The 112,991-nt window shown below is 44.7% G+C and overlaps 1 protein-coding gene across 1 annotated transcript; it reads left to right on the top strand.

Annotated features, from left to right (window-relative positions):
* Positions 1 to 12,101: 12,101 nt before the first annotated feature.
* On the top strand, positions 12,102 to 89,826 carry LOC115098054 (stabilizer of axonemal microtubules 1-like). The gene is made up of 4 exons (XM_029614354.1): positions 12,102 to 12,226; positions 32,675 to 32,854; positions 39,740 to 39,942; positions 88,416 to 89,826. The coding sequence occupies exons 1-4, from the start codon at positions 12,102 to 12,104 to the stop codon at positions 89,417 to 89,419; spliced, it is 1,512 nt and encodes a 503-aa protein (XP_029470214.1). The 3' UTR covers positions 89,420 to 89,826.
* The last annotated feature ends 23,165 nt before the right edge of the window (positions 89,827 to 112,991 follow it).

The raw sequence follows: 112,991 nt of genomic DNA, 5'->3' as shown, positions 1-112,991 counted from the left end.
CAAACCTCAGCTTTCCCAAGGGAACTTTTTCCTGTTTTAGCGCATTCAAAGTTTTATTTCAAGTACATTGCTGCATCTAGAGCAAAACATGGGGGCAACTCGGTGTTAATGCATTTTCATTTTCCTTAAGAGGGTAAGTTTCAATAGTGAGCATAACTCGGTACATAGGTACAGCTAAAGTTAAGCCTCTGTCTTATAAACTGTGTAGCAGCATCTGCAAAGTTCATACAGTACCGCATGTCTCTGCCCTGAAAGTACACGTGTACATTTCAGTATGCACATATTTTTTATGCAGGGATCCACATAGTTTGTATATCTATTTCATAAATATGTGCACATGTAGGGGTAGATTTTAAAGGTGTGTGCGTCCATGTGCGAGCACTACCCGGCATGCACACATGGAAGCGCCAATTTTATAACATCAGCATGCATGTTATAAAACCGGGGTGCCACTCACACATGTGCACTGGATTTTATAATCCGCTCGGGCGGCATGCGCAAGGTGGGGGGGAGGACTTACGCAATTCCTGCGTGGTGACGCATCCCGGCCTTCCCCAGTTCCCTCCCAGTCCGCTCTCTCCTCTTCACCCCCTAAATCCAAGATATTTTTTTTTTACCTTTCTTCAGCAACTTACTTCAGCTCCCAAGCTGAAGTAAGTTGCGTGCTCCAGGACAGCGAACACTGGCATTGTCCCTGCCCCTTCTTCCCACCCAGAGCACGCCACCCGGCCCACCCCGTCCAAGTGGCCCGGCACTTGAGCACGTATTGGCCTTTATGTGTGTGGCCGGGCCTCTTGGAAAATTTGCCCAGCGCGTGTAAGGCAATGCACATAAAGGTCTGAACTTACGCACGCTGGGCATTTAAAATCTGCCCGTTATTTTACGTGCAACATAACTGTAACATGTCTACATAACTCAGGTATTTTATAGAGTTGGCTGATATATGCGCATATCTCGCTTATGAAAATACTTGTGTGCATAATTAGTTAATTGCTAGCACCAGTTTGCCAAGACCTCTACCATTTGGCCAAGGCCCTTTACCAGTTCCACCATACATTTCAACTCTTGCCCTAGACACCCCCCCAACTCAACAATTGCAGTCAAAAGAGAAGTCCGAATTAATGTCTACAACTTCATTAGCAGGTATAAAAGCATGTATGCATGTTTGATGATATATGTGCATACACCACTTATAAAATACACATGCGTGTACTTTCCCAGCCCACCCTGGAATGGCTTCAAAAATGCCCTCTTCCTTTGTGCATACTTTTCTGCATGGCAGCAGAAGTAAATGTGTATATGCGGCCTTCTGAAAATTTGCTTGGCCTGCACAATGGCTACTTACAATGTCTATGCCAATATTATATTTATTTATTTATTTTTGATTTTTTTTTTTTCTATACCGACATTCCTGTAAAATATACAAATCACATCGGTTTACAATGTAACTTCAACATTCGCTCAGGGGCGATACAAAGAACAGTGGTGACAATTAACAGTAAAACAGGTCAAAACTCATCTTAATATATCATAAAAATCCTATCAGATCATCTTGGAAACAGAAGAGATGATAACTGGTAAAAACAACGGAACTGAGGAGTTGGACTATAGTGTCCGACTGGAATGTGTCCTACTGGAATGTTCGCTTGGGAGGGTAAGGTTGCAAGCGAAGGGAGATTAAGTGTCTGGGAAGGCTTGGCTGAATAGCCATGTTTTAAGGTTTTTTTTGAATGCCGATGGGCAAGATTCTTAAGGTCCGGAGGTAACGCATTCCATTGATGAGGTCCAGCTGTTGATATGGCGCGTTTTCTTAGGGATGTTTTGGCTTGGATTGGTCTAGAAAAAGTATGTAGTTTTAGTTGAGTGGATGTGTGGAGGGATGTGAGGTTGTGTATAGCTTTATCAATGATCGTGAGGACTTTGAAGAGGATCCTGTATTTGGGTAGCCAATGGAGGTTCTGAAGAGTGGGGGTGATGTGTTCCCTTTTTTTTGGTATTGGTGAGAAGCCTGGCTGCGGAGTTCTGAACCATCTGAAGGGGTTTTATAGAGTTGGCTGGGAGACCGAGTAGAAGGGAATTGCAATAGTCCATTTTCGACATGATGATGGATTGCAGTACCAATCTGAAGTCCTGGAAGTAAAGGAGTGGTTTTAGGTTTCTGAGGACTTGGAGTTTGAAGAAGCACTCCTTAGTGGTGGTGTTCACAAACTTCTTTAGGTTAAGCTGGTTATCCAGAATGACGCCTAAGTGAGTACTTTGTAAATAATGCGGTAGGAGATTGGGAGCCAGTGGAGATCTTTGAAGATGGGGGTGATGTGATCTGGTTTTTTGGAGTTAGTAAGAATTCTAGCAGCAGAGTTTTGAAGCATTTGTAGGGGTTTAATATTGGTTTTGGGTAACCCAAGGAGAAGGGAATTACAGTAATCTATTTTGGATAGTATGGTGGGTTGTTGAACGGTGCGGATATCATTAAAGTGGAGGAGTTTTTTCAGGGTGTTAAGTTTAAAGTAGCATTCTTTCATCATTGAACCAATAAATATTTTAAAGTTGAGGTGATTATCTTTGATGACACCAAGATCTCGTGCCTGCTATGAGAAAGTGATAGATTGAGGGAGAGATTTCTTGGCTTATGAGTTGGGGTGAAAATGATCAGTTCCGTTTTGGATGTGTTGAGGGCAAGATTTAGGCTGTTGAGGAGTGAGTTAATCGAGGATAGGGCAGTTTCCCAGGTTTTGAGGGAGGTGGCCAAAGAATCTGTGATGGGGATGAGTATTTGAACGTCATCGGCATAAATAAAATGGTCTAGTTCAAGGTCAGAGATGAGTTGACGCAGCGGCAAAAGGTAGATGTTGAAGAGTGTAGAAGAGAAGAGATGAGCCTTGGGGAATGACCCTGGAGAGGTATACAGGGTTAGATTCAAAGTTGTCTATTTTAACCTTGTAAAGTCTATTGGTGAAATAGGATTTAAACCAGTGGAAGGGGGTACCAGCTATTCTGATTTCATTCAGACGGATTAGGAGCATGTGATGGTTTACCGTATCAAAGGCAGCAGATATGTCAAGTAGGGCGAGTAAGTAAGAGTGGCCTTTGTCAAAGCCTTTTTAGAATAGTGTCAGTGAGGGAGATTAGGAGCGTCTCGGTATTGAAAATCTATGGAAGCCGAATTGTGAAGGGAATAGGATGTTATGTTTTTCTAGGTGGTCTGAAAGCTGGGTGTTGACTATTTTTTCAAGTACTTTGGCTAGGAAAAGTAGGTTTGAAATGGGTCGGAAGTTAGAGAGGTCTTTGGGGTCAAGTTTGGGTTTTTTGAGAAGGGGTTTGACAGTGGCTTGCTTTAGGATATCTGGTACAAATCCCTGGGCGAGGGAGCAGTTGATGATCTCGGTGATAGGTTTTGCTATAATGCTGGGAATGGACAGTAGTGTTTTAGTGGGAATGGTGTCAGAGGGGTGTCATGTGGGTTTCATTTTCTTTAGTGCTGCTTTAGTTTCAGCGTATGAGGTTGGTTCAAAGGTGGTGAAAGGTGAATGGAGGGATGTTGTGAAAGGTGTGGTGGGTTGGGATATGGATGGGAAGCGTTGTGTGAGTCTGGAGATTTTGTCACAGAAGTGTAGTGCGAGGTTATCACATTTGGATTGGGTGTCATCATCAGGTGGGGGTGGGGGGTTGGAGCTTTGGTGATCTCGGTGACAAATGTGAAGAGGGCCATGGCATTGTATTGTAGATCATGTATTCTCATAGTGTAGAAGTCTTTTTTAGTTTTAAGAATGGTGGTGCAGTATGTGTGTAAGGCAGACTTGTAGATTGCTAAAAATGGTGGGGAGGGATTTTGGTGCCATTTCTTTTCCTGGGCTCTCAGGGCATGTTTAAGTTTTTTGAGTTCACTTGTATACCAGGGTTTTTTGTTTTTTTTTAGAGTTTCTAGAAATATCTAGTGTTTTGGTGGTTTGGGGGCATAAGGAGTTGGCAATGTTGGTGGTGATTTCATTCCAGGACGAGATTGCTGATTCAGTATCAGTGGTGTCAAGGTTTTTCAGGGCATTGGAGAGTGTGGTGATAAGTTTGTCTCTATTACATGTTTTTCTAAAATGAATAGTTTTTTTTGGCAGAGTGGGTGGGGGGGGTGTTTGTTGATTATAGAAAGGGAGATAGCTAGCAGTGCCTGGTCGGACTATGGAACAGGAGTGCAGCATGGGGCTTTGGTGGAGAGAATGTGTGAGTTTATGAATATTAAGTCAAGGGTGTGGCCAGATTTAGGGGTGGGGTTGGAAATAATTTGTTTGAAGCCCATAGCTTTAAGAGAAGTGAGGAAGGCTTGCATGAGGATGTGAGAGAGATGAAGTCTACGTGGAGGTTAAAATCCCCAAGAATAATGGTGGGGCTATCCAGGTCTAAATTTTCAGAAAGGAATTCAATGATAGGGGATGGGTTATTTTCAAGAAGTCCAGGGGGTGCATAGATTAAGCAGATTTGAAGGTGTGTAGATTTGAAAAGGCCAATTTCGAGTCTGGGTATAGTGTTAGCAGTGAGCATAGAGAATCTGAGCTCTTTCTTGGCCGCGAGGAGGAGACTAGGGATGTGAATCGTTTTAGGACGATTAAAATTATCGTCCGATAATTTTAATATCGTCTTAAACCGTTATGGAACACAATACAATAGAGATTCTAACGATTTATCGTTATAAATCGTTAGAATCGTGAGCCGGCACACTAAAACCCCCTAAAACCCACCCCCGACCCTTTAAATTAAATCCCCCACCCTCCCGAACCCCCCCCAAATGAGTTAAATAACCTGCGGGTCCAGCAGCGGTCCGGAACGGCAGCGGTCCGGAACGGGCTCCTGCTCCTGAATCTTGTTGTCTTCAGCCGGCGCCATTTTCCAAAATGGCGCCGAAAAATGGCGGCGGCCATAGACGAACACGATTGGACGGCAGGAGGTCCTTCCGGACCCCCGCTGGACTTTTGGCAAGTCTCGTGGGGGTCAGGAGGCCCCCCACAAGCTGGCCAAAAGTTCCTGGAGGTCCAGCGGGGGTCAGGGAGCGATTTCCCGCCGCGAATCGTTTTCGTACGGAAAATGGCGCCGGCAGGAGATCGACTGCAGGAGGTTGTTCAGCGAGGCGCCGGAACCCTCGCTGAACGACCTCCTGCAGTCGATCTCCTGCCGGCGCCATTTTCCGTACGAAAACGATTCGCGGCGGGAAATCGCTCCCTGACCCCCGCTGGACCTCCAGGAACTTTTGGCCAGCTTGTGGGGGGCCTCCTGACCCCCACGAGACTTGCCAAAAGTCCAGCGGGGGTCCGGAAGGACCTCCTGCCGTCCAATCGTGTTCGTCTATGGCCGCCGCCATTTTTCGGCGCCATTTTGGAAAATGGCGCCGGCTGAAGACAACAAGATTCAGGAGCAGGAGCCCGTTCCGGACCGCTGCCGTTCCGGACCGCCGCTGGACCCGCAGGTTATTTAACTCATTTGGGGGGGGTTCGGGAGGGTGGGGGATTTAATTTAAAGGGTCGGGGGTGGGTTTTAGGGGGTTTTAATGTGCCGGTTTTGCGATTTTTCACGATTTTTCACGATTTTTCACGATATTTTACCCCCCCAAACGGCAACAATACGATTCCCTCCCCCTCCCAGCCGAAATCGATCGTTAAGACGATCGAGGACACGATTCACATCCCTAGAGGAGACTTCCACCTCTTCTTTTTGGCTGAGGTAGGGAAAATATGTCTTAACTGGGTATGGGTAATTGATTCAGAAGGACAGTGTCCGTGTCTTTTAGCCAAGTTTCTTTTACAGCACATATGTCAGGGTCAGAGTCTAGCAAGATGTCGTTGAGTATGGGCATTTTTTTGACGATGGATTGTGTGTTGATGAGTAGTAGTCTAAAGGCAGTGAGACCAAGAAGCTGTGGAAATGGTGAGAGCATGATGGGTAGTAGTGTTTTGGGGCAGGGTGTGGGAGTGTTTGTATTGGGCTTCCTGAGGCTATACGAATGGTATTTGAGGATGGGAATAGGGTGTGTCAGCATGTTGGATGCTGTGAGGAGGTGTATGAGGTGTATTGGGGGAGGAGAGGGGGTTCTTGAGTAAAATGGGCGGTGGGATTGGCAGAGGGACAGAGTCTGGTGAGAAATGGCATTGTGGGTAGGTAAAGTGGGAAAATCGCAAGAGCGGCAAGGAGAGGAGTGGAGTGGAGGAGTAGCCTAGTGGTTAGAGCAGTGTGCTACAAACCAGGAGACCAGGGTTTGAGTCCTGTTGTTGCTCCTTGTGACCTTGGGCAAGTCACTTTACCCTCCATTGCCTCAGGTACAAACTTAGGCTTGGATTTATCAAAATACGATAAGTATCGCATGCTATAGCAAAAGAGCATGTTTTATGCTAATATACAGTTTATCACAATTTGCGCTAATTACCTATGTGAAGAGCTAAGTTAGCGCAAATTGTGATAATATTTTCAGACTTTGCATTAAGTGTCAGACCTGTTGAGAGAGAGAGAGAGAGACTAGCCATAATGACTTCTCCCTAGATAGGTATTTGTATCCCTATGGGAGGCCCACCTAGAAACTCAAGGTGAGGTTTAGGTATTAGTGTAGGGGGTTAGGGGCCACTTTGACATTCTACGTGACACGTACAAACAGAACAGCGGTCTCTTGTGAAGATTTGATGGCCTTCGGAGTGAGGAAACTAACCCAAAGATGAGATTTGGGAAATGTTCTCTCAACCTAGCTTGATGTTACTCAGGTAGAGATCCTCACTGTACCTAAACCTCACCTCGAGTTACTAGGTGGGCCTCCCATAGGGATACAAATACCTATCTAGGGAGAAGACATTATGGCTAGTCTCTCTCTCTCTCTCTCTCTCTCTCTCTCTCTCTCTCTCTCTCTCCCTCTCCCTCTCCCTCTCTCCCTCCCAGAGCTTCAAATCTATTAAAACAGGTCTTTTGGGAGGAATTGTAAAATGCGATAAAACCTTACTGCCCCGTAATGCAAGCTATCGCATGGCTTAACACTAATAAAAAAGGTGTAGTTAAAATCAACATTACATCTGTGTGATAGCACTTCGCAATCCCAGCCCAATGCATGCAGAGAACAGGCGTTCAGTGTTGAGTGCCCATTTTCCTAATTCACATCCAGCCACCTCTCCTCGGCACGCGATCCAACATTTAAATGAGGGGTCACGTTAAAAAGGAGGCGCTAGGTACGAATGTGAGTCCCTAGCGCCTCCTTGGCATCTGGGGCACAGGAGAGGTGGCTGTCAAACAGGTTGGGAAAACGGATGCTCAATCTGCAAGCATCTGTTTTCTCCCACTGCCGGCATATACACGCACAAGATACATGACCTGGACCGTGTATCTTATATGTTTATTGGATGTTCAGAATTTTTTTTAAATACTTAAAAAAAAATAAAAAATCCTGCTTTATTTGATTCCTCCTACTTAGTTTTGCTTTAATACTATTAAGAGGAATCACAGAAAGCAGGATTTTTCTTTTTTTTTCAGTAAGCCCTTGAGTGTGGCATCTCCTTTTTATAGAGATGTTTTTATATGCTTTCTGTTAATTACCTAATAAAATACAATATATATTGTTGTCACTTTTGATTTTAAAATGTATCTCTGTTATGGACCTGACAACCCAAGCAGTGCCAGGCACATTTTGCCAGTTATTCATAAAGGAACAGAGGACAAAACTGGAGATAGAATAATGTCTGAATTGATCCATGGTGTGGCCAAGCCTTGATCATTGAATGCAGTTCTTTAGGCTAGTGATATACCCCAGAGATGGGTAGGCCTCAATGTTGTGAGCTATTCAAAAATATGCAAAGGGGAAAGTTTTGAATTCCTTCTATGAATGTTATATACTCTATATGACTTTAATGAAAAATCAGATCCAACCAATTAGATACTGTAAAAAATATTTTTTTCAAATCCCTTCTATGCAATATTACAACAAAACTCAGTTCATTGATGGAGAATTTTCATTATTTTATTTTTTTTAACTAAAAGAAAGTAGAAGAAGCATTGGTGGCCAGAAGAAAGTTCCAAAGGACCTCCCACTTGGATACATATGAGAGAAAATATGTAACATGGGAAAGCGTAGCCAGCACTAGATAATTCCATCTTAGACTAATCAGAATTTGGATACTAGCAGCTGAGTCTGACAAAAAAAAAAAAAAAAAAAGTACAATCATGAGGTAATCCCACACCATCTGTTCAGCTGTATTGGCTACTCAGGTTTGACAATGACATGCTAACTTAGTATTTTGATAACTGTGACTTCAATATCTAAGAATCACTTAATTGTTTTATAAATATTTATAGTGCCTGAATGGATAGTAAAGTGAGGTAAGGCTATAATACTTGATTAGTCCCACTCATTTGGTTTCTAAAGACTTTACATTGTGACTTACATGACAGATCTATTCAGAGGTCTCTTAGGAGGGAGTAGAAGAGCTCTTATTTTATTATGTGTTAGACTTTCACTGATTATTACTAGGCCATTTTGGCTTTTCAGCCTGTGAGACTTGAGATGTTAGTGTGTTATGTCAACATTAGTAAGAGTTAAAAAGGTGAAAAGCAGAACATCAAGATGGCTGTCATCTTTCATGCGAAATATCTTCAGGAATGAATTCATCCTCTTTATGATAATAATTGGATCATTTGAGTGTGTTAAACTGAGATTGATTCTACCTCAATATGTATCCCTTGTCAAATGTCTTCCTATGCCTTCATGAATACTTAAATGTTCTTCTCTGTATGCCTTTTCCCTGCAATCACTACAAACCCATTTATATCTCTGTCATACTATTTCTTTAAGCACTTTGTAAATTCTAGGGACATGTAGCCCCAAACTTCTTGGTTTGGTTCATTTTTTCATTTTGGGGTTGGTTTGTTTGTTTGGTTTTTTTTGGATTCAATTCATTTGCCAAACTGAAAAAAAAAATTAAATTAGATAAAATACCTCTGAAACAAACAAACAAAAAAAAGAACCACTAAAAAAAAAAAAAAAAAAAAAGGGCCTCTGGCATCCTGACTGAACTGTCCCAGGAAAAAAATGTCCCAGGCTGGATGCTGAGGCCTTGGCCCAGGTCATGCCTGACATTGAGGTTTGGTCCTAGGGATGAAGACTAGGCCTGGGCTGGGCCTGGCACCGGGACCTAGTCCTGAGGCCTGCTCATGCATTTCAGGCCTAGGCCCAACACTGAAGCCTGGTCATGGTGCCAAGTCCTGGTGCCGGGGCCAAGTCCCATTGCTGAGGCTTAGGTCTGGACTTCCAAACATTATCTTCATGTCCTGGTGCTTCAAAAATAATGTCATATGCTTGAAGGCAGCGCCTGAGTCACATCACTTTGGTAACTTTCACCTGTGCGACCAGTGCCATTTTGATGTATGGCAGTACATTTATACAGTTATATATCAAAATGGTGCTGTCCACTCTGGAGGAAAGTGTCACAGTGAAGTCACTCTGATGCCATCCTCCAGATATGTGGCATCATTTTTCAAGCGCCGGGACACAAAGAAGACTTTTGGAGGCCCAGCCCCAGGTCTAGGTCTCAATGTTAAAACCGGTCTTAGTACTGGGCCTAGACCTTAGGGTTAGGCTTATCGCTGGACCAGGCATCAGTGCCAGGACTAGGACTCAAGTTTAGGTGCTAGGCACAGGCCTAGGCCTCAGCACTAGCACCAGGCTTTCAGGACAGACCCAAGCTCCAGACTTAGGCACTGAGGGCATGACTGGGCCTAAACCTCAGTGCCAGACTTGGGCCTTGGGGCCAGGACCCTTCTTCAGATCTATCACAGTACCGGGCCTAGGTTTTGGTGTCAGGCTCAGGCTGGGCCTAAGCCTCGGCACAAGGCTCGGGCCAGGCCTGGTATTGAAGCCTGGTCCTGGTGGAGGCCTGTTTTTTTTTTGTTTGGTTTTTTTTAAAGCAACACATACAAAAATACTTAAAAATATTTGGCTATTTTCATTCTATTTGGCACAAATGCATTACATTTTTTGAATTTGTCAAAAATAAATGCACATCCCTAGTAAACTCTTTGGAATAAGAGTACTTATAACCTTTTCATCCAATTTGTTGATTTCTAGTCATTCTATACCCCCGCATTTGGTATTCTAAGTTTTCTGTTGTATGGGTGATCTTTTTCATTTACTACTAGAAACTAGAAACTAAAAACTTAGCTAATGATGTCAGAAATGCTGAATTTGTAAGATGGAATATGATGATTTCTTTTGATGCACAGCTAAGTTTGTTTGAAATGGGTGGAGAAGAACATGTTTTTGTCTTGTTTGTTTTTATTGCATTCTATTTGTTGTAAAATTCTGCCCATCACTTTGGGTGATTATTTGGAATCTGGAAGGGTATTCATACATTTTATCGAATACATAAATAAATCCGTGTGTTTCCTGCTCATTTGGGCTTCATAGTCCCTGTCACACTCTGCCATGCACAGCTGTTTTGTTAGATCCATGAGTCTCAATATCCTGGAATACTGCTTCATGTCTTTCAGTGTTCCTCTGTGTCAGGTATGGTCAGGAACGTGAGAAACCGCCAAACAAAAATAAGCTTAAGAACGTTATATAAATAAATAAAAGATCGATAGCCTGCTCTCATACACGTCATGTTTGAGGGGTATTACAAATTTGTTACATACATGAAAATGTTATACACATAAAATAACACAATCAAAATAAACGTTAGTTAAACAAATTGCAAAACCTGCAGCAGATGGTACAGTTTAATTTCAATGTGAGGCACTGTCTCTGAAGACTTGAGAACAGAGAGGATTTTAGTGCCTTCTTAAAAGACTTGAAGCATGTAAGTGTATGGAGATGATCTGGCAACGTGTTCCGAAGAATAGGTCTGACTACTGAGAAGGCTTTTTCTCTGGTTATATCAAGGTTTACAAATCTTGATGAGGGGATTTCCAACAAATTCTTTGTGCCTGATCTTAACATTCAAGCAGGTTGATAAACCCACCAAATTGCATTGAACTAAGGTAGAGACTTGTGCTGATGCTGAAGTAATCCAGGAATCAGCACTAGTACTTTTGTATTGAATCCGCCACTTGACTGGTAACCAGTGCAAGGAACATAGGACATGTGTAATGAGGTCACGCATCCTTGCACCGGTTAGCAGTAGCGGTGGCATTCTGTACAATTTGTATTGCTCTGATAGTATTGTTGGGAAACCTAATATACAGAGCATTGTAATAATAGAGGCCTGTCAAAAGAAGTGTCTGCAAAACAGTCTGGAGATCTTGAGAATTTAAAAGCAGTTGAAGCCACCTTAGCATGAGCAGCTTAAAGAAGCAAATTCTAACAATGTTCTGAATGTGCAACTTCATCAATAAATTGGTATCAATGATAACTCCTATGTTCCTGGCACACTGCCGGATGGGGATACTATGTTTGCCATAATCAAACACCTCAGGGGCATCAGATGGAGAATCTTTTAAGGTAGTAAGTATGATCATTTTGGTTTTATCAATATTTAGCATTAGTTTGTTATAAGAAAGCCATCTCTTCTCAGCATCTAAACAAAGGGTTATGAGTCCACATGTGTTAGGACCATGATGAGCGAAATGGGACAGAGAACTGATGGATGTCATTCACATAAATCCTAAAATGTACACTGAGACATGCCATCACTTTACATAAAGGAGTGAGGTAAATATTGAATAGTGTTGCTGATAAAGCAGACCCTTGCGGGTCCCCATCATGTCAGTAGTCCAGACAATGCGCTCCCACTACAGACTTGTTGAAAATATCCCATTAGACAAAAAGAGAACGAATCAAGCACAATACCAGCTATTTCTGGGGACAGTAGCCATGAGAAACGAGTGTACTGAACTTCACTGATATGTCCAAAAGAACTGTAATATAGCTGACTCCCTTATCAAATCCTCTTAGAATAGTGTCAGTACTAGAAATAGTTTTGTTGTTAAAACCATTTCTGAATCCAAATAGGAATTGATCGATGAGGACATTATCCTCCAGAAAGTAATGTAGTTGGTCTAATATTGCAGATTCAATTAGCTTCGATAAAAATAATAAGGAAGATATCAGACAATAGTTGGTGAATAAGGAAGCATCAGTGTTGGCCTTTTTAATGACGGATCTTATGGATGATAGCTTAATTGATGGAGATAACACACCAGATGACAATGAGAGATTAATACGATCAGTTAAAGGTTTAGAAATATCATCCCTTATCACCTTCAGTGAGGCTGTCGGGTAAAGGGTTTAAAGAGCACTAGGTAATATTCATTTTTGCAATTATCTAGAGGTTGTATTTTCTGTAACAGAAAGAGCTCCATATTGGCAAATCAACCAGCTGATCATTTACAGTGGGCATAAGAGCAGATGTGAAGCTAACCCAAATTTTGGCAACTTTAATTGAAAAATAAGTTGCAAACTGATTGCATTGTGACTCTGTAGCATCTCTGGAGACATCATTGGTAGCCTCTGAGATTAAGGTTTTCACAGTATAACAAAAGGTCAGTTGGGTTGTTTGTAGAGGAGTGAATTTTGCCTGAAAAATAATCCTTTTTTTTGTCTTATAAACCTGAGTTGTATAAGATGTCAATCTGGCCAAATCTGTTTATTAATCCTAGCTGGATGCTTACAACATTTATGTTTGCATCGATGTAATTCTTGCTTACTCAATCTTAGAGAAGGAGTGTATCAAATGAAGTCTGTTCAAGGCTGGGAGTGGGCAGACTCCATGCTAGAGTCTAGGTAAAGTCCAGGTAAGTCCCTAGGCAAGTACAATCTGGGCATGATTTTTTATTGAGCCAGCAAAGAATCTGGGAAACCCTTGGGTTTATATTCCATGATCAATCAGGGCACTGCCTTCCACGAGGCAATAAGTAGGCTGCTACTTTTCATTCTTAGAGATGAGGTTCTTAAATAGTTCTTCTTCTCACTTTTCAGGTACTCCTATTGCTCTACTTGGAAGTCACCTTGTTTCTTGTCCGCAGGGCTACTGGTTTATACATTCTGAGCCTCTCCCTTCCATCTGCATTTCCAGTACTTTCTTGCTACTTAACTGATTTTTAATAAATAAATAAAGTTATTTATCCCCTAATAGATTACATCTTCCTAAGCGATTTACAACATAAATTCAAACAATTAAAATATACAATTTCTTGATGGATGGAAGAGAAACCACAACAGATCCATCAAACTTATTAAATAACCCCTTTCATCAAGCAAGTTTTTAAAGCTTTTCAAAATTTGAATACATCCACCTCTTCTCTCAAACTAGATTGTAAACTATTTCAGATTTGAGGGATCATTCTTGAAAAAGATCTTCCCTTCAGACAGGAATATTGGTACATTTTAACTTCCTGAACTCTCAGAAGATGCCCTTTCATTGATCTCAAACTTCTGCTTAGATGATTTTTTATTTACTGCGAACCTACTCCTTTTAGTGATTTAAAAGCCAGGGACAAATTTTTAAATTTGCATCTGGCATTCGCTGGGAGCCAATGCAGATCTAATAATGGCTCAGATGGAGTTCTCCTAGTACTTCAGGTCACAATGGGCTAGATTTTAAATCTTATGCTTGGGCGTAGATTTGTTCGCGCAACCCGGCGTGAACAAATCTACGCCCGATTTTATAACATGCACGCACACTGCCGCGCCCACATTATAAAATCCAGGGTCGGCGTGCAAGGAGGTGCACACATGTGCACCTTGCGCGCGCTGAGCCTGAGGGGAGCCCCAATGGCTTTCCCCGTTCCCTCCAAGGCCGCTCCGAAATTGGAGCGGCCTTGGAGGGAACTTTTTTTCCAGCCCCCCCACCTTCCCCTCCCTTCTATCTAACCCACACCCCATCCCTAACTAAATCCCCCCCTACCTTTGCAGCAAAAGTTACACCTAACCGAGGTAGGCGTAACTTGCGCACACTGGCCGGTTGCCGGTGTGCCATGCCCCGGCACAGGTCCCTGTGCTGGAGCACTTGATCCCACCCCCGGACTGCCCCCAGACTGCCGCCATGCCCCCAGCCACACCCCCGGCCCGGCCCTTTTTGCAAGTCCCGGGACATATGCGCGTCCTGGGGCTTGCGCGCACCACCGAACCTATGCAAAATAGGCTCAGCGCATGCAGGGGCAAATTTTCTCAGGTTACGCGCATAGCTTTTGAAAATCTGCCCCAATATGAGCTGCCATGTTCTGTTTTCTCTGTAATTTCCGAGTCGTTTTAACAGTCATTCTCAGAAACAGAGCATTACAATTGTCAATATATGTCAAAACCAGAGCATAGACCCCGGATCTTAATACAGTAGGATCCAAAAAGTCTAATTTGTCTAAGCAATTTAATCCTTCTCACCAAAAGTGAAACATGCGTTTCTAAACTCAAAGTGAAATCCAGTTGGATCCCTAGGGATCTAACCTCCTCCTTGGGAAAGATCTCTTCCCCCATCAGCTTCAAAGGAAGTTTTAATTGACTGTATCCCAAATTCAAAATCTCCATTTTCTTGCCATTCAAAATCAACTTACTTCTATTCAGCCAACGCTTCAGTTAATCCAAACAAATTCCCAGCTGCCTATAATGTTACTCCTTCTTTAGTTCCAAAGGAGCTAAAATCTGGACATCATCTGTATATATGTATGATTAAAAAAAAACCCTGCCTCCTGAATAATCTCACTGTAAAAATACTGAACAAAATCAGTGAGATGGATGATCCCTGTGGCACCCTACAACCTACCTCAACAGCAAGAGAGTAGTTACCTTGAAAATTCACCATCTGCTTTCTCCCAGACAGAAAACTCTGTAACCATTTCAAAACTGCACCACTTATACCCAAAGCTTTACAGTGTCTCAATAATAATGGGTGATTAACCAAGTCAAAAGCACAGGAAAGGTCCAAGATAACCAACAAAGCTCCTTCCCCTTTATCCACTAACGGCAGAGCATCATCCATTAATGAAACTAGTAAAGTTTCCATACTACAACCACATCTGAAACCAGCCTGAGCTGGGCCCAGAAGTTCAACCGATTCCAAATATTTTGAAATGTGCTTGGTGACAACTTTTTCTAACACTTTAGCTACAACCGGGAGATTCGAAGTAGGTCTATAGCTATTATATAAATTGGGATCAGGATTTTCATTTTCAACAGCGGTAATACTACTGTGGATTTACATAATATAGGCACAGAACCCAAATTCAAAGATTTATTAACCAATTTCTGCAAACATACTAATACTTTGTCTGAGCAGCCATTAAGTAGTCAAGATGGTCAAGCATCAAAGCAAAGATTAGTTGAATTAGACTGAGCTACCTGTTGTTTCACCTCTAAGAGGGAAAGTGACTCAAATCTATCCAAGTTAATATCTATCTTCTCTCTATAAACCATCTCCTTACCATCTTCTACATAGTCTATATTAACTCCTTCCAGTCCTCCCACTAATAGATCTACTTTTTCCCTAAAAACGTATGGGTAGATTTTGTAAGGTGCGCACGTCATCCATGTGTGCACGCTTCCTGGTGCACACATATGGACGCGCCGATTTTATAACATATGGGTGCTGGCGCATGCATGTTATAAAATTGGCCGGCCATGGACACTGGATTTTATAATCTGCACACGCACAAGGGGGGTAAAATTGTACAAATTCGCGCGGCGACGCATCGCGGGCTTCTCCAGTTTCCTCCCAGTCCGCTCCAATTAAGGAGCGAACTGTGAGGGAATTTCCCTACCCCCTATCCTAACCTCCCTCCCCCTTCCCCTCTCCTCCCCAACCCCTAAATCTAAATTATTTTTGTTTTTACCTTTTTTGCTCAACTTCAGCTCCCAAACTGAAGTAAGTTGCGCGCGCCAGCAGAACGAACAATGGTGCTGTCCCGGCCCTCCGGCCCAGCACTTGAGTGTGTCCTGGCCTTTATGCGCTTGGCCAGGCCTCTTGGAAGATTCGCATGGCACGCGTAAGGCCTGGCCACGAATGTAAAGGCCGGAATTTACACGTGCCAGGCATATAAAATCTGCCCTTTAGCAAAAATATCACAATCTGAAATTTCTTCAAAAAATCACTTTGCTTTTCCTTTGCTTTCCAGCTAACTATTTAACTATACTATAAAGAACATAAGGATTGTAATCTAATTTCACCTTATTCATGTAGTTTTTTTTTTTTTTTTTTTTTGCTAAAAGTTTCTTTAAATATTTAGAGTTTGCTTTCTGCCAGATCTTTTATCTTCTAGACTAATTTTACTCTGCCACCTCCTCTCTAAATGGTGACAATTTCTTTTAAGCTCCGCTAACTCAGCAGAAAACCATGGGGAACTCACAGCTCTACGATTCGATTTTCCTCTCTTAATTGCCACTCCAAACTTTTTCATAACCTGTTGTAGCATATTAAACCACCCATTACTTAAATTCTCAATATCCTCTTCATCAACTTTTCCCCAACAAACCACACACACTTATCTATGTTGGAATCTGTGGGAGGGAGCGCTCCCTATTCCGGGGGGATGTGTGCCCATGGACCTCGATGCGACTGCAGAGAGGAGCTCCGTGGAAGCACCACGTCAGGCAAGATGTGTCCCAGCATGGGAGGAGCAGGCTGACCACCGCCCTAACCTCTGCCTAACCTGCATGCACTGGTAGAGACCCAACAACGCAATGCTGGTCTTTGGGGTAGCCTTCCGGCCACTCAATAGCTCTTTCGGTTCTGCCACGGGGTAGCGGCAGATGCATCAGGACAGACAGAGGTTGAGGACAGTCTATGGTACTGGAGCTTGGAAAAAGATGAAACCTCAGCCTTAGACTAGGCTGACAGCTTGAAAAAAGCGAGGAAGCTCAGAGGCTCAGATGAAATGAAGACACGTGGAGCTTGGAACTCAGAAGAGATGAGGACCTTGAAGACTCAGATGAGACGAAGACGTGAGGTGACTTGGAACTCAGACACAAGACACTCAGACATAGGTGGAGATCAGAAGTGGATTCTAGAGAGTCCGGCGAGGATTCCAGATATTCCGATGAGGATTTGGAACTTGGAAAGACTCAGGAGAGGATAAGGACTCTGGATACTCAGACGAAGACAAAGGCTTAGGAACCAGGAGGAATCCGGGCAGTGCTCAAAGACAGATCCTGCCGGAAGAGGGCTCCAGCCACCAAACTCAGACACCGGATAGAAATGGATTTACTCTCAGGAAGGTCAGCTGAAGATGAGGTCTGTGGCGAGCGAGCTGAACCCGTAACTTAAGGACTGACAATACTTCAGGATCGGAACCTGACAAAGGACATCAGAAGCGAGACTTTGAATATCAGGATTGGAATGTAGGACAGCGGAAATGAATGGAAACCAGTACCTTGGGAGATCAAGACATCTTTGGCATCTGGACATCAGGGGACTTCTAGAAAGGAGGACCACAGGGATGACTGGAACATGACGGATGAAGACGTCAGGAGGCTGGGACGTCTGGACATCCTAAGACAAGAGGATGTCAGGACATCCAGAGATAGGGAGATGTCAGGACACCTGAAGATGAGAGTACATCTGGAGACACGGTGACATCGGGACATCTGGAGACAAGAGGACGGGATCAGATGAGAGACCAGAACATGGAATGAAGATGACAATGAAAGTTCAAGAACCATGGACAAAGACGAAGAGGACCAATGAAGAACAGAGTGCCTTGAAGTGAAGAAGGATCATGGAGGACTCCTGGGATGAAGAACGAGTACTGAAGATCCAGGAGAGGTCTGACTCCATGACAAACTCCTTGCAAATGCAAAGAGGAACTGAAGCTGAGCCCTTTTGTAGGGCTGAAGAGGAACGCCCAGGATGACATCACAAGGAGGAGCCAGGAGGATTGACCCTTTAAATCCTGTGGAGAGGCACGGCCCTGCACCTAAGGAGGCTGGACCAGGGACAGCAGCCATACTGAGAAGAAGCTGAAGCAGAAGTAGGCCTGAGGGATCGGAGGCGGCTCCTGCCACGAAGAGAGAAGACTGAAGACGGCTCCAGGCTGCATGGAGGGAGAACCAAAGACTGAGGGATCCCCACGCAGGGGAGGAGATGGCGTCTGCAGCCTCCGGGCCATGAAAAGGAGATCCAGGGTGGCCTCCTGGCCACGGAAGAGGAAGCTGGTCGGCAGCTCCTGCCGCAGGAGGGTCCTGATAAGAGCGGCTCCATGTCACAGCGTCAGCGGCCTCCAGGCCGCGAGGAGAAGCACGGCGGTGGCGGTTCCAGGCTGCAAGGGAGGCCTGGTCGGCAGTGGCTTGTGCCGCGTGAAGATGGAGGTGTCAGCGGCAGCCTCCGGGCCGTAAGAAAAGTTAGCGGCGGATCCTTGGCTGCATAAGAGGCCTGGTCGGCAGCAGTAGCAGAGGACATGGCGGCCTCCAGGCCGTGAGGAATGGCATCGGAAGGCTGGCAGTAAAGGTGAGGGACTGCTCACAGCCTGGCCGCGGGCAAGATCATAACAGCCTACACATTCAGAAAATTTCGCAGGATCAGTCTTCCCCCACTTGCGAGAAACTTGTGCCTCACCCTTTGTTTTTTTTATAAATTCCTTGAAAATTTAAGACTAAAATTTAGGAAAAAAATTATCCATCCACTGTAACTCCCTATTACCATTAAACATCAATTCTCCTTTAGACAAAGCGTCATCAGAGCCAAAAATCAAATCTAACACATGTCCTTTAACATGGGTAGCACCTGTTAGAATTTGAGGCAAACCCCCTGCTCTCAGAACATCTAAACATTCTGTAATCTTAAAAGTATAACTTTTCATTTGATAAATACATTAAAATTTTTGCTGTCCATTCATTGAACGGTTAGCAATTCTGTCATATTCCACTTATTGCTGAATGCTTTACATTCTGTCTCTGTGAGAGGAAGAGAGGGACATACAAGAGAAACGAGGATGAGGAAGCAGTGGGGGTGCAGGGGAATGGTGAATTTCACAAGGAAGAAATACATCTTTAGTGAAGACTGGTAGGTAGAAAGAGAAATCGGCACAGGGGGAGGTTCCAGACGTAGAGGATATCAAGAAAAAAGGCTGGGAGGCGAGAGTCAGCTGAGGACATACTGGGAGAGAGAGAAGAGCCTGTGCCAAGTGATGGAACTGAGCACTAAAATGTCGATATGGACAGAGTCGTGTAGCGTCTTGATAGAGATGAACTTAATGTGAAAAGGAATGTAGAACATGCCAGAAGAAAGGTAGGAAAAGCAGGCAGAGGGATGATGTGTGAGAGTGGTGAACAGCTGTTGGAACTGGAGGAGGTTGTTTTATTCTTACTAGTGCTTCTGTAAGACAACATTGTCCCATGTAGCTGGAGGATATAAATAATCATCATGCAAGTAGCCTTGTCAGTACTTTTATGTGTATAAGTCTTTCTTTGTGCTGACCTGTATCATGACAGATTTCAGAAAGAAAAAGGTGTGTATGTATGTGGGGGGGATAGGCGTTTGTATGCAGACCTGGGTTCAGAGCGGAGGACATTACTGGGGGGGGGGTCACCTTCAGAGACTGATGAACGTTAGCTTACTCATTTCAGCGTCTGGAAAAACCAGGCATGATTTTGTGCTTTGGGAATCAGGATTACCTGCAAAAGCCCAAAGACTTTTCAGAAAAAAAAGTAAAGTCCACACAAAACTTGGTGTTTCAAAGAAGAAAAAATGAATTTATTAAATAATACAATTTTTAAGGTTAGCAAAAAGCAGAAAAATCAGCACAACCATTCACGAAAAATAAAACACAGCTTCTCCAATCGGCAAGCAATTCAGAACATACTCACTAGCTTTTTCATGTCACTTGAGCACAGTTGCACAGAAATATTTCCTCTCAGATCCTCACTAAGGCCTTTTTCTTTCTTCTGGGCCCCACCGAAGTATAGAAAACTATTTCTCCTCTAGCACATACTACTGACTGCAGACTACCCTACAATGGACTTTGTATTCCTGGATCAGGAGTTCCACTTCTCCCAGTTGGTCATTAGCCCTTGCCAAAAGAGTCACTTCCACAGTCCCCAGTGGATTGGATATCTCCAGCACCCGGGCCCTGGACTTCCCGGGACAAGCTTCAGTTCCATCACTTCAGAAATCCTCTCAATAACTCCTCCCCATGACTCCTCCAAAACCCATTCCTTTCCTTAATGCGCACCTCTCTGGACCTCCCATTGCTAGAAAGCTACCAGTATTCAATTATAGCACTATAGAGTGAAACCCTTAAGGTTTTGCACACAATTCCTCCTACTACTACTCTTTTTTGTTTTGTTTGGTTTTTTTGTGCCTTACAGATATATTTTTGGTCATTCTTTCTATATTCTTTTCAGTTGAATAGCTCCTCTAAGTATTTTTGTTTTTATAACAGTTCACCTTCCTCTAACATATTTTCCCTTCATAGTAACATAAAGGTCAATATTTCAGGAAGCCGCTGAGTGGTGCTATAGCTGGTTAAATCAGAATGAGCAAAAAAACAGGCTGCTGACTTGAAATGTGCTTGAACTTGACTAAGTCTAAATATCTGTACAAGTGCAGATAGAAGTTAATCTGGTTAAAGTATCTTAGCCATGTAACTGAATATCTATCTGACCGGATAACTTTCAATATGCTAGTTATTTATTTAAGAAATTTTACATTCCGCTTTTCCAATAGATCATAACAGTTTACAATGTTACATACATAATTAAAAACAAGTAATGTGATACTCAAAAATACAACACAGGAATACATACAACTACCTATAATTACACAATTCAGCTTTTCAATTCATATTATCCGCTAACTAGTAGCCAATCTAGATCGCACTTGCATCCTAATAAATGCCAGAATCGTGAAGCATATAAATTTGACATTATAAAGAAGTTTTCTGGTTATTCACGTGCTATTATAGTATTTAAGGTCCTACTTCAATATCATATATGGGGTACTTGCTTGAATAAAAATGTCTTTACGTTGTGCTTAAATGTTTTTAACTCTGTGCAAGTTCTCAGGGAATCAGGTAGAGCTTTCCAAAGTATGGGACCTGCAACAGAGAGAGCTCTTTTCTTCAACATACCTGAGAACGCTCAGGATTTCACCCTGAGCGTCAAGGAGTTTGCATCAATTGCAGAGTCTCAGGGGAAACACTAGAAATCTCAGGGCCTCTCTGTGTACAGCTCAGCCACTCCCCTTCCTCAGTAAGCCTGCAGAGAATAGGAGAAGTGGGGTGAGTCTGGAGCAGACACTGCAAGCAGCATGTGGGGAGAAACTGGAGAGGGGCTGCAATATACACAAAAAAGTCAGTTTGCAGCTGTGACTCCAGGACTTGGGAATCACTCAGTTAAGGATAGAGTGAGGATGCATAAGTCATGGAGCCGAGCCTTATAGGGGGAGGAAGCAAAGAGAGTGCTGGGGTCGGGGAGAGAGGAAAGGGAAGTAAGCTAGGTCATCTCGAGAGGGGGGGGGATAGGTGATGGTGATGGGTGGGAGAAAAAGAAAGTGTGCGTTAGTTAGGTGGGTGCTGCAGGGGAAGAGAGAGACACAATATTTCATTCCTTCCCTCTCTCCCCCACCCTCTGCTAATCTACAGCCATCTCAGGGTGACCACAACTCAAAGGTTCCCAGCTATGAATATCAAACCTTGCTATTTTCATTGCTGGTACATCGAGTAGATTTTTATGTATTGAATGTAAATGTCTCAGGATACCCGGCTACTTTTTGAAACTTTGCAGTCAAGTGGATAACAATGTAAACTTGATTATAACCAGCGACGTTTGAATATATCAATGTGTATTTATCCACCCAACTAGGATTTAATGGGTTATATTGTTAATCATGCGTCACCACCGCCCTGCAGATTAGAGCGCACTCTATCTATGGGCACCACATTCAGAAAAATGGTGCCTCGGAGCTTCAGGACACGCTCCTTTGCTGAAGAGAAGGCCTTCCTCGTCAGGATGTGCCTGTCCCAGAAGGACCTCCTGACTCACCCCCTCCTGGAAAGAGCAGGGGGAGGGATAGCAAGATGAAGTACCTGGGGGCCCACATTTTCCAGGCCTTTAACCGGTAAGCTCCACTCACTGTGATGTACCTACTGTCTTCTTTGGGAGGAGGTGGGTTGACAGTTGTATGCAGGCAGAAGTCCAGGGCTTCACCAAACTCTGGGTCCTTACCTCCATAGGGGGCAAGGAAGAGAAAACCTTCAATGTGGTTTTACTCTGGTAACTAAACAGCTACCCATGTTGAATAGGGGGGCCTGAAAATAACCTTCCATCTCTGCAGGTAAAACTGCTCGTGCAGAGGTACTTTCATCTGTCCCCCCAACAAGGGAGCAGGCTGACAAAGTACAGGCATTTCATCCTGAAATTCCAGCATGGTTTACAGCTATGGACTGACTGTGTTGTCAAACAGGTGCAAAATACACAGCCTGAGCCTAGCCTCTTTATTTCAAAGGCGAACTCCATAGGGATTTCCTCTTTGAAGGTGTGTTTGCAAACCTGCAAGGACATTATCTCTAGGGGTTTGCAAGCCTGGGTGAGGTATTCAAAAGTATCCCCTTGAACCTTCAGTTGGCGTTTGCATTAGCGCAGAGAACAATGGCAGGCCTGCGGCTTACCCAGGTGGGCGGAGGGGGGCAGAGTTCTACCACCACCTGTGACTGATAAAGCGAATTGTGGAGTTGTGGCTACTGGGACTCTGTACTATGTTGAATTATGCTTCAGTCTTTAATGGCACAATCAACATTTAGCTTTGTCTTTTTTTTTGTTTTTTTACAGGAAATTGGGACACACCAGGTCCTGGAGGACCTAAAAGCCAGATATTGTTTCTTGTGCTAAATGGAGCCAGACTTGATCCTGCAGGCCCGCAGGGAAGTCCTGGCTCTGGAGAATAAGTGCTAATGTGTTATACTTGTCCTTTTAAAATTTAGGATGCTATTGCAAAATCCCAGAGGTGCTTGCAGGGTAGTAGGAATTTTGTCCCCCTTGGGGCAGAAAACACATTTTCAAAGGCAAATTGCCTGTGAAGTTTCCCTTTCAAAATGCAGGGGCTGGCCACACTGCGGATATGTTAGAACCTGCAAACTCTGTAGCAGGGACAAAGAGTGAGGTGTGATCCTTCTGTGAGGATGTGTTCAAAATGAACTTGGCACATTTGGTGGGTCAGCTCAGCCCTTCCCCATGCCTCTGCCTCTTTTCGCTGTGGGTACAAGTACCTGTGCTATCAGACAGCATTTGTATTTCTTGATGCAGTGGACTAAGGCACTAAGGGGCCGATTTGGACAAGTCCGGCGTACGCAAATCCCGGGAGATACGCGTGTGGCTGGGCCGCACGCAAGCCGAGCACATTTCCAGAGTGCCCCAGCCACGTGCAGAAGTGCCGGGTTGTTTAAAAGGGGCGGGCAGGGCAGGGTCGGACGAGACAGTGCCATTTTGTGCTGTCCCGGCGCATCACGCGCCGGCAGCCGGCCAGCACGTGCAATTTACTTCCCCTCCAAAGAGGAAGTAGGTTTAAAAAAAAAAAAATTAGAATAGGTGGGGATTGGGGGTCAGGGTGGAGAGGGATAAAGGGAGGAAGAGTAGTTAGGGGATTAGGGAAGTACCCTCCCAGTCCAATCCTTTATTGGAGTGGACTGGGAGGGAACTGGGCAAAGGCCCGAAAGCGTCATCACGCATTTTTATTAAAATGACACCCCCCCCCCATGCACGTGAGTCAGAACCCATGAGCACATGCGTGCGCCAATATAAAAGGCGCACTTGCGCACAGGTATCGGATTTTATAACATGTGGGTGTCACCTCGCCCATGTTATAAAACTGGCGTGTCTTTGAAAATTTACCCGTAAATTTTTAGTGCTCCTTTTCCTGCATATAAGCGGCTGCTTCCCCATGGAAAAAGCTTTGAAAATGACCCTGTTATCTCACAATAGTAACAGTATCCTGTGGGGGTTAATGGCAAGTGCCTGGGTAAATTGCTTTCTGTGCTTAAGTCTTCTAGACCCTTATAGATTAAGAGCTGCTCGTGTTAAAAGGCCCATGTACATGAGCATATGGGCCGAGTGTGAGCAGCTCTTATTTTAAAACCAGCAAATTATGTGTATGTGTGCGAGCAAAAGAACGTCGAAGAAAAGGAGCGGATTTTGGGGGTGGGAAAGGGGCATTCCAGGGTGGGGGCCCAACATTTACGCATGTAAATCCCAATTTTAAATCCGGTGAATGCAGCGCAGGTTGGGCTTTTATCTGCACGTATTTACTTCTGCTTTTTTTTTTTCAGATGGAAGTCAGAATAAAACTAGCTGTAGCCAAAAATTGATTGGTGAGGGGTCTGGGTAGTGCAGGCTGAAGAATTAGAGGGGTCTTGATGACCTAGAGCCAGACAGACTGGGCAAACTGGTAAACTAAGTAGTTAAAGTGGTTATTTCCTTCACACACACGTTTTAAAATGTGCTCACTTGCACGTGCAAAAGCCAACAAATCCTAAGGAAAGATACACTGATAACGTTTCCTTATGTAACTGCTTGAAATTAGGGGCATGCATACGTGTGCTGGGCTTATTTTAAATAGTACGTGCACGCTTGTGCGGATGATTTAAAATTGCAGTGTATGTGGCTCTCGCTTATGTGGGTGCACACGTGCTCGTTTTAAAGTTACCATCCCTGAGTCTATTTTGAAAGGAAAACAAGGCATGTTGTCAATGACGGATTTAAGATTTAGGAATCTCTAGGCACTGTTGGTCCCGTCACCCCTCTTCTCTTCTCCCAGCCCCTGAAACTGGTCAACAGGGAGCAGAAGGTCTAAGGCACAGCCCCTACTTTTCTGTGGCATCTGAGAGGCCGATCCTGTGGCAAAAACTAAAAAATTCTGAAGCAAATTGGCAAGCATTTCCATCTTTTACATTAGATTATAACAGGCTTACACTATAATTATTAGTATAATTTATTTTATTTTTATTGGCTGAAGAAAAGTGATCTCAGTTATCAGAACTGTGAGGAGACCCCAAGGTTGTGGAGAGGAAGGGAGGAGGGTCAGGAATGGAGTGAGGAGATAGGGGGAGGAGAGGATGGGAGATGGGAAAGATTAGAAAACTGGGAATGTGGAAGAGGAGAAGGAAGTAGGAGGGACTGGGGAGTGTATTCCATGATCTGAGGAGAAGAGAGGTAGCAAGGAAGGACCAGAAGTTCCAGGATCTGATGGAGAGAATCCTCCTCTCCCCACCCAAAGCAATTCAAATCCTCCCTCCCTTGATCTTAGATTCATAAGAACAGAGGAAGTTGCCATAATGGGTCAGACCGAGGGTCCATCAAGCCCAGACAATAAGACCCAGCTGGACAAGTTGCTGGAGGAGAAGTCCATAAAATACTATTAGTCAAGTTGACTTAGGGAATAGCCACTGCTATTAATGGCATCAGTAGCTTGGGATCTATTTAATGTTTGGGTAATTGCCAGGTTCTTATATCCTGGATTGGCCACTGTTGGAAACAGGATGCTGGGCTTGATGGACCCTCAGTCTGACCCAGTATGGCAACTTCCTCTGTTCTTATGAATCCAAGATCAAAGGAGGGAGGATTTGAATGTCATTGGGTGGGGAGAGGAGGAAGGTGTCCCTACCATGCTTTGGACCTGCTCCTCCTTGCATCCCCTCTCTAACATCCTACCTAATACGAGATACACATACATACATGGCACCAATCCATTCTGTCTCACAAAACGAAAAATGCCCCCTACCCTTATTCCCAGCGCTCTCACACAGACGTATGCCTCCCCTAGCCGATCCTCCTCTCATCCTCCAGTCTTTTTTCCCACTCTCAAATGATCTCTACTCAGCCCCTCCTAATCTCCCCAAAATTATCCCCCTTTTTCTCCACTGCATGCTACCTAGAGCGGAGAGGCTGGATCAGGAAACAGAGGGCTGTTCTCTGCGGAGTGAGATTATGCACAGCAGAAAGGTAGCAAAATCTTCAGCCAGCCCTGCTGCCCCAGGCACAGGCCTAATGTGCCTACTGACAAATCCAGGCCTGCATGTTATTTCCCTTTGTCAGTTAGTACACATATACAGTATATGATTGCTAAATGTGAATCTGTATTTTAGCAGCAGTTATTTGTATGTGTGTGGTGGTGGGGAAAAAGTTACCTATCTGTACATACTTTCCACGCAATCACACTAGCTACTGTATATATAGTGCAGGTGCTAGGACCTATTCTAAAGCAGTATTTTTGGGGTCACTCATCACAATGATGTAATTATTATTGGACATAACTTTGCTAACACACATACAGTTGTCATGGCAATAAACTAACCAGATTCTAAGATAACTGTACAATTTCTCCTAAAAGACCGATGTAAATAAGGTGCACTCAACCTTGTGCATTTTATTTTTTTAAAATATGATTTATAGTCTGCCTTTCAGGCACTTCAAAGCAGATTACATTCAGGTACTGCAGGTATTTCCCTGTCCCCAGAGGGCTCACCATCTAAGGGCCTCGTTTACTAAGCATTTTTCCCCATAAACACAGAATGACAGAAAAGCCTTAGTAAATCAGGCCCTGTACATGAAGGAATGAAGGGTGAAATGACTTGCCCAAGATCGCAAGGAACGGCAGCAGGATTTAAACCCTCCACTTGTGGCTGTGTGCAAGGGATGTGAATCGTTTTTTGACGATTTAAAATATCGTCCGATATATTTTAAATCGTCAAAAATTGTTAGAGGCGCGATACAATAGGAATTCCCCCGATTTATCATCAAAAATCGTAAATCGGGGGGAGGGGAAGGGGGAGGGCGGGAAAACTGGCACACTAAAACAACCCTAAAACCCACCCCGACCCCTTTAAAATAAATCCCCCACCCTCCCGAACCCCCCAAAATGCCTTAAATTACCTGGGGTCCAGAGGGAGGGTCCCGGTGTGATCTTTTACTCTCGGACCTCCGGTGCGTTGTAGAAATGGCGCCGGCGCTACCTTTGCCCTGTCATATGACAGCAGGGCAAAAGTAGCGCCGGCGCCATTTTGTTTTTTTGTCCCCTGACGTCAGGAGCATAGGAGATCGCTCCCGGACCCCCGCTGGACCCCCAGGGACTTTTGGCCAGCTTGGGGGGGCCTCCTGACCCCCACAAGACTTGCCAAAAGTCCAGCGGGGGTCCAGGAGCGACCTCCTGCACTCGAATCGTATTGCCGTATTGCAAAATGGCGCCGGCCATATGGCCATACGGCCGGCGCCATTTTGCAATACGGCCATACGGCCGGCGCCATTTTGCAATATGGCAATACGGCTCGAGTGCAGGAGGTCGCTCCCGGACCCCCGCTGGACTTTTGGCAAGCCTTGTGGGGGTCAGGAGGCCCCCCCAAGCTGGCCAAAAGTCCCTGGGGGTCCAGCGGGGGTCCGGGAGCGATCTCCTGCGCTCGTGACGTCGGGGGACAGGAACCAAAATGGTGCCGGCGCCATTTCTATTAACGCACCCGTGGCCCGAGAGTGGAAGATCACACCGGGACCCCCCCACTGGACCCCAGGTAATTTAAGACATTTGGGGGGGGGGGGTTCGGGAGGGTGGGGGATTTATTTTAAAGGGTCGGGGTGGGTTTTAGGGTTGTTTTAGTGTGCCAGTTTACGATTTACACGATTTTAAAAAAAACAAAACCGCGACGATCCGATTCCCTCCCCCCCCCAGCCAAAATCGATCGTTAAGACGATCAATCACACGAGTCACATCTCTGTGCACATTTGCTCTGTGATTAAAACTGTGCACACCAATTAGTGCTCTGTGCAGATCCCATGTTAATCAAGGCATCAGCCAATGCACAGATGTACCAGGTTTAACTTGTGTTTTCTTAACGCTGGAAATGTAGTTCCTGGTCAGAGGTGGAATAAAATGTCTGGGGATAGTGTTAGTCTATGGATCTAACCCAGAGTGGCACGGGGGTCCTGTCTATGCAAAAAAAAAAAAAAGATTTGTGCATCAATTAGGAGCATAAAAGTTGTGATCCTAACTCATGTTGGTGCCCTAATCTTTTTAGTTTTCCAACTTTAATTCTCCTAACTCATGTTTTGTATGAACAAATCATACTTTCCTGACAGTGCACATAAAATATATTGTGTGAATATTGATCATGTTTTATGTGCACAAAATATACAATTTGGGGGAAATTTTAAAAGAGTGGAGGAGTAGCTTAGTGGTTAGAGAGGTGGGCTACAAACCAGGGAAACCAGCATTCAAATCCCACTGTCATTCCTTGTGTCCTTGGGCAAGTCACGTCACCCTCCATTGCCTCAGGTACAAACCTAGGGCCTCATAGACACAGAATGGGAGGAAAGACTTTAGTGAATCAGGCCCTTAGATTGTGAGCTCACAGTTGTACTTTTCTTTCTTCTCTTCAGCCGCATCTTCCCAAGTCGTGGCACTTTCCTTTCAAGAGAATGTATCTCCACCTGTCAGGCCATCAGCCACCCCATCTGCCTCAGCAGTTACGTTGCCACAGCAAACCCTCATGGCTAAGGAGCAGATCCGGGAGCAAAATGGCATCTTGCTCCAGGAAATCCTGGGCCGAAAACCTGAGCTTTGGGCCATTACTGGCCTCCTGCAGCAATTGGTGGCACCTGGTTTACGACCTTCTGCCTCGGCAGTATAGTTATTTTGTTCTTATCAGTTTGTTTAATTGTAAATATTTCAGTTACCAGTGGACATGTTCTTTTCTTCACTGTAAATGTTTTTCATTTTTCTTCTGTTTACAAAACTAAAATTTTTAATTTGGAGTTATATTATGTGTCCTGTGTTTATTTTTCATAGTAAACAGACAGGATTTATATGCACATTATCACATTTATACTAACTCATTTCCCAATGAAGATGGTAATCAAAAGCCAGGGGGTATTGTCATCATGAAGGAATCAAAGAAACCTGATGAAGAAGATGCTGCTGACGATCTGCACAGTTTTGTGGGGTTTTGAAGATCCAGAGCAGTTATTTATCCTAGGAATAGAAACAATGGAAGTTTAAAGGACATGTATGTAAGAACAAGATGGTAATGCACTAAAAACTGTGTTTTGCCTTCCAGAAACGTATTATTTTTTTGTATGTACAACTTGGGTGTTGACCAGATGAAAAACAAATAAAAACTCCCTTGGAAAATCAATATTCGCTCTTTGAACATCTACCCTGGAAGAGTCACACTTTAATGGGAATGATTTAAAAAATATGCACAATAATTGCACGATAATCACATCATATTTGTCTTGTACACCCAAATGCGTATAATTGTGGGAAAAGGACATTAATGGTCATGTGATGGAAAATTATTAATGAGAAAGTAGCTAAGTCTTTGATATTGGTATTAATGTTAGAAAATCTGTATAAAGTTCTTCATAGGTGGTATTTGATCTCTTACTGGTTGAATAAAATACTTCTGGGAACTGAGTGAGAATGACTGTTGGAGGTTCTGTGGAGACTGTGGGACAAGCTATCATCTTGGAGTGACGTATTGCAAACACATTCAGAAAGAAATGCACAACATTGCAAAAATATTATTAAAATGGGACTCTAAAGCATTCCTATTAAGATGAATAGATGGACCCCAAAATCCAACAACAAGTAAATGAATATGCCATGTATTAGTGGCTGTATACTGTGTGGTAACAGCTTATTGGGAAAGGGAAATTATACCAAGTATAGATGAATAGATTAGAAAGCTGGAACATGTTTACTTAATGTGCACTGCAATGGAGGTCCCAAGATTAGATGGATCTGAAAATCATACTTGCTGTATATAATGGTGGTGAATACAAGTGGTAACACTTAAGAGGTCCATATTCAAAAGCCATTTAGACAGATAATGTAATAGTTATCCATCTAAATGGCTTACCTGGCTATAGCCCTTATCCAGCTAAATTCTAAAAAAAGGAGCATGTCATGAGCGTTTCAGGGAGGAGTGGAGTTTTATGGCTAACTAACCAAATATTGGGTATATTCATTCTTGTGTGGCTGCATAAGATGCTACTTAACCAGATATTTTTAAAAGATATCCAGCTAAGCATTGTGTTATATAGCCACACAAAGCCAATAAAATAACTTAACCAGCTATATTCAAACATAGCCGGTTATGTTTTTGTTATCCAGCTATATATAACCATACAACTTTAGGATGGTTATATTCAGTGGGATGTTTATCCCACTGAATATATGGGCCAAGTTATCTGGCTAACTAACTGGATAACTTGTCCACTAACTGGCTTACTGAATATAGACCCCTAAGTAATTAGTTGTTAGGGATGTGCATTCATTTGAAACAAAAGAGTAAAACTTGATGAATGAGTCCATATTTGTTTAATTTATTGTCCCTTGAAACAAAAGGAGCAATTCCATGAATGAAAAGACAAATATTTGTCTCATTCATTTGTTTCTATTCAAGTCTATGGCTCATTGAAGACTATAGCTCTTCTCTAAGTAAATAAACAGGTGCAGGTAATTTACCAATCAACCTTTTAAATGGGTAATTTAACAGCCTTGTCAGAGCTGAGGCAGGACAAGCTGGCAAGAAAACCACAGAGAGAACAAATCACAATACAGCATCTTTTTAAATAGCCTATAGCTGTTATCTGGATCAAGTGGTTCTGACCCACGCTTACTGTAAAGTATGAGCATGTGCCAGAAAGAGACTGTATTTCCTCTTTAGCTCTTGGCAGAGAAGGACATGTTAGTAGAAGCTCTTACAGAGTTTTGAAAAGTTTAGAAACTTTTGGTTTTAGCACTGGTAAAGGGTTGCTTTTGATCTTCTCTGTGCTGCAGTGGTCTCTCTTATCATATAAGGAAATGGGAGAAGATGGTATGTTGGCAGGACTTGTGGAGGTAGATGAATTGGTGCCAAAGCAGCCCAGCATAATATTAATAATTAAAAAAAAAAAGAAAATCCTGCCCCCAAATTAAAGAGAGACATTTTTAGTCACAGAGTGGCAGGAGTGAAAGGTAGTTCAAGGCAGAAGAAATTGAAATTTGGAGAACATGTGCTATTGCTGCCTGTTCTTCTCCCTCCTATTTTAGAGAAGAGGGAAAAGGTGGGAGAGTCATTCAAGGCAGACAGTAGCAGGGCAGGGACATAGATTGGGGCAGCAAAAGTACATCAGCTGCACATTTCTCTACATTAGTTATTGCTTCTGAGGCAATAGAGACAGTATTTTCAACAACTGATTCTGAGGAAGAATCTTGTCTGGGATGCCCTGAATCAGATCTTGAAGAGTTAGCTGAAAAAAAATTGGGAGGATTAATCAGTAGCATCTTAGCCATCAATTCATTGATAGGGGCGATAGCTGATACTGACAGTGATGAGAGCAACTCCCAGCAAGAGCAGGCAGAAAGGGAGAGAATGCGAGCGATGCCCCTAGCATTTTTCCCCAGGGTCCACAACTCCAAGTAAAATCTAGAAGAAAGGGGTTAGAAAGGGGAAGACATTTCCTCAAGCTGATCCCATGGTCTCTTCTACCAGTCATGTGGCAGGCCAGCAGTCTCCAGCCATGATTTGAAATGGCAACTTACCATAAAGGAAATGGGGTGGTGTACTATAACACTGTCTTGGGGCAAGAGGCAGGCCTCATCTAAAGTAGTAAGAAGTATCAGGGAAATTATTGTTCTTGATGACCAGCCCCTACAGGTAGTAGAGAACATAGGATTTAAGCATCTGCTGCATTTCTTAACCCTCCAATTACAAAGTCCCCTCCAAGTCGCCTCACGTCTTGTAGCAGTGTTGGCACGAACCTTGGGGGTGTCCCCCTCGAGTGACGTCGCTGCTTCCTTCTTCAAAAGGTTGCCCATTTGCTGACTCTTGCCGAGTTAGCAACAGATTGGATTCGCTCCGGTCTGAAGCTGCTCTGCCGCTTCTACACTGCTGGAAGCTACCTTCACCCTCCGGGGTTCTACTAACCTGGGTACCTGATACTCGGGGACCCTTTGCTTATTTCCAGGTGCCTATCCTAATTACAGGTACTCGCTCCTCGAGGGCCTGTGTGCCTATCCTGGTGCCTGCTACCTATTCTTCAACCTGCTGGAACACTACCTATCAGCTACAGAGAGTGAGTACTATTTCTCCCATTCTGTCCATCTACAGCTCCTCGCTGCCCATCTGCATCGGGCCCTACACCACCATTGTGGAATGGGTCTCCTCTGCCGAGGATCACAGACTGTTAATATCTCTATCCTCTCTCTACTGCTCACTGGGAACTCTATCTACTCAGCTACCAGGGAGTGTGTTATAACATCTGCCAGTCTGTCTCTCCTACGGTGCCTTTCTGGACATCTGCATCGGGACCTTACACCACCATTGTGGGACGGGTCTCCCACACCGAGGATCACAGACTGTTGCTATCTAATCCACTCTCTACTGCCACCTCTTGTGAACCAGACAAGCTATATAATAAAAGATATATTCTCTGTGTTTGTACATCTGAGTCTAGCCCGGTGCTACAGTTCCCTACGAGGCTCCTCCCCATAGGAAATACCATCACTATTGCTCCTGAGAATCCACCAAACACCTCGATATCATAACATCAATATTTAGCTTAAGGAACAGTATATCCTAGTGCTTACAGAAAAAAAGACATCACTATATATACTATTATATAAAATTATTTTTTAAAACTAAAACAGACACATTTTGAGCTGTAAGAATGTGCTTCCTTTTTATTTTTTCCTACAGTAAACTTGGCTTGTAGTACCAGCTCTTGATCACCTGCTCTTCTGAAATTTACTTTTGCATGTTTTTTCCTTTTAATCCACAGACGCCATCACTGCCCACTTTTACCCACCAGAATTTTTGAGAAGGTTGACAAGCCACGCAACTTTTCTGAATACTCAGAAAATTATGCTCAGTACCAAAATATTCAACCAGCGGTGTCATGCAGGCCCACAGACGATTATCACAAACACACAGGAAGAATGGAGGGCAAATCAATATTCGGGTAAGAGAGTCTTAAAATATACAAACTTTGTGTGTGAATATGTGAAATGAGACAGAATTAATTGGTTCTCTAGTCCAGTGGTTTCTACCCAGTCTCCAGTGTGCACCCAGCCAGTCTGATTTTCATGAGATAGATCTACATGCAATAATTCTATTGTATGCAAACCTATCTTATGCATATTCATCGTGGATGGCCTAAAAACCTGCTGACTGGGTGTGTCCTGAGGACTGGGTTGAGAACCAGTGCTCTAGTACAGAGGTTCCTAAACCTGTCCTGGGGAACCCCAACTAGTCAGGTTATCAGGATATCCACAATGAATATGCATGAGATAGATTTTCATACAATGCCTCCATTGCATGCAAATTTATCTCATGCATATTCATTGTGACTATCTTGAAAACCTGCCTGGCTGGGGGTCCCTCAGGAAAGTTTTGGAAACCACTGCTCTTAGTAGACTGGTTACCAAACTGTTTCCATGAATATAAGTTAAGGGTGGGGAAGGAGTGGGTGTAGGCATTGAATTATCCCTGATAGTTTTCAGAAAATGAAAAATAATATTTGCTTAGAGAAGTGAAAGAGACTTTATACTGAAAACTGGATTGCAACCACCTGAGGCATAGCAAAAAAAAAAAAAAAATCCTGTTTAAATAAGAAGTTCCTTGCAGAACTAATGAAGCCTACTTTCTGGGAGGTATGCATGGACATGTCCACATATATACATGGACCCCCAAAATAATGCCCCTGTGGGATCCTCTTGTTCCTCCAGACATATCTTGAAAATCTCCTGCAGACAAGACACCAAACCAAAAAATGGTATAGTTTTGGGTGGAGTGGGGAGGGTAGAAAGACATTCAGACAGACACATGAAATTGATGATCTCATAAGCACTCTTCTCTTTGAAAAGCAGGATAAAAAAGGGCATATTGAGCTGTAGACATAATTTCTAGAAAGTTTGATAGTCATTGTAAAGCCCATCTAGTGATTTCTGACAACATATAACAACATGAAGTATGTTGTATGTAAGACAAAAATCACTGGGTAAAAATATAAAACTTGTATTTGACTATTCTGTAATTTCTATCTCATCTCCGTTTATTTTACTAGTTACTCCGTCCCTGTACATTAAGAAAAAAAAAAGGTTCAAGATATGTACTTTATTTGACCAATATTAATTGATATTTTGTTGATCTTGGTCAATTGATGCCAGATAATTTTCCAATGGCATCAGTTGTGTAAGGAAGACCTTGTGAATTTTGTATTTATTTATTTATTTAAAATGTATATACTGCAAATCATAATTTCTAAGCAGTTAACAATAAAACAATCATAAAATCCATTATATGAAATTAACACTAAAACATACAAAAACAAATCAATAAAACCAAGACAAAACATCTATACATCTAGTGAGACACCTTCCTTCTCAGAGAAGTTAGCCCATCAACCCCAATACTCTCATTTATCAATCTATTTTCATTTTCCTTCTATATTCTGCTTCTATTTAGATTAAATTTCTTCACTACTCAAAGCTTGCCCTTAAGCTTACAACATATCAAGCCTTATTTAATTTCCAATAAATTTCGTATCGAACATAGCTTCTTCTGGCTCAAGCACATATCATTCAGGAAAGGCTAGTGAAAACCAAAAACTACCATTTTCCTGAATTTTATAAGCAAAATCTCCTCTTTTAACCAACTGGGCAGGGCATTTGATAGCTCAGGACCTTGAACATATAAAAATTTTTTGCAGGATTCATCCAATCTAACCAATTTTAAAGATGGCAGATCTAATAAATTCAGACTTGCAGACTTCAAAGGCCTAACTGGACGTTAAACTTCAACCAGCATTAAAACTTGTAGGAACAAAGTCATTCAAGCCCTTAAATACCAGCATTATAATTTTAAATGGGACCCTCCATTTAATTGGAAGCCAATGAAATTCCATCAGAATAGGCATGATATGTTCATGAATAGGGATCCCAGCTATTATATTTTCAGTTTGTATTACTTGAGTCTCAGGAGAAAAATGCTAAATTTTAAATAGAAACTTTGTATTTGTGCCCATTTTATTTCAAATAACATCAATCTTTAAGGAATTTTGCTACAATCACAGTTAAATTTTCAAAAGGTTACTCGCACAAAAATGCCCACATATGTGCTTTTGTGGGCTGGGTGTGAATAACCCAAATTTTAAAAAGCCACAAAGTATGCACGAATAAACCCTTGTGCGCATAAAAAGTAAGAGGGTGGAAAGGGGACGGGGCCTGGGCGTTCCACGGCAGGGTCTACACTTTTGCACGTAACTCCGTATTTTAAGATGGCTGACCATGGCGCACATCGGCTTGTTATTCTTGTGAGTTTACTGCTGCTCCTGATGAGGAGCATGTCTATAGATCTTGATTTTTAGGGCTTTTAGGACAGGGTGAGGGGTCCAGATCATCTAGGAGGCTTGCAGGATGAAGAACCAGAAAAGTCTGGAAAACCTTGATTGTGACTGGGCAAACTGGTGGACGATTTTGAAAAACTGGGAATGTCCCTCACACAAGCATGTTTTAAAATCTGCTTACATACACACGTGAAAGTAACAAAGTCCTATGGAAGAATCGCGAAGTAGGTTTGCTTGAGTAAACGCTTAAAATTAGGAGCATACTTATGTGTGTTAGATGTATTTTAAATAGTATGTGCACAAGGGTGAGCATGATATCAAATTCCAGCGTATATTGCTCGTGTACACATATATGCTTATTCATATGCAAGCACACTTCTTTTAAAGTTAACCTCATAGGGTGAGGGAAATGGACTTAAAACAGTTTTCAGGCATGAGCTAACTAGGTCTTGGGGACTGGGGGCAACTGCCATTCTGACACGTGGACCCTGCCACTCAGCTTGATACATCAACCAATCTGTTCCACCTTTTACAGCATCCAAAGTCTATTTCCAAAGAAATAATGGAATACTTAACTCCTGATCCCTGCAAAACTTTAAAAACCAAACATAGCAAATTCAAAGATAAATTTCACATGAACATGGCACCCAGCTACATGACATAACTTTGGCTGAGTTCTGGTGATAAATGTCTGCTCTGGGGAGGGAGTCCAAATTTATCAAAAAAATGAATGGCATATTCTTATTCTTGTTTCAAAAAAGCCAAGACCCCAACTTATTCTGAAGAGATCATGCAGGCTTCTGCAAAGCATTCAAGAAAAAATTCTCAGGAACTGGAATGTTCTTATGCTTCCACAGCACTAACCAAATTGACTCATTGTGAATTTTGAGCTCACTGTTCAGCCAATCAGATTGCCGATTTATCAAACAGAGATTATGCATTTGGTTGAAGCAAATGCATAAAACTTCAACAAATGAGATCATTTTCATTTCATTTCACTTATGGACCCCTGAAATGAATGGAGGGTGCCCATGAATTAAACAAAAATTTAGTGTGATACCATGTTTGGGTGGCTGCTAATCATTGATGGTTAGTCTCTGGGGCTGATTCGCTCAGGCAACCTCTTTTACACAGTCTTTTTCCTTCCTGGGGTTTCTATTATTTGTTGGTGAGGGAAAGACTTATCTTTCAGAGCCCAGAGAGACAAGGGTGACTCTTTATGCGTTCTTTTCCCTGGGAGAGGTGTACTGGCCCTCACTTGTGTGCTGTACGTGCCAAAGCAAAATACTGGAGCCACTGATTTAGTGTCCAAAAATAAGTCTTTACTGATGGGTAAGCTGGTGAAATATGGCACAAAAGCTCAGTCCTCAGCACCACAGAATTTCTGTTCACTTACAGTCCTTTCCTTCTATCTGTGCATGGGTCTCAGTTACCAGGGCCAGGGAAACATCCACCCTCTAGGGCTGGGTAAACTGGAGTTCCCAGATGGGCAGGGTAACCTTGGTTGGGAAGGATAACCCCTTCCAAAAACTGGTAAAAGGTAGAAATATGGTCTCTGCACAGAGAGTCAAAATCCTCCCCCCCCCCCCCTCCAGTGGTGAAGACTCCAGATGGGGGTCCTCACTGGCCTCACAGTGGTTCTTACTCACAGCTAGTTGTTCTTCCTTACTCTCTTTCTCTATCAGATGAATCCCTGATGGGAAGGATCCCCTCTGTAACAAGAGGCTCCAGATTCCTTAGTAGGGTAAGAAGAGGGGCAGCCAAAACTTCCTCCCTGACAAAATTCTTCTTCCCAAAAAACAGAGGTAAAACACCAGAAGATCCTGACTTTGGGTCACCCTCACTGAGGGTGCAGAAGGGCAGATATTCCCTAGCCTGGGACTCCCAGGGAGAGAGAGAGGATCCCCGTGCCCTCTCTCTGCAGGCAGTGTCCAGAGGTCCCACCAGGCTTCTTTCCAATCAATGCCTCTGAAAAATCCCCAGACAACCTGGGATACAGTCTGTACCCATCAGGGAGTAGATGGATAGAGCAGGTCCCTGACTTGTCTAACAAACTACAGGCAGGACTTGCCTGAGTCCTTAGAGAAGGCCCCAAAATCCAACTCAGGAAAAGCTCCACACACCTCCTGTAACTCCAAAAATCAACTAACATTGCACCCAGAGCTCTGGGGAGAGAGCTGCTTATAAACCCTCTCAACGGGGACGGTCATTCCAGCTCCTTCAAAGACAGAGGCTGTGCAGAATGTTGCTTACCTCTACTTCCCATCCTACAGTGCACTGGCTGAACCAGGAGTTACCCAAGGCTTATTGGTAATTTGCCCAGAGGGCCCATTATACCAGTGTTGCGACCGTCACTTCCCGATGGCTTCACTCCGCCTACCTTTCCTTGTTTGTGGCTCCTCCTGCTCTTCACAGACGCCTGGCTGCCGCAGCGTCTACCTGCCATCCTCTCCGGCGTCCCCGGACCAGCTTGGGCGCTGCCTCCCGCCATGTTCTACAAGTACCTTAGGGCGTGCGTGCCACGTGGCCCTCATTCTTATTTCCTCATTGGCACGTTCCTCAGGGACGTCCCCCTGTGATGACGTCATGCTGCCCGGTTATTTAAGCCTATAGTTTATTGCTAGCCGTTGAGTTAGCAAGGGGATTCTTACGAATAGGATTTGCTCTCCGTACCCAGCTACTTTGCCTCTTCAACTTCCAGTGGACTCTTTCTGCTAACGGGGTACCTGCTCCTCGGGGGCCTCTTTTGCTTCTTTCAGGTCACTATCAGGTAACTGGTACTCGCTCCTCGAGGGCCCATGTTCCCTGAACTGCTGCCTGCATCTATCTCCTCTTCTACTTGGAAGAATTCGTTACAGACACCATTAGTGAGTACTACTATCATCTACTCCTCAGAGCTGTCTCCCTGGAACCAGGTACTCACTACTCGAGGGCCTGCCTCCGTTCCAGCACCAGTGCCATCTCCTACGTGGAACCGCTGTGTGAGTATTTTGCCAACGAGTCTTTCTGCTCCCAGGGATCTGGTACTCGCTCTTCGAGGGCCAGCTCTCCCTATCTCGGGGCTTCTCCATACTGGGGACTCTGTGAATGTCTTATTGTACTCATTCTCTCAGTTCTCTCCACTACAGCACTGCTACTGGAGGAACCGCTGTTCCAGTGCCCTGGGGAATACTAGCCCAGCCGGGCTACATCTTCTACTCACTACTGCCATCTCTGGTGGCTTCTCAAACTGTCTAAATAAAGAAATATCTCTGTTTGTGTGTCCAGAGCTGAGCCTGACCTGTGGCCCCTCACAGAACTTCCCCCCGTGGACATGGTCAGCTGCCACAGTGTCCAAGGGTCCACCCAAACCTCACTAATTATAACAACCAGTTTCATTTATTTGTTTCCTATTCAAGCCTATGGCTCATTGAAAAGTGCTGCAGTGAGAATTAGAAACTAGAAAGTATAAAAACCAAGAAATTCCTGAGTGAGGTAGTAGCCATGACAGAGCTGAGGTGAGGAAAGAGGGCAGGTAGACATGACAAAGGACCAATCAAGGTAAAACTGCCCTGCTTCTGAGGATACAGCTTGGAGGTCGTGCTGAAACTCATCCTTGCTGCCATACCTCAGATTCTACACATTAGGGATCTTGATGCCACTCTACCTTGCTGCTATATCACTTATGCTACACTTTGGGGGTCTTTCTGATACTCAGACTTACTGCCATACCCCATACTCTATACCGGTGGTTCACAACATTTTTTCTGCCGGGACACACCTGACAGATGGTTCTCACATGCGTAACACACTGAACATGTGACCATCATGAGGCAAAATGTAAATATACATTCTGCATCCTCAGGAACCCTCTCGACCCCCAACAATGAGTGCAGAGCAGAACTAGGGCATTCCCCGTACAACTCACCATACAAAAAAAAGATATTCTGGTTCTGATGACATCTCACTAATGTTGCGTCCGTCAATCCAAGACGGCTTCGCCCCATTTGCCTCACATTGTTGACGGCTCCTCCCACTTACCTTGGGAAAATGGCTACCACCACGTCTGCAAGCCGCCCTCTCCAGCGTCCCCGGAACGGCTATGGTGCTGCCTCCCGCCATGCTCCTCCCAAGGGCCTAATAGCAGGTGACCAGGAATCAGAGTGATAGCTCTGTGCTTTCCTTACTAGGCTCTTCTAGATGCTCCTTTCAAGTATTAGGGAAGGATGACCATCATATCAAATAGCATGGTAAGAGCTGCTGAAGATGAGGAGGAGTAGGCGAGCTGTGCATGAAAGTCCAGACAGAAACAATTTCATAAACTCACACACAGGTGGTTTCTTTCCTCACTCCCATGCTGCTTGAAGCACAAATAGTTTTAGATAAACACAATATCAGGTAGTTGGATGAACATCCAACACAAGCTTGACGTTGAAGTGGCAGACCTGTGACACAAAATGACGCTGTTGTTTAAAATGATGCCCTTGCCTATTGTGTCTTTTGTGGTGTTGTTATTTCCAGGACGGATTACGTACCTCATAATGTGAAAGCACGAACGCCAAAAAAACGTGTGAAGTATGAACCAAAGACAGACAAGATGGATTTGCATTCCACCTATAACCATGACTACCATCCTTATGAAATCCATCCAGCTTCGTCATTCAAACCTTCTGCAACTAAATATGGCTGTACTGCCAAGATGGATGCATTAAGTATATACAGAGGTACCTTTGTTTTTCAGATGCCTTTACATACTATAGAATTAAAATGCAGAAAGGGTATGTGCATCTGTATCATATGAATTTATAGATGTTCCGGGGAAGGAAATGCCGGCGCGCAATAAAACAAAAAATGTAAAGGTAGGAGAAAGGGTTTAGGGGGTGGGGAGGAGAGGAGAGGGGAAGGGAAAGGGAGGTTAGGGTAGGGACTGGGAGGGAACTGGGGAAGTCCGGGGTGCATCACTGCACGAAAATTGCATAATTCCACCCCCCTTGTGCACGCGCTGCATGCACAAGCGCATGCAGATTATAAAATCCGGTGCATTTCCCGGCGCATCCACGTGTGCATGCCAGGAAATGAGTGCACATGGATGCACGTGTATTAAAATCTACCCTTTAGTGAATCAGGCCCTAAATGAATTAATGAAGGTAAAGGGGTGGGGTAAAGTTGCCCCCAAAAAGGCACATAAGTCCACTTTGAAAATTATCCCACCAAATCTACCTACACACAATTACTCCTGCTAAAATGTATGCAAAATGTTTTAGAAAAATGTACACACTAAGGGCCTGATTTTCAAAAGCATTTACACACTTAAAACTGGGTTTTACATGTTTAAATGCACTTTATTCATGTAAGTGGGCTTTTAGAAATTGCTACAATATATGCCATTGAATTGTCAATATGTTTTACCTGCATTAAGTTCACTTAACACGGGTAAATAGCTTTTGAAAATTGTTATGATAGTATGTTACATTTACATGTGTAACTCCTTTGAAAATTCACCTGTAAGGGGGTAATTTTCAAAAAGATTTACACACTTAAAACTGGGATTTACACCTGTAAATGCACTTTAACGGGCGGATTTTCAAAGCCCTGTTGGTGTAAATCCGCCTGGATTTACGCAAGCAGGGCCCTCGCGCGTCGGTGCGCCTATTTTGCATAGGCCGCCGGCGCGCGCAGAGCCCCGGGACGTGCGTAAGTCCCGGGGTTTTTGGAAGGGGGCGTGTCGGGGGCATGTCGGGGGCGGGATGCGGCGTTTTGGGGGCGGGACCGGGGGCGTGGTCCAGGCCTCCGGACCAGCCCCCGGGTCGGAGGATGGCGCGCCAGCGGACTGCTTCTCGCAGGTGTAAATCTAGGAACAAAGGTAAGGGGGGGGTTTAGATAGGGCCGGGGGGTGGGTTAGGTAGGGGAAGGGAGGGGAAGGTGAGGGGAGGGCGAAAGAAAGTTCCCTCCGAGGCCGCTCCGATTTCGGAGCGGCCTCGGAGGAAACGGAGACAGGCTGCGCGGCTCGGCGCGCGCAGGCTGCCCAAAATCGGCAGCCTTGCACGCGCCGATCCAGGATGTTATAAGATACGCGCGGCTATGCGTGTATCTTATAAAATCCAGCGTACTTTTGTTTGCGCCTGCTGCGCAAACAAAAGTACGCAATCGCGCTTTTTAAAAAAATCTACCCCTATGAGTATAAGTGGGCTTTTGAAAATGTCTACGATATATGCCATTGAATTGTCCATAGGATTTACCTGTGTAAGCGCATTTTACGTGCGTAAATGGCTATTGAAAATTGCTATAATACTATGTTACATTTGCACGTGTAACTCCTTTTAAAATTGCCTACATACACTTTAAAATTGAAAAGTACACATGTAAGTACAAATCGCTAACCAACTCTCCTGCCAGGAAAACTTCCACTCAGTCCAGGTAAGCTTGCACACGAACAGGACATACATATGTAAGTTTGTCCGCATACCGGATGGGCAGTTTTTAAAAAAAAAACCATTTCTGTGGGGTAGAACAGTTTGAACTGCACGCAGTACTCAAGGTGCAGTCACACCATGGATCTATTCAAGGGCAATAGGATAATTCTTACTTTGGTTCTCTATTCCTTTCCATATAATTCCAAACATTTTATTTGCCTTTGCGACTACCACCACACACCTACTCCGCTGTGCACGATTCCATTTGCTGCGAGATATGAAGTACCAGTGCTTACTCTCAGAGGATTAGAGACTCAGGACCGGCCCTGAACGCCTCACAGCAGGCATAGTCAGGTGGTGAGGTGCTGGAGGCAGCGTGAATGTTATAGTGATGCGGGTGAGTTCCAGTGACAATCCAGGGAGCAGAGCGAGGTGGAGGTCAGTGGGGAGCGGCAACTTCCTGGCGGGTAGGGGTGGGAAGGAGGAGGCTGACAGCTGGATAGGAGGTGGGCAGCATGGGGGAAGCTCATAACTGGGAGTTGAGAAGCTGAAGGAAGAGTTTAGGGTGGCAGCAATGGTTCATTGGGACGAGGGGGTCAGCAGAAGAAATGGGGAGGGAAGAGGTGGAGGAAGCAAAGGAGCGGCAATAGAATGAAGGGAAGGTAAAGGAGGTGAAAATGAGGCAGGGAAGGAAAAACTGAAGAGGAGGTAGAAATGGAGACACCCAAGGAAGGAGGGTGGGCAGCAGAATATATAGAAAGTGAGAAGAAGGTTTATAGTGAGGGGGAGTGGGGTAAAGAAGAGACAAAAAAGGAAGTGGCGGTATAGAAATGAAATGACGGCAGAAGAAGACCAAACGGTCCATCCAGTCTGCCCAGCAAGTTTTGCACTTTTTTTTTTCTCATACTTATGTTACTCTTGGCTCTTAGTAACCTTTTGGTTCTATTTCCCTTCCACCCCCACCATTAATGAGAGAGCAGTGTTGGAACTGCATCTAAGTGAAATATCTAGCCCAATTAGTTAGGGTAGCAACCGCCGCAATAAGCAAGCCACACCCACACCCACACCCACCTGCCCACCTAGACTAAATAATTCAGTCCTTGTTGGTTGTTGTCTGTATATAGATCCACCTTTCTTCATTCCCCCTGCCGTTGAAGCAGAGAGTTATGCTGGATATCCATTGAAAGTGAAAAATAAAGCAAGTGAAAAATAAAGCAAGAGAGAAAACTGAATTAGAGAAAGGAAAGAATACAGTCATTCTGACTTGTGCAACAAATGTTAAACAGCTTTGTTTAACAAAATATTTAGGGCCTGATCTTCAAAGCGACTTCTGCCTGTTTTGTGCGTGTAAATGGTGCTTTGAAAATCAATCTGAGGCCAGTTCATGTAAAAGCATGCATGTAAACCCCGTGTTGTTCGTGCAGAGTTGGCGTGCGGATATTTATTTTATATTTTTTGAAAGCATGCGCGTTAAGTTCCCACGCAAAAGTTATGCCCTGCTTGGAGCAGGTGAAACTGTGTGTGGACAATTCTGCGTGTGCCCGGCCAATTAAGGAAAGCTTCTCAAAGCGAACCTGTGCACACAAGTTCTCTTTGATGCAGACTTTACCACTATGCGGGGAATTAGAAAACTACCCTCCCTAAGCCAAGATTTCAATAACATTTACTTGTTGCATACCTGGAGGACAATTCTGAGTGGCTGCAGAAGCTGGCAGGCCCATGGCTAGTTTTTACCCATTGACCTGCAAGCAGATTTTCAAATGGAAACTCCCCAGAGAGTTTCCCTTTTGAAAGTTCAGTAGCCATCAGTGCTGTGGGGATATATTTACCCTACATAATTTGCAGGTATAAAGCATGTGATGTAAAGAAACCACTGGGATTTCAGCTAGGCCTCTGCCCCCATTGTAGCCCTCAGATGGGGAGGGCAATTTTCAAAGAATATTTGCTGTAGGTAAACACCTATTTACCCACGGTAATCCCTTTGAAAATTACCCTTATTAATGGCCTGATTTATTCTGTGTCTATGGGGGAAAAAGCTAGTAAACCAAGCCCAAAAGAATATAAGTTCATGTAAATGTGCCACAGAATTGCAGAACGTTTTTAAAAAGTGCCACAGAAGTTTCTGACGTTTGCTGCAGGAAACATGGGGGGGAGGGGGGAGGGCCTTGCTTATACTGAATGACTAAAAAATGTTTGGATAACAAAGATGATAGTACTTCAGGCCTCCACCGTTTACTGACAAAAATGAGATTGGAAGCAACTCGCCAGTCTGGTAAGGTTTATATATAATGCAGGCCAACTTGGCCCTAATTAATTGTGTGTTGTTTAGTTATCCATAAGGCTCTATGAGTTGGCTAATTGTATAGAAAATACAAAATATTTTCAACTATAAAAGATCAGGACATAATTAGCTTTAGCGGGTTTTGATGTTTTGATGCCATTCTAAACTGGTTTACTGGTTGTTTGTTTTTCCATATATTTTGGCATCATAGTTACAGCTTCATATCGTTTCTACCTTCGGCATTACTTTCAATGTGCAGTATTCACATTGATCGTGTTACAACAAACAGTAAATTTCTACTATTACAGATAGTAACTTAAAAAATGTAATTAGTACCTGTTACGTGCCCCGCCCGCGACCTTCCCGCGCACGGGTCCGCTCACCTTCAGGGTTCCACAGCGGGTCCCAGTTCAGTCTCCCTTGCAGCCCTCGCTAGTCCAGCTAGGCCCCGTCGCTGGGCCTGCGGCTGTGCACCAGGCCTCACGCCGAGCCTCGGCGTCCTCAGCATCCTGGGCCATGCCCCTAGGCGCGCGCACTAACCACTCTGATGTAGGCTCCAGGGTGGGGCCTAGTTCCACGGCGCACCCTGATTGAGTTCCTGTTAAAAGGAAGTTCCTGGCCTCTCTTCCTTGCCTTGGCATGTGGCGCAGTGTCTAAGGTGAAGAGACCTTGATCCAAAGGTCATGGGTTCAAGTCCCACTCTCAGTGCTTCCAAGAACTGATTCCAAATTCGTGGACCCTAGCCCACACATTCCTGAATCCAAGAACACTTGTTTCCAAGCTTATGGGTTCAAGCTCCCATTCCAAGAACATCTACAATAACTGGAATATCTCTGCCTTGTTCAGCTTCTTTCCCTGGACCTTGCTCCAGGGCGAGGTAGGCCCAGTAGGATGAAGATTGAGCACTGCTTTGGGTTGGTTTATTCTAAGATTGCCTCTGCGTTTGTTCCTGCTCTTGCCTGCTCCTAGTCTTGTTTCAGGAGCCTTCTGTTCCTGTGTTTGTCTTACTGGTACTGTCCTCAGCTTGCTCATGCCTCAAAAACCTCAGCTTGTTCCTGACCTCTCAGCCTGCCTCTGACCTCTGCTTCATTGACCATTCCTTGGACTGACTCCTGGACTCTGACCTCTGCCTGTTTGACCTTGCCTCCAGATTCTGGCTCTGTTACTAGCCTTGTCATCACTTATGCTATCCTGGTCCTCCAGTCTTGAACTTGACCGCGCTCCCCTTCTGCCTGTGGGCACGCCGGACTTCCACTCTCCCAGGAGACCCTGCAAGGCCCACCTAAGTCCAAGCGGCCCAGGGTCCCTATGGGCTCCTCCTGGTGGGACCTCAGGCTTCCAGTGGTGAAGCTCTTCCTAGCCTCTGTCTCCTCCAGTGCTCCGCCCCCTGGGGGCAGTTCCCTCCTGGTCCCTACCAGGAGGTGGTTCTCCACTGCCTATAACCTCCTTCTCCTAAAGGGAAGGATGAGTGCAAAGCACACAAGCCCCGCAGGTTGCATGAGGTTCTGCAATACCTCACAATGACCTCTAAGAAAGCAGGAACCCTCTACACACATTCCTTACTGGTCTGGGGAGCTGGAACCCTCCATAAATCTTTTGGTGATCCTAGTCAGGGTTACAATAAAACCCAAACAAAGAAGTATAATGAAGAGCAAGATGAGAAATCCAGAATGCCCTACAAGGGCACTCTGCCAAATACTATCAGCCTTGGATGTTCAGTTTAGAATTTATGCTGACGACATACAACTGTACATTCCTTATAAAACATCTTGGACAGAGACCATCTCATTATGTAATTTGTATGTAAAGACAATTGAGCAATGGTTAAGTCACAGTAGGCTTAAACTTAATTTAAAAAAAACGGAATTCCTTTTGCTAAGTGTGATTGAGAACCCTATTAATTGTCCACCTTCCTCAATCACGCTAGGTACAGAGGTGATTGAGATAAAAAGAGTAGTTCGTAATTTGGGATTACAATTAGACACCAATTTATCTCTAACACATCACATCTCACATCTGACCAAGACCTCATTTTTCAAACTACAGACAATAAAAAGACTAAAGCCACTTCTACTTAAATCAGACTTTCAAACGGTTATTCAATCTATCATCTTCTCAGGTTTAGATTATTGTAACAGCCTCTTCTTGGGCCTGTCGGATTCTACCTTAAGACCTTTGCAGCAGATTCAGAACTCTGCTGCCCGTTTATTGACAGGAGCATCCATGAGACATCATATCACCCCCATCCTGTATGGGTTACATTGGTTGCCCATCAAGTTTAGGGTGAAATACAAAATCTTGTCATTAATTCATACGTTAATATACGATCCGGATTCAACTTGGCTTTGCACCTCACTGCGGTTATATAAGCCTACTAGAAATCTCAGATCTACTTCTAAGTATCTGCTTGAGGTGCCCACAGTCAGATTGGCTAGACTAAATATAACAAGAGAGAGAGCCTTTTCAGTGGCGGGACCCATTCTTTGGAACTCGATTCCAAACTCCCTGAGATCAATTATGGATCACAAGGAATTCAAGAAGGCTCTAAAAACCTATCTATTTAAAATAGCTTATGCAGGAATTGAGGAAGTGAATACCTCTCCTCAAAGCTCCCTATAATATCAGTATCGGTTTATGATACATATCTGGAGCCTAATAGACTGTTTGTTTCTTAATTCTTCTTAAATTTCTGACTTTTCTTGTTTTGTTAAAAAATTTTCTTTTTAGTTAAGTCATGCAAAGTGTTAGGGATTATAATTATACAATGTATTTTTTTTCAATCTTTACTATTTTTTATTTATTTATTATGTTTTTATTTTCTTTAGTATTATTATTATTTTTATCTCTTTATAATTTGAAGTTGTGAACCGTTTTGGTCGGATACCCTCCGTGAAAATCGGTATATAAAATGTTTTAAATAAAATAAAATAAATAAATAAAAAAGGGGAGGGGGAGGTGGTGGAGACCAGCGATCTGTCATAGGGGTGGCCAACTACTGTCCTCGAGAGCCACAAAGAGGCCCGGTTTCCAGGATATCCACAATAAATATGCAAGAGATAGATTTCCAAATATATCCTGAAAACCGGGCCTGTTTGTGGCTCTTGAGAATCAGAGTTGGCTACCTCTGCTCTAACGGAATGGGAACAGATATAAAAGGCAGTGATAGGAACAGGATTGAAAGGTTGGGTAAAAGACATCAGAGGGTGGGGAATGGGGTGAGGGAGGAAGTTAGTGTTGGTTTAAGTAGGGGAATTTACCCAAAGGTTATTACCTATGTCTGTGGTATTCACTTCCGGACCTCAAGGACTGCAAATTGGTTGGATTTTCAGGATATCCCTAATAAACATGCATAAAATAGATTTGCATGCACCCTATCTCAACTGTCTGCAAATCTATCTCATGCATATTCATTAGGGATATCCTGAAAACCCGACCTTGTGACCCTTGGAACAAAAAAGTAAAACTTGAACAAGACACCATTTTCATGTTAGTTGTGAGACTGATTTCAGAGAGACGTGAAAGTCCTCGTTTCAGATTTGAGAGTTCCAGGAAAAGTTGTAGAAAAGACGTGAGACACAGGATGTGTGCTGTCCCTCACTGGTTCAGTAAACTGCTCTGCCGCTGCACGTACTTAGGATGCACTGCACACTGCAGTGCGACTAGTGCAAGGAAGCTGCAAGCTCTTACTCTTACTGTGAAGTAGTTTCTGTGTGTTTTCACTCTCTGTATAGATTGTAACACTATAAAACACCCTGCACACTGGTAATTTGTTTCTTTAAAAAGGTCCATCATGTCAATGGCATTAAAAGGCAGACGTGAGGCTGGGAGAGAAGAGAAGCCCTGCTCAAAGGAGGTCTGGGCCAGTGAGCACTGTGGCCAGTGCTAGCAGCAGTATTGATGATAGCCATCAGATCAGCAGCATAAGTCCGACGGCCAAGATCAATGGCGCCGGCCATACACGTATGGCCGGCGCCATTTTCCGTACGGAAAACGATTCGCGGCAGGAGATCGTTTTCCGGACCCCCGCTGGACCCCCAGGGACTTTTGGCCAGCTTGGGGGGGCCTCCTGACCCCCACAAGACTTGCCAAAAGTCCAGCGGGGGTCCGGAACGACCTCCTGCAGTCGAATCGTGTTGGTCTATGGCCGCCGCCATTTTGCGCCGCCATTTTGAAAAATGGCACCGGCTGAAGACAACACGATTCAATTGCAGGAGGCCGTTCCGGACCACTGCCTTCTGGACCGCCGCTGGACCCCCAGGTAATTTAAGGCATTTGGGGGGGGGGTTCGGGAGGGTGGGGGATTTAATTTAAAGGGTTGGGGGTGGGTTTTAGGGGGTTTTAGTGTGCCGGTTTTCCTGCCCTCCGCCTTCCCCCGATTTACGATTTTTTGACGATAAATCAGGGGAATTGGTATTGTATCGTGGCCCTAACGATTTTTGACGATTTAAAATATATCGGACGATATTTTAAATTGTCAAAAAACGATTCACATCCCTAATCTCGCATATATGGAGAGCCCATAAAGGGAATTTCAATACACACTACATATAGCTTATAATATTGAATCATGTATCTGAACAACTTCGGCACCCTCTGTTTAAAGTAAAATCTATTTCAAATAGTTGTCCTTCACGCTTACCCGTTATGGTGATTATACTCACGAATGGACTCTGACTCTCCCAGGTTAAAGCACCATTAAGCTTTAACCCGTACGCCCTATGGTATCACTTGATATTTATTTCCTGCCTTATCTTCTTTCCAGCTTGTTGCAAGCTTCCAAGTTCTCTTCCCTGTTGATTGTAACTTTGACTCATTCCTACCTACTGTTTATCTTTCGTTTACTTGAATAGTTACCCCAGTTTTTATTCTTGTTAATTGTAAACCGATCCGATATGGTTATTTACTATGAAGGTCGGTATATAAAACTGTTAAATAAATAAATAAATAAATTTATTCATGTGCCTATTTGTAAACCGTTGTGATGGTACATCACTAAACGACGGTATAGAAAAGTTTTTAAATAAATAAATCAGTGAAAGAAGGGAGGTCAGAAGTGGTATAGTGAAATTGAAAGGTGACTAGGATCAATGTGTGGAGAGTAATGAAGAAATGGCAGAAATATTAAACAATAAGGATGTGCAATCGTTTTTGCTGAATTGGAAAATTTCAAAAAAATAGTCCAATTCAGTATGGGTCAGAGGACCCGAATCCTGAGTCGGATTTTCCCTGAACTTCGGGGAAAATTCGTTGTTCAGGTTAGCGCGGGGGGGTGTGCACATTTATTAAAAAAAAAAAATCCCAACCCTTCAAATTTAGTTAATTACAACCCCCTCCAAACTTGCCTAAAGTCCCTGGTGGTCCAGCGGGGGTCCCGGGAGTAATCTCCCACTCTCGAGCCATCCATTGCTCTTCCATATGACAGGGGCCGACCAATGCACCGGTAGCCCCTGTCACATGGTAAGGGCAAAGGGCCACCGGCGCCATTTTGTTTACTGGCAGCTAATGGCCCGAGAGCGGGAGATCACTCCCAGGACCCCCGCTGGATCACCAGGGACTTTAGGCAAGTTTTGGGGGGGTTGTAGTTAACTAAATTTGAAGGGTTCGGGTGGGTTGTGTTTTTTTTTTTTTGGCAAAAATTGCCAAGAAAAAATAAAAATAACCCATTGGAAAATGAAGTTTTCCATGGGTCGCCCGATCCTAAGCCCGACCTGGCAAATACAAATGAAGCCCATCCCTATTAAACAAATACTTCAGTTTGGTATTCACTAAAGAAGACCCTGGAGAAGGCCCGTTGCCAATTAACAAGATTGTAGATGGGAATGGAGTAGACAAAACTCTGTTTACAGAAGAGAATGTATGGGAGGAGCTAGGCAAATTGAAAGTGTACAAGGCCATGGGGCTGGATGAGATACACCCCAGGATACTGAGAGAGTTCAGAGATGTGCTGACAGGTTCGCTGAAGGATCTGTTGAAAAGATCCCTGGAAACGGGAATGGTGCAGCGGGATTGGAAAAGAGCAGTAGTGGTCCTGCTTCACAAGAGTGGTAGTAGAGAGGAGGCCAGAAACTATAGGCCGGTTAGCCTCACCCTCGGTGGTGGAAAAATTAATTGAGACTCTGCTGAAGGAAAGGATAGTGAACTCTCTACAATCCGGTGGGTTGCTGGACTTGAGGCAGCATGGATTCACCAGAGGAAGGTCTTGTCAGATAAATATGATTGATTTTTTTGATTGGGTGACTAGAGAGTTTGATCAAGGAAGAGCGCTAGATGTGATCTACTTGGCTTTCAATAAAGCTTTTGATATGATCCCACATAGGAGGCTTGTGAATAAAATAAGAAGTTTGGGATTGAGCACCAAGGTGGTGGCATGGATTACAAACTGGTTGACTGATAGGAGACAGTGTATAATGGTAAATGAAACCTACTCTGAAGAGAGACCCGTGTTAAGTGAAGTGCCACATGGATCGGTGTTGGGATGGGTTTGTTCAATATCTTTGTGAGTGACATTGCAGAAGGGATAGAAGTTAAAATTTGCCTATTTACAGATGATACTAAGATCTGCAATAGAGTGGACATACCTGAAGGAGTAGAGAGAATGATAAATGATTTAAGAAAGTTGGAAGAGAGGTTGAAGATTTGGCAGCTGGGATTCAATGCCAAGAAGTGCAGAGTCATGCATGTGGGATGCGGCAATCCAAAAGAACTGTATGTGATGGAGGTTGTAAAACTGATGTGCATGGACCAATAGAGAGATCTTGGGGTAATAGTGTCTGGAGATCTAAAGATGGCGAAACAATGTGACAAGGCAATAGCTAAAGCCAGAAGAATGTTGGGCTGCATAGAGAGAAGAATAACTAGTAAGAAAAAGGAGGTGATAATGCCCTTTATACAGGTCCTTGGCAAGGCCTCATTTGGAGTACTATGTTCAATTCTGGAGTCCGTATCTGAAGGGGGATAAAGACAGGATGGAAGTGATCAAGAGACGAGTGACCAAAATGGTGGGGGGGTCTGTATCAGAAGACCTATGAGGAAAGGCTGAAGGATCTGAATATGTATAACCCTGTAAGAGAGGAGGTGCAGGGGAGATAAGAGAGGAGGTGCAGGGGAGATAATGATGCACAATCGTCAAACCTTTTCCATTGGAAAGAAATCAGTAGAACTAGGGGTCATGAAATAAAACTTCAGGGAGGATGACTCAGAACGAACATCAGGAAATATTTCTTCATGGAGAAGGGTGGTGGATGCCTGGAATGCTCTTCCAGAGGAGGTGGAGAAGACAAAAACAGTAAAAGAATTCAAAGGGGCATGGGACAAACACTGTGGATCCCTAAAAACTAGAGGATGGAAATGAAGAAAAGAGTGCATGGAGGTAACTTGCTATTGCAGCAGTTACTACCCTTAACCAATAAGCCTACATACTGTTAATGCAACTCCATCTTTCTCTGCTTCAACAGCAAGGAGTAACAGGGAATTGGATTCAGACAGTAACCAACGTGGGCCCTGACTTTTATGGTTTGGGAAACCGAAAAGCATGGGGCTAATCTGCATTGCGTGGCAAATACTACCATAAGCTTGCCGAGCAGACTGGATGGACCATTTGGTTCTTTTCTGACGTTGTTTCTATGTTATGTTGAATAAATTATTTTTGCATGTTTTCCTCTATGTATTCATGGAAAGCCTTCAGATCTGGCTCTGACAAGGGATAGATTCTCACAAAGGGGATTTCTGCCCCTGGCCGCAAATCTATAGGACAGTCATATTGTCTATATGGAAGAAGAGTATCAGTTCCTTTTTTGTCCGACATCCCTACATGCCACATACATACTTTTTCAGCAGTTGTATAATCCCACCTTCAAGTGCCAGACAGCATGGATTACCCTGATTCTTATTTTTAGAACCTATGTCCTGGGCCTCTTCATTAAGCATGCAAGTCTGCTGGCAATATGATGATTGGAATGTCATTCAGCCATTGAAGGCTTAGGATAACTGGGAAATGTGGTGCTTTGATAAGATCAAAACAAAAAATCTCATGATGATTATGTATCATGGTTAAAACTGGAGATTCAGTCTCGGTGGTTACAGGTCCTGATGATAAGGGCGAGCCATCAATGGTCCCTATTATGATGCTTAATTCTTTTTGTCATATGTTTATATATATAATTATCTGATCTTCATTTTCCTTCTTACTCCAAGTTATTGATTTCCTTGTTACATGTAACTGCTTTTCTGCACTATTGTTCAAATTGTAAAGTTTATTATAATTGCACCCCTGTTTCTTGTGAACCAGCATGATGGGACTACCGTCTTGAATGTTGGTATATAAAAAACTTAAATAAATAAATAAATAAAAAAATAAAAAAATAAATATGGGGAGCTGGTGTTGCTGAGCAAAGTGAAGTCCCGTGTCCCCCCCCCCAAAAAAAAAAAAAAAAAAAAAGATGCTCCAGAGTCAATCATGGCTAGAGTAGAGGTTCTATTATTTTCCTAGGAAAATTTGACTGGAATTATAACGTGAGACAGACGTATCCTCAGGGCATGTGAGACAGACGTGTACTCAAAAGGATAACTACCTCCCGAGCTGTTCCTTCTACTGGGGCTGGGAATGTGTTTCCCTGCTGGAGATGACCCTGACTCAGAGGTCTGTAGTAGCAGGAATTTTGAAAATGCTGAGAGGTTGCAATAGAGAAACAAACCCTCTTGATGACAACGCTTCTTCTCTTCCTCAAAGAGGCGGTGTTTCATGCCATCAACCAGCATGGGTTCCTCAGAGCTTAGTGGTCTGTTGATGGGGACTACCTGCCTTCTCATGATTTGTAACTTTTTCTTTTTTTTGTCTTCGCTCTTGCAAGTGTCTCTCGATTCTTGTACCTAAAGTGAGCAAGGCTTCCCGTGATGGGGTTCTAGCCAGGCCAATTCATCCTTGATGTGGGCTGCTAAACCCCACTGGAAGAGAGCACACAGGGTTGGTTCATTCCAGTCCAGATAATTCGTTAACAGGTTAAACACTATGGCATGGGGGGGGGGGGGGGGGAGGCTGGTGATGTCACCAGACAGGATGGCCGCTTAACCTCAAGCTCCCTCCTATACCAAGCTAACAACTGATCGCATCACCGTCCATCCATCCTAAAAGAGGCTGTTTCTCGTTCGGGACTGTCTCCCTACCTATTAATGATGACTTCCAAAAAGAAGGGGCCCAATTTCAAACAGTATTCGTATATAAAAGCAGAGCCAGAAGGGGAAGAGCATGGCAGGCCAGCTGAGGTAGAGATGTCAGATGCGGCCGACAAAGAGATTGAATAGGCTGCAGGTCATACATCATCCTTACAGACGGACATACCATAACGGGAAGAATTTCGCCAGTGGTTTGGAGAAATAAGGAAGGAAATGAAAGAAAATAAATGTGAGTTAATTGAAATGATATTGGACCTGCGAGAGAAAATGGCCGATATAGGCCAGAGAGTCAATGAGTGCATCACCCTGCTAGATGCTCAAGCAGACAATAAGTAGGCTGCAAAATGCATGCGATAAGCTACAACTTTCCGATACCAATTTACAAACAAAACTGGAGGACCTAGAAAATAGAGATGTGAATCGGAACCTGAATCGGTTCGGATTCCGGTTCCGATTCACATGTGTTTTTTTTTCCATCGGGCCCGATCGCGGTTTTGTTTATCGGCTGCGCCCGAGCCGATAAACAAAAAACCCACCCTGACCCTTTAAAACTAATCCCTTTGCTTCCCCCACCCTCCCGACCCCCCAAAAAACATTTTACAAGTACCTGGTGGTCCAGTGGGGGTCCCGGGAGCGATCTCCCGCTCTCAGGCCGTCGGCTGCCACTAATAAAAATGGCGCCGATGGCCTTTGCTCTTACCATGTGACAGGGTATCTGTGCCATTGGCCGGCCCCTGTCACATGGTAGGAGCACTGGATGGCCCGCACCATTTTTGCTGCTGCTTCTGTGATGTTGTGCCAGGATAGCAGGGCTGAGTTGGGGTTGGATACATCTAGGTTTGTAAGTTCCTTGGAAAGATGATCACTGAGCAAATTGGAAGCACATGGTTTCCTAAAGTGTATGGTAGAATGGTGCCGTGGGGTGTTTGGGCGTTCTTTGGCGGTGAGGGTAGTGGATATCAGAGAGTAGTCAGACCAGGGGACTGGTGTGCAGTCCGGTGCAGTAGAGAGAGATAGGTTGGAGTTAATGAAAATAAGGTCTAGAGTATGTCCTGCTTTGTGGGTGGGTTTGTCGATGATTTGGTTAAGTCCCATGGCCCTGAGAGAAGTGAGGAGGGCTTCACAGTTGGAGGAGCTAGGAGTGGCATCGATGTGAAGGTTGAAGTCCCCCAGGATCACGGCTGGATGATCCATGTTGATGTGTTTCGCTATAGCTTCTATGAGGGGGGAGGCGTCTGCATCTAGTGCTCCTGGTGGAGCATATAGTAGCAGTATTTGAAGCTTTCAATTTAAATAGACCCAATTCAATTTTGGAGGCGGACTTGATTGAGTGTGAGGTGAGTCTGAGCTCTTTCTTGGTGACTAACAGAAGGCCGCCTCCTCGTTTTTTGTGTCTGGGGATTGAAAAGAAGTCATATAGGTGTGTGGGTAATTGATTGATTAGAGCTATGTCTGAGTTTTTTAGCCAGGTTTCTGTGATGGTACAGATATATGGCTTAGAGTCCAGGAGATAGTCGTTGAGGATATGTGTTTTCTTTGTCAATGACTGTGCGTTAAAGAGGGTTAAAGAGAATAAGGTGAGACCCAGGAGCTGGGTCAGAGGGGAGGTCATGATGGGAATGAGAGATCTGGATGTCGTGTTGGGAATTCTTGAGAAGAATTTATGTGAGAAAGGTGGCGATGACTTATGACGGGGATCAGATGAGTTAGCATCTTACTCCTCGAAGTGCGCAATTGTAGAGGTTTGAAAGTGGGAAGCTGTGAAGTAAGAGCTGGAGGATATTGTAGGTCCGGATTGCTTTTTTTTTTTTTTTTTCCTTATAACTGTGCTCCGTTTAAGTTTGAAAAACTGTGTGCTTGGGGAGGATATGGAACGTTAATATGAAGTTGAAGGGAGGTCTGTGGAGATAAGCACAGAGAAGATTCTGTGAAGGCTCTGGCAGATGGTTCTGGCACCGGTTCGCACTAAGGGGCGCACAAAGGGGCTGGCCCCTTTGTCGCGCTCCTTAGGTACTCGACGCCTTGCAGCCGTCGGGCCCTTTAAAGGGCTCTGTCAACGCAGTCGCGAACGTCACTGGGGGTGGGCGGGCTTACCGCGGTGGGGGATTTCTTTTTATTTTCTTCCCCTTGCCTCGCCTCTCTGTTTTGCTCGGGGTCCGGGGCTGGGCCGAGATGTGGGCCGGTTGCCTCCTGTGCGACCGCTGCTTCCCGGGCCTCCCCTGACCCCGATGAGTCAGGGGAGGCCCGGGAGGCAGCTGTTGAATATTGCCACCTCTGCTGATGTTCTCTCTCAGTTGAAGCAAGCTTTTCCTTTCATGTAGGCAACTTGGAAGGTCAAATACCTATGGGTTTATATTAGTAATACTTTAGATGATCTATTTAAACTTAATTATAATTCCCTTCTCAACAAAATCTTCCATGATTTGGACTCCTGGTCTAGGCTTTCCCTCTCCTGGTTTGGCAGAATTTCTTCTATAAAAATGAATGCTTTATCAAGAATTTGTTACCTATTTCAGTCCCTGCATATTTAGCTACCCTCAGCTATGTTAAAGCAGTGGCAACAGTGATTTTTTTGCATTTATCTGGAAGCGCAGACCTCCTAGAATTGCTAGGAATATCATGTACAGTCCCAAATTGAAGGAGGGTTTAGGGGTACCTTGCCTTGACTGGTACTATGCAGCAGCACAACTCAGAGCAATATTTGATTAGAATAAAAAGGGGGAACCTAAGCCTTGGGTGATATTGGAACAAGCCCTAGTTGGTAAAATGCCTTTATGAGTGATGCCATGGCAGCCATGGGAGAATTGACTACCCAATCGATGTTTGCCCCCTGCTACGGCTACTTCTTTGAGATTGTGGCAGCATTAGTGAACAAGATTTTTGGGTTCTCAGAGATATTTTTTAGTTCTGCCATTCAGCACAATCTCTCCTTTCCAGCGGGGCAGGATACTAGCTCATTCTTCTCATGGGCAAGGAAAGGGCTCACTCGAATAGGTCAACTCTGGGAATCAGGCACCTTTTTCGCCTTTTCCACCCTTAAGGACAGGTTCCAACTATCCCCATTTGATGTGTTTCCTTATCTCCAACTTCACCACTTCATGACAATGGAGGGAATGGAAAAAGACTTATCCCTAGGCAGAACACATTTTGAGCACTGGTGCGATCAAGCCGATAGAATGAAGGGCCTGATCTCTTGTCTATATAAGTCTCTTAATGCAGCCCTGGTGGACTAGTCAGCATTTGTCAATGCATGGGAGCAGGACCTGAAGCATTCTCTGTCAGAGGACCAATGGGACAGTATTTTTTATAATACTAAGAAGGGTTCCTTTGCGGCTGCACTATCAGAGAATAGTTACAAGGTTTTACTACGATGGCATCTCACACCTGTAAGAATTCATAAGGCCTATCCTCAGAGGGATGATTTATGTTGGAAAGGGTGTGGTAAGAGGGGTACCTTTTTCTACATGTGGTGGGAGTGCCCTAAAATCTCTCAATTTTGGGGGATGATATCTACAGTCATTTATGAAATACTGTCAGTGTCGGTGATATGTACACCTGAATGTGTATTACTCAGTTTACCTATTGAGCTCTATGCTGATAAAAGTAGATTAGTCCACCTCATATTTGTAACAGCGTGCTGTGAATTAGCGGCACACTGGAAATCAAATGCTATCCCTTCAAAAGAGTCAGTCCTTTTGCGAATGGAGAAGAATTGCTCCCTTTATCGGCTATGTGTGCTAAAGAATCACAACATGTTTAGATTCCAGAGGATATGGGGCCCATTTATATCTTGGTCGAAATGTCAGAAGGAGCCTGGTTGATTCCCACGCTATGTTTGAGTATTTGTAGTCCGGGACATTTTTCTGGAAACACCCAATTTGCTCACAGCAGTATGAGCTTTGGAGGAAACTCATTGTGTGTGGCCTGATGGCATTTGGTATTGCTATGTAATATGTTAATTAGATCACCTTACCTTTCGGGAGGGGGGGGGGGGGTAGGATGTAGTATGATCACATGTTTTGATGAATAAGCTTCAGGATTGTACTATACTGAGTTCAAAAGAGATACTGAAGCCATGTGGGGTTAAGTAATGTTTATTATATTATTCTTACTTTATTGTATTGTGCTTTGTTTTCATTTTGCAATAAAAATATAATTTACAAAAAAAAAAAAACCACCATGGCATACTCAGTTACATTACGTCAGTCCTGACAGAGCCCCAAGATCTTACTTTCCACCAACTGAACATAATCTGGATCACCAAAAACCTGGAAGAGGGCAGCCACGATTTAGTCTGTTTGGTTCATGATTGGGTTATTTTGCTGCAGAAATGGTATTACCCACATCAAGACCTATTTTGTGAAGAGGCTAATCATAAAACCCACCATAAGGGATTCCAACAGGTATGAGTGTGGATGTAGGCAAAACCAAAACTTGCATTGATGCCCCTATTACCACCAAACTTTTCCAAAATTGGCAATCGGGGTTCTGGAGGTGGTGGGTCTGGTCTAATGGGAGAGCCCTGGAGGGACTCCACCTTCAACTGAAGTGCATGAAGCTGAGCCTTCAACATATACACTGCCTCCATAAGGTCCTTCAATTATGTAGGAGGCTTCTCCATTTAGCCCAACCTCTGTTTTGGATGGTTTGGAGCTGCTGTATTCTGCCTAAGACAGCTGCCATTCCCCGTGAATTGAGCCCTTGGGTGCTACTGGCTTCCAGGAGTAGCAGGAACCAGGAAGGACCCAAAGACCAGGACCGGAGCAAGGACCAGGATTGTAGCCGAGGACAATGACTGGAACAAGAACCAGAAAACACGGGAAAAACAGCCTCCTGAAGCAGGTTTCCCTAACTATTGTTCGCTTAGTATTTTCTGCAGGGTTCTTTGTGATTCAGAGTCCCTGTGGCTCCACTGCAGGTTCCCTTGGCCTTGAACACATGGCTGCAGATTTGACCTCCACTGCCCCTGACATGGAGGAAATCAATCTGCAGCCATGTGTATTCTAACTCAGCATTGTTTGGGCTGGTAATATTGGTGCCTGCCCCAAATAGAGCAAATAGGAAAAGACTGAGCAAAGGCTATTTTAAATTTGCCTACTGAATCCAAAGAAAGTTAATTCACTCAAAAACAACCCCTCAGAATACTTCTGGCTCTAAAACCCCATACTTTCACAACAAATATTAACATTCATTAAAAACTAATAGACTATAAACTATTTTATTGCAAGCCCAAGAGACATCCTGGACAGTATTCCCTGTAAGCTGTGTGTGTATATGCCTGTACACACAAGAAAACAGTATGTACAAACAAAGGAATGCAAAATGGTGTTTCAAAGAACAAAGATTTTGTACACTATGTTGCGCAAGAGAACTTTTTTGCACACATAGCCCACAAAAAACTATAGGGAACATTGATCCTGTGCTCACAAAGAAGCACTACCAGACTCTCTCTTAAACAAAAGTTTGAATTAAAAAAAGAAGCAATTACCCAACTTCATGTCATTCAGTCAATAGTCCAAGGGGCCGCAGAAAGAGGCACGTTAAGTGGTGAACCCCTTTAGCTTCACCCAATTCAGTGGCAAACCCACCAGTGACAAACTCTTGACCCTGGGTTGGCCAGCATTCTAGCAGAAGTGGCCCGGAAGGCAGAAATAATTCCTCACTGTGGTGGGCCCGGGAAGGAGAACCCAGCTTGGCGGAGAAGAAGCAGGGCACAGAAACATAGAGCACGTGAGCAGAGAGAGCTACCCACACAGCAGGCAGTGTGTGTGGAAACTGTTCAGCCTCTTCTCCTGATGTGAGTGCAGTGTCCAGGTCTCACTGCCATGAAGGCAAATACTGACACCACGGGCTTTATAGATGCTGATTTTGATGCATTCTGTAAGTTTGCTGTTCTTGTAGTCTCTTTTTGTCTAGAAAGAGTGGTGACAGATTTTCCAATGTGTAGATTTAACTCTGCCTCTAGTGAGAAGTTGTCTGTGATGGTGGATCCCAAACATGTGATCTTATTGAGGATCTTTAGTGTGTGTAGTTATGGATACTTGTTAACAGCTTGTCCCATCACGTTTGTCTTCTTCAAAGTAACGGTAAGCCTGGCGTCCTGACATGCGTGAGAACAATTGTCCATGAGGCATTGGAGATGTTCTTCAGTGTGAGTTGTGACAGCAGCATAATGAAAAAATAACAGCTCTTTAATAAGAACGTCACACACCTTGGTTGAACAGTTTCCTGTCATATCTTGTATGTAGGTATGTTGTTTCCTCAGTTTCTGATCCAAATCATAAAGAGAGCAGCCAGTGGACATCCCATCAAAATATTCTTCAACCTATATTTTAAAAAATTAAATCTAGTTACTCATTCAGTCCATTCCATTCATTTAGTTATATAATTATTTTTATTTGTATATATAACCCCCAATGGCTGGGGGTCACCTTCCCAGCTCCGCAGAGCACTGGATTCAATCATGGTGGGGGAATACTATCCCTGGGTCCCTTGATTTGGGAACAGGCACCCCAGAAAGGCCAAACAACACAGTTCACACAAGGTTGGTGCTTCAAACAGAAAAAAAAAACCTTCACTTGAAAATAACCCAAGTTTGAGCCAGAATAAAGTACAGTCCATGAAAACCACAGTAATGTTCAGCAGTTGCAGAACAGGTGTTATGTCAGGCGGCTCACAGGATGGTCCCACGAGCTGCCTTACTCACCGATGATGCCACAAGCAAGAAATGCCACCGACTGTGGCCTGAGACACCACCAATGCTTCCTGCCTATCTTGCTCGGCTGGGTCCTTAGGCGTGCACATGTGTGCTGTGCCGGCATTTAAAGGCTCCTTGGCGGGAACTTGGAAAAGGCCCCTGAAGATGACATCAGCAGGCTGGGTAATTAAGCCGCAGCCACATGCTCTATCTTTGCCTCAGCAACGGGTCTCTTACTTGCAGTTCTTGTTGCTGCTTCCTGTGTTCCTAGTTCCTGCATTTCCCAGTTTTGCCTCATCCAGCCTTGCCTCGTCCTTGAACATCTGGCATAAGCTCAAGAGGCTAAATCCCAGGCAAGCTTGCTGGTCATTGTTCTTTACTGATTTGAATTTGAGTTGTGGTACCAGACCACTGAAAAAAAAACAGCTGAGCTGATGCTCTCTCCTGTTCTTTCCACTCTGAGGGAACCCTGGAAACTCCACAACATATAATTGATCCAGTAAAATTGTGGTTGCGACCACATTCACAGTTTCTCCTGGGAAGACTGTGGTACCTCGGTGCCTACAACAGAACGTTCTTCAATGGGCTTATGACTCCTGCTTGTCTAGTCATGCTGGCATCACTCAGACATTGGAAATAAATCATGCGACACTCCTGATGACCTCAGATGAAAACTGAAGTTAAACATTACTTAAGAGTCCTGCCCAATGTGTGCCAGGAATAAAACTGTGTGGGCATGACCTTGGGGGTTATTGCAGCCACTGCCAACCCCCAAGGAACTCTGGATCTATGTGGCCACTGACTGTCACTGACCTTCCCCTCTCTGGTGGCAATACCACCATTTGGGTAGTAGTAAATACGTTCTCTAAAATGGCACATTTCATACCCCTTCTGGGCCGCCCATCCACGCATGAATTGGCTAATCTCTTTCTGCAACACATTTTTCAGCTACATGGCCTGTCACTCCACATCCTCTCAGATCGAGGGTTTCAGTTTACAGCCTGATATTGGAAGGGTCTATGCAGGAAGTTCAGAATTACGTTGGATTTCACTTCCACTTATCACCCCCAGAACAAAAGACAAACCAAAAGGATAAATCAAAGCCTCAAGGCCTTTCTGTTTGCCTATGTGAACCAATGATAGGATAATTAGGTCTCCCTCATTCTGTGGATGAATTTGCCCAAAGCAATCATGTGAATACTTCCACAGGGTCATTACCCGTTTATATTGTCTTTGGACAACATCCCCATGTGCCTAGACCAGTTCCAATGTCTGACAGTTTTCCAGCAGCTAACCTGATGGAGCAGGAACTCCAGGAACTGTGGCAAAAATCCCTCACCTTCTTTTGGACCAAGCAGCAAGATGTTTTAAATATATAGAAAACATTGTCCAGCACCTCAACTTCACCAAGGAAGTCTAGTCTGGTTTAACACCAAGAATTTAAGACTTAAAATACCTTCCATGAAATTCACTCTGCTTTCCCATTGAGCATTGGCATATAAACTCAGATTACCACCATTTTTCAAGATTCATGATGTATTTCACATCTCCCTATTAAAACCAGCGATTCTGTCTTGGCTGGGCAGACCGTCCCTCCAGACCACTGAAGTGGCCATGGAAGAAGATTTCCAGTTCGAGGTACAGAAGATAGTAGACTCTAGAGAGTTCTGAAATCAATTACAGTACCTCATTTCTTGGAAGAACTACGGACCCAAGGAAAACTCATGGAAGCCAGCATCCAACCTACAAGCCACCCGACTTGTATCAGGATTCCACAAAAGATTCCCCAGTAAGCCAAGAAGACTGGGGAATGGGCTTTGGAGGGGGATATTTTATGTTCAGAGACTCATAGGATGGTCCCACAAACCATCTTACTCATCCCTGACATCACCAGAAAATGGTGCCGCTGACCACAGCCTGAGATGCCACCTCTTCCTGCCTGTCTTGCTCTGTTACGTTCTTTGGCACATGTATAGGACCTTTGATGGGAACTCAGAGAATTCACCTGAAGATGACATCAGCATGGCTGGATACTTAAGCCTCAGCTGCATGTCGTACCTTTTCCTCAGTACCGGGTCTCCTGCTTGCAGTTCGTGTTGCTACTTCCTGTGTTTCCCAGGTTTGCCTTCTCCAGCCTTGTCTTCCAACCTTGCCTCATCCAGCCTTGCCTCCCAACCTTGCCTCGTAGACCTTGCCTTTCAGCCTTGTCTCCCTTACTTGTCTCCTCCGGTGTCTTCATCCATTCTTGGGTTGCCTCTTTAGATCTTGACCTCTTGCCTGGACCCGACCATGTTTGCCTGTCACCTGGATCTGACCCCTTGCCTAGCCCTGACTATTCTTGCTAGCAACCTGCCCCAACCTTGGTCCATCTCTGACTCTGTTAGCCTGCTGCCTGCCCTGATCCTGGTGTGTCTCTGGACTCTAACTATCACCATCGTCCTAGGGACCTGCCTAAATCCTGCTGGCTGTCAGAGCACAAGGGCTCAACCTGCGGAGGAGGTGGCTGGTAAAGGTGAAGCTCCGGACTGTCCCGCTACAGGGTGTATTTGCCAGCTGCCAGTGTAGGTTTCAGGGTTTTGCCCTTGAGGCTGTGTTAACTATGCCGCAGCGCTAAAGGCTCACACACCCACTACTAAATTCAAAAACAAAGTCCCAAAAACTCTACAGTTTGGAAAATACCACTTCAAAATCTTCCAGTTACTTCCACAATGTACAGTTCTTATGCAAAGTAAGTCCTTAGTTCAGCAATTTATTCAAGGACTCATATTTCCAGGAGCTTCTCCAGATCAACCTCCCACTTTCTGTTGGTGGATTGAAGATACTGGATCCCATTTTCTTCTCAGTAGAAGATTTCCCCAGTGCTCCACTGAATAAAAAAAAACCTAAACTGGAAACCCAGGCCAGGCCACAGCAACTTACTGTTCCTTCCAATACATCTACTCAGATTTTTTCAGAATCTACAGCAAAACTTTTCCCTTTCCCTTCAAAATTACTCCCAGTGCCTTGTGGGAGGTGATTTTTATACTCTCCTGATTATACATCCCCTTTGGGGGAAGAACCACCATCATTCAGCTAAAACAGACACAAGCTCGCCTTTGGAACTCCTTCTGAACCTCCTTTGCTTGAAGATTCCCCATATTAAAAGATAGCCCATTCTTGAGGACACCACTGACCTTCCAGTGACCCCTCTACTGCTGGAAGATATTCAGCCACAGATTAGAGTGTAGTACACTCTAGTGGCTAACTACGGGCTACATATATTTATTGATCATATTTAACAATAGCAGGTTGCCCAAGGCAATGTACAGCTTGTGAATTCAAATGATAGATCCAATACTGTTTGAACTATAGGAGCTTTTCTTTCTTTCTTTCACTTTTTAGTGACATTGATGCTGATGAAAGGCGCCACAGTGATAGCACTGGAATCCCAAGTCCTCCATTTACTCATACAACAGTTACAGCATGCTTATACCCTGCTATGCAGAGATACCTCTAGGGATGAAGGGGTAATTCAATCTTCATGCTAGTGCATAGGAATTTTTAATTTTTAGATGTGGTTTATATTATAATAAAGACATTTTCAGTAGTCTGTGTAAGTTAGTGTGTCTGAAGTTACAGCAGTATTTTATAAAAGAGCCACACAGTTTATAAAATACTGCATGTTTCTGCCTCAAAAGAACACATGTACATTTCAGCATGTGTGTCTAGTGCCGAAAAATTCTAACTTTCTCTACCTTTTATTAGGAATGTGCATTCGTTTTAACTGAATTTGCAAAACACAACAAATAAGGGTCAATTCATTTCATTCAGGGGGGGCCCTCAATTTGTTTAATTTGGTTAAAACTTCTGGTCAAGCCTAGGCTTAGGCCCAAAGCTGGGGCCTCGCCTAGGGCATAGGCCGAGGCCCAAAGCAGGGGCCATGGCCTAGGCCCGAGCGCAACACTGGGGTCTCATCCTAGGCTCAGGCTGATGCCAGAGTCTCGGCCTAGGCTAGAGCTGATGCCGGGGCCTCAGCTGAGACCCGAGCAAGAGCAGGCCCCTCAAAAAATTATTTCTCCACTTAACTGAAAAGCTGGGGATCCATAGCTGTGGTCAGGCCAGGTCCCAATGCCTGGGCCTTGGCCTAGGCTGGAGCCCAGGTCCAGGCCCAACACCATAGCCCAGACCAGAGGCTAGGTCCTGACGCCAGGTCCTCGGCCCAAACCTAGGCCTGATACCGGGGGCCCAGCCAGAGCCCAGGCCTTGGAGCTCCATCAGACGTGTCTTCTTTCTTCACCTGTGTTCTTGAACTTACGCTGACCGCTAGGGCTTGACAGAGTTAACTAACTCCTTTGCATCCTCCGTATTGGAGGGCTCATTTTGATGTATGGCAGTTCAATTAGCTGTCGTACATCAAAATGGCGCCATCCAGTTGAAGAACACTGAAGAAGAAAGAAGATACGTCCGACGGAGCTCCAAGGCCTGGGCTCTTATTCACAGCTAATCGCTGAAGCGTTAAGTCCATTTTCATGGAAAATGGCGGTGGTCATCATCTGAATCCTAAAATTCCCAGGAAACATGAGACACATTGGACAACTCAGTGTTTCTGATGTCAGAACCAAGGGAGGATACACTAAGTTGTCATTTTCTCTTGGGATGCTTGTCTGCTTTGCCAGTATAAAAAGCCTTGAGACAATTAGGATCCCGCACTGAATCAATTCACGCATAAAAGCTACATTTCACACCTACTCTGGCTTTCAAAGATCCCCTTATTGAATGCTACTGTATGAAAATGCTTTTTTCATGATCAGCTTTGTGCTTTAAAGAGTCACCTTGTGTAATGGCTTGATATTCTTTTCCTCTGCCATAAGTTCAATCAAGAAATGTTGGACATGGCTAACATCAGAATGAATGTTTTCAGGGCTCTGACATCTTATGTATAAACTTTAATCAGGATTAGGTACTTGCATTCATCTATATAATCTAATTGTATATCTTTTGTTTTGGAGATATAAGTACTCTACTTAGATTGCTTGAAGCAACATAACATGTTGTTTATATCCTAGGTTCCCAGACACTATAATCTTTTCAAGATGGGGACATATGGAAGTCTCAAATAACCAGCATCCAAGTAAAAGAATTGCGTAAAATGCGCCTTATTCTCTGGGATGATGGGATTCTTGGATTATCCTAACTAAACTCAATTCAGAATGCCCATGGGAAATCTAAATGAATGTAGTGTTTAAAAACCATGTGAAATTGAAGGCCCTTACTGATGATTTTAAAAAGTGTCACCTCAGTGAGCTTCCCACAGTGAATACCCTTATAAAATATAATTTGGCTCTAATATCTAAGCAATATGTCTAAGGTTATCGCCCCATATCATGCTGGTGCCAGTGAAATTACAACCGCGGAGCATTCTGGGATGTAACATACAAAGCCAGAGGGACAAATTTGCTGTTAAGTCTGTTTGCCGAGTGTTCCCTTTAAAAAAAAAGACAAGTATTTATTGATAAATGTTTATAGTTTCCAACAGAGACAAGTAGTGGCTCCAGTTCTATTGGAATTGTAAAGTAATCCTGTTCATCTGATCACTTAATGCCCCCTGGATCTGACTTAATGCAAACCAGGTCATAAAGAAATAGGTTGTAACATGACTGCCTTTTTTTTTTTTTTGTTTGTTTGCTTCTAACATTGATAACTCAGCTAGCCCTAGCCAGGGAGAAATTTTGGACATTTTTTGGACAGTGTGTGGGAGCGTCCTGAGAAGCCAATAGCTTCCATGAGTACTCTGCCATACCCTTCTCCGGGGTTGTTGTTGCCACTGTATATACAATAGGTACTCCTGGGGGAATTCTGAGCAAAAAAATTAAAAATTCTGCACACCAAAACTTAAAATTCTGCAAACTATATATTGGTCAAAATAACAGAATTTACATGACAGTCTTTAAGTAATTACATTTTAAATGAATACAGAAAAAAGTTATTACTTAAAGATGCAGAATTTTAAATATTTTGAGCAGAATTTCCCTAGAAATTCACTGTAAGAGGGTCCCTTCCACTCGTTGCCCCTACTCCCCTGGCCACTTTGCCCTCTCAAGCCCCAACACCTCCACCTGCCAGTATCTCTCCCTTCCACCTCTAGGCTCAACCCCTTCCACTCTATCGCCAGTCCCAGAGTTTGACCCTGTTCTCAATACTGCCCCTCACACAGGCTCCCTCTGTCCCTGCCTCTGTCACACACATGCTCCTTCTCTCTAGTACACATTCCACACCCTTATACAGGTTCCCTCACTCTCTCACACACTCACATACATCCCCTCATATAGGGCCCTTTCTCTTGCATACACACCCACACAAGCTCCCTTTCTCTTTCACACATACATCCTAACACAGGCTACCTATATCTCTCTCTCACGTACCCCTTTCACACAGGCTCTGTCTCACACATACACAATCCCTTCACACAGGCTAGCACCCTCACATACACACGATCCCTTTTTCATACACATGAGCTCCCAATCTCTCACACACATACATACTCCTTCACAATTTCCTCATATAAACTGCCTCTCTCTGAAACCCACACTCAAGCATCCCCCCTTACCTCCCATGTTCTCTCTCTCACACCCTCCTGCTCTCTCACCCCCTTGCTCTCTCTCACCCTCCCCTCTCTCACACCCCTCCCCTCCCCCACACCCCATTCCCTCTCTCACATCCCTCTCCCTCTCCTCTCACAGACACACACACAGACACACACACACACACACACACACACACATTCTCTCTCACTGGGGCCTTTATCTTCGCCGCGAGCAGAGGACACTCCGTTCGCGGCATACGGCGGCCTTCCATCTTCGCCACGAGTAGAGCACACTCTGTTCACGGCAATTGGGGGCCTTCCATCTTCACCGCGAATGGCGCGCCAGGGCCTTCATCTTCGCTGCGAGTGGAGTTCGTCCCGCAGCACACGCGGGCCTTTATCTTCAAGCACTCCTTTCATGGCATGCTGGGGTCTCGTTTGCTATTTTCTGCGTAGAATTTGGAAATTCTATACAGAAAATGGCAATTCTGTGCAGGAGGGAAATTCTGTGCAAATTCTGCGCTCCGCAGTAGTGCAGAATTCCCCCAGGACTAAATAGGTGTCACTATCACAGAGATCACCTTTCATAACAAGCTCACTTTCCATGTAATAAGCAATAATGTGTAAATTCCACAAATGATTCAGGCATATGCGGTGCCATAGGAAATTTAGTCGTCTTACAATGCACTTGTGAATGTCAAACCGCAAATAAGTGCAAGCATTTCCAGTCACCACCCCTGGGGAAATGGTATCATAAAACAATGGTCAGTCAGGGGGCGTGTCAAAATGGCGCCCTGATCAGCTATACGAACTGGACTTTCCCGCATCCTTCCCTTTTGAATCTCCTTTTTCTGTGATATTTTTCCTTTTACTTTCACATTATGGGGAAAGTAAAAGGAAAGGCATTATCAGAACTGGAGCCACCCGACAAACCACCATGCCTGAGTTCTCGATTAACCTGCCTCCATCGCTGTTGGACACCGACTTAGCCGGCTCTGGGGCTTCCGGTTTGTCGGCTGCAGAGTTTTCACTCAGCCCTGTAGAGTGGTCCGCACTGGGGCCCCAAGGAGTACACGCTTAAGCAGGGATTTATAGGCCAGGGCTCGAACAGGACGCTGGTGATGTTCCCGCTGTGTTGAGCGGAGTCGGAGTTCCTGCCATAGATGGAGAGTGAAGACGGAAATCCGTGGAAGTATCTCTCTCCCTCCAGTAGCTGGGTCATTAGATGGTGTCGTTTTTGGAGAGCGGTCTGTCGATGTGATCCCTTCAGCGTTGGAGGTTCCGGGTACCGAGTTGCAGGAAATACAGATGGCTATTCATTCACTTCAGGTTAGACCATCCATTACCAAGCCTGCATTGGTGACCCTTGATAGCCTAAGGGGTGTAATGACTGCTATTGAAAAATCAGTTTCATCTTGGTCTCAGTAACTCTTGATATCCATTCCAAAATTTTGCATCAAGACACATGTTTACAGCGATGTGAAACTAACATATCTAATTTGGAGGACTCTGTTTCTAAGGTCCAAGAATTGCAATCCAAGCAGATCGTAGAATCTGCACTGGTATCTCATAGACCTGAAAATTTAGAGAATTTGCCTAAAAATTTGAATCTGCGGATCATAAATTTTCCTCAGGTACCTTTGATCTCTCTTTTGGAAATGTGTAATACTTTTTTAAAAGAAATTTTACAAATACAAGAGACAGCTTTTCCTCCAATTCAAAACATTTTTTATTTAGCATCCAGCAAGAAGATCTCAGCTTGTGATCACCGGGACAGAGTTACTCAGGATACCTCGTTTAAATTTAACTGATTTTCTTGAGAACTCTGGCACTCAACCTCAGTTTTTTTCTCGTGCTACTTTGTTAATATCATTTGTTTTCTTACAAGATAGAAATAATTACCTGCATTTGTTTTTTTCTCAACATGTTTTATTTAAAGGCGAGAAAGTTTGGATTTACCCAGACCTAGTTAAGTCCACTCTGGATAGAAGAAGGAAGTTTCTTTCAATGAGACCTGAAGTCATTTTCCTAGGTGCCTCCTGCATCATTAAACACCCATGTAAATGTTGTATTGCACTGAATTCTGTACGATATATTTTCTTTGATCCCCAACAGCTGAGGAATTTTATCGATTCCAGACTCCAAGCACCCTCTTCCTCCCCTTAATGGTCTGGTCTATATAGAGTTGGCAGGTTCAATCAGAGTGCCTTCATATCATTATTATTATTATTATTTTTAAGTTTATATTCCAATGTTTTCCATAGTCTTGACCTTAGACTGTTTTCTAAATCCCCCCTGTATCAAGTGATAAATAACGAAGATACTGTATGATTATTTTTCTTTTTCTTATTATTATTACTATATTTTCTTTTTTCTTAGTATTCTGTTTTTTTCTCCCAAATATGTTTAATTTTGAATTAATGTAAATTTCAATAAAAATAAAGTAAAAAAAAAACCAAAAACAATGGTCAGGAGCTTTCATGGGAACTGTCGTTTCTTCATTTTCACCGCATTGATTATTTTCCCTGAAATTTTATATTTATTTACTTAAGGACTAAACTAACCTGCGCAACTGGAAGAGGTTTGGCCTAGAATCCTAGGTGTTGTAATAACTAGATCACACCTCTTCCAGTTGCACACATTCCCATGAAAGCTTCTGACCATTATTTTATGATGCCACGTTTCCAAAAGTGGTGACTGGAAATGCTTGCACTTATTTGCAGTTTAACATTCACAGGTGCATTGTAAGTGTTGCATAGGAGTGGACCCTTGGGCTGAGGTGGGGTTGATGCAACCCATAGGCGAGGGCCTACAGGTCCCCACCGTCAACAGGCAGAGTGGGCTGAAGCTGGAGGCCACTGGAGCTTCACCTATACCAGCCCACATTCCCCTCTGGTTGAGCCTTTGGGTGCTGGGACCAGCAGGACTTAGGCGGGCCTCAAGATTGCAGGTAGATGGTTCAGCCCAGAGCTGGCAGACAGCAGATGGCGTGGTCCTATCCTGGACGGGATATGGAACAAGAAGGTGCCTGAGCAGAGGAAGACTGAAGCCTTAATAGTTCGTGTCCAGTTTGAATGGAGGCTGGCAGCACTTGGAAGGTGTGGCAAGCAACGTGGAACTATGGACTCAAGAAAGTCTGAGGCGAAGTCGTTTCTAGCAATGGTCAAGGCACGGAGAAGGCAGGTGTAGTCAGAGGTAGCAATGGTCAAGGCACGCAGAAGGCAGGCGTGGTCAGACGTAGCAATGATCAAGGCACGGAGAAGGCAGGCATGGTCAGACATAGCAATGGTCAAAGCTCAGAGAAGACAGGCATGGTCAAGGCACGGACAAGACAGGCATGGTCAGACGTAGCAATGGTCAGAACCAGGAAGTCAGTCAGCACACAGACGAGACGAACACAGAACAGAAACCAGGAACTTGGAGAAACAGGAACACGAAGCAAGGCTCACGGAGAAGCAACGAGTATGAGGAAATCTGGAACAGGAGACCAAGGAGACCTGTTGTAAAGGCAATGCTTCAGTGCGAGGCCTGAGCATTTGAGCACTGAGGGAACTGACGTCAGCATCCGGGTCCTTGGCCAGGTTCCCTCCACAAGGCCTTTAAAGGTTTCACTGGTGCGTGCGCCTAGGGAGGGGTGCGTGCCGCCTGCGGAGAGGCCCGATGGATGGAGGCATCCTGGCTGGAGATCCCGGGAAGCGGAGCAGGGCCGGAGGTGCTGGCGGAGGTCCGAGGTTGGGACTGGCGGTCCACCGCCACCAGCAACGAGGAGCTGAAGCCTGAAGCTTGTGTAGAGCTTGTGTAGAGAGGTGAGAATGCCGCACTGTGGGGCTGCTGCACTGTGGGGCTGCCGCGGGCGGTGAGCTTAACAGTAAGATGACTAATTTTCCTATGGCACCGTATATGCCTGGATCATAGTGTGGAATTTACACATGATTGCTTATTGAATAATAATCTTGTGCTGTTAGGCATTGCAATTACTGTTTTTATTTTCCTAGAAGCCCCAGATGCTTAATATAGGGGGTAACTTTCAAACTGTGCGCAGAAGTGTGAAGTCTGTGGCTACTTTTTACCCCAGACTTTGCATCAGTTTTCTCTTGGAAAACTGAGTCAGCAAATGAATGCGGGCAGATCTACACTTGCTATTGGTATGGGTATGGGTAATTTTTCCCAGCAAATATATGCATGTTAAACTTGTTTTCTTGTGCTTTGAGGGTCAGCAATCTCTCTTCCTGACATACAGAAATGTTTTTATACTGTTTTCAAGGGCTTTTGTTTAGATCTAAAGAGATGGAAACATTGGGCTGGATTTTAAAAAAGTTACGCGCGCTGGGTCTATTTTCAAAAGGCCCGGCGATGCGTGTAAAGCCCCGGGCCGCATGTAAGTCCAGGGGCTTTACTAAAGGGGTGGGGGAAGGAGGCAGGGTGGGGGCGGTCTGGGGTGGGGAGGGGTCAGAGGCTCAAAGCACAGCGGCCATTTGCTGCTGTGCTTGGGATCGTGTGCCGGCAGTCAGCCGGCAGGCGCAAAAGGTAAATTAAAAAGTTTTGCAGGGTTAGAGTAGGGCTAGTGGGAGGAAAGGTTAGGGGAAGGGGTGGGAAGGTCAGGGTAGGGGGGAGGGAAAGGAGGAAGGCAGCGCGGCTCAGCGCACACAAGGTGCATAACTGTGTACCCCCTTGCGCGCGCTGACTCCTGATTTTATAACATGTGCGCGCATGTTATCAAATCAGGCGTACATGTGCGAGTGCTGGGTAGCGCGTGTGCTTCTTTTAAAATCTCCCCCATTATGTTTTATGGGATATGCATTCTGGTCAAGTAGTCAGCTAAAGAGGAATTTTTAAATGGTTTGCATTGGGACAAAGTCTGTAGGTGCTTTATCCCCATGGACTTTGCAACAAGTTTCAAGGAGAAAGTGCACTGTACATCCTCCTTCTCCTTCTCCTTCTCCTCCTCTTCCTCATTTATTAATTTATTACACATTTTCCCAGCAAAGAGAGTTCAAAGTGAGGTACAAAGGACTAAAGGCCAAATTTTCAAATGGCCGTGCAAGTAAAAATCGGGACTTATTCGCGTGGCTGAGCCCTGCGCGCATTTTCAAAAGGGCCCAGCCGTGCGCATAAGTCCTGATACGTGCACAACTGCGAGGCCCTAAAAAAGGGGTGGGCCCAGCGAGACGGAGGTCGACAGTGACAGTGGCCATTAGCTGCTGTCCCAGGGAAGCGTGCGCTGGCAGCCGGCCGGCGCACGCAAACTACTTCTGCTCCAGGAGAGAAGTAAGTAATAAAACAAAAAAAGCCTAAGTCAATAGGAAGGGTTTAGTGGGTGGGGAGGAGAAGGGAAGAGGGAGGGAGTTCAGGTAGGGGAGTAGGGAAGTAAGTTCCTTCTCAGTCCACTTCTTAATTGGAGCTCCTTAATTGGAGTGGACTGGGAGGGAACTGGGGGAGGCTCGATTGTGTCGCTGTGTGTAGTTAGCAAAAATTTGCCCTCCCCCCTGTGCGCACCACCCGCACATGCACGAGCAGCCATCCAATTTTATAACATGCACACGCCGGTGCATGCATGTTATAAAATTGGCGCATCCATGTGTGCACGCCAGGAACCGCTCACACATGGATGCATGCACGCTCCTTTTAAAATCTACCCCATATGTTGCACTACAATTCATGAGTATTCAGTAGCTTGGTAAGGGAACATGGAGAAAGCATGGATTCAACCTAGGCCCAGAGCTGGGCCAAGGTTGAAGCATAGGTCTCAATGATGAGACTAGACCTCCAGGCCAGACTCCCAGTGATGGGACCAGGCTGTGGACCAGGTCAGGCCCTGGAGCCGAGCCTAAACCTAGCACTACGCGATGGGACATGGCTTTGGGAGCTCTGGCAAGAGGCATAGGCCTCAGAGATGGGATCAGAACTGCAGGCCAGGCCCCGATGCCAGTCTTTGGCCTTCACCATGGAACTAAGCCTCTGAACTGACCCTGGCGATAGGACCAGTCCTCCAGACACCAGTAGCTATCAGGGGAAGGGGGCTGGGACGGGATGGAGGAAATCACAGGGCAGGTACTGGGGCAGGCTCCAGGGCGTGTTCCAGAGCAGGCCATGGGGTAGGCCATAGTCCACACAGGGTTTTTTTCCCCAAACAAAACAAAGAAAACCAATGAAATTTTCACTGGTTTGTCTTTCATTCCTTCTTGAAAACATAATGAACTGAAATAGGAAATAACATTGACATTTTCTATTTTGTTTCAAATGAATGCACATCCTTCCTTTCTATATTTCTGTGCTTTTTGTATGAGGTAGGTTTTGTGGGGATTAGCTGGGGAGTTTTTTGGGAGATCTAGGAGCAATTTGAAAGGATACTGTGGGGCAGATTTTTAAAGGCTACGTGCGTAACCCGAGAAAATCTGCCCCTGCACGCGCCGAGCACAAGCCCTGGGTCTCGCAAAAAGGGGCGGGGGCGGGGCAGGGGTGTAGCCGGAGCCTCCAGGTACAGCGGCCAGGCCGGGAGGCAGGCACAACTTACCTGACAAAGGTAAGGGGGGAGGGTTCTAGGTAGGGCTGGGGGGCGGGTTAGGTAGGGGAAGGGAGGGGAAGGTGGGGGGAGGCAGAAGGAAAGTTCCCTCTGAGGCCACTCCGATTTCGTAGCGGCCTCGGAGGGAATGGAGGAAGGCTGTGCAGCTCGGTGCGTGCAAGTTGCACAATTGTGCACCCCTTGCATGCGCCGACCCTGGATTTTATAACATGCGTGCGGCAGTGCGCGCATGTTATAAAATCGGGCGTAGATTTTTTCGCGCCGGGTTGCGCGAACAAATCTACACCCACGCGCACCTTTTAAAATTTGGCCGTGTGTGTGTATGTGTGACTTCTGTTGGGGAGGGGATGGCTGTATCTTTGTCATTAAGTTCGCCATTTCACAAGTAGAGAGAGAGCAAAATTAAATGTGTCTTATGGCATCAAGTCAACCCCCTTGTCCAGTCACAAGCAGTAAGTTGGAAAAGGAAAAGGTGGGAAAATAAATTCAAGCGTTACCTTTTTTTTACATAACTGTTCACTAGTACAACACACACAAGAACCGTCCCATCCTTTTATACTCTTAGGCTTTGATGTTCCCAACATTCTCCTTTTCAGAAACTTCACATAGTTGATGTCCATTATTATTCTAGAACCAATTTGTCATGTAGGGCCATGAAGTGATCCCTGGATAAAGGTTTAGTTAATATATCTGCCACCATGTCCTCTGTGGGGGCAATATTTCAGTTTGATCAGTTCCTTTTCACACACAGCCCTCACGTAGTGCATTCGTATGTCCACTTGTTTCATGTTTGGCCTCAGTTGTTCTTTTTCCATCGTTTTGATACATCCTTGGTTGTCTTCAAAATTTTGTACTGGCTACGGTTGATCAAGTCCAAAGTCTGAAAATAACTTATACAGCCAAGCAAGTTCTCTGACAGCTTGTTCTGCAACACAGTACTCTGCCTCTGTGGAAGACAAAGGTACAGCTGTCTGCATCGTGCTCAACCTCATGATGATAACTTCACCTTTGTGAGACAAAACATAGTCTTTTGTTTGTTTTCTATCCATCCTGTCCCTTCCCCAATCTGCATCCACATAGCCAGTCATGTCTGAACTCTCAGTGGGGCCGTTGCAATATGGTGAACTGAGCTGAGAGCACTGTTAACGTGCAGTCCGACGTGGGTAGAAAGGCGCTAATTAATTCCCTAATGCACTAAAGGGATTAGCGCATATTCAATCCGTGTCCAACGCAGAGTGAATGTAATAGCACTCTTCACATGCAAATGCATGTGAATGAGGCTATTAGGCATTCAATCCAAATGCAAAAAAAAAAAAAAAGTGTCTCGGACGCACATTTTTCTGTCATCTATTAACACCTGCCAGGAGCAGGCGGACAGCTACGAAAACCAATGCTGATAAACCCGGCGTTGGTTTTCGTGACGTTCGCTAAAAACCAATGCCGAGTTTATCGGCATCTGTTTTCCTTATTGGCGGACAGCCACAGAAAATCGATGCTGATAAACTCGGCGTTGGTTTTCAGCGGTGAACAGTAGTCACGAAACCAACGCTGGGTTTATTGGCGTCTGTTTTCGTGGCTGTCCGCCAGTAAGGAAACCTATGCCGATAAACTCACCGTCGGTTTCCCTTACTGCCGTACGCTGGTCACAAAAATCGACGCAGGTTTATCGGCATCGGTTTCCATGACCGGCTTAGGCCAGTCACAAAAACTATTTGACTGTTCAGCGCCAGCTTTCTACGTGACTTTATTGCATCGGCCCCAATGGCTGGTAAACTTTGTTTTAAGCTGATTGTCCTTTTCAGATACCTTCTCAACTTTTTTACTGTTGTCCAGTCATTCTGAGTTGGATTAGGTACTCTTCTGCTCAGCAGACTCACGGCACTGGCTACGTCAGGTCTGGATACTGAGGCAATATAGTGAAGTTTCCCAACTGCTGTCCTGTAATGATTATTAGTGCTGAGTCCTTTTTAATTTCCACCTCACGTTTCCTAGTCTGTTTCCATGGGAGTTCTAGTTTCCTTGGATTCAAATAGATCCAGAAATTCTACAAGATGTTTGATCTTTTGTTTTTGATTTAACATATAGGGGCGGATTTTCAGAGCCCTGCTCGCGTAAATCCGCCCAAAACCGGGCGGATTTACGCGAGCAGGGCCCTGCGTGCCGGTAAGCCTATTTTACATAGGCCTACCGGCGCGCGCAGACCCCGGGACTCGCGTACGTCCAGGGGTTTTCGGAGGGGGGCGTGTCGGGGGCGTGTCGGGGGCGGGCCCGGTCGTCGTGGCGTTTTGGGGGCGGGTACGGGGGCGTGGCTACGGCCCGGGGCGGTCCGGGGGCGTGGCCGCGCCCTCCGTACCCGCCCCCAGGTCGCGGCCCGGCGCGCAGGAGGCCCGCTGGCGCGCGGGGATTTACGTCTCCCTCCGGGAGGCGTAAATCCCCCGACAAAGGTAAGGGGGGGGTGTAGACAGGGCCGGGGGGGTGGGTTAGGTAGGGGAAGGGAGGGTAAGGTGAGGGGAGGGCAAAGGAAAGTTCCCTCCGAGGCTGCTCCGATTTCGGAGCGGCCTTGGAGGGAACGGGGGGAGGCAGCGCGGCTCGGCGCGCGCAGGCTATACAAAATCGATAGCCTTGCGCGCGCCGATCCAGGATTTTAGTGGATACGCGCGGCTCCGCGCGTATCTACTAAAATCCAGCGTACTTTTGCTTGAGTCTGATGCGCAAGCAAAAGTAGGCTGATCGCGCTTCTTTTAAAATCTACCCCATAATGTCCATTTTTATCCTTTTGCACCTCAATCTCTAGATAGTAACTTATATTGCCCTCCGGACATAAAGTGCCACACCCCCACCAAGTTGATCCTCCCTATCATTGCGATATAACTTGTACCCTGATATAGCACTGTCCCATTGGTTATCCTCCTTCCACCAAGTCTCTGTGATGCCAATTACGTTAATCTCATCATTTGCTGCTATATACTCTAACTCTCCCATCTTACTTCTTAGACTTCTGGCATTGGCATACAGACATTTCAAAGTGTGTTTTTTGTTTGTATTAACAACCTGCTTTTTAGTTGATAGGGATAATTTGGAAATCTTTAGCTCAGATGATTTTTTACATATAGGCGCATGGACTACGTTTGCTTTTATTGGAACCTCTCTGATGGGATGCCCTAACTCTCCTATTTCATTAGTATCCATTAGAGATGTGAATTGGAACCGGAATTGGTTCGGATTCTGGTTCCGATTCACATGTGGGTTTTTTTTCATCGGGCCCGATCGCGGTTTTCTTTATCGGCTGCGCCCGAGCCGATAAACAAAAAACCCACCCTGACCCTTTAAAACTAATCCCTTAGCTTCCCCCACCCTCCCGACCCCCCCCCCCCCAAAACATTTTACAGGTACCTGGTGGTCCAGTGGGGGTCCCGGGAGCGATCTCCCGCTGCCACTAATAAAAATGGCACCGATGGCCTTTGCCCTTACCATGTGACAGGGTATCCGTGCCATTGGCCGGCCCCTGTCACTTGGAGGGAGCACTGGCTGGCCGGCCAACCTAACCCTTCCCCCCTGGCCAGTAGCTAATAAAGCTAATAAAGAAGATACAGAGTTCAATGAACCTTTCAAGGGATCTGTCCTCCTTAGGAGCAATAAACAAATCCAAGGGACATCCTTTCATGCCAATGGGGAATACATTTGGTTACCTTCAGTAATTCGGTAGCAAATTATTTAGTTAATGGGTGGTAAATTATGGGGATATTTTGTTGGTGTAAACTGGCTGGGGTGGGGGGAAATCTGATTCTGACTCTTGAAATGCTGACCGTATCTGGATTTGGAAGGATTATGGTTGACCGTGCTGCAGAATTGGCTACAAATGCAGCATCAGTTTTGTTTTGTTTTTTTTTGCTTTCCTCTGGATATCGCATAGAGATAGCTACTAGGCAAGTAGAAGTCTGGACTTCATGAACCTCTGATCCTTTTTCAACCCAACCAAGTAAAGTATGTAAACTATTATATCCTATGGGGGCGGGGGGAGGGGAGATGGAATTTACAACATTTGCTGAAGACTAAAGCCAAAGGTGAGAGATTAGGAAGGAAAGAAGGACTGCGCTCAGGGACGGAAACGTTTAAACGGGCATGGGGAGGGGGGGGGGGTTGCGCATATGTGCGTGTTTCCCAGCTTGCGCCCATGGGCGCGACTATTTTATAACATTCGCGCATATATGCCCGAGTTTTATAAATCAGCCTGACTGCGCGCACATGTGCGCATCGTTTTAAGTGGATGCGCGCCTACATGCGCTCACGCCACTTCTACCGTGTAAGAGGGGGGATTTTAAAAGAGGCAGATCGACACCGTTAGCAGTTTTCCCAGTTCACTCCCAGTTGTCCCAGGTAAGGGATAGGACTTCCTAACCCTCCTGGTTAAACAGCCTCCCTTCTCTCCTGTTAGCCCTGAGCCTTGAAACCCCACTGACATGCCTAGATTTTTAAAAATTTCATTAGTTACATACCATCCACAGCAGAAGCAAATTTACCTGGCAGGGGGACCCCGGCACGCGCTTGTGCGAGTTAGGTATTTGCCCGCTGGTTTCGTTGAGAAATCCAGGAACGCTCATCATGCCCTGCCCAGGCCACCTCCATGCCCCACAACCTTTTTGGAAATTTTTATTTGTGCATGTAGCGGGAGTTAGGCGCGCACTCGGGCGGCTTTTGAAATCCGCTTGGCACGCACTGGCCCAACTTGTGCACGTAGCTCCTGGCGCGCGCCGGGCTTTTGAAATCCGCTCGGCGCGCGCTGGCCCCCACTTGTGCACGTATCTCCCGGTTTTGGCGCGCACCGGGCTTTTGAAATTCACTTCTTAAGTACATTAAGTGAGGCTTCCACTTGATTTCCTACATGTATTTGTAATTTCATTTCTTTCTGTATTGGTTTCCCTTTGTTTTGAAGTGGCAGATAGATAGACATATATATATATATATATATATATATATATATATACATGTATATAGAGGAAGAAATAGGGATTATTCTTCGTCACTTTAAAAACTACAGCATGAAAAATAAGGCATTTCTGCAGTACTACACAAACATACTTCGTGCCTCCACCAGCAAAACAAAGTTCTTCAGCCTTACAGCTGTCCTGCACGCCCTATGGTGTATCCTCACAAAATCTATATAGTGACATCCTGTACTCCCTGTGACTTGCCCCTGTTTATGCTACAGATTTCTCATAATTTTCCACATATCAGATATTGCGATGCTTTTAGATTTCATTTTCCCTAGTCAGCTCCGTTTAATCGAGGGCTTCCCAAACCTGTCCTGGAGACCTCCCAGTCAATTGGGTTTTTCAGGATAGCCACAATGAATATGCACGATATAAATTTAAATGTATTGGAGATGCAGCATAGGCAAATACAGCTCATGCATATTCATTGTGGCTATCCTGAAAACTCATCTGGCTGTGGTATCCCCGGGACAGGTTTGAGGATGCCTTACCTCCCTGTCTGAGCTGGCATAGTAAGGAGAAGCAGAAACTTTATAGCCACGTTTCAAGAACACAGCAAGTTTATCAATGGCTTGGGCCTTCACATATATGTCTAAATATATATATATGCACATGGATATCTGCAGAGGACAATTTTCAAAGCCATTAAGGGGTAGATTTTAAAAAACTACGCCCGCGCATACTTTTGTTCATGTGACCGGCGCAAACAAAAGTACGCCGGATTTTAATAGATACGCGCGTAGCTGCACGTATCTTTTAAAATCCGGGGTCGGCGCCCGCAAGGCTGCGCAAAATCGGCAGCCTGCCTCCGTTCCCTCCGAGGCCGCTCCGATTTCGAAATCGGAGCAGCCTCAGAGGGAACTTTCCTTCCATCCCCCCCCACACCTTCCCCTCCCTAACCAACCCCCCAGCCCTATCTAAACCCCCCCTACCTTTGTTTGAAAAGTTATGCCTGCGCAGGCCCAGCCGCCGGCGCACGATTCCCCGGCCCGGGAGCAGTTTCGGAGGTCTTGGCCATGCCCCCGAAACGCTCCCGGGCCGGAACCACGCCCGTGGCCCCGCCCCCGGATGACACGCCGCTGCGACATGCCCCCCCAGGAAAGCCCCGGGGACTTACGCGCATCCCGGGGCTTGCGTGCGCCGCCGAGCCTATTCAACCTAGGCTCGGCGCGCACAGGGGGAGCTTGGGGCAGGTTTTCGGGGGGTACGTGCGTACCCCTTTGAAAATCTGCCCCTAAATGCATACATTGGTTCTCTGAAAATTGCCTTCCGTCCTTGTTGCTGAAGGTGTGCGCACTGTTCCACAACGAGCACGTTGGCCACATTCGTAGAAGGCGTTCTTTGGGGCGTACTTAGGCAAGAGTTGGAAAATAACAGGTGCAGGCACAGATGCTCCATGGCTTACTCTGTGCCTCTTTGAAAACCGGTGCAGATTGGGCGCGTGAAAAGCGTCTGCGGACTTTGTCCCAATTTGAGAACTGCCCTCGCAGAAGGCAGTTTTCAAAACTAATTACCTGGGTTAAAAAGCGATTTAATACTAATAATGAACCACCCTCCAAAGTGGGGAAAAAATGCTGAACCAACCACAAAATGATCCCTTGGCTAGCTGAATCTCTATACTATCAAATACTGACGATGTAAAGAGAGAACATTGTTCGTGGTGCCTCCATCATTGTCTTTAGTCCTGGCACAATTATAATCCTTTGTCTCCTCTTTCCTGCAAACAATTAATGAATACACTTTTTTTGTACATTATTATCTATTATGCAAATAAAATCTACAAAAAAAACATTCAGCTAGTTTTTTTTTTTTAATCAGTTAAACAACTTCTAAAGTTCTAATACTTCTTTCATTTATTCAAAAAGCAGTAGTGCAGCAATGTTGCTAAGCTGGGTTAACTAGTTGTCTTATCCACATTTATAACCGCATCATACTAACAGTTGTCTTAGAGCTGCACACTTCAGAGCTGATGCAAAAGCTCCCTGATGCACGCCGCATTTTGATGTATTTCTTCATGGGTGGGGGGATGGACATGCCTCAGTGCTACTTCCCTTTCTCAAGCTGCCGCAGCTGTCAGTCGTGCAAATCGGTCAGCCTGGAAATTCCTCTCCTCTGCCTGCCTTAAAAGCGCACGCAGGCTTCCCTAGCAATTGGGCTTTTAGCAGGCTTAAAGAGGGGGCATTCCTGGGGGAGGGGGGGTGTTTAAATGAGGGGAGTAAAAAGGTGCACATGCATGAGATTTTCAGAAGTATGTATGCTGTTCTCCCCCACACCACCACCACCACCACCACCACCATCACATCACCTGCACAAATAGGCAGAACGTGCACAGATGCTTTTAGCTCAGGGGTTCCCAAACTTTTAGGGTCTGTGGATGCCTTTTCAACCTCCAAACACTTTGTGGAGCCCTGCATGTGTCTCCTTCATTTTTGCATGCGGGAAAATGCCATTCAGAAAACTGAGTAGTGTAATAATATCATCATGTATAAGACTTAATATTAAATAAGGAATGGTTTCTGATGTGAAATGTGTTTTCCCTCCTGCCCTCCCCTTATTGCCTCTTCATCCCACCTCCACCATGGTCCCTTCCCAACTGCCTTCTCTGCTTCCCTCCACCTACAAGACCCTTCCTGAGTGCTCACCCTCCTCCCTCTCCCCTCCACAAGTGCCTTCCGTGCTGCCCTGCTTTTCCCCACCCCTGGCATCTTCCCTAAAGCCTTCCCTTCTCTCCTCCCTTCCTGTGTGCTCTTCCCTGGTTCTCACCCTCAAGGCCCTTTTCTGAATATTTTCCCTTCTGTGAACCTTCCTCCTTGGCCTCTCTCTGAGTGTCATGCCTCCTTCCCCTTGGTCCCCCTTCCCATGGCCCCATCACACATTTTTACTTATTTATTTATTTGGATTTATTACTAACTTTTTTGAATAAGAAATTCACTCAAAGTGGGGAGCAATATATTTGAAAGGTAATGTACAGTCTGCAGGAGGCTTAAGCAGTTCTAGACTTCAGTAAGGGCTAAACTATTTATTTATTTATTTATTTATTTATTTAACGGCTTTTATATACCAGTATTAGTAGGGACATCATACCGGTTTACATATGAACAGCAGGTCTGAAATTACATAATAACAGGGAGAAGGAACGGGGGGGGGGGGGATAACTTAAGAGCAGCGTAGAATGAGAGGTAAACAACAACAAGAATTAAACTTTGAGAAATCTTAACATGAGGGGGGAAGTATCATACAGTAGCAGTGCATGGGAGGGCATTGTGAGAGGAAGTACTATTCTGGGAAAGCACGTTTAAATAACCAGGTTTTAATTTCTTCTTGAATTTGATAGTGCATGGTTCGAGGCACAGGGTGGGGGGAAGAGCGTTCCAAAGGGACGGGCCAGCAATTGAGAGGGCGCAGTCACGTGTGAAAGATAGGCGGGCTGTTTTAAGTAAGGGTACGATTAGGGTACCTTTGTTGGCAGTTCTGGTGGGTCTGGTAGACTGGTAAGGGTTAAATGGGAGGTCGAGCCAGTTAGAGTTGTGAACGTGGAGGGATTTATGTACTATGGTCAGAGTTTTGAAGTGGATACGGGAGAGAATTGGGAGCCAGTGTAGCTCTTTGAGGATGGGGGTGATATGTTCACATTTGCGGGTATTTGAGAGGATTCGTGCAGTTGCATTTTGCAGCATCTGTAGCGGTTTTATCGTAGAGTAGGGGAGCCCCAGGAACAGGGCATTACAGTAGTCCAATTTGTGGTGATGGTGGCTTGGATCACTGTGCGGAAGTCTTGGGTGTATAGAAAGGGTTTCAATTTTTTTAAGACATTAAGCTTGAAAAAACCTTCCTTAAGAATGGAGTTAACATATTTCTTCATGCTTAATTGTTGATCAAGGAGGACTCCAAGATCTCTTACAGATAGTTGAGCGGTGGTAATGTTGAGCTTGGGATCATTAGATAAGGGGGGGGGGGGGGGGAAGGGGGAGAGTGGGAGGAGATAAATAGGAGTTCGGTTTTTTTGGTGTTGAGAGCAAGGTGGAGGTTGGTAAGCAGTGAGTTGATGGCTGATAGGCAGTTCTCCCAATGGTTTAATGCTTCAGATATAGAGTTGTGGATAGGTATAATTATCTGAACATCATCAGCATATAGATAGAACTTGAGGTTAAGGTCAGTGAGGAGCTGGCATAGAGGGGTCAGGTAGATGTTGAAAAGGGTTGATGAGAGTGATGAGCCTTGTGGGACACCTTGTTGCAAAGGGTGAGAGGTAGATATGGAGTCTCCAATTTTAACTGAGAACTTTCTGTTTGAGAGATAGGATTTGAACCAGGCAAGGGCAAGGCCTGTGATACCAATTGTTTCTAGGCGGACAAGGAGGTGGTTATGGCTGATGGTGTCAAAGGCCGAAGAGATATTGAGGAGGGCGAGAAGGTAGCTGTGACCTTGGCCCATGCCTCTGAGGAGGTGGTCGGATAGGGTGAGGAGTAACGATTCCGTGTTAAAATGTTTCCGGAATCCGAACTGAGAGACATGGAGGATCTCATGATTTTCAAGATACTCCATGAGTTGTGAATTGACAACTCTTTCCATTAGCTTAGCAATAAATGGGAGGTTAGAAATAGGGCGGAAATTGGAGAGATCTTTCGGGTCTAAGGAGGGCTTCTTTAGGAGGGGTTTGACAACCACATGCTTGAGTGCGTCTGGGACAGAGCCATGTGAGAGTGAACAGTTGATGATGTCGGCTATAGCACTGGCTATAGTATTGGGGACAGCCAGCAGGGCTTTAGAGGGGATGGTGTTGTTGGGGTGGGAGGCAGGTTTAAGTTTCTTGAGGATGTTTTCGACTTCTTTGGAGGAAGTGAGGTCAAGGGTAGCCATTGTGGGGAGGGGGGAGAGGGGGAGGGTTGGGAGAGGAGGGGAATCTTAAAAAGAGGTTTGAGATTTTACTCTGGAAGTATGAAGCAAGTTCTTCACATTTGGAAGCTGCTTCTGAGTTGGGTAAACTGGGAGGGATAGGTTTGGTGAGACTAGAGACATAGGAGAATAGCACTTTGGGGTAGAATCTGTAATCATGTATTTTTTTGGCATAGAAGTCTCGTTTGTGTTTTAGGGTAGCAAGTCTGTAGCTGTGCAGCACCTCTTTGTAGATGGCAGCACATTGTGGGGTAGGGTCTCTACGCCAGTTTTGCTCTTTTTGGCTGAGGTTATTTTTTAGGAACTTAAGTTCCAATGAGTACCATAGCTTTGTAGATTTGGTAGTGGTGTTTGACTCGCTTGGAGATTGGGCAGAGCTTGTTGGCGATATCACCTGTGATATTGTTCCAGGAAGCTAGCGCAGAGTCAGGATCAGGGCAAACTAGTTTGGGTAGAGAGGTCGTAAGCGCAGCAGCTAGGTCGTCGCTGGGGCAGGATTTTCTGGATGTTATGGTGGTGTGGTGGGCAATGTTGAGTGGTGGGGGGATGTTGGTGGAAAGAATGCTTTCTATAAGATAGTGGTCTGACCAGGGAACTGGGGTGCAAGTCCGGGTGGAGGTGGCAAGGACATCAGAGTTGATGAACATCAGGTCTAGTGTGTGACCTGCTTTGTGTGTGGGAGAGTTTATGATCTGCTGGAAGCCTATGGCTTGGAGGGAATTGATGAAGGTTTCACATGATGATGAGGGGGATGGGGAGTCTGTGTGGAGGTTAAAATCTCCAAGGATAATGGAGGGGATATCAGAGTTGATCCATTCAACAATGAATTCCATAAGGGGTGAGGGGTTGGATTCGAGGAAAGTAGGAGGGGCGTATATCAGGCAGATTTGTAGTTCTGCTGATCTGAACAGACCTATTTCAAGCTTGGGAGGGGTGACTATGTGAATGGGTTCGAGGTTAAGGTGTTTCTTAGCAGCAAGGAGAAGGCCTCCTCCTCTTTTTTTGGGTCTGGGAATGGAAAATATCTCGTAGGAGGAAGTAGGGAGTTGGTTGATGAGTGCGATGTCTGTGTCTTTGAGCCACATCTCAGTGACAGCACAGATGTCTGGTTTGCAGTCAGTTAGTAGGTCGTTGAGGAGTGGAGTCTTTTTAGAAAGAGATTGTGCATTAAAGAGTATTATGGAGAGAGTGGTGAAGCCTAAGAATTGTGTCAGGGGGGAAGTGAGAATGGGGATTAGAGATTTGCGGAGGATAGAGGGATAGAGGGGGGAGCTTGTCTGGTAAGAGGGTGGTGGATGTGGGGGATGGGGTAGGTTGCCATTTGAGGAAGCAGGTAGTAACAGTAGGCGGACGAGGGAGATATCCCGGGGGGAGTAGTTGTGAGGGATGTGGTGAGTACTGACAGCGAGCTGGGGATAGAATACAGTAGAGGTGCAAGGACAAACAGTAAATACTCATACAGTATACCAAATGGTACAAGATGGTACAGCAAAGACAGGATGGTACAAAAACTGGTGCAGCAGAAAAAAAAAACACTAAGAGAGCTGAAGGCCTTAATTAATGAGGGAGGAGAGTCAGTGTAGTCGGCCCAGAAACTTGGTTAAAAATAGTTACAGTTAGTGGTGAATGTGTCCAATGGGATAGCGTCTCGTCGATGCAGGGCTTATTTCCTTTCTAAGGTGCGAAAGGGCGACACAAAGGGGCGCAACAAGGGGCTGGCCCCTTTGTCATGCTCCTTCGGTGTGCGACGCTCAGCACGCAATGCCGATGGCAGCGTCTGGATTTAAAGGGGCCGCGTCTCACCGTGATGATGTGGCAACGGTGGGCGGTCCTCTGAAGAGCAGCAGCGTGCATTGGGGTCGGCTAGAAGGGTAGGTCGCGGCAGGCACCCTAGCCCGATAGGCCTGTGCCGATCGCACGGGTACGGACGGCTGGTCAGCTTGGGGCTGCGGCGGTAAAGAGGACGCACTGGTCGGCAGTGTCTGGATTTAAAGGGGCCGCGTCTCACCGTGATGATGTGGCAACAGTGGACGGTCTTCTGAAGAGCGGCAGTGTGCGTCGGGGCTGGCGAGAAGGGTAGGTCGCGGCAGGCACCCTGGCCCCGATAGGCCTCTGCCGATCGCACGGGTACGGATGGCTGGTCAGCTCGGGGCTGCGGCGGTAAAGAGGACGCACTGGTCGGCAGCGTCTGGATTTAAAGGGGCCACGTCTCACCGTGATGATGTGGCAATGGTGGGCGGTCCTCTGAAGAGCGGCGGTCCTCTGAAGAACTTGATATTAATCAATGGCAGGAGTAAAATGCAGAATAGGACTTAAGTCCCACTGTCGCTCCTTGTGACCTTGGGCAATTCACTTTACCCTCCATTGCCTCGGGTACAAACTTAGGGGGTTATTTTCCAAGCCGCGATAGGCCCTTATCACGGCGGTAAGATTTAAATTAGGGGGAGGGGAGGAGTCGGGGCGAATTTAGGGAGTGAATTATGGAAATCGGTGGCAGTATTGCTGACGGTGATAATGTTCGAAACATTAGCGCGGGGACTAGCACCACCTTTCACGGTGGTGCCATCCTTGCGATAACCTGCGGCCAGCGAAATCGCACCACCATGGTGTGGCCAGCTGCAGGCTATCGCCCGACCGCCTCCCCCTATAATGCAGGGTTCATCATTCCGCACAGAATGATGAATCCTGGCTTTAGATGGTGAGCCCTCTGGGGATAGGGAAATACCTACAGTACCCGAATGTAATCCACTTTGAAATGCTGAAAAAAAAGTGCGAAAAGCGGAATATAAAAAATCTAAAAAAAAAAAAAAAATTGAAATAAATCAACAGGACTAAAAATACAACATATCCAGTAAAATCAACACAAGACTAATTAGATAAGAATACTAACAACTCAGCACAACAATAGGTTTTAGCATCATTTCCAAGGCACGCATATAAATACAAATGGCTCAGTAAAACATTAGGCTGTAGCAGCACATTTAAGCACTCCTATAAGGTGCCAAACAGTTTATAGCACTCCCTCCTGCTGTCTTAAGGCCTTTTCCAAGTGCTTTCATTCCTACACTCTCCCTCTTGCCCTCTCCTCCCTGTGACCCCCTTCTCCACGTCTTTTCTGTGCACTGATCCCACTGTGGCCCTTTCCCTCCTTGCTCTATGACCCCTACCAAAGCCATACTACTCCCTCAGTGCAGCTTTTTTCCCTCACTGACAGGCCAGGGGGAACAGCCAGAGCACACGTAGCAGTGGCTAGAAATGCTCCTCAGGGTCATCAACCTGCTTGCTGCTGCCTCTGTTCCTCTGGAGCAGCAGTGGGTGAAGGTGCCAGAAGCAGCTCACTTCCCCCTCCTCCTATCAGCACTGCTTCAGACTCCTCGTGGTGACAATCAGCTGCACTCTTCCCTGCCTCCTGTCCACACCAATTTGGGTTTCTTAAGGCCATGATCTTCCTCTCCTCAGCATGGGATCAGGCAGTGGGATTAGGCAGTAGGAGCCTTAGAGCGGAGCTCCTCAAAGGTGAGGTCAGCCTGCTCTGTTATTCAGTACTTGCATGTTGGTTGTCTCCTTTCTGGCAAACTCCTTGTGCTGGTTTTGTGGACCCCAGGTTCGGAACCCCTGTTTTAGTGCATGTACGTTATGTTAACTAATTTTCAAAGAGAAAATACTCAGGTAGTTGCTTTTTGAAAATTAATTGCAAGTACATGCAGGAAAGGCAGCTGTACACTTTGTAATTACATGGGCATTTGAAAATTGCTCCCATATGTGTGTCATATCTTTGTGTTTGTTTGTGTATATCTATCCATTTGTCTATCTATAAAAACACATATAATTAGATCAAGGGCCAACCCCTGTCCTCAAACAGACCTGCATTTTAGTTTATCTGTAATGAATATGCATAAGAGAGATTTGAATGCACTGTCTCCGTTGTATGCAAATTTATCTCAAGCATATTCATTGTGGATAACCTGAATACGAGACCTGTTTATGGCTCTTGAGGACTGGAGTTGGCTACTCCTGAGATAATCTACCTATATATATATATATATATATATGTAGATTATCTGCCCCATACAGTGTATATATATATATATACACACACTGTATGGGGCAGATTTTCAAAGGAGTACTGCGTAAGATACGCGCGTACCCCCCGAAAACCTGCCCCAAGCTCCCCCTGCGTGCACTGAGCCTATGTTGCATAGGCTGCCGGTGTGTGCAAAGCCCCGGGACGCGCGTAAGTCCCGGGGCTTTCCTGGAGGGGGCGTGTTGCGGCCGGCGTGTCATCGGGGGCATTCCGGGGGCGAGGCTGTGGGCGTGGTTTCAGCCCGGGAGCGTGGCCACGGCCTCCAGACCAGCCCCCGGACCGGAACATGGCGTGCTGGCAGCCGGCCAGGTGCACGCAAGTTACGCCTGCCTCGGACAGGCATAACTTTGCCAACAAAGGTAGAGAGGGGGTTTAGATAAGGCTGGGGGGGGTGAGTTAGGTAGGGGAAGGGAGGGGAAGGTGCGTGGGGGGTGGAAGGAAAGTTCCCTCCGAGGCCGCTCCGATTTTGGAGTGGCCTCGGAGGGAACGGAAGCAGGCTGCGCGGCTCAGTGCGCGCAGGCTGCCGATTTTGCGCAGCCTTGCGCGCGCCGACCCTGGATTTTAAAAGATACACACGGCTACGTGCATATCTATTAAAATCCGGTGTACTTTTGTTTGCGCCGGTCGCGCGAACAAAAGTACACACGGGCATAGTTTTTTTATATCTGCCCCTATATGTGCATGAGTGTGTATATATATATATATATATATATATGTATATATAAAGAGAGAGAAGCAAAAAAGAAGAGAAAAAATTTGCCTGAGCTGCTAGAAAAAAATGAAAGACCTCTCACAAAAGAATGAGCAGGAAAAGAGCCATATAACCCTTGAAGAAATGACAGCTACAGCAGCAAAATATTTTGTCTGCCACCACATGGCCATAATTCTAATATGACTATAAACAATCCTGCATGTCACCAGAACTCAGGAATTGGCCTTTGTTAATGTCTCTTCTGTTCTTTGTAATTCTTTCCTGTTATCACTTTATGTAATACTTTGGCCATACTTGTACAAATTTGTCATGCCAATAAGTATTTCGAATCTTAGAGAGAGATCGATAAAGAAATATATTTATATATATATACATACAGAGAGAGAGAGAAAGAGAGAGAGAGAATACATAAAAGGGTTTCCATTAGATAAGGGTAATATTTTCACTGATTCTGAGTTAGGATAAATACTGTGGCGATTCACTAGAACAATGATGTGCATGCTGCTATAAATGCATGCACTATTTTATCTATATGACAACCATTCATTCTAGCATGCCTTTTGCTCATTTTATATTTGAATTCTTTTTTAAAGATGATGCATTAACTCCTAATTTATCTGCAGAGGGCGTTTTTGCACAAGTGCCAAGTATATTGTTCGCTTTGAAAGCAGCAGATCTCCCATCCATCACGTTTGCTTAATTCCATTCCAGTTGTATGCAGCTGGGATTAAGTTCTGAAAAATGTAAAAAAAAAAAAAAAAATTATATATATATGAATGCTTCCTGCGAATTTAATTCTTTCTGGAAATTTCTATAAAGGATGCACTAAATAAAAGCTTGCATTAATATGTTTTCTTTGTCTTCCAGATGACTACCGGCAATGGCAGCAGGCGAAACGTGTTTCCATGAAACGTGACCCTATGCATCAACCGCCGGGAATATTTGACAACACCACCACTTTTCGCGATGATTTTCAGTTCAAGGGACCATCTCATACACAGAGCTTCAAGCCTCCTAACGTAGCTCGAGTCGCCTCTTGTCCCATGGAGCATCTGTCAGATTATAAACGGGAATATATATCGTTCTGTTTAGGAAAGCGTGAAGCCCGGGTGAAAGAGAAATACAAGCCCAGTGAGGTACCATTTGATGGCCTGACCATCAACAGGAAAGATTTCAGGGGGGTTCCTGGTGAAGCAGCAAAGTCTTTACGGCCAGGCTTTACGGTACTGACCCGCGAAGGGCCGTTTTCGAATGCTACAGAATTCCAGGACCAATACAGGGTGTGGCCACAGCCCCCACCAAACCCCAAGAAATCTGTCACATACATCCCTCCAGAGGATAAAATGGAACTTCTCTCAACTCATAAGTGTGACTATACAGTACACAAGGTAAAACCGCGTAGCGCATTTGTCCCTACGACACGGGCTAGGACAACTATGCCTTTCAATACCAATTCTACCATGAGGGAAGACTACAGACCGTGGAAGTATGGCAAACCAGAAGCCTTCAAACCTAAAGAGGAATGGCAAATACCAAAAGATCCATTTGAGGGTCTGACCACTTTCCGAAGTGATTACACTGAGAAGCCATGCCCTGTCACCACTAGCTGTAAGCCATCCAGGCCACCAATTAGGGTTTTCCTACCCCTGGATGCTCAAAGTATTTATGCTACCAGCTATACATCAAAGCCAATTAATAAATGCCCTGCTGCTTTCAAAGATCCTCCAGGCTATATTTATGAAATAACTGATGCTTCTGGTCACAAGCTGTATAGATATGTTTCAAAGCAGGACTTCACTAGTTTAGAAAGCATGATAGAAGGAACAACAGCACCAGTCAAAGATACCATTCTACCAGAGAAGGCTGGATGATGTTGAAAAAAAACATTTGTACCTGGTTATGCTGATCATGACCCCACCCTTTATATAGTAGCTAAATATGTATAGTCTTTAAAATTACTTTTTATTTCTAGGGCTCTGCCCTTTAGAAATGTTTTAATAAATTTCTAAAAATAACATTTCTATGGTGGTGATAGATTTCCACAGTGGCCAATAGTAAAAGCCTCAAAGGTCACCTGAATCCCATCAGTGGACCGTGCTGGGATAGTCAGGCAGGTGAGTTGGGTTTTGTGAGCAAACTGCTCACTTTCAGAAAAAAAAATCCTTTGGAAGAAGAGAGGCCTGTATACGAGGCTACAGAGAGCTCAAGCTGTCATTCTACAGTGAGGTTAAAAAGGCACAGAGCAAGAGAGTTATAAAAAAACAAGATGGAAACGGAGAGCAAGGTATCAATAAGAGGTGATGTGTGTCTGTTAAAGCAACTGTGCCTTCTGAAAGTTTTGAAAATGCAGTAAAATGATTGATTACACTGAAAATGCCATCAGTACTTTTTTTTTCTGTAGCACAATTCATTTATTTCTTTTTTTTTTCCTGTATATTTTGATAGTTCCTTGGTAAACCTGCTTGCAAGGCATCTGTTGTCACATGACTTAGAGTCTCCTTTCTACCCGGTCAGTGTCATAGCCTTGCTTCTGTCCTTGCTGGCAGCTTGTTTCTCTGCTACATTTCCATTCACTGCTACGCCTGTATGTAGGCAACCTTAGACCAACTGGCAGGGAAAGGAGATTGCTGCAATACTTGCTAGAGTGTGTATATCTGTGTGTGTTTGTGGGGGGAGGGGGCTGGAGAGAGATAACCCGATGACCAAACAGCTTGGGGACTAAGAATTGACCAGGTGGTTTTTTGATCCTGCTCCCATGAGGAGCCAAGATAACAGATTTAAAATCTACTGTGAAATCACTATTCGGTGGTAGACCAACATTATACCTGAGAAGAAGGAAGAGGGAGAGAGAAGAGAGCCAGCCAGACTGAAGGGGGAAGTTTCAGCTGAAAAGTGAGGAGAAAAAAAACTTAGAAGTCCCAGAGAGGGTTGGTACCCTGGTCGAAGTGAGGGAGGGCCATGCGAATAAGACCCAAGCAGCCCGGCTCCAGTTTCCCGTGCTCCCGTTCCCTATGATATCAGATCTAAAGTTGGGAGTTGATCAGCCACTTGTTTCCTGGCCTAATGTTACAGGGGGTGGGGGGGTTGCCATCTTGTTTTCTTTCTCTCCTTTGTCATTGAAGCTGGCTCTGGTTTCCTGTGCCCCCCCCCCACCCCACCCCCCTGATGTCAGATCCGGCAGCAAAGGTGGTCTGATGTTTGTCTATAATGAAGTTCCTGCGAGGGTGCAGGTTGCCATCTAGAGACCTTCCCTTCCATTTCCAGGCAGCTCAGCTCCAGTTTCATGCGTCCCCGTCCCCTCATGACATCAGCTCTGGCTTTGGGTTGCCCCTGAAAAGGCAAACTAAAGGTGTCTTCCTTTTGGGATCAGGAGCTTTTAGGAATGCTATTATTTTGTGTTGGGTGGAAATGATATTTAGGTTGCTAATTTTGTCTCCACATCTTGTGAAGGGGTGGGGAGGGAGGAAGTTGGGGATAGCAATTATTTGATTGTATTTAGATGTATTACATGAATGTACTATTGCATTTTTTTACTGATCCCGTTATCCGATGCTACTTATCCATGTTGACATGAATGATACTGTTAGGTAGTGGTACCAAACAGAACATATCAAAAGTGACTTCATGGCTCCAGGAGAGAGGGTAAAGCAGATAGGTGCACAGGTGCTATTCACCTCAGTCCTTCCATTCAAGGCTGGGAATCTTGCATTCTAGAGATGAATGAAGGCTGCATAGATGGTGCCAACGAGAGCATTTCGGCTTTCAGGACCATGGGATAAAGTTTCACGGATTGCTGAGCAGAGATGGAGTCTAGCTATTGAAGAAGGGGCACAGCAGCTTCGAGGAAAGACTGCAAGCCTACTGAAGAGGGTTTTAAATTAGGACCATTGGGGATGTTTGAGCAGAGTCTTCAGGTAAGTAAAGCATTTAACACTTGTATAGAAATGGGAAAAAAAGGATAACATCTGGAAAGCTATATACATTATTTTATTTAAAAGATTCATATCCTACAATGCTCTAAAATTAATGGCAGAGTACAATAAAATGTGCATAATCAGCTAAAAGAAATAATATAAATAACATGATTTCAAATAAGCAAAAACATTAAGGCAATCAAATCAAAGAAAACACATTTTGGAGCAGGTGCAAAATGTGAATCTGCTTTTGATGATCCATGGTGAATAAATATTCTGTCTGTATCAGAATCCGTTTCAATGATTTAAATTTATTTTATTATTTATTTATTTGGAGTTTCTTATATACCAATAGCCGTTTGCACATCGTATCGGTTTACATACAACTAATAACTTGTGGGCATAGCCCTTACAACAAACAGTAAAAAGAATGTGGAAAACAAATATACAAGAGATATATGTGTAATTAATCACTCTATGCAACAATATACAAGGGATATATATGTATATACTAACAGGGAGTAAGAAAGAGGGATTCTTAGACAACAATAGTAATAAATAAATATATCTTAAAGAGAATAATTCTGATGAAGGTGTCATGTTACTAGCAGAACAATAATCTTAAACTATACAAGGTTATCATAATAAAGTTTAAAACAGCAGTGTTGAGCAGAGTAAATCAGAGATTCAAATGGTGTGTCGTGGAGAAAACAGCATAACGGAGGTAAGAGGGTGTGGGAGAGAAAAGGAGGGAGAGGGAAAATACAAAGGAGGGCATACAGGGGTAGGAGCGAGGGGTGGGTGATGAGTTACAGGGAGGTGGCCAATGGGTTTAGGGAGTAGCAGAAACGCAAGGGGGGGTGAGAGTCAGAAGCATGGGTTATCCTATCGATATCCTGTAATAGATTGTGGGAGCTAATTGTCACATTCAAATGCCTGTCTAAAGATCCAAGTTTTAAGGGCCTTTTTGAATGTATCAATGTCTAATGCAATTTGTAGTTTATAGAATGGGAAATAAAGTCTTGGATCTAGAGGCAGTCATGGAAGAGGCTGACTTCGAAGTAGTGGCTCTCATAGAGACTTGGTACATGGAAAACTATGACAGGGATATAGCTATATTGGGATACAATCTATTCAGGAGGAAAGAGAGGAGGAGTGGTGCTATATATAAAAAATATTAAAACAACAGAACTGAAGGGTTTATGAGTTGAGAAGGAGGCATTATACATTAATGTGGAAAGAAGAAATAGAACATCTATTGATATTGGTTTAGTATATATATATAGAGAGAGAGAGAGAGAGAGAGAGAAAGAGAGAGTGCAAGTGTTTATAGTTCATTTTAAGGCAAGGTTCCTAGGAATTGTTATTCATTTAAAATGAATGTGTAAAATGCAATGAATGAGGCCATTTTCAGTTTGTTCTGAATGGAATGAGCCAATAACCTTCTATGAAAATCCAGAAAAATGTTCAGGTATTTTCATATTTGTGCATTTTAAAAAAAAAAAGGACATCCAGCAAACCCAGGCTTTGGTCTAGTCCCATTGGCAAGATCTAGCCTAGGTGCTGGGACCAGGTGCTTAGCACTGATTTTCAATACTAGGTACCTAACTATATAGCCTAAATATAGGAAAATGAATAGCAGGCATAAAGTTTGGATTCTAAATTCAATTGAATTTTTAGCTCAAAACCTAGGATCCTAAGTTAGCAGAGAATGGGTGCCTAACTTAGGGACCTAACTTAAGTGTCTAAATTTAGGCTTCAGTTTTTAAGAACATAAGAAAATGCCATACTGGGTCAGACCAAGGGTCCATCAAGCCCAGCAGCCTGTGTCCAACAGTGGCCAATCCAGGCCATAAGAACCAGGCAAGTAGCCAAAAACTAAGTCTATTCTATGTTACCATTGCTAATGGCAGTGGCTATCCTCTAAGTAAACTTAATAGCAGGTAATGGACTTCTCCTCCAAGAACTTATCCAATCCTTTTTTAAACACAGCTATACTAACTGCACTAACCACATCCTCTGGCAACAAATTCCAGCGTTTAATTGTGCGTTGAGTAAAAAAGAACTTTCTCCGATTAGTTTTAAATGTGCCCCATGCTAACTACATGGAGTGCCCCCTAGTCTTTCTACTATCCGAAAGAGTAAATAACCGATTCACATCTACCCGCTCTAGACCTCTCATGATTTTAAACATCTCTATCATATCCCCCTTCTTCTCCAAGCTGAAAAGTCCTAACCTCTTTAGTCTTTCCTCATAGGGGAGCTGTTTTATTCCCCTTATCATTTTGGTAGCCCTTCTCTATACCTTCTCCATCGCAATTATATCTTTTTTGAGATGCGGCGACCAGAATTGTACACAGTATTCAAGGTGTGGTCTCACCATGGAGCGATACAGAGGCATTATGCCATTTTCCGTTTTATTCACCATTCCCTTTCTAATAATTCCTAACATTCTATTTGCTTTTTTGACTGCAGCAGCACACTGAACCGACGATTTCAATGTGTTATCCACTATGACGCCTAGATCTCTTTCTTGGGTAGTAGCACCTAATATGGAACCTAACATTGTGTAGCTATGGCATGGGTTATTTTTCCCTAAATGATTCAACTTGCACTTATCCACATTAAATTTCATCTGCCATTTTGATGCCCAATTTTCCAGTCTCACAAGGTCTTCCTGCAATTTATCACAATCTGCTTGTGATTTAACTACTCTGAACAATTTTGTATCATCTGCAAATTTGATTACCTTACTCATCGTATTTCTTTCCAGATCATTCATTTATAAATATATTGAAAAGTAAGGGTCCGAATACAGATCCCTGAGGCACTCCACTGTCTACTCCCTTCCACTGAGAAAATTGTCCATTTAATTCTATTCTCTGTTTCCTGTCTTTTAGCCAGTTTGTAATCCACGAAAGGACATCGCCACCTATCCCATGACTTTTTACTTTTCCTGGAAGCCTCTCATGAGGATCTTTGTCAAACGCCTTCTGAAAATCCAAGTACACTACATCTACTGGTTCACCTTTATCCACATGCTTATTAACTCCTTCAAAAAAGTGAAGCAGATTTGTGAGGCAAGACTTGTCTTGGGTAAAGCCATGCTGGCTTTGTTCCATTAAACCATGTCTTTATATAAGTTCTGTGATTTTGATGTTTAGAACACTTTCCACTATTTTTCCTGGCACTGAAGTCAGGCTAACCATTCTGTAGTTTCCCGGATCGCCCCTGGAGCCCTTTTTAAATATTGGGGTTACATTAGCTATCCTCCAGTGTTCAGGTACAATGGATGATTTTAATTATAGGTTACACATTTTTACTAATAGGTCTGAAATTTCATTTTTTAGTTCCTTCAGAACTCTAGGGTGTATACCATCTGGTCCAGGTGATTTACTACTCTTCAGTTTGTCAATCAAGCCTACCACATCTTCTAGGTTCACCGTGATTTGGTTCAGTCCATCTGAATCATTACCCATGAAAACCTTCTCCTATACGGGTACCTCCCCAACATCCTCTTCAGTAAACACTGAAGCAAAGAAATCATTTAATCCTTCTGCGATGGCCTTATCTTCTCTAATTGCCCCTTTAACCCATCGATCATCTAGCGGTCCAACTGACTCCCTCACAGGCTTTCTGCTTCGGATATTTTTTTTAAAGTTTTTACTGTGAGTTTTTGCCTCTACGGACAACTTCTTTTCAAATTCTCTCTTAGCCTGTCTTATCAAGGTCTTACATTTAACTTGCCAACGTTTATGTATTATCCTATTTTCTTCTGTTGGATCCTTCTTCCAATTCTTGAATGAAGATCTTTTGGCTAAAATAGCTCCTTTCACTTCCCCTTTTAACCATGCCGGTAATCGTTTTGCCTTCTTTCCACCTTTCTTAATGTGTGGAATACATCTGGACTGTGCTTCTAGGATGGTATTTTTTTAACAATGACCACGCCTCTTGCACACTTTTTACTTTTGTAGCTGCTCCTTTCAGTTTTTTTCTAACTATTTTTCTCATTTTATCAAAGTTTCCCTTTTGAAAGTTTAGCATGAGAGCCGTGGATTTGCTTACTGTCCCCCTTCCAGTCATTAATTCAAATTTGATCACAATTGCCAAGTGGCCCCACCACCGTTACCTCTCTCACCAAATCCTGTGCTCCACTGAGAATTAGATCTAAAATTGCTCCCTCTCTCGTCAGTTCCTGAACCAATTGCTCCATAAAGCTATCATTTATAGAGGTGTGAATCGTGTGCCCTATTGTCTTAACGATCGAAATAGTCTGGCAGGAGAAGAAAATCGTGTTTGTCACGATTTTTTAGGTAAAAAATCGTTTTTTCCGATTAGTGCGCACTAACGGGAGTTAGTGCGCACTAACCATTGTTAGTGCGCACTAACAGAAAATGATACAATTTGACACTTTTCAGGTCAGTTAAGGTCAGTTTAGGAATGAATATGTATTCCTATTGGCTGCCCTCTTATTTATTCATGTAACCAAGGTTCCCACTGACAATATATGGGGGATGGGAAATGGAAACAGTTGGTAGCTTGACAAAAAAAGTAATGTGATCAGTCAATGTGACTAGAACTTGTGCCCTAACCCTGATACCAGGGGTGTTGTGATCTTCCTGCACACTGTGCCCTAACCCTGATACCAGGGGCGTTGTGATCTTCCTGCACACAGTGCCCTAACCCTGATACCAGGGGCATTGTGATCTTCCTGCACACAGTGCCCTAACCCTGATACCAGGGGTGTTGTGATCTTCCTGCATGCAGTGCCCTATCCCTAATACCAGGAGTGTTGTGATCTTCCTGCACTCAGTGCCCTAACCCTGATACCAGGGGTGTTGTGATCTTCCTGCACACAGTGCCCTAACCCTGACACCAGGGGTGTTGTGATCTTCCTGCACACAGTGCCCTATCCCTATTAATACCAGGAGTGTTGTGATCTTCCTGCACACAGTGCCCTAACCCTGATACCAGGGGTGTTGTGATCTTCCTGCATGCAGTGCCCTATCCCTATTAATACCAGGAGTGTTGTGATCTTCCTGCACACAGCGCCCTAACCCTGATACCAGGGGTGTTGTGATCTTCCTGCACACAGTGCCCTAACCCTGATACCAGGGGTGTTGTGCAGGAAGATCACAACACTCCTGGTATTAATAGGGATAGGGCACTGCATGCAGGAAGATCACAACACCCCTGGTATCAGGGATAGGGCACTGTGTGCAGGAAGATCACAACACCCCTGGTGTCAGGGTTAGGGCACTGTGTGCAGGAAGATCACAACACCCCTGGTATCAGGGTTAGGGCACTGAGTGCAGGAAGATCACAACACTCCTGGTATTAGGGATAGGGCACTGCATGCAGGAAGATCACAACACCCCTGGTATCAGGGTTAGAGCACTGTGTGCAGGAAGATCACAACACCCCTGGTATCAGGGTTAGGGCACTGTATGCAGGAAGATCACAACACCCCTGGTATCAGGATTAGGGCACAAGTTCTAGTCATATTGACTGATCACATTACTTTTTTTGTCAACTACCAACAGTTTCCATTTCCTATCCCCCCAACCATCACCTCAGTTGGAACCTTGGTAACATCAATAGATAAGAGGGCAGCCAGCCAATAGGAATACATATTCATTCCTAACTGACCTTTACTGACCTGGAAAGTGTCAATTTGTATCATTTTCTGTTAGTGCGCACTAACACGATTTAACGATTTTTAACGATAAATCGTTAGAATTTCTATTGAATTCTGTTTCTTAACGATTTAAGACGATATTATAAGTATCGGATGATAATTTTAATCGTTGAAAAACGATTCACATCCCTAATCATTTATTCCATCCAGGAACTGTATCTCTCTAGCGTGTCCCAATGATACATTTACCCAGTCAATAATGGGGTAATTGAAATCTCCCATTATTATCGCACTACCAATTTGGTTAGCTTCCCTAATTTCTCTTAGCATTTCACTGTCAGTCTCACCATCTTGACCAGGTGAACGGTAGTATACTCCTATCACTATAGCTTTCCCCGACACACAAGGGATTTCTACCCATAAAGATTCAATTGTGCATTTAGTCTCATGCAGAATGTTTATCCTGTTGGACTCTATGCCATCCCGGACATAAAGCACCACACCGCCTCCCGGGTACTCCTCTCTGTCATTGCGATATAATTTGTACCCCGGTATAGCACTGTCCCATTGGTTGTCCTTCCACCATGTCTCTGAGATGCCAATTAAGTCTATGTCATTAATCACTGCTATACATTCTAATTCTCCCATCTTACTTCTTAGACTTCTGGCATTAGCATACAAACATTTCAAAGTTTGTTTTTTGTTTGTATTTGCATTCTGCTTTTTAATTGATAGGGATAAGTTAGAATTTTTTAGCTCAGGTAAGTTTTTAGTTACAGGCACTTGGACTACTTTTCTTATTATTGGAACCTCACTGTCGAGATGCCCTAATTCTAATGCATCATTAGTATCCTTTGAAGATACCTCTCTCCAAACCATGTGCTGCTGAGCGACTGTCGGCTTTCCCCTTTGTTCTAGTTTAAAAGCTGCTCTATCTCCTTTTTGAAGGTTAGTGCCAGCAGTCTGGTTCCACCCTGGTTAAGGTGGAGTCCATCCCTTTGGAAGAGACTCCCCCGTCTCCAAAAGGTTCCCCAGTTCCTAACAAAACTGAATCCCTCTTCCTTGCACCATCGTCTCATCCATCCAGTGAGACTCCGGAATTCTGCCTGCCTCTGGTGACCTGCGCGTGGAACAGGGAGCATTTCAGAGAATGCTACCCTGGAGGTTCTGGATTTAAGCTTTCTACCTAAGAGCCTAAATTTGGCTTCCAGAACCTCCCTCCCACATTTTCCTATGTCGTTGGTGCCCACATATATATACCATGACAGCTGACTCCTCCCCAGCACTGTCTAAAATCCTATCTAGGCGATGCGTGAGGTCCGCCATCTTCGCACCAGGTAGGCATGTTACCAGGCGATCCTCATGCCCACCAGCCACACAGCTATCTACATTCATAATAATCGAATCACCAACTATGACGGCCGACCTAACCCTTCCCTCCTGGGCTATGGGCCTTGGGGAGATATCCTCGGTGCGAAAGGACCTGGAGAGCAGGTCCTTGCTACAGGATCCTTTCCTGCTGCACCAGGTTGATGCTCTCCAATCATGAGACCTTCTTCCTCCAAGGCAGCACCAGGGCTGCCAGTCTGAAGTTGGGAGTTGACTACTATGTCCCTGAAGGTCTCATCTATATACCTCTCTGTCTTCCTCAGCTCCTCCAGGTCTGCCACTCTAGCCTCCATAGATCGGATTCGTTCTCTGAGAGCCAGGAGCTCTTTGCATCGCGTGCACATGTACCGGTTGGTAAAAATTCATACATGTGACACTCGATGCAAAAGACTGGGAAGTCCCCATCTTGCTGCTGGACTGCTGCCTTCATCTCAATTTTGTTCAGCCTCATAATTTTTCTACTCACCATTTTTCTGAATATTGAATTCTGAAAATCAACTGTATAAAGGATGAGTTGGCAAGGTTGGAACCTCTAGTGGGCCTGTGTTAGGATTAGCACAGAACTGGGGTAGACATAAGCATTTAGCATGAGGTTTAGTTAGGTTAGGTTAAGGATTGTTGGCTTATTCCCTGCTTTGAGCCAGTATGCAGAAAAGCCTTTTGGATGACCTCATGAACAGAGTTATACCTTTCTACAAAAGAAAGACATTATGAACAGCAGCTTCAAGAACATTTGGCATGGAACATGGAGATTTAATAACCACCTGCAAAAAGATTCTTCCTCCAACATGCTAATGAGCTACATGACTAACTCAAGAACAGTGTATTCTTGAGCAGGAGAGATGGTCTCCCACATATGCCTGCGAAGACCTGTCTCCCCTGTTTCCTGAAGGCAAGAACTAGCTGCTGAACGAGCTCAGCCAGGCACGGATCAAAGAATTTCTACTACTAATTGGACAGATAGGAGGAAAAACTCCAGCCTCAGACACAGCACATCCTGTGCAACAAAGGACTATAATAATGTGTGAAAGCAACACACAGGATAGCAGCATCAGAGAGTGCAGCAGTAGCAGCACCGACAGCAACTAACTACTGACTGGACACTGGCATCCTACTTCCTTTGTTTCTGGCCAAAGTGGGAACAGACTCAGATGAGAGATAACACGTGTGTATTTAGGTAGCTAAGCATGGAAATATATTTCTGTACGGAGCTGGCTTGCCGTAGATTCTAATTTAGTGCTTTTTTATATACCAGGATTGTAATAAATATTATACACCTCCGGTTGGTCTCTCCTGTGTCTATTTCTCACACACACTTCCTGCTAGTCACATTAGTGGCTGTAACTCCTGGAAGCACTAATCACTCTCTGCACCAGAACTGATAGATGCCTAATGGAATAGGACCAGGAGAAGAAGTGAGAACTTTTCAGTCCTGAGAGAAGTGAATCACCCTCCCTTAGGCCACAACTGCTGGACAAGCCCATGGTCATCAACAAAATGAGGCAATGTTTATCAGTAGAGAAGAAAGAGAGGCACTGTCAGTAGGACCTCTGTGTCTATTGTGAACATGTTGGGCACAGTCAGGCCAACTGCCTCAATAGGCTGGAAACCCATCCAACTATCTGAGAGGGAAATGGACATTTGTAACCCCAGTAGAAGGGAGGACATAGTACAAGCTCAGCAAGTCCTTTCAGACCAATTAAGCCTAAACTTTCCACATTGTCTTCCCAATTCAACTATCTTGGAAGGAATAAGAACTACAAGCATTTGCCCTTATTAATTCAGAAGCCTTGGTGTCTTTCATGTATATCATGCTTGCTAAGTAATTCAAGATTTCAGCACAAGAGAAGAGGAGAAACATAGCAGTAGGAACCATTGATCGCTCCCCCTTATCCTCAGGTCCAATTAATCAGGTTGCTGGCACCCAATACAGTTTGCACATTTTCTTGGCCTCTGGTTGCATCTTGAAGTACTTCAGGATCCTCCGTTTTGCCATACATTGCACAGAATATCTACTTGGTACCACACTTCTATTGCTGTTCTTGTGTTTTTCTCCTCTACTACAATGTTCAGTTCTCTTGCATCAAGTTTTTATCAGCTGAAATGGGAATGACCCAGATGATTACAACTTCTTCATGCTCTGTAATTCTGTCAGGGCAATGATCCCTGTGTTTATCCGGTACAGCGATGTTATAGTGTTTACACAGTTTGCAGTAGATGAGCCATGATACCTTATTGTGCCTTTCCATTCAGCTATAAGGATTCTTAAATGCCCCCCCCCCCCCCCCCCAAGAGTTGAGAAAGGACTCCATGCCCTCGTGTACCTCCAACTCTCCCTTCCACAAGTTAAGAAGAGTCCTGGAGCCTCAGTGGTTCCCATTCCTACTCCCTATCCATGTCCCCTTACCCTCACCTAACCCATGTAATGATGATAAAAGGGAACAGCGAGGACGTAGCTTCACTTTTTGTTCTACGTGCTGCATCGCATGCAAGAGGGATACGGGTAAATGTCATGACATCTAGCACCATTTTTATTGTGGCATTAAGTACCTCTCAGATCTTGGTGGGCAGAGGTTCCCTGCCAAGGAGGTTTGGTGTACATGTGTGCATGTGAGGATAGTTGCTGGGCCACACTTGGGGAGAAGCTGCGCTGCATATGTCGTGTCACGCTACAGAAATGTTAAGTAGTAGTAGTAGAGATCTCTTCAGGCTAGCATTGCCAATATCAGAAACTCAAACATGTTACTGGTCCCAGTGAAATAGTAAATTCAGTATTCATTGAGTGTTTTATGCCGTTTAGTGATTAGCCCATTAAATTTGCAGTAATAACATAGGCCCCTCAGTCATGCGCTAAGGTAAAATAGTGCTTCATGCAATGCTTCATTTTGTTTGTAGGGTGGTTTCTTCTTATCATATTAATCAGGCCTTAGCTTTATCATCTCTATGTTAATACCTTACTTCTGAGAAGGAAATGCCCTGTATTCTCAAGATCTGATATTTACTTTTCTAGGACAAGATCATTCAGAATTTCTCATTTGTCCTCTTTGGAGATCCAAAAAAAGGAATAAATGTCACCTAGATGGTGGAGAGGTGTGTGTTGTAAGTTAAAAATGCAATGTCAATGTAAATGAGTAGAGTTGTGAATTGGTTACAAAAACAGGCACATGGCATGCTTGCTTAAATATGACTAGTTTACTGCACACCATGGTCATTTTTGTTCTTTACATGCAACAAAGCATATTAGAATCTCTGCACTAACATTTGCACTAAAATTTTCAGGGAGTATGTCAGTAAAAATTTAATAGGCATGCTAAAATGTCACTAAATATTAAAATGCATGTGCAAACAAAAATAGCCTCCAATTTGGATGAGCAGTGTTAGCTTCCATACTATCCCTTGAAACTGTAGCTTCTATGCACTAATATTATCTGCGTACTAAATAATGTCTACATGCTAAAATGAGCATATGCAGTCCCTTTGTCCTCATTTTTATTTATTTATTTAAAGAATTTTTATATACCGGGGCACGTAAAATAACATCACCTCGGTTCACAGTGTAACATAACATAGCAACAAGCTTTACAATGATTATAAATAATGGTTCACAGTATAACATGACATAGTAACAAGCTTTACAATAGGTTAAAGGCTGGAAGATATTAAATTATAAGGGAAGGTAGGGTTGGTATGTGGGATAACATCATGTTTTTGATACATCGACTACTCAAAGAAGTCTGTTTATTAACTATATACATGTGAGGATGGAGTCAAAGATTAACTAATAACATGGGAAAAAGAATATAAACAGTAAAAGGTTGGGGGAAGGAAGGGGGTGGGGGAGAGGTGGGGTGGGCTATAGGGAATGGGGGAGTAGGAAGAGGGGGGATGAGAAGGAGGGTAGATGTGGTAAGAGTATTAGTACGTTTCAATCAGGCAGGGGGTATGAGTTCTAGTATACACTTTTTGGGGTTAGTCAGTCAGTCAGGGTATGCTCGTTTGAAGAGCCATGTTTTAAGATTCTGTTTGAATTTTTTATGGCATGGTTCCAGGCGTAGGTGGGGGGGGCATTTTATTCCAGTGGGAGGTTCCTGCTATGATGAATGATCGTTCTCTAATAGTGGCGTGTTTCATGAGTTTGGGGGATGGTGTTGGGAGTTTGGCCTGGTGTTGCTGTCTAGTTGGTCTGGTAGGGTTGCAGGGATAGAGATGTTCAGGGAACCATTGCATGTTTTGGTTGTGAATGGCTTTGTGTATGAGTGTGAGGGATTTATATATTATCCTCGAGGTTACAGGGAGCCAATGTAGGGATTGAAGAACTGGTGTGATGTGGTCGTGGCGGTGCGTGTTGGTAAGAATGCGGGCAGCAGCGTTTTGTAGGAGCTGTAATGGTTGAAGGGTATTTTTTGGTAAGCCTAGGAGGATAGCGTTACAGTAGTCAATCTTGGACAAGATCATGGCCTGTAGCACTGTTCGGAAATCGGAAGCGTGTAGTAGAGGTTTGATTCTCTTCAGGGTGTGTAGTTTGAAGAATCCGCTCTTTATCGTAGCAGAGATGAATTTTTTGAGGTTAAAATGGTTGTCTATCCATATGCCCAGGCTGCGGACCAGTTGTGTGGAAGGGCAGGCGGATAGCGAGGGGGGAGAGAGGTTGAGTGGGGGATTGTTAGGAGGAGAAAGGATGAGTAGCTCTGTTTTGTTAGTATTGAGTGCTAGAGAGTTATCTGTAAGTAGTTTGTTTATTTCAGATAGGGCAGAATTCCAGATCTTCATTGCGTTTGTGATAGAGTCAGTAATTGGTATGAGTATCTGCATATCATCAGCATAGAAGTGCTGGAAACCCAGTTTGGAAAGAAGTCGGCAGAGGGGGAGGAGGTAGATGTTAAAAAGGGTTGACGAGAGGGACGAGCCTTGTGGTACTCCTTGTGATAGCCTAACAGGTTTGGATTCGTTACGACCAATTTTTACACTATAGCTCCTGTCGTGTAGGTAAGAGTGAAACCAGAGTAGGGCAGTGCCAGAGATGCCAATTTCCTTGAGGCGTTTGATAAGTGTATTGTGATTGACTGTGTCAAATGCCGCCGATATATCTAGCAGTGCGAGTATGTGGGATTGTCCTTTGTCAAGAGCTCTAAGTATGTTTTCTGAGGGGGAGATAAGTAGGGTTTCTGTGCTATGGTGTTTACGGAAACCAAACTGGGATGAGGAGAGGATATTGTGATCTTCAATAAAGTCTGTGAGTTGCCTGTTAATAATTTTTTCAAGTATTTTGGAGAGGAATGGGAGGTTTGACACTGGGCGATAGTTGGCTGGATCTGTGGGATCTAAGTCTGGTTTTTTAAGTATAGGTTTTATAATGGCTTGCTTAAGTTCAGTTGGGACCTGGCCAAATGTGATGGATTTATTCAGGATGTTAGCGATGTGTTTGGCTATTGAAGAGGGGTTTGCGAGTAGTGTTTTGGTGGGCAGATTATCTGAGGGATGAAAGGCGGGTTTGATTTTTTTGAGGGTGGTTTCAATTTCCAGTGCAGAGGTGTATTCGAATTTTGAGAGGGGGGAGTATGAAGTTTGTGTAGACGGATGTGATTGAGTGACTTGGTTAGGGTGATCAATTGAAGTGTTTTTGTGTGTTGCTGAGTTAGCATGGCCGGGTTGGGATGAAAAGCGTGCCATAATGGTCTCCACTTTGGTGAGGAAGTATGATGCTAATTTCTCACATTTTGTCTCATCATCATTGTCAGGGTTATTTCTGACTGGTGATGTGATCAGGCTGGCTACGTATTGGAAAAGGGCTTGTGGGTTAAACTGGTACTGATGAATTCGTGCGGCATAGAAATCTTTCTTTGCTTTCTCAGTGGCTTTTCGGTAGGTGTTTAGATGCGTGCGAAATTGTAATAGGGTGGCCGGGAGTTGATTCCTCCGCCAAGTTTTCTCAATTTTACGAAGATCTGTTTTCATGGTTTTAAGTTCGTTTGTATACCATGGTTTTTTATTATTTCTTTCTATATTGATTTCTTTGGTTTGGGAGGGGCATAGTCTATCTGCTATGTTGGTGGTGATTTGGAACCATGAAGAGGTAGCTGTGTTAGCGTCGGTGAGGTCTAGGTTAGGGAGTTCTTTTGAAAGGGCCTCTATGATGTCATCGGTCTTACCTTGTTTGCGAAATGTTATTGTTTTTTTGGGTAGCGAAGGCGGGGGGTGCCTATGATTGTGCATCAGGTATCGATACGGAAATGGTCTGACCAAGGGATGGGTGTGCAAATGGGAAGGTCAGCTTGGATTAAGGTGTTGGTAAAGATGAGGTCGAGTGTGTGCCCAGCCTTGTGTGTAGGGTCGGATACGATTTGTTTGAAACCAAGTGCAGTCATAGCAGTCAGAATAGATTCACAAGAAGGGGAAAGAGGGTTGCTGTCTACATGGAGATTCAGGTCTCCCAGAATGATAGCAGGCTTGGTATTGTTTATGTGTTGAGATATATGTTCTATGAGAGCGGAAGGATTCTTTTCCAGAAGGCCAGGTGGGGCATAAATTAAGCAGAGTTGGAGGGAATTGGATCTAAAGATGCTGATCTCCAGCTTGGGAGGGGGTGATGTAGTTTGAAGCGTGAAGTTGAATTTCTTTTTGGCGGCCAGGAGTAGTCCACCTCCTTTCTTTTTGAGTTGAGGGATGGTGAATACGCCCCATGTTGCAAACCTATATAAAAGTAAACCTGGCACATGGAGCTGATCGTCGATGTGAAGGACAGAAAAAGGAGAGCATCAGGAGAGGAAGTGAAAGAAGATTATTTCCAGGGGAGGAAAAACTAGACCAAAAAGCATGCAACTCAGAGGTCTACCACAAAGGAGAATAACTGGCATCAGAAGGTGCCACAGCCAGCCCTGTCACACATCTATTCCATTGACAAAAAAAGGGAAACCTGCCAGCCCTGAGCAAGAATAATACTATCATCCAATCCTCCTCCTCTTATGAGCATCCTATAGTGTTAGCGCAGCAGTGCCACATCGACAGTTGTTCATGCTGATTCAGTGCCATACTATGGGGGAGGGGTGGCCAAAGGGAGTAGTCTGCTCCAGGTGACAGCTGGGATGGGGGGTGGGGGGGTGATTTTGGGAGGCTCCCAACCCATCCAGAGCTTCCAACAGCCAAAAAGTAGCCAAAAAGTGAAGAATGCCCGTGGGGGCTGACATGCCCGAGATGAGATGGAGTCTGCGTAGCTGTGTTGCCCGACTACTGCTGAAACTCTTTTCTTAAGTGCCAGCCCGCTCCTCCGTACCTTCCAAATGTGTGTGTCAATAATGTCATCATTGGGAACGTGGCTGGAAATCGAGAGTGCCAAACAGACTCAGCAGAGAAGCTCAAGCTATCTGCTACGCCTGCACTCGAGCAGGAGCAGGAGCAGCACCATGGGTACATGGGAAGGATGAGGACAAGACCCACCCTGACCGACTAGATCTGGGCAGTGTGAATGGAGCACATGTATGCAGCTTCTGACAGAAACAGTGCACCTTTAGGCTGTAGAAGAAGTTTACTTCCTCTTTTTATGCTGGTTTTCACTGGGGCCATTGGAGGCAGCAGGACTGCAAACCTGGTCTATCGAGCGTGGGCGCTGCCTATGCTGAGGACATTTAAAAGCTGAGCTGCAGGTAAGCCAGCCAGTGCCGCCTCCTTTGCCTGAGGGAAAAAAAAGTCAGGGGGCTGCAAGACAAAAGGACAGGAAAGGCTGGGCTAGAGTTGAGAGCAGAGGTGGGGAGGGGGAGAGACAGCAGCCTTGAGGGAGAACAGGGATTCCAACAGCAGGGCCTGGGAAGATGGCATTGAGAGAGAAAGTGATGGATGGAAAGGAGATGGTGGGGAGGGACTGAGGGATTAAGTAGGAAGTGGGGCGGGAAGAATGTGGATTGGTGGGAGAGAAGCCTGGGGATGGGAGAACATGGGTTGGATTTGGAGATGGAAACATGAGGGGTGATTTGGGAATTGAATGGGAGAGCAAGAACGAGGAGAATGAAGGGAGGGGGAGAACGAAGATTAGACTGGCATAGGGTAAGAAGGATGACTATGGAGAACAGAGCAGAGACTCTAGGACCGAGTTGGGGGGAGAATAAGGAATCAGATTGTGTTGGGGGGAGTAAGAATTCAGGGATTGGGTGGAGACTTGGGAGAGCAGGGATTCGGGTACTGATGGAGGGGACAAGACTGATGAGAAAAGTGGTAAAAAGAGTACAGGACCAACATGTTTGGAAAAATAAATTGTCCACACAACCAGGTAGAGAAAAGCATTTTATTTTCATTTTAGTGGAATGTGTCAGCTTTGGGAATGTGCATCTTTTATTTTTGTATTATGTACAATTTAAAAGGAAAAGTTACTCTTGGGAGAACATAAAATTCTGCACACATTACCAAGCCAGGTTCTCTGCTCCCCCCATCTTTGACATCCCCCTTCCCCCACTCTCCCAGGCCTTATCCCTCTACTCTTTCTCTCCCTGATTCCCTTTTCTCTTTCCTCACTCCAGCTGACTCCCTGCTCTCTCTCTCTCTTCCTTCTCCAATTCTGACCCCCTCCACTCTTTCTCTCCCTCCCTTCTTCATCTTTCAAGCTGACTCTCTATTTTCTCTTCTTCCTCCTCCATGTGTAATATTTGCAGTGTTGCCTTTTCATGGGTAGGGTTGTTGTTTGAATGCTGGCAGTTAGTACTGTTTTGGTATGGGAAGTTTATATAATAGCTTTATGGCTTCTCTACTCCCCTCTCAGCATCCCACTGATACGAAGTGAAATCAACCCAGTGGATTCCAACAAAGAAAAATGAAGCAGGCAAGAGAACAGGTGGCTCAAGCAATGTCTGGATCAATTTTGATGTTACGCCTTCAACGTCTACAACAATGGGAGAAAATCCTGAGGATATTCAGCCCTGTGAATCTGAAGGGCAAATATAAGAAGCATCTTCACAAGAGGATTCAAATGAGAGAGAGCAAGGACAGGAAGATGGCAATTCATCTTCTAAAAGTAGTGAAAATGATGAAGAGGAAGGAGATACCAACAGAAGTCAACACGAACAGGAGGAAGACTCTTTTGAAGGAGACGGATAGAGTTTCAGTTTTTCCTCTGTCGCTGTTGGCTAATACTGATTCCAAATGATTTGAAAATTGATCTTATTAAGAAAGGAAGTGAATTCTTCCAAAATAGAGGTGGACCTTTCAGAGCAGTTCAAAGACCAAGGAGAGAAATTCAAAAGGCAGAGTTGGCAGCTGAATACTGCATGAGCGTTATGGTTGGTGTGTATGTGGACCCTTGGCCTGAGGTGCGAGTTGACACTGCCTGTAGGGAGGAGCCCCACAGGTCCGCACCGTCAGGAGGTGGGGTGATGGAGTAGCAGGAAGTTCTGAGCACAGCAGGGGAAGGACCCCCCAGGGACCAGGAGGTGACCCCGTAGGGTAGCAGACTGTAGGCGGCATCTGAAGAGTCAGGATAGAGAGGGTGCCAGGCAGCCCACAGTACAGGGGGCACAGAGATTGATTGTACAGGAGATTCTCTGGTAGGACAGCCCCGCAGGGCGGAGCTTGTGGTGTGGTGGGCATAGACAGGAGTGTGTAGGCCAACCCACACGGCGAGAAGCCCAAGCCTGGTTCCAGTAGCTCTAGTAGGCAGGTACCCGGAGATCCAGGGCGAGCCAGCTGGGTAGTGGAGAAGCAGGCCTGCAGAGCAGGGCAGCTGGCAGTGATAGTATTTCCTGGAGCAGACCCCGAGGAGCGGGGAGGCCCAAGGTAGTCTCTGAAATAGTAAGTGCAGCCCGTGGAGTGGGAGAGCGCAGACGATCTTGAATGACACAGGCACAATCCCGAGGAGCGGGAAGGCCAGCCAAGGATTCACTAGTCGCTGCAGTAGCTCCAAGGGAGACCCGGGTGGTAGAACCGGAAGCCAGGTAGAACCCAAGAGGCGCAGAGTCAGCCCGAGGAGTGGGGTAAGCCAGGGGAGTGAGTCCCCGATGGAGCGCACACTGACCCCCGAGGAGCGGGAGTCAGACAGGGTCCAAGGTCCAGGCAAGAGCGTCGTCTCAGGAACCAGAAGCAGGTATAGGACTCGTACAGAACTTGTTGCCAAGTCAGCTGGCTGAGAGCGCCGATGTAGCTTAAATAGAGGAGTCCGATGACATCATCAACTGGAGACGCCCCCGAGGTTCCCGCCGAAGCAGCTTCAAAGGTGGGACTTGTGACACGCGCATGCACCTAGGAGGGCCCAACATTGGAGCAGGAAGTGATGGCGTCCATGCCTCTGCGCGGAGGCCAGAGGAATGCGGCGATGCAGGCAGGCTTGTGCGGCGAGCAGACCCGAGGAGGGCAGAAGTGTAGAGCAAGCAGTGAGTACTCACGGTCACAGCCGTCTGCGACCGACAGGCATAACAATGAGTCTATAAAGTTCTGCCAAATGGAGAGAAATTTTTGAGAACATGAATGGTTTACTCTCAATCAAAAGAGTGTTTTGTTTTTGCTGCAAACTGTTTGCACTTGATGATGAAGGAATTGGAACATCCAGCTTTGTCACTGGCTTTCAAGCATGGTGGAAGCTAAACCCAAAAGTGTCTGAACATAAGGTTTCTGAGCAGCATCTCTCATGCCTGGAGAAATGGAAGACCTTGGGAGCAGGGCTGAAGCTTCCAAAATCTCATCAAACAGCAATGAACAGGGAGAGAAAGAAATGGAAGAATATCTTACATTGTCTCTTGAATGTAATATTGTTTCTGGCTCACCAGAATCTTCCTTTTCGTGGTCACAAAGAGGACATGTCATCAGCAAACAAAGGAACCCTCATTCAATTGGTGGAGTTGCTGTCAAATTATAATCCAGTTTTGAAAGGACAATTGTAAAGATTTAGCATCCTATTCCATCTGGGAGGAGAGTGGCTTCGTATTTATCTCCAAAGATTAAAAATGAGTTTATTTGCCTTTTGGGGAATTATGTCAAAGAGAAAATAGTGGCTGATATCAAGAAAACAAAGTATTTTGGAATTCTTTTTGATAGCACTTCTGATGTATCCCACATTGATCAGATATGTGACATCATCAGATATGTCAATACTGAAGCGCCGTAGTGACTTCAAAACGGTGCCCAGTCTCAGGGCTGACTGACGCCATTTTAAAGGGATAACCTAGGGGCAGGAAGCAAGAGGGCATCCCCTCTTCCCCTTTTACTGCCCAGGACTCCCATGAATGGGGTAAGTGGGACCTGGGGGTAATTCCTGACTGCGGCATTTTTTTGGGGTGGGAGGGCTTGGGGGGTGGGTCTCCTGGTTTTTTTTTAAATGTTAATTTCGATTCAGTCAGTCTTGACATGTCACACAGTCTGTGGAAAAATGAGTTTTCACAATGCCCTTGATATGTCTCAAACATTCTCCAGCTGTGATATGTGAAATAAAAACAGTAATGTTGGGAGTTTATCAAATAAATGGAACATGTAATTCTCATACTCGTGAGAAAAATGATTTCCATAATATTGCTCTGCCATATCTGAGTTACGGCCCTGCCCTTCACTCAAGGAACAGTGAGACGATAACTTTTATCTAATGGATACATACTGCTTGTGACATCATTGTTCATGGGAGTGAACTATAATGTCAGGCATTAGATGTAACATCACATAGATAAGGTTCAGTTTTGATGCAGTGGCAATTTTTTCCACTAACTGGTGATACTCAAGGAGATGCACAAAGAAATGCATGACATAGAAGTGAAACTTTAATAGAAGGCTTTATTAATTAGTTTTATTTTGCTGTAGTATGGTAAGTAATGGGAATATAAATCACACAGATCAGCTTTTTTCATCGTAAGGCCTGTGAGCTATTGGTGGTTAACATCAACCTTAAGTCTGGCTCTTTGAGTCTATTTCACCTACTACATATTCTCCTCCCAACTTTCTCAGAAGCTTGGTGCTGGTGTTGCCTCCCAAATAGCTGTTCTGTTTTTTTACTGGCATGGTGCAGTTCTCGGTGAGTGAGCCCATGTGATGCCCAGACTTCCATGATGTTCTCGCAATACCATGAGAACAGTGCTGGACCTCACAACAATGCACGACTCAAATTCACTGAGAGCTGTGCAATCCCAGAAAAAAACACAGAATACTGTTCCAGAGGCAGCACCAGCAGCAAGCCTCTGAATAAGGTGAAGAAGGCGGGGGGGAGGGGGAAGGAGGTGAGGACAGGATGGTGAAAGCTGACTGGAAGGAGAGGAAGGTAGGATTTGAGACTGGATGGTATTGGGTTGAGAGAGAGCAGGACAGCAGGATGTAGTCCTCACATGTGGGTGATGTCACTGGATGGAGCCCTATCTCGGAAAACTTTTCTGTCAAAATTTCTAGAACTTTTGACTGCCACACTGAGTGCCATAATCCATGTAGCCACAGTGGTCTCCCTTCAGTCTCATTTGTAGCAAAAGGTGCAAGCGAAAAAATAACATAATAAAACGATTTCGGACCCAACTCCGTGGGGTGGTGGGTGGGTTTCATGAGGACTACATCCTGCTGTCCTGGGAGAACACCTGTTACATTACCGAGTGCGTCTTCACTTGTCCCTGGAGGGGAAGGCCTGCTTTTTCATAGCAGAATTCGATACAGTCTGCTGGCCAGTTGGAGAGAGTTTGTTTGCCCACTGCAACTCCCAGTTTGTTTTTATCAAAAGAAACGACGAGTTGGGTGGATTTCCTATGGACTGCCGTACAGTCTAGGTAAAATGTAAGTGCACATTTACAGTCCAAGGTGTGTAAAACTCTCTCTGCCTGTGAGAGTGAGGCCTTGGGATAAAGGTGGGTAAGACTATAGACTGATTCAGGTAAAAGTCGGTTACCACCTTGGGAAGGAATTTAGGGTGAGTACGCAGGACCACTCGGTCATGTAGGAACCTTGTATAGGGTAAGTATGTGACAAGTGCTTGCAACTAACCCTTCGAGCAGATGTAATGGCTACTAGGAAGAGAACTTTCCATGTAACTGGTTGACTGACAGACGACAATGTGTGAGGATAAATGGAACTTACTCTGAAGAGAGAGTGGTGTTAAGTGGAGTGTCACAAGGATCAGTGTTGGGACCGGTCCTGTTCAATATTTATGTGAGCGACATAGCGGACGAGATAGAAGGTAAGGTTTGTCTGTTTGTGGATGACACTAAGATCTGCAACAGAGTGGACATGCTGGAAGGAGTGGAGAGAATGAAATGGGATTTAAGGAAGCTGGAAGAGTGGTCGAAGATATGGCAGCTGAGATTCAATGCCAAGAAGTGCAGAGTCATGCATATGGGGTGTGGAAATCCGAAAGAACTGATTTCGATGGGGGGGTGAAGAGCTGATGTGCACAGAGCAGGAGAGAGACCTTGGGGTGATAGGTTCTAACGATCTGAAGTCGGCAAAACTGTGTGACAAGGCGACAGCTAAAGCCAGAAGAATGCTGAGCTGCATAGAGAGAGGAATATCGAGTAAGAAAAGGGAAGTGATTATCCCCTTGTACAGGTCCTTGGTGAGGCCTCACCTGGAGTACTGTGCTCAGTTCTGGAGACTGTATCTCCGAAGGGATAGAGACAGGATGGAGGTGGTCCAGAGAAGGGTGACCAAAAAGGTGGATGCTCTTCATTGAATGACTTATGAGGAAAGATTGAAGAATCAAATATGTACACCCTGGAGAAAAGGAGGAGCAGAGGTGATATGATACAGACTTTCAGATACTTGAAAGGTTTTAATGATCCAAAGATAACGACAAACCTTTTCCGTTGGAAAAAAATCAACAGAACCAGGGGTCACAATTTGAAGCTCCAGATGGGAAGACTCAGAACCAATGTCAGGAAGTATTTCTTCATGGAGAGGGTGGTTAATGCCTAGAATGCCCTTCTGGAGGAAGTGATGAAGACTAGAACTGTGAAGGACTTCAAAGGGGCGTGGGATTAACACTGTGGATCCATAAAGTCTAGAGGATGTGAATGAAGAGAGGGTGGCTCGCGGGAATGATGGCTACTACCTGGAGATAATACCCTTATTCAATAAACATACACACGATTAAAGCGACTTCAACATTGCTCTATGCTTCAACGGCAAGAGGAAATGTGGAAAAAAGGATTTGCATTCACAAAAAAGCGGGGAGTAGCTTGCTTGTTACGGCGGTTACTACCCCAAACCAAATAAGCCTGATACTTCACTTTCATTGCATATCCAGCGTAGCTCTCTGCTTTAAAGGCAGGGGGAATGAAGAAAAGTGGATTTATATACAGACAACAACCAACAAGGAATGAATTGCACAGGCTGGGTATTTCACTTAGATGCAGTTCCAACACTGCTCTCTACATTAATGGCGGGATTGGAAAGGAAATAGAACCAAAAGGTTACTAAGGGCCAAAAGTAACAGATAAGTATGAGAAAATAGGGCCAAGAGTAACAGATAAGTATGAGAAAAAAAACAAGTGTGAAAGCTTGCTGGGCAGACTGGATAGGCCGTTTGGTCTTCTTCTGCCGACATGTCTATGTTTCTATGTAAGAAAC

Source organism: Rhinatrema bivittatum, chromosome 1 (genome assembly GCF_901001135.1).
Source record: "Rhinatrema bivittatum chromosome 1, aRhiBiv1.1, whole genome shotgun sequence".
Lineage (NCBI taxonomy): Eukaryota > Metazoa > Chordata > Amphibia > Gymnophiona > Rhinatrematidae > Rhinatrema > Rhinatrema bivittatum.
The sequence above is the reverse complement of the archived record's forward strand: the minus strand, read 5'-3'. Positions and strand labels throughout refer to the sequence as shown.

Bases quoted from the DNA above. Each gene is read 5' to 3' on its own strand.
- LOC115098054 (XM_029614354.1), top strand. From the start codon at position 12,102: ATGACGGATCTTATGGATGATAGCTTAATTGATGGAGATAACACACCA. The intron at 32,855-39,739 runs GTAAGAGAGTCT...TGTTATTTCCAG, and splicing joins GAGGGCAAATCAATATTCGG to GACGGATTACGTACCTCATA. The intron at 39,943-88,415 runs GTACCTTTGTTT...TTTGTCTTCCAG, and splicing joins TGCATTAAGTATATACAGAG to ATGACTACCGGCAATGGCAG.